The sequence below is a fragment of the Salvelinus alpinus genome, chromosome 18, assembly GCF_045679555.1.
Source record: "Salvelinus alpinus chromosome 18, SLU_Salpinus.1, whole genome shotgun sequence".
Taxonomy (NCBI): domain Eukaryota; kingdom Metazoa; phylum Chordata; class Actinopteri; order Salmoniformes; family Salmonidae; genus Salvelinus; species Salvelinus alpinus.
The window spans coordinates 33,997,901-34,142,079 of record NC_092103.1 but is presented as its reverse complement, the minus strand read 5'-3'; the positions used below and the strand labels follow the sequence as shown (position 1 = coordinate 34,142,079).

At 42.9% G+C, this 144,179-nt stretch overlaps 1 protein-coding gene and 1 long non-coding RNA gene across 3 annotated transcripts; both read right to left on the bottom strand.

Moving 5' to 3' along the window:
• Nucleotides 1-44,303: 44,303 nt before the first annotated feature.
• LOC139544219 (electrogenic sodium bicarbonate cotransporter 1-like) lies at nucleotides 44,304-134,800 on the bottom strand. 2 transcript variants are annotated; one of them, XM_071351093.1, is made up of 26 exons: nucleotides 134,368-134,800; nucleotides 119,438-119,511; nucleotides 115,558-115,734; nucleotides 109,211-109,346; nucleotides 86,523-86,683; nucleotides 86,133-86,315; nucleotides 83,454-83,530; nucleotides 81,872-82,029; nucleotides 81,588-81,675; nucleotides 76,513-76,667; nucleotides 76,180-76,311; nucleotides 73,591-73,765; nucleotides 72,257-72,390; nucleotides 67,173-67,447; nucleotides 66,486-66,541; nucleotides 66,014-66,199; nucleotides 63,825-63,938; nucleotides 61,375-61,536; nucleotides 60,782-60,960; nucleotides 59,249-59,321; nucleotides 56,896-56,964; nucleotides 56,443-56,616; nucleotides 52,378-52,542; nucleotides 51,478-51,580; nucleotides 47,443-47,521; nucleotides 44,304-47,285 (listed from the first exon to the last, which is right to left on the bottom strand). In XM_071351093.1, exons 1-25 carry the CDS (start codon nucleotides 134,385-134,387, stop codon nucleotides 47,481-47,483), a joined length of 3,267 nt encoding a protein of 1,088 aa, XP_071207194.1. In that variant the 5' UTR covers nucleotides 134,388-134,800; the 3' UTR covers nucleotides 44,304-47,285; nucleotides 47,443-47,480. The 2 variants fall into 2 exon arrangements, with proteins under 2 accessions (XP_071207194.1, XP_071207193.1); XM_071351092.1 differs by having other exon boundaries at nucleotides 47,451-47,521.
• On the bottom strand, nucleotides 95,447-96,824 carry LOC139544220 (uncharacterized). Its single transcript, XR_011668832.1, has 3 exons — nucleotides 96,544-96,824; nucleotides 96,121-96,175; nucleotides 95,447-95,645 (listed from the first exon to the last, which is right to left on the bottom strand). It is a non-coding gene; the product is annotated as an uncharacterized lncRNA (long non-coding RNA).
• Nucleotides 134,801-144,179: the final 9,379 nt, after the last annotated feature.

The following is a 144,179-nucleotide window of genomic DNA, read 5'->3' as shown; positions in this document are numbered from 1 at the left end:
TAAAGCAGGAAGCACCAGTGACTCGGTCTATAAAAAAGTGGTCAGATGAAGCAGATGCTAAACTACACGGCTGTTGTTCCGGGATTCTTACAATGGCATTGTACACCACATCAGTCACTGGCTTTATCAATAAGTGCATCGAGGACGTCGTCCCCACAGTGACTGTACGTACATACCCCAACCAGAAGCCATGGATTACAGGCAACATTCGCACTGAGCTAAAGGGTAGAGCTGCCGCTTTCAAGGTGCGGGACTCTAACCCGGAAGCTTATAAGAAATCCCGCTATGCCCTGTGACGACCATCAAACAGGCGAAGCGTCAATACAGGGCTAAGATTGAATCATACTACACCGGCTCCAACGCTCGTCTTATGTGGCAGGGCTTGCAAACTATTACAGACTACAAAGGGAAGCACATCCGCGAGCTGCCCAGTGACACGAGCCTACCAGACGAGCTAAATCACTTCTATGCTCGCTTCGAGGCAAGCAACACTGAGGCATGCATGAGAGCATCAGCTGTTCCAGACGACTGTGTGATCATGCTCTCCGTAGCCGACGTGAGTAAGACCTTTAAACAGGTCAACATTCACAAGGCTGCGGGGCTAGACGGATTACCAGGACGTGTGCTCCGGGAATGTGCTGACCAACTGGCAGGTGTCTTCATTTTTTTGACATTTTCAACATGTCCCTGATTGAGTCTGTAATACCAACATGTTTCAAGCAGAACACCATAGTCCCTGTGCCCAAGAACACGAAGGCAACCTGCCTAAATGACTACAGACCCGTAGCTCTCACGTCCGTAGCCATGAAGTGCTTTGAAAGGCTGGTAATGGCTCACATCAGCACCATTTTCCCAGAAACCCTAGACCCACTCCAATTTGCATACCACCCAAACAGATCCACAGATGATGCAATATCTATTGCACTCCACACTGCCCTTTCCCACCTGGACAAAAGGAACACCTATGTGAGAATGCTATTCATTGAATACAGCTCAGCGTTCAACACCATAGTACCCTCAAAGCTCATCACTAAGCTAAGGAACCTGGGACTAAACACCTCCCTCTGCAACTGGATCCTGGACTTCCTGACGGGCCGCCCCCAGGTGGTGAGGGTAGGTAGCAACACATCTGCCACGCTGATCCTCAACACTGGATCCCCCCAGGGGTGCATGCTCAATCCCCTCCTGTACTCCCTGCTCACCCACGACTGCATGGCCAGGCACGATTCCAACACCATCATTAAGTTTGCAGACAACACAACAGTGATGAGCCTGATCACCGACAACGACGAGACAGCCTATAGGGAGGAGGTCAGAGACCTGGCCGTGTGGTGCCAGAATAACAACCCTATCCCTCAATGTAACCAAGACTAAGGAGATGATTGTGGACTACAGGAAAAGGAGGACCGAGCACGCCCCCATTCTCATCGACGGGGCTGTAGTGGAGCAGGTTGAGAGCTTCAAGTTCCTTGTTGTCCACATCACCAACAAACAAGAATGGTCCAAACACACCAAGACAGTCGTGAAGAAGGCACAACAAAGCCTCTTCCCCCTCAGGAAACTAAAAAGATTTGGTTCTACAGCTGCAACATTGAGAGCTCTTGACTGGTTGCATCACTGCCTGGTACGGCAATTGGTCGTCCTCCGACCGCAAGGCACTACAGAGGGTAGTGCGTACGGCCCAGTACATCACTGGGGCTAAGCTGCCTGCCATCCAGGACCTCTACACCAGGCGTTGTCAGAGGAAGGCCCTAAAAGTTGTCAAAGACCCCAGCCACACCAGTCATAGACTGTTCTCTCTACTACCGCATGGCAAGCGGTACCGGAGTGCCAAGTCTAGGACAAAAAGGCTTCTCAACAGTTTTTACCCCCAAGCCATAAGACTCCTGAACAGGTAATCAAATGGCTACCTGGACTATTTGCACTGTGTGCCACCCCCAACCCCTCTTTTACGCTGCTGCTACTCTCTGTTTATCATATATGCATAATCACTTTAACTATACATTCATGTACATACTACCTCAATTGGCCCGACCAACCAGTGCTCCCGCACATTGGCTAACCGGGCTATCTGAATTGTGTCCCGCCACCCACCACCCGCCAACCCCTCTTTTACGCTACTGCTACTCTCTGTTCATCATATATGCATAGTCACTTTAACCATATCTACATGTACATACTACCTCAATCAGCCCGACTAACCGGTTTCTGTATGTAGCCTCGCTACTTTTATAGCCTCGCTACTGTATATAGCCTCGCTACTGTTATTTTCCAGTCTTTTTACTGTTGTTTTTATTTCTTTACTTACGTATTGTTCACCGAATACCTTTTTTTTCACTATTGGTGTCACATCCTGACCATAGAGAGCCTTTATTTTCTATGGTGAAGTAGGTCAGGGCGTGACTGGGGGGTGTTCTAGTTTATTATTTCTATGTGGAGTTCCAGGTTTAATTTTCTATGTTGGTGATTTGTATGATTCCTAATTAGAGGCAGCTGGTAATCGTTGTCTCTAATTGGGGATCATATTTAAGTAGTGTTTATTCACACCTGTGTTTGTGGGATATTTTATTTTGAGTAAGTGTATGTAGCACCTCTGTAGTCACTGGTCATTTTTTGTTTTGTTTAAAGTTTCACATTTAATAAATTATGTGGAACTCAACATCTGCTGCGCCTTGGTCCTTCTCTACAACGATCGTGACAATTGGTTAGAGCCTGTAAGTAAGCATTTCACTGTAAGGTCTACTACACCTGTTGTATTTGGCGCACGTGACAAATAAACTTTGATTTGTACTGTTTGGGTCAACCTATGTGAACAGACATTTTCAGTGTTGAAATATAACAAGTCAAGGCACAGATCATCTCTTACTGACTCTCACCTCTCAGCAATCCTGCAGGATAGCGACGTCAGAAACGATACCTGACTTCACTGCTCTAGTCAATGCCCATCAGAGACTTCACTCCTCACACTGAGTAGTTTATATGTAATGTTGAGCCCTCTCTCTTTCTTGTGTTTTTGTGCATACCCATTAACAAAAGTTCCGTCCGTGGTTCTAATATGGCCCTCCATGGGAAATCATTGCCTAGGCCTGAGCTAGATAGAATCTCAAACACTCACTGGTATGTGAAGATAATAAACCTGAGTCTGAGACTTATGCCAGATCTCAGTTAAAACAAAGAATAATAATTATGGGGCTCCTCTTACACCCCAAAGAGAAAATATATGCAGAACAGAAAAATGTCAGATTGCTCTGCAGAATTTGTGATTCATTATTAAAGTGTCTCAAGCATCCTGCATTCCTGAACAAAGCCTGCAAGCAGAATCGGATGTCAAAACAATTGTTTTCAAATCTGCTTTGCCTGCAGGTAGCCTACCGGTTAAGAGCATTGGGTCAGTAACCGAAAGACCCCTGGTTCGAATCCCTGAGTCTTCCAAGTGAAAAGTCTGTCGCTGTGCCCTTGAGTAATGCACTTATTCCTAAATGCTCCTGTAAGTTGCTCTGGATAAGTCTCTGCTAAATGTCAATTTAAAATGTTTTGAATGTGGGAGGAGGAAAGAGGAAGGGTGAAATTCAAGAACATTTGTTTAAAAAGTTGTCACACACAGTGGAATTCAAAGTTTTTCAGCAGAAGTTCTGGTGACCCCACCCCTCCCAAATCTAATGACAACCTTAAAATCAATCGATTTACATTTTTACATCAACAAATAACATAGAACCTTCAATTTATTACATTTTCATCTATCAAATTATCTTTTCCAAAATACTGAACAAAAATATTAACATATGTAAAGTGTTGGTCCCTTGTTTCATAAACTGAAATAAAAGATCCCAGAAATGTTCCATACTCACAAAAATATTATTTCTCAATTGTTTTGCACAAATTTGTTTTGACCCCTGTTATTGAGCATTTCTTCTTTGCCAAGATAATCCATCCATCTGACAGGTGTGGCATATCAAGAAGCTGATTAAACAGCATAATCATTACACAATAAATGTCCACTCTAAAATGTGCAGTTTTGTCACAACACAATGCCACAGATGTCTCATGTTTTGAGGGAGCTTGCAATTGCCATGCTGACTGCAGGAATGTCCACCAGGGCTGTTGTCCAGCAGAGAATTGAATGTTAATTTCTCTACCATAAGCTGCCTCCAATGTCGTTTTAGAGAATTTGGCAGTACGTCCAACCGGCCTCACAACCGCAGACCATGTGTAACCCACGTCAGCCCAGGACCTCCAGATCTGGCTTCTTCATCTGCGGGATCATCTGAGACCAGCCACCTGGACAGCTGATGAAACTGTGGGTTTGCAAAACCAAAGGATTTCAGCACAAACTGTCAGATACTGTCTCAGGGAGGCTCATCTGCATGCTCATCGTCCTCACCAGGGTCTTGACCTGACTGCAGTTCGGCATTGTAACCAACTTCAGTGGGCAAATGCTCACCTTCGATGGCCACTGGCACTCTTCACGGATGAATCCCAGTTTCAACTATACCGGGCAGATGGCAGACAGTGTGTATGGCGTCGTGTGGATGAGCGGTTTGCTGATGTCAACGTTGTAAACAGAGTGCCCATGATGGCGGCGGGGTTATGGCATGGACAGGCATCACCTATGGACAACAGAATTACATTTTATTGATAGCAATTTGAATGCACAGAGATACCGTGATGAGATCCTGAGGCCCATTGTCGTGCCATTCATCCACCATCATCACCTCATGTTTCAGCATGATAATGCACGACCCCATGTCACAAGAATCTGTACACAACTCCTGGAAGCTGAAAATGTCCCAGATCTTCCATGGCCTGCATACTCACCAGACATGTCACCCATTGAGCACGTTTGGGTGTAAGGGGTGCATACTGGCGGCAGAGAAGTCAGGCGCAGGAGAGCAAAAACTGTTACAACGGCGCAGTTTAATAATGAAAACAGAACAATCAATACAATGGGTACAATACCCGTCGCACACCAGAAAATAACATGCACAAGCACTTACAATAAACAATTCCGGACAAGGGCATGGGGGGAACAGAGGGTTAAATACACAACATGTAATGATGGAATTGAAACCAGGTGTGTGGGAAGACAAGACAAAACAAATAAAGTGGATAGATGATGCTAGAACCAACTTCGGCGGAAGTCGTGACATTGGGATGCTCTGGATCGAAGTTTACGACGTGTTCTAGTTTGCCGCCAATATCCAGCAACTTCGTACAGCCATTGAAGAGGAATGGGTATCTGTGACCAAAAGACGCATATCTGTTTTCCAAGTCATGTGAAATCCATAGATTAGGGCCTAATGAATTTATTTAAATTGACTGATTATTATATGAACTGTAACTCAGTGAAATCTTAGAAATTGTTGCATGTTGCGTTTTATATTTTTGTTCAGTGTATATTGTCCCATACAATATGAAGTACTCTTACTTGTTTTGGTTTATTGTTTTCCATTATTGCTGTGAATTCTTAGCCTGGTCCCTGATCTGGTTAGGCTCTTGCCAACTCCATTGCTGTCAAATCAAATACAATGTCATAAGGAGTTGGCAAGAATGCAGAAACAGACAGGGTAATGAATTATTCTAATGCAAGACTCAACCCTACTATCCATCTTGAGTCAGTTCATTATCTGAGCCATAACGTCAAAACTGAACAAACCAAACCTTTAACAAAGCTGATTATATTGTACATGCAGGCTGCGCTTGTCACACACTGATCTGTTTCACCTGTCTTGTGCTTGTCTCCACCCCCCTCCAGGTGACGCCCATTTTCCCCTTTATCCCCTGTGCATTTATACCTGTGTTTTCTGTTTGTCTGTTGCCAGTTCGTCTCGTCAAGCCTACCAGCATTTTCCCCGTACTCCTGTTTTTCTCTCTAGTCCCTGTTTTTCCGGTTTTGACCATTCTGCCTACCTGACCCTGACTGCCGTTCTATACCTTGTGACACTGCCCTGGATTACTGACCTCTGCCTGCCCTTAACCTGTCATTTGCCTGCCCCCTGTTTTTGTAATACACTTTTGTTACTTTGAACTGTCTGCATCTAGGTCTTCTCCTGAGGTCTGATAGCACTAATCGTGGAGAATGCCATCAATGTATTGAAACAACTCATTTTGATAGAAACATTCAACCTTCTTTGTTCAATGTGATACCCACACTACCACTCTGACACGCACTTGCCACAAAGTTAATGATTTTAAAGTATACTATGGATATACTACACTAGTTGTGGAGAAAATCACCATATGCACTAATAACATACAGTACCAGTCAAGAGTTTGGACACACCTACTCATTCCAAGGGTTTTTCTTTATTTTTACTATTTTCTACATTATAGAATAATAGTGACGACATCAAAACTATGAAATAACACATATGGAATCATGTAGTCACCAAAAAAGTGTTAAACCAATCAAAATATATTTGAGATTCTTCAAAGTAGCCACCCTTTGCCTTGATGACAGCTTTGCACACTCTTGGCATTCTCTCAACCAGCTTCATGAGATAGTCATCTGGAATGCATTTAAATTAACAGGTGTGCCTTGCAAAAAGTTAATTTGCGTTTGAGCCAATCTTAATGCGTTTGAGCCAATCAGTTGTGTTGTGACAAGGTAGGGGTGGTATACAGAAGGTAGCCTTATTTGGTAAAAGACCAAGTGCATATTATGGCAAGAACAGCTCAAAAAAGCAAAGAGAATCCATCATTACTTTAAGACATGAAGGTCAGTCAATAAGGAACATTTCAAGAACTTGTAAAGTTTCTTCAAGTGCAGTCGCAAAAACCCTCAAGTGCTATGATGAAACTGGCTCTCATGAGGACCGCCACAGGAAAGGATGACCCAGAGTTACCTCTGCTGCAGAGGATAAGTTCATTAGAGTTAGCAGCCTCAGAAATTGCAGCCCAAATAAATACTTCACAGAATTCAAGTAACAGACACATCTCAACATCAACTGTTCAGAGTAGACTGTGTGAATCAGGCCTTCATTGCTGAAGTTGCTGCAAAGAAACCACTACTAAAGAACACCAATAAGAAGAAGAGACTTGCTTGGGCCAAGAAACACCAGCAATGGACGTTAGACCGGTGGAAATCTGTCCTTTGGTCTGATGAGTCCAAATTTGAGATTTTTGGTTCCAACCACCGTGTCTTTGTGAGACGCAGAGTAGGTGAACAGATTATCTCCGCATGTGTGGTTCCCACCGTGAACATGGAGGAGGAGGTGTGATGGTGTGGGGGTGCTTTGCTGGTGGCACTGTCTTTGATTTATTTAGAATTCAAGGCACACTTAACCAGCATGGCTACCACATCATTCTGCAGCGATACGCCATCCCATCTGGCTTGCGCTTAGTGGGGCTCTCGTTGATTTTTCAACAGAACAATGACCCAACAAACCCCCAGGCTTGTCAGTACCAGCTCTTTTCATTGTAATAGATGATTATAGTCACCACTCATGGAGCAACATGGAATGGCCCAGCCATCTAGTCTAGTCCCTGTAGGAGACTCATCAGACTGTGTGGCTGAAGACCACTCTTGGAGAAGATGCTCTGGAGGAGAAAATGCTCCTCATTTGAACCCATCCCAGGATGATCTCTCTCCTCACAGTAAGGTTAGAGGGCCCCGGGAGTGGAAAACTCCAGATTGAACAAATGACACACACAGCTGGGTGCAGGCCTTCGGGTAGGGCGATGTTTGAGCACCGAGACCAGAGAGAGACCAGAGCAATGCAGGAGCATGGTGGCTAGGAAATACTCCCTAGAACTCAACCCACTCAAGTTGAGTATAGTGAAAAAGCTGTGATGCACCCCTCCCAGGGGCGGCATGGGATAGCGCAAGCAAGCCAGTGACTCAGTCCCAGTAATAGGGTCATAGGCAGAGAATCCCAGTGGAGAGATTGGAGCCAGCAGAGACAGCAAGGGTGGTTAGTCACTCCAGTGCCGTTCACATTCACACCCCTGGGCCAGACTACACTCAATCATAGGACCTACTGAAGAGATGAGTCTTTAGTGAAGACTTTAAGGTTGAGATCGAAAGGTGTTTGCTTAGAAATTCTAGGAACAATGAGAATTGTGTGAGTCTTGTGACCGTAGCGTATGTATAGGTCAGGACCAAATCGGAGAGATAGGTAGGAGCAAGTCCATGTAATGATTTGTACATAGGTTAACAGTAAAATCTTGAAATCAGCCCTAGCCTTAACAGGAAGCCAGAGGCTAGAACTGGAGTAATATGATAAAAATGTTGGGTTGTAATCAAGTTTCTAGCACCCGTATTAAGCACTAAATTAAGTTTATTTAGTGCCCTATCTGGGTAGCCAGCAAGTAGAGCTTTGCAATAGTCTAATCTTCAATTGACGAATCCCATTGAGCACATCTGGGACCTGTTGGATCAAAGGGTGAGGGCTAGGGCCATTCCCCCCAGAAATTTTCAGGAACTTGCAGGTGCCTTGGTGGAAGAGTGGGGTAACATCTCACAGCAAGAAGTGGCAAATCTGGTTCAGTCCATGAGGAGGAGATGCACTGCAGTACTTAATGCAGCTGGTGGCCACACCAGATACTGACTTACTTTTGATTTTGACCCCCCCCCCCTTTGATCAGGGACACATTATTCCATTTCTGTTAGTCACATGTCTGTGGAACTTGTTCAGTTTATGTCTCAGTTGTTGAATCTCGTTATGTTCATACAAATATTTACACATGTTAAGTTTGCTGAAAATAAACACAGTTGACAGAGAGGATGTTTCTTTTTTTGCTGAGTTTAAAACCAGGTCAAGCATTGTGACTGAAGGAATTTGCTGACAAAATGTATGGATAGTATGCTATAATTTCGTCTGTCAAACCGGTAGGCCTACCTCTTATTTCTTGAATAGTAAGAAATAGGCTACAACACAAAGTCTTCTTGTTGTTAGTCGTCTAAAATCAAATTAAAATGAAGACTGTTCAAATGAATTAAGTCTTCTCAAATTAGCCTACTTTCAGCACCGATGCGCTGTCCATCTCGGAGGCTGCTGCTTTATAGTAATGTATGTATAGTAATCACTCGAATATGTCTTATTGTGAAGTTAATAACTCTGATAAATAGCTTCATTATGGGCAACAAATTTTTTTTTTTAATTCAAATGAATTATAGCAATAACAAGTTTACCTCTGGTCTCCCTTCTCATCTTCATGCTATCCCTCTCAAACTGAACAGGACATCCGTAGGCCTAGTCCGCGCGCACAGATATTGCATTGGACAAGTTCAATCGCCTCCTGAAGTGCCACCATGCACAGCAAAGTCATTGGTTAGGCAGCACCAAAGGGTATACATCAGTAAGGGCCAGATCGCAATTTACTGTGGGGAGGGGTGGTCCTCATCTGCTTGCATGCGCCTCCCCTATATCAAGGTGTCTAGACTATAGTAGCCTACAACACCACAATGCAATGGATAACTGCAGTATTGTTTTCAAATACAACATTCTACTCTAGGCTGTGACAATGTCATTTTAATAACAGCGCAAAAGCCCTGTGATTAAAGAATGTTTCATTCCATTTGGATCAGTTGTGGATCGACTCAGTTTATACGGTCTAGAAAGGCACAGTAGCAGGCCAGTCTGGCTGTATTTTTACTTCTGATATTGAATGCGCTGTATGTTTCAGACCATTGTTCTTCTAAGTCGTCCTATAATAATGTGGCCACATATGCTCCCTCCCTGCAGACCCAGTTATTCAGGAAAGCTTAACACACGCTCTGCCTCCTCTCCAATTCGAGCGCTATTCCTCGTGCGCCTAGAACCTAACGCTGCTTTGCTTTATGACCTTTTATATGTGGCATTAACACAACCAGTCACAATATTTTAATCTGATTAGGCTACTTCAAAATTGTCCTGTGGGGATGCGCACGTTCATCCAAAATACAATTCCTGCATCCTCAAAATGACTTGGCATTAACCAGGTTTCCATCCAACCTTTTTATTCAGTAAAGTATCCTACACGTTGGACAAAAAAAGTCACAACATGATGAGAAAGCATGCAGTTTATTAGGCTACAGAGGAAATAAATGATGATGAACTTCACTGGGTGGTGAAAGTACACAGTGAATAGGTTGATGTTCCTTTCAATAAATATGGAGGGTCTTATTCTGGTGACATGATGATCATCACTTGGCTGCCATTTGACAAATAAAAAATAATCTGGCAATTTTGTCCATAATAATCTCATCATGTAGTAGGCTATACCTGCACTGTATCTGCAAACTGTTGGCTAGAGAGCACATGCCAATACAAGGGTGGGCACATTTGCTATACCTATGTTTTGTGACAAAACCATCAGTAGGCCTAGAGTTGAAAGTGTCATGGAAACCCATTTAACTTATTGTTAGAGGAATTTATAAAGGTTGAAAATAAATGATTAAATAATTCTACCGGAAACTTAACCATTAGGGATGAGAGGTTATGTTGCATAGACAAGGAGTAATTAAAGCTGATAAACATATGTCCAAATAGGTTGGACTGGGGAAGAGAGGTTATGTAGCTTAGACAAGGAGTAATTAAAGCTGATAAACATATGTCCAAATAGGTTGGACTGGGGAAGAGAGGAATGTACGTGTGTGCCGAAAGAAAGCAAAGAGAATCCTTAACCTATGTTTGAACCGACCCGGCTATAACTCTGGGGAGATAAGACCCCTCCAGGTTTCCCTTATCTTGGGGGGAATGGAACTGTCAGTTGGGTAGTGATCAACTGTTGAGAGAATTCTAGAGAAGTAGATAGGATAGCTCTCCTAATGTTAGTGTGTATGTATGTGCGTAGGTTAAGAGAATGTTATAAAAGGAACATCTTTGTATATGCACGGTAGAGCTCTCGTGAATAAAATTGGATTTGACTAATTGTGAGTTGGGAATTCTGTCTGTTTCATTTAAACCAGAACCTTACACACTCTGGGTTGAAGACCTATCAAGATAATTGAAATTTATGAACATTGATTACAAAATTCTATAACACTTATATTTTTTATTCGGTACATGGGAATTGGACCACAAAAGTAATTTTTATGTACACTACGTATTGATGCACGGACTTATCTGCAACAAGTCATTTTGATAGAAACACAACTTAGCCAGTAGGCTAATTGCAGCTTTTGGCCAATAAAAAAATTGTAGCAAGCCAAATTGTTCAGAAGAGACTGTCTATCATAGTCTACACCCCAAATTCCCGCTTCAGCACCATTCTCTCGTGCCTTGCGAGCACGTGAGCCTGTTGCTTAGGAGAGAGAGAGCCAACAAGAGGTGAGCCTTGGCCTAGGCCACTGTTGATTGTTTATCTTTTTATTGCACCTTTATTTAACCAGGTAGGCCAGTTGAGAACAAGTTCTCATTTACAACTGCGACCTGGCCAACTGCGACCTGCGACACAAACAACACAGAGTTACACATGGGATAAACAAACGTACAGTCAATAACACAAAAGACAAGTCAATATACACTGTGTGCAAATGTAGTAAGATTAGGGAGGTAAGGCAATGAATAGGCCATAGAGGCTAAATAATTACAATTTAACATTAACACTGGATTGATAGATGTGCAGATGATGATGTGCAAGTAGAGATACTGGGGTGCAAAAGAGCAAAAAGATAAATAACAATATGGGGATGAGGTAGTTGTGTGTGCTATTTACAGATTGGCTGTGTACAGGTTCAGTGATCAGTAAGCTACTCTGACAGCTGATGATTAAAGTTAGAGACGGAGAATAAGTCTCCAGCTTCAGTGATTTTTGCAATTCGTTCCAGTCATTGGCAGCAGAGAACTATAAGGAAAGGCGGCCAAAGGAGGTGTTGGCTTTGGGGATGACCAGTGAAATATACCTGCTGGAGCGCGTGCTACAGGTGGGTGTTGCTATGATGACCAGTGAGCTGAGATAAGGTGGGTTTGGCGACGAATGTGTAGCGAGGGCCAGCCAATGAGAGCATACAGGTCGCAGTGGTGGGTAGTATAAGGGGCTTTGGTGACAAAACGGATGGCACTGTGAAAGACTACATCCAGTTTGCTGAGTACAGTATTGGAAGCTATTTTGTAAATGACATCGCCGAAGTCGAGGATCAGTAGGATAGTCAGTTTTACGAGGGTATGTTTGGCAGCATGAGTGAAGGATGCTTTGTTGCGAAATAGGAAGCCGATTCTAGATTTAATTTTGTAGTGGCGATGCTTAATGTGAGTCTGGAAGGAGAGTTTACAGTCTAACCAGACACCTAGATATTTGTAGTTGTCCAAGTCAGAACCGTTCAGAGTAGTGATGCTAGGTGGGTGTGCGGGTGCGGGCAGCAGAAATCGGTTGAAGAGCATGCATTTAGTTTTACTAGCATTTAAAAGCAGTTGGAGGCCACAGACGGAAGAAGATGGAATTGTAAAGAGCCTTTTTCATTGAAGTAAAACAAAAGTTAGAGGGAAAAGAGTATGCCTATAGTGAAAAGTGTTTTAATATTGTAGTGGAAGATGGGAAGAATGTTGCACGGCCAAATGCATGCTACTGTGCAATTCCCTATTCAGGTAGGATGCAATTTTGGAACTGACATTTATTTATAATCATTTGTTTAATCATTATTATTATTGTATATCATTGTTATTATTGTAAACCTATTTATTAATTGAACCCAGCTTTTTAAATATGCAAAACCTGTTTAGTTTAATTCTGTTGAGACATTTTCATTGGCTACATTAAAATTATCTGTCTTTTTAATTATGTGCTCCATATTTAGTTTAAGATGGGTTATAAGTAGGTGTGTTGTAAAATAAATAACATTAGCTAGTTTCTGTAATTTGTTGGATAGGGTGGGCACTTGCCTTTGTTGGTAATTGCTGCAATATAGCCTGTGCAGAACTTTTGTGAAGGTTTAAACCACATTCATTCAGTTGTGCCATTTTCTTTGGCCAAATTAAGTTCCAACTGTAATGGTGTGTTTGCCGCAATATAATAGCCTGCTCCTATATTCCTTATGAGCAACGGCTTGACTTACTTTTGATATTACCTGATAAAGTTTAGAAACTCTTGTGAAGGTGTGGTGTGGTTATTATTAAGCTTTAGCTACTGCAAGCCTATGATATGAACCAACGCTCCAACTGACTCCAACAGTTGAACTTGAGGTGAGGAAGAATGTTTCAGGCCTGCCAGAGTTACTCCTATAATCTAACAATATAATGCTTATCTTTATAAAAACATATTCTGATTGAAAATGAACGAATGACCTCCTTCTGTAAGTCTATATCTGTATAGCAGACGCATTAGCCATCTGACATAAAGAAATGTCATTGCATTTTTAAATATTAATATCATACAGTGGACACCTAAGCCTAAAGGCCAATACATGCAATTCCCTGATGCATGTGAAGTGAACGATTATTGTTTTAGGAAAGTATGCTACACAAGGAATAGTGTTTTGTAATTTGTTATAGGCTGTTTTTAAGGACATGTAAATGTGGCTTATTTGGCCAACTTCCCTCATTTATTGATGGCACTGGCTGTTCAAGTCGGATCTGAATGCATATGGATGCATTGGTAAATGTATTCCCAGGAGCCAAACATTCCCTAAAGGAAACCCTGAAATGCTCCTATTGTTGATATGCAGATTTTAGAATATTAGCATGAAAATCTGTCAGCAATGTGATGGAAACCTCTAGCTATAGACACCCTAAAGACTGAGGCAATGTGATGGAAACCTCTAGCTATAGACACCCTAAAGACTGAGGCAATGTGATGGAAACCTCTAGCTATAGACACCCTAAAGACTGAGGCAATGTGATGGAAACCTATAGCTATAGACACCCTAAAGACTGAGGCAATGTGATGGAAACCTCTAGCTATAGACACCCTAAAGACTGAAGCAATGTGAAGGAAACCTATAGCTATAGACACCCTAAAGACTGAGGCAATGTGATGGAAACCTATAGCTATAGACACCCTAAAGACTGAGGCAATGTGATGGAAACCTCTAGCTACAGACACCCTAAAGACTGAGGCAATGTGATGGAAACCTCTAGCTATAGACACCCTAAAGACTGAAGCAATGTGATGGAAACCTCTAGCTATAGACACCCTAAAGACTGAAGCAATGTGATGGAAACCTCTAGCTATAGACATCCTAAAGACTGAGGCAATGTGATGGAAACCTATAGCTATAGACACCCTAAAGACTGAGGCAATGTGATGGAAACCTCTAGCTATAGACATCCTAAAGACTGAGGCAATGTGATGGAAACCTCTAGCTATAGACACCCTAAAGACTGAGGCAATGTGATGGAAACCTCTAGCTATAGACATCCTAAAGACTGAGGCAATGTGATGGAAACCTCTAGCTATAGACACCCTAAAGACTGAAGCAATGTGATGGAAACCTATAGCTATAGACACCCTAAAGACTGAGGCAATGTGATGGAAACCTCTAGCTATAGACACCCTCAAGACTGAAGCAATGTGATGGAAACCTCTAGCTATAGACACCCTAAAGACTGAGGCAATGTGATGGAAACCTCTAGCTATAGACACCCTAAAGACTGAAGCAATGTGATGGAAACCTAGCTATAGACACCCTAAAGACTGAGGCAAGTGCGCTAGTCCAGTGTCACTTTGATTATGCCTGCCCATCATGGTTCACCATCAGCCCCAAACATCAAAAGAATAAGACACATATTCGGTTTGGATATTTTCCCTGTATTTTACAAATGTTCCATGCCGATAATAATCACTTTTCTCCCCAAACCCTAGCATATGTCTGGATTTGATTAGTGCTTTGATTGGCATGAAAATTCAAGTCTGATGCTACCAGAGTCTGAGGAGCCATACATTAAATACATTTTAGAATCCCTACATTAAAGACATTTTATCTTGTATCTTATTATTATTATTTATTTATTTCCAATACATAGCCTATGATAGGCTATTGCACATTAACCAGGACAGAAAAATAAAAAAGCCCATAGATGTAGCTGTACTCTCTTGGGTAAGTAAATGAAACAAGCTCCAGTAAGCTAATCCTTTTGGGTGTGGACTGTATTATTGTATTGTATTATACTGTACCTGGGAGAGAATACGTGACACTGGTGAGGCTGGTGCAGGACATGCCGCCTACAAAGTTACAATTATAGGCTAGCGAATTTTATTTTAATTTTGAAATATATTAGGCCCTATTTTACATGTTTATAATTAGTAGGCTGACACATGCATACCTTTCATAATATTTCCTCTAAAAAGGTGCCATTTCCATGTTAGCCTATCTCCTCTTTCTCTACTGTTGCATCGTTCTTTCCTCGCTTTCAACAGTTAAATGAAATGTTTTGTTGTCCTGATCTTCATCATTGTAATGACATGCTTGAATAATATAGGACTAGAATAAGATGCAGACGGATTTATTTTCTCTTCATGAAGATTAAATAGTTAAGGGTTTGAACAAATAACTGCTATAGCCCACCGCCATCCCGCGTCTATTTTTTCAAACTTCCCGGCCATGGCCATGAGTTCTATTGGCTGCTGTATTTAACAGTAAGCAAACAAGGGCTTGCATCCCTCTTCTAATAGTCTGTTAGTGTAAGAAATGCTAAAAATACATTCTTTCAGCAAGCTTTTCTAGTCTAGCTTTTCCTGTGACTCCAAGAGCTAAGGAGCATTTTTTAAGGAGAGAGGCCAGCAGAGTGCGTTGTGCCTATTACGCAAGAGACAGAGGCTATAAGTTAGAAGCTTATTTATAGCCCATCATTCATTAGCTAAATATAAGGCTAATTATTGAATTTATTACATGAAATGATTACCTGAAAGAGGTTGGCTAGGTCTCTCTCTATATATATATATATATATACAGTGCCTTGCAAGTATTCATCCCATTGGCATTTTTCCTATATTGTTGCATTACAACCTGTCATTTAAATGAATTTTTATTTGGATTTCATGTAATAGACATGAATAGACATACACAAAATAGTCCAAATTGGTGAAGTGAAATGAAAAAAATTACTTGTTCAAAAAATTCTAAAATATCAAAAATGCATATGTTATTACCCCCTTTGCTATGAAGCCACTAAATAAGATCTGGTGTAACCAATTACCTTCAGAAGTCACATAATTAGTTAAATAAAGTCCACCTGTGTGCAATCTAAGTGTCATATGATCTGTCACATGATCTCAGTATATATACACCTGATCTGAAAGGCCCCAGAGTCTGCAACACCACTAAACAAGGGGCACCACCAAGCAAGCGGCACCATGAAGACCAAGAAACTCTCCATACAGGTCAGGGACAAAGTTGTGGAGAAGTACAGATCAGGGTTGGGTTATAAAAAAATATCAGAAACTTTGAACATCCCACGGAGCACCATTAAATCCATTATTTAAAAAAATTAAGAATATGGCACCACAACAAACCTGCCAAGAGAGGGCCGCCCACCAAAACTCACGGACCAGGCAAGGAGGGCATTAATTAGAGAGGCAACAAAGAGACCAAAGATAACCCTGAAGGAGCTGCAAAGCCCCACAGCGGAGATTGGAGTACCTGTCCATAGGACCACTTTAAGCCGTACACTCCACAGAGCTGGGCTTTACGGAAGAGTGGCCGGAAAAAAGCCATTGCTTAAAGAAAGAAATAAGCAAACATGTTTGGTGTTCACCAAAAGGCATGTGGGAGACTCCCCAAACATATGAAAGAATGTACTCTGGTCAGATGAGACTAAAATGTTGCTTTTTGGCCATCAAGGAAAACGCTGTGTCTGGCAAAAACCCAACACCTCTCATCACCCCAAGAACAACATCCTCACAGTGAAGCATGGTGGTGGCAGCATCATGCTGTGGGGATGTCCTGAAGCCACTCCTGCGCTGTCTTAGCTGTGTGCTTAGGGTCGTTGTCCTGTTGGATGATGAACCTAGACACAATCCTGTCTCAGAGCTCTACGGATAATTTCTTTGACCTCATGGCTTGGTTTTTGTTCTGACATCCACTGTCAATTGTGGGACCTTACATAGACAGATGTGTGCCGTTCCAAATCATGTCCAATTAATTGAATTTTCCACAGGTGGACTCCAATCAAGTTGTAGAAACATCTCAAGGATGATCAATGAAAACAGGATGCACCTGAGCTCAATTTCAAGGGTCTGAATACTTATGTAAATTGGGTATTTCTGTTTTTTATTTTTAAACAAACTCCTAAAAGCCTGTTTTCACTGTGTAATTATGGGGTATTGTGTGTAGATTGCTGATTTGTATTTATTTAATCCATTTTAGAATAAGGCTGTAACGTAACAAAATGTGGAAAAAGTCAAGGTGTCTGAATACTTTCCGAAGGCACTATACATAAGAAGTATGTGGACAGCCCTTCAAATTAGTGGATTCAAGCAGCTGCACACAAGCCTAAGATCACAATGCTAAGTGTCAGCTGGAGTGGACTCTGGAGCAGTGGAAACATGTTCTCTGGAGTGATGAATCACGCTTCACCATCTGGCAGTCCGATGGATGAGTTCCATAATTCCAACTGCAAAGTTTGGTTGAATATAAATAATTTGGGCTAGGCCCCATTGTTCCAGTGAAGGGAAATCTTAAATTTTACAGAATACAATGACATTCTGGATGACTGTGCTTTCAACTTGGGAAGGCCCAACAATTTGGGAAGGCCTTTTCCTGTTTCAGCATGACAATGGCCCCTTGCACAAAGCGAGGTCCATACAGAAATGGTTTGTCGAGATTGGTGTGGAAGAACTTGACTGGCCTGCACTGAGCCCTGACTTCAACTCCATCGAACACCCTTGGGATGAATTGGAATGCCGACTGCGAGCACAACATCAGTGCCCGACCTCACTAATGCTCTTGTGGCTGAATGGAAGCAAGTTCCCGTAGCAATGTTCCAACATCTAGTGGAAAGCCTATATGCACTGCATTCAGAAAGTACTGACACCCCTTGACTTGGTCCACATTTTCTTGTGTTACAGCCTCAATTTATAATGGAGTAAATAGATGTTTTAGGTCACTGGCCTACACACAATACCCCATAATGTCAAAGTGGAATTATGTTTTATTTTTACAAATTAATTAAAAATGAAAAGCTGAAATGTCATGAGTCAATAAGTATTCAGACCCTATGTTATGGCATGCTTGAATAAATTCAGGAGTAAAAATGTGCTAAACAAGTCAGACAATAAGTTGTGTGGACTCACTCTGTGTGCAATAATTGTGTTTTACAGGCTTTTTGAATGACTACCTCTATTATCTGTAAGGTCCCTCAGTCGAGCAGTGAATGTCCAACATAAATTCAACCACAAAGACCAGCAAGGTTTTCTAATGCCTCACAACCAAGGGCACCTGTTAGTAGATGGGTAAAAAAAACAGACATTGAATATCCCTTTGAGCATGGTGCAGTTATTAATTACACTTTGAATGGTGTATCAATACAGGCGTCCTTCCTAACTTCCTCTCCTAACCGGAGAGGAAGGAATTGCTCAGGAATTTCACCATGAGGCCAATGGTGACTTTAAAACAGTTACAGGAGTTTAATGACTGTGATAGGAGAAAACTGAGGATGGATCAACAACATTGTAGTTAGTCCACAATACAAACCTAATTTACAGAGTGAAAAGAAGGAAGCCTGTACAGAATACAAATATTCGAAAACATGCATCCTGTTTGCAATAAGTCACTAGAATAATACTTCAAAAAATGTGTCAAAGCACTTAACTTTTTGTTCTGAAAACAAAATGTTTTGCTTGGGGCAAATCCAATACAACACATTACTGAGTACCACTCTTCAAATGTTCAAGCATAGTGGTGGCTGCATCATGTTAAAGGTATGCTTGTAATCGTTAAGGACTGGAGAGTTTCTCAGGATAGAAAATAAACGGAATGTACAGTATTTAAGCACAGGCAAAATCCTAGAGGAAAACCTGATTCAGTCTGCTTTCTACCAGATACTGGGAGATTAATTCCCCTTTCAGCAGGACAGTGACCGAAAACACAATGTCAAATCTACACTGGAGTTGCTTATCAAGAAGACACAATGTTCCTGAGAGGCTGAGTTACAGTTTTGACGTAAATCTACTTGAAAAGCTATAGCAAGACCTGAAAATAGTTGTCTAGCAATGATCAACAACCAATTTGACAGAGCTTGAATAATCTTTTCAAGAATAGTGGGCAAATGTTTCACAGTCAAGGTGTGTAATGCTCTAAGACACTTATCCAGAAAGACTCACAGTTGTAATCGCTGCCAAAGGTGCTTCTACAAAGTATTGACACAGGGGTGTGAATACTTATGTAAATTAGGTATTTCTGTATTTTATTTTCAATACACAGGCAAAAATTTATAAAAACATGTTTTCACTTTCTCATTATAGGGTACTATGTATAGATGGGTGATAAAAACAAATATTTAATACATTTTTCAGGCTGTAACACAACAACATGTGGAATAAGTCTAACATGCTGACCAGACCGGACACGTCGGGTGCGCGAGCGTCGCAAAATAAATGTAAAAATCCATGTTATTCAATTATTACACCCACACTGCTCGCGCGCACCAACGAGCGTCTGCGACCCCAAGGGCTAAAATAGAAGTCGTTCTTATTTCTGACGCAGATCGCGCTGAAAGTCCTGCCTCTCCCATCTCCTCATTGGTTTATAGAAGACGAACTTTGTTGCCGATTGTCGTGGTAATACAATGAAAGTTTAGATGCCAATCACCATATAAGTTCAAAGATGAAAAGGCCTGGAAGGAGGAGAGATGACTAGAAACGATTCGGTTGGCCGTTTTATGTGTGGATTAATTGTCGGAGTAGAGGTCCTTGTGCATTTCAGGTAAAATAACAACTTAATGTTTATATCCCAGGACAAATTAGCTAGCAACAGCAAGCTAGCTAAATAGGACAAATTAACGTTAGCTTGCACTTGCTAGCTATCTAGCTAAATTTCCATACATGTTTAATGCTTTTTGACCTGTCCCCAAATTAATGTCATTGGTTCAGATTTTGTTTTGATATTTTAACCTGCGTGTCGTGATCGCGTTTGGTGTAGGGGGACAAAATACATTTATGCACGATAGCGCATGATGGCGCACGCGCGCAGACGGTTTGGGTTCCGTGTAAGGGTATGAATACTTTCTGAAGGCACTGTACTGTATATGGACGAGATGGATCCTATTACTGTATGTCTGGTGAAAACCAAACACTGCATTCCACAGTAAGAACATCATACCAAAAGTCAAGCATGGTGGTGGTAGTGTGATGGTTTGGGGATGCTTTGCTGCCTCAGGACCTGGACGACTTGCCTTAATAGAAGGAACCATGAATTATGCTCTGTATAAGATAATTATATAGGAGAATGTCAAGCCATCCTTCTGTGAGCTGAAGCTGAAGCGCATCTGGGTCATACAGCAAGACAATGTTCCAAAACACACAAGTCTACATGAAAATGGTTAAAAAGCAAGACGTTTGATGTTTTGGAATGGCCTAGTCAAAATCCAGACCTAATCCCAATTGAGAAATTGTGGCAGAACTTAAAACAAGCAGTTCCATGCTTGAAAAGCCACAAATGTCACTGAGTTAAAGTGGTTCTGCATGCAAGAGTGGGCCAAAATTCCTCCATAGCAATGTGAGAGACTGATCAACAACTACAGGAAGCATTTGGTTGCAGTCACTGCAGCTAAAGGTGGCACAAACCATTTTTGAGTGTAAGGGGGAAATTACTTTTTCAAATTGGGTGTTGCGTAATTTTGTTAATTTAAAAATTGTTATTTGTAAACTCGGGTTCGCTTTATCTAATGGTTTTGGTTGAAGACCTGATAACATTCAGTATTAAAAATATGCTAACATTTAGAAAATAAGGGGGCAAATACATTGTAATGGCACTATATGTATGTTTTTTTACTGACGGATAAAATCAATCAATCAATCCAAACTGTGCAGCGGCAATTTGATGAATGGAAAGAGACATCTGTTGCAAAACACCGAAAGGTTTAATGACATTCAGAGCTTGTCAAGACAATCCTTCAGTACTGGGTAAGCCGGTCTTCCATCTAAAATACGCGTGGGCGCGATACTCCCCTTGGACTGCCATGCAGATGAAACATCAGTATGCCCAGAGAAGCACGAAATTGAACTTCACTCAACTTTCTAGAGTTTTCCTGTTTAGTTAACACTATGGAGGTTTCGGTCTGCTGTGTGGAATTGTGCTCGAATCAATGCAATATTAGACACTTTCAATGTAACATACCGAAACAAAATGAACTATGCAAGACTTCATATGCAAAACTAACTGTGCAAGAGATTTTCTTGTAGTTGGAGTAGGATTCTATTGCATTGACATGCATGACTCAGGCCCTTAATAAACACAGGCTGGTGCGCCATAACCAATCAGAGCTGCAGTAGGCCTATATGCAAATAGCCATTGCCATGTATGGATCTGTTCAATTCACTTTGAACTAGACAGCATGAGTGGTCATGAGTAGATGTGCTTGAGATCAAAGCGAGAGCTGCATGTAGCCAACTGTGTACATTAGTTCATGTTATTTTCTAGTTAGTGAGTCATTAGCCCAGTTATAGCTATTTTCTAGTCAGCAATGGGGGAGTGGTTGCTTCCTACAAGAGCACAAAACCTGTACATTTCTAGACATATTTTTATGTCTTAAAGGGGCAGTGTTGTATTTTGAGACAGGCTTGAATAAGCTAAGTAGCCAACAGGCAGAGGGTAGAATAATTTGTCTGATTCCCTGAAATAACGGTATGGGAATAATAATGACTTTTATTTTGTAAAGTGGTTTCTTGCATCAAACAACACAACATTTTCAGTCACCTCCTTGTCTGAAGGACAAGTCGATAAATAGGTTAATGTCAAGCCCTACATGTTTTTTTTTTTAAGTCTCACGGAATATAGGTCGACATTGAACAACACACATTTGCTGCTACCTTAGGCTGAATGATAGAACAGCTATTTCCATGTTAAATGTTATGGGATGCATTTTCTTCATTGTTTTTGAAGGTAGGTCACTCTGCAAGGCCTACATCATGATCAAATAGCCACAGTAGCCACTGTTAAAACTGTAAATTAAAGCGGGTGCAGCCTCAGTGTTCACAGTAAACGTCCGCCGGAAGTTGCACAGAATTTTCACAATGTTCAAGTTTGCGCTCAGCAGACCTGAAATTTGCTCAGTGATGAAAAGAATTTGAGGGAACATTGGTAGGGAGGGAAGTGTTTCTGTTTGTGGAGATTGACATATTCTATTTATTGTGGTGTTGAAAACGCAAACCATGATATTGAAGTGCCAGAAGTCGGTATGTTTTGTTTATTGTTTGTGTGGTGCATCGGCACAGAAACCTGTTGTTGGAAAAGTTGTTGCATATATTTTATAGAATTATAAATATGGCATCAAAATGTTGAAAATCTGATTCCCCGTAGCTGATCATTGTCTGCAACTGGCTCCGATCGTGAAGTAATGAAACAGGCAGGGAGAGAGCTCGTCTGTGGGGGTCGACAAACCCTCAACCTTTTGGCCCGTAGCCCTGCGTGGCATCGAAGGTACCACAAAAGCATGCTGAAATGGCCAAGATTATTAAAAACTGGGTCGCAACAGTTATTGTTATTTGTGGTCTTAAACATTATTCTGAGTTAATTCTATAAGGGAGGAGTGTGTTCAATTTATTTTACAGTACAAGGAGAGGGTCATGTAAAATATTTTTTTTAATTGGGTAAGGGGGTTAATTAAAATATAAAAAATACATTTTGATTTTGTTGCAGCTAGCAAGGAGAAGCTGATCTCACATAACTAGGTAGAATGAAAGGGGATTAACGTCTTCACTGCCATCTCACAGAGTCACGGGTATTCTAAGCTGCTGAACAGCCAGCATGTTGACATGAGCATCTCATTAAAACGAGCGCACAGGCCAAAGAACAGATCCAATAGTCATCCAGAACAGTGACAGCTGTGAGTCTCTTTAGTACTGGTGAACGGATTATGCACCCACTGCTTTCCTGGGCATGGATCAGATTGTGAGGGGAAGTAATCCTCGAATTTGAGCAAAGTTTTGCTCAGATGTGACCCCATCAATGTATGCATGTGATCCATGTCTACATCACCCAGCCAGAGTTGAGAATAGGGGGAACGTATCGAAAATGTCACTCGGTCTCTCCAGACGCCCATCTTTTTCTTGAAATCTGCAATTTTATCTGTTTGTTTGGAAAATGTCACTTGAGTATCCCTGTATGGGTAGGTTGAGCAGCAGTCTTGTTGGTAGGCCTACAGATCCCGATACAACAGTTCATCCTAATCCATGTCCCGTTATGTACTCGTTCAGAACACAGAATATTTCACCTGCAGTTGTATTCTGAGGCAACTCTTTGCAACAAAGAAATTCTTCATATATGTATCGAATACATACAAGAAGATGCGGGCATTTGAAATGTCAGTCGTCTCATCTAATTGGATTGCAAATCAATCTGATGTGCGGGCTCTGTCTAAAACATACATGTGATTCAATATCATCTGCCATATCCTGGATTCAACACGTGACCGTGTCATTGTAAAGTGGGATTTCACTGATCTTTGTAGCAGCAATTGGGCCTAAAACCTCTTAGCAAGCATCCACGACTGAGGGCATGACCAGCTTTTCAACTATACTGAAAGGAGCCTGGCTCGTGGAAATATTATGAGAGAGTAAGTATGAAGCCTTCAGTCAATCAATCAAATTCATTTATAATGCCCTTTTTACATCAGCAGAGGTCACAAAGTGCTTATACAGAACGACGAGAGAAGTAGAGGGAGGGTCAAATACAGCAGGTTCGGCACAAGGTACCACATCCGGTGAACAGGTCAGGCAGGGTTCCATAGCTGCAGGCAGAACAGTTGAAACTGGATCAGCAGCACGACCAGGTGGACCGGATTCGTCAGGTCAGGTAGTCCTGACGCATGGTCCTAGGGCTCAGGTCCTTCCCCGAGAGCGAATTGAATTGAGAGACACTCTGACCCTAGCCCCCCTGGCACACAGACTATAGCAGCATAAATACTGAAGACCGAGTAAACACTCATTGTCTGTGAAATTATTGTGCAGAATTTTTGTTTGGTTGGTCATCTCTTTTTTGTAAAAAAAAAAGAAGATTTGTCAGGTTTAACCTTGTTTCTAAATGACATTCTAAACATTTCTAAATGTCTGCGCGTTTTCATTGGCTTCATAACATTGTTGCTGAAGCAAATCTGACATATCACACAGACCGGTTTTGGTGGGCAGCTGTTATTTGAAACAAATCCAGGGAGTGAGAGAGAGAGTGTGCAGGCAGCGCAACAGGGCTAACTTGTGTGTGTGTGTGTGTGTATAGTTCAGCCCCTTGCATAGTTCAGAGCATTGAGCAAGTAGGCCTACGGCAAGTACACTACATGACCAAAAGTATGTGGACACCTGCTCATTGAACATCACACACACAAGCAAGCAATGATCATTATGATGTTCTTGGTGTTTTATCTGGATGCTTTGTGTGCAACCCGCACCCCTTTTCACTTGTGGATGGCGACTTCAGGTTTTCGGAAACACAAAAACACATTAAAAAGTAATTTCACACTGTTATAATGACAAAAAGAAAATTGCATTGACAGAGGAGGGAAAGTACTGGTAAGGGATAGAATTTGCTCTTGATCTTCTAACAGTAACATGTCTGTTCTGGTCAACCAGATCTCACAATTTCATGACAGAATTAGATGTGCATCCATGTTTCTCAAACATCAAATTTAAAAGTTGTTCTAAATATCAAAGTGTTTAAGGTTAAGTTTAGTCATTAACTCCAAATTTTTTAGTTTAGGGTTAAGTTCAGGCAATAACTCCAAAATCTTAAGGTTCGGGATAGGCTTAAAAAATATAAGGGCCTCCCGAGTGGCATAGTGGTCTAAGGCACTGCAACACAGTGCTAACTGTGCCACTAGAGATCCTGGTTTGAGTCCAGGCTCTGTCGCAGCTGGTCGCGACCAGGAGACCCATGGAGTGGCGCACAATTGGCCCAGCATCATCTGGGTTAGGGGAGGGTGTGGCCGGCACTGATGTTCCTGTCCCATCGCGCACCAGCGACTCCTGTGGCGGGCCGGGCGCAGTGCATGCTGACATGGTCGCCAGGTGTACGGTGTTTCCTCCGACACATTGGTGTGGCTGGTTTCCAGGTTAAGCGGCGTTGTGTCAAGAAGCAGTGCGGCTTGGCTGGGTTGTGTTTCAGGGAGGACGCATGGCTCTCGACCTTCGTCTCTCCCGAGTCCGTACAGGAGTTGCAGCGATGGGACAAGACTGTAACTACCATTTGGATACCATGAAATTGGAGAGAAAAAGGGGTATAAAATCGGTGGATTCAAACTTGCAATCTTTGGAATCAGTTGCTTATGCCCATTTGCTGTCCCTGTCCACAACGCCCTAGCAAAACTGAAACGTACTTGAAGGTAACAGCGCTCATTGTTTCCACGTCATCTCCCGACGTCCTCAGACATGGATGGATGTCGTATATTGACTTGTATCACGGGTGACCTGGCTGGTTCTGGTTTGTGCTTGTATAATAAATTAGCAGCGTGGCAGTTTTCTAATTGGCTATAATAGCAGCCAAGGACATTTGCTAGCTTATTTGTTTCTGCTCTGATTACACACAAGTGTCCAGGTCAGCAGTTTCCACAGATAACCATATAAAAAACCTTCCAAAGCAAAATATATCTTTCTCGCTAGCTAGCTTTCAACCTTAATTTTGCTTCTCATCCAAATGGTGTTAGCTAGCTAGTTACAGTTGCTAGTCTCTACTAGCTAGCTAGTTGCGAAGCAACCAAGTTGTACCCAGTTTTAGAACTCTGTTATTCGGTTGCACGACTATAATGATGTCTAATGGGGTCTAAAACCAGACTGGAGCACTTCGTATACATGATTTGTCTTCAGTAAGGCAGTGAGTTGCTGAACAACAGCTTTTTCCCCAAAAATGTAGAGGAATGGGAGAGTCAATATAAGCATCTAGGAATCTTTGTGTTGTCCGAGAATTTATAGCACAGCTTTTGATAATCCTTGGTTGGAGTCTAAGCAAATTATTTGTTGCAATTGCAAAACTTAATAAAATGGTGTTCCGATAGTAACGGATTATGAGGAAAAACATACAGATCCACAATATCTATTCCATGGGACAAAACTAGATCCAGGGTATGATTGTGGCCTAGGTCCTGAGACGTTTGGCAAAACAGATTGAGTTGATGATGGCTCCGAAAGCCTTTTGGAGTGAGTCTGTGGACTTCTCCATGTGAATATTTAAATCACAAAAAAATGTGGATGTTATCTGCCATGACTACGAGGTCCGATTGGAATTCAAGGAGGCCTGTAAACAGTAGCTATATTTTTTTAACCTTTATCTAACTAGGCAAGTCAGTTAAGAACAAATTCTAATTTACAATGACAGCCTACACCGGCCAAACCCAGACGATGCTGGGCCAATTGTGCGCCACCCTATGGGACTCCCAATAACGGGCAGTTGTGATACAGCCTGGAATCGAACCAGGGTGTCTGTAGTGACGCCTCTAGTACTGAGATGCAGTGCCTTAGACCACTGCGCCACTCGGGAGCCCCATAAAGTGATTGCTGCATATATTTCATGACTAGAACCTCAAAAGACGAAAATGCAGTCTTTATTTTTCCTTTCGTTATTTCAAATTTGCTGTCATAAATGTTAGCAATACCTGCGGGATGCGCGGAGGATATGGTCACTAGTGTAGCAAGGAGGAGAGGCCTCATTTAACGCAGTAAATTCATCAGGCTTAAGCCATGTTTCAGTCAGTAAAATCACATCAAGTTTATGATCAGTGATTAGTTAATTAATAATGACTGCCTTGGAAGTGAGGGATCTAACATTAAGAAGTCCTATTTTGAGATGAGGTATAATCACAATCTCTTTCAATAATGACAGGAATGGAGGACATGGTCTCAATGGGGAAAGCTGAGCTGACTACTGCAAGGGGCAGACTCCACTAAGCTGGCAGGCTGGCTAACAACCTGCTGCCTGACCTTCACCCTATCTCATTGTGGAGCTAGAGGAGTTAGAGCCCTGTCTATGTTGATAGATAAAATGAGAGTACCAGCTAGAATGGAGTCCATTTCTTCAGCAGGCCAGGCTTGGGCCAATTATCTACAAATTCTATCTTTTGGGAGGGGCAGAAAACCGTTTTCAACCAGTGATTGAGTTGTGCAAGTCTGCTGCAGAGCTCATCACTTCCCCTAACTGGGAGAGGGCCAGAGGCAATTACTCGATGCCAACACATCTTTCTAGTTAAGTTACATGCTGAAGCTATGTTGCACTTGGTGACCTCTGACTGTTTCACCCTAAACGTCGTTGATGCTGACGTGGATAACAATATCCCTATACTCGCCAGTTTACATACGCGTCGTCATATTTCCTCGTCTTAGCTTTCGGGAGACTTACGTTTGTCTCATTATCTCCGTCTCTCTCCGCCTTTCTTTTCATCCCTGTGAAATATTTTTCCATGGTGTCTCTTAAGGGTTTGTTATCTGCACTTCATATATCCTGCTGTGTGCTCTTGTTCGGTGCAAAAAAAAACTACTCCCTGCGGCAAAAAAAAAGCATGTTCCCCGGGGTCACACGCTCCGAGCCCCCCCAGGGGGGCGCGCCCCACTATTTGAGAAGGACTGGGTTAGCGCAAGACATAGCGTTTTCCTTGATGCCCAAAAAGCAACATTTTTGTCTCATCTGACCAGAGGATCCCACATGCCTGTTGGCGAATACCAAACGTGTTTGCTTATTATTTTCTGTCCACTCTTCCATAAAGCCCAGCTCTGTGGAGTGTACGGCTTAAAGTGGTCCGATGTACAGATACTTCAATCTCCTCCCGAAGCTTTGCAGCTCCTTCAGGGTTATCTTTGGTCTCTTTGTTGCCTCTCTGATTAATGCCCTCCTTGCCTGGTCTGTGAGTTTTGGTGGGCGGCCCTCTCTTAGCAGGTTTGTTGTGGTGCCATATTCTTTCTTTTTTTGTAACAGTATTTTTATTGGAATTTCACAATTTTCACCCATATTAAGAGATACAAAGACAAAGCAAAAAACAGCACTCACTTACTCATACACACACATACATATACATACATACACCATCTTCCTCTCCCCGCTTCTCTCACCCCATCCCCATCATTGCGTCTCTCAATACATACATTTTAAACAAACATACAAACAGAAATTAAACAAAAAAGCTCAGTTTAAACCAAGAAGTTAGGTTCCACACATGGAACGTACAGTGTAATTCTGAAATACATAGATCACCACCATTCTAAGAGAATCCTTGCAGCATAATAGCTGATATCTCAGGTTCTAGATCATTTAGATAAGTTCCCATACTTTGTAGAACTGATCTGTTTCAGAATGCAATGTACATGTCAGATATTCCAGTGGCACCCATTCAAATAGTATCTTATGCCAATCTTTAATAGAAGGAACCTTATCACTAATCCACTGTAAGAGGATGTTTTTCCTCGCTGCGCAGGTAACGATGTTGTACCCACAGAAGTAACATGCCTACTAGGGAGACCTAACAGTAAAGAAACTGGGTCCAATTCTAGATCAATTTGCAGAACACCAGACCAGTATCTTAGTTTATGGTCATGTACCAAAATACAATCTTTCCATTTTTAAATAATGGATTTAATGGTGCTCCGTGGGATGTTCACATTTTTACAACCCAACCCTGATCTGTACTTCTCCTCAACTTTGTCCCTGACCTGTTTGGAGAGCTCCTTGGTCTTCATGGTGTCGCTTGCTTGGTGGTGTTGCAGACTCTGGGGCCTTTCAGAACAGGTGTATATATACTGAGATCATGTGACACTTAGATTGCACACAGTTGGACTTTATTTAATAACTAATTATGTGACTTCTGAATGTAATTGGTTGCACCAGATCATATTTAGGGCTTCATAGCAAAGGGGGTGAATACATACGCACACACCACCTTTCGTTGTACATTTTTGAAGTCATTTTTTTCATTTCACCAATTGGATAATTTTGTATATGTCAATTACATGGATTCCCCCCCCCCCAAAAAAATACATTGAGAGAGAGAGAGAAAAAAAAAATACTGGCAATACGTGCAGCATTAAAATTGGCAAGAAAAGAACAGAAATCTTTAACCAAGGGCGGGGCCTTCGTCAGGGTTGTAATCTGAGCCCTGCACTCTTCAATATTTACATCAACGACTTGGCCAATATTCTAGAAAAATCCTCAGCCCCTGGTGTTAGTCTCCACAATTCAGAGATGAAATGCCTGGGCCCTGGCAGTAAACCCCAAAAAGACTAAAATAATGATTTTCCAGAGAAGATCCAGATCTCAGGGAATTAGACCAAAGTTCTCAATTGGTACCAATTGCACTTTATGGCAGCGAGGTGTGGGGTCCACTTGCAAAACAAGATTTCATCAAATGGGACAATTGAAACCCTGCATGCAGAGTTCTGTAAGATTATCCTACATGTCCAGAGGAAAACTACAAACAATGCATGCAAGGCAGAATCAGGCAAATATCCACTAATAATAAAAACTCAAAAAAGAGCAATTCAGTTTTGGAAACATCTAAAATACAGTGACCCCCTCTCATATCACTACCAAGCCCTGCAATGCCAAGAGCTGAGCAAAGAAAAGAGTCCCCTCATCCAGCTGGTCCTGGGGCTGAGTTCACAAACCTGTTCTACTAACACACTGAAGCCTCAGGACCAGAACATCCAATCAATCAGGATAAACCAAATTACAACACAGTCAAAACAAAACTATAAGCACAAACACAAAGCAAAATGCAGTGCTATCTGGCCCTAAATCGACAGTACACTGTGGCTAAATATTTGACCATGGTTACTGATCAAAACCTTAGAAAAACCTTGACAAAGTACAGGCTTAGTGTGAGCACAGCCTTGCCATTGAGAAGGGTAGACACAGGAAAACCTGGCTCCCTGTAGAGGAAAGGCTGTGCAACCACTGCACAATAGCAGAACCTGAGACGGAGCTGCATTTCCTGACAAAATGTCAAAAATATACAACAATTAGAGTGTCATTTCCCCAAATTTGAAACCCTTATTCAAGGTTTCAAAGACCTCTCTGATGAGAGTAGGCTACCAGTCCTGTTGGGGGAGGATGCAGAGAGCTGTGGGTTGGCAGCACACTACATTGCTGCCTGCCATAAGTTGAGGGACAGTGTCTGACAAACCAATCAACCTGCACATGTACTCTACTGTATGTTTATTGTTATTGTTGAATGTATGGTTATTTTGACACTTGGTTATTGTTGTTACTGTTGTCCCGTTGACAATTTTGATTCTCATTTTTATATTGTAAATATCCAAAATAAGCTTTGGCAATATGTACATTGTTACGTCATGCCAATAAAGCAAATTGAATTGAATTGAGAGAGAGAGTTTTAGAATAATCTTTATTGGGTCTGGGAGCCCACCACACAATAAATACTTATACAAAACCACAGTTACACATCAATTAAAAACACAATTCCAACTCCTCCTCCACAGTAACTAAACACAACAGCCTCTGAATACCCCATATACTCATAAACAGATCAATATTGTTGACAAGTTTGTAATAGGCAAACTCAACTCTCAGTCTCGCTGCCATCATTCCCTCCAGCATTCCCACCACATCCACAAACCCCTGTCCCCGAATACTGTTCTTTCGGATCTTCCATATCGCTAATTTTGCTGCCCCTAACACAAAATTAAGCAACACAACTACACCCTTTTGACTAAACCTGTACTTTGGCCCAAATATATACAGTTGGGAAGAGAAAACCTCTCCCAACGCTGAGAACCAATTTGTGATCAGGTCAATCATCCCGACCAGCCTGGGACACAGTAAAAACAGATGTGCCAGAGTTTCAGACTCAGCACAGAATGGACACCCTTCCCCAACAACAGGGTCCAGGTGTAGCAGATGCATGTTGGTGGCTATGGATCCATGTATTATCCTCAATTGGAGGTCAGCTGTCCTCTTTTCAATAGGCAGTTTGTATAATGATCGCCAACAGCCTTTTGGGGAGGCACCTGGAACAAGCACACCCGCCCACCTCGTCGATTTTACCCCTTCCAGGGAAGAGGCATGGGACACTTTTACACATATTCTGTACATGGCCTTCTTTCCCACCTCCTTGAACTCCCCCAGCTCCGAGGTATGGAAGGAAAGCAGCATCCCCACGTCCTCCTCGAATGCCCTCGCCGCAGCACTAAAAATCAATGCAGGGAACACATAATCCAGACCCTCCTTCCACCGATCAGAATTGGAAGTGTCAGTCACATACTGCAGATGAAGTACTGGCAAGGAATTACAGACCTCAGCGACGACCTTCCTCAGTAGGCGAGATGATCGGATCCCTGCTCTTTCTCCCAGCTCCTCCAACGATCTGCTCCTGCTCCGCATCAGATGACCCAGCTTTGTACACCCCACGCCTAACAAGCATGAACGTAGGCTGGCTGAACCCAGAGCACGGGACTGGATGGCAGTGTTGTAAAAAAGAGGCTCTTCAAAAAGACATCCCTGGTGGCGTGCCGGCCTTACGGGACTTGACAAGAACTCCTCAAGCCTGCATAACAGACTCATAAGATTGAGTCAGGCCAGGCAACTCACCCCCTCTAACTTTAATAGGAAAAGGTGCTTGTCTAAGCCCAAACAGCCCGCTCTCCTCATCAATGTGTAGGCTGTGTCGACCCAGCTAGAACCATCACTGTACAACAGTCTCTGGGCTGCTTGAAGCCGGAAAGCCATGATCCTAGAGGAAATGTCCACCAGGCCTTGCCCACCCTCGTGCAGTGGCAGGTACAGGGCTGCAGCTTTAATCCAGTGTTGTCCAGACCAGAAGAAATTGACAAGGGTCCTCTGAAGCTCTTGTATCAGACCCTTTGGTGGCTGCATAATCATTAGTCTGTGCCACAGGGTAGAGGCAGCAAGATTATTAGCTACCAGTACCCTTACCCTATAAGACAGCTGGGGCAGCAACCATTTCCATCTTGACAGTCTGGCACAGACTTTCTCCACTACACCCTCCCAGTTCTTTTTCTGAAAGACATCAGAGCCTAGAAGAAAAAAAAAGTCTTCATCCCATCTCTGCCCCACTGAAGTCCCCCTGGTAACCGAGGAGCGGACCCCATCTGAAGCTGACCTGCCCACAGCGCTTCACTCTTTCCATAATTGACTCTAGCTGAGGAGGCCCCCTCATACACCTTTAAAGCTTTTGAGAGAACCTTAACATCTTCACCCCCTGTAATAAAAACTGTCACGTCATCTGCATACGCAGACAGTGCTATCGTGGGGCCCTTCATTACACCTGGCACAGAGAAACCAGTAAGCTTCGCTCTTAAAAAACAAAGCATTGGTTCAAATGCCAGACTATATAACTGCCCTGAAATTGGGCATCCCTGCTTGATGCCCCTTTGGACAGGGATGGGGCAACTCAAACCACTCCCCACCTTCACCATACACGAGGCCCCAGCATACAGTAAATTTATCCAAGACAAAACAACATCCCCAAACCCAAAGGCTTTCATTGTTTTAAACAAGTACTGGTGGTCCACACGATCAAAAGCCTTCTCCTGATCCAAAGAAAGTAAACCCACATTTACATCAGACAGTTTACAAATGTCTAAAACATCTCTTATTAGAAACAAGTTATCAACAACAGAGCGATCAGGTACACAGTAGGACTGGTCCTTGTGGACCAACAGCCCCAGATACTCTTTCAACCTGTTTGAGAGACATCTAGATACAATTTTGTATTCTGCGCACAGCAAAGCAACAGGTCTCCAATTTTTTATGAGAGCCAAATCCCCCTTTTTTGGCAACAGTGAAAGCACCGCATGTTGACAGGATACAGGAAGAGAACCCTCATGAAAAGATTCACACACCACTTCATAAAAATCCTCCCCAATAGACCCCCAAAAGTGCTTATAAAACTCAGATGGTAAACCATCAATGCCAGGGGCTCGGCCTGATGAGAGCTGCGTAACTGCTGTGGACAGCTCTTGCAGTGTAATGTCAGAGTCCAATGCGACTCTCTGCTCAGGTCCCAATTGAGGAAGACCGTGTAACAACTGTTCAGTACACAGAGAGTCACAATCCTCCGCCTTATAGAGGGCAGAGTAAAAATTCACGGCATGTTGACGCATTTCACTGTCATCCGTGGTCACCTTCCCATCAGGGAGACGAATGCAGACCATCTGTTTACGTTGCAATGTCGACTGACCTAGGTTTTTTTTTTTAAGCGCTAGGAGCATCCATATCATTGAGGGAAGCAAAACGAGACCTAATCAAGGCACCCTTCACTCTTTCATGCAGAAACGACCTCAGTTCATGTCTCTTGTCCTGTAAGTTCATGACTAGTCCAGGGTCGTTCTGAGTGAGCAGCTTCAATTCAATAGATTTGATGTCCTGTTCAAGGGCCTTGGCAGGCTGTTTAACTTCAATTTGAGACAGAGCAGTATACTGTTGACAAAATAATCGTATTTGGGCCCACCATTGTCTCAAGGACTCAAAATTCCCTTTTGTAACCCTCCATTTTCCCCAAAACAATATGGTGATCAGAGAAACCCACAGGAGTGATGTCACACCTTCCTACCCTACTACAGTAGTGCTCAGATACAGACAACCTGTCTAACCTTGCTGCACTGAGACCATCTTCAATAACTTTTAGCCATGTGTACTGCCTAACTTTTACATTCCTTACTCTCCACACATCAGAAAGCGCAAACTCAGTTAATAGACCAGACAGGCAAGTGGCTGACTGCAGGTGAGGTTCTTCAGCGGTACGATCAACAGTAAAATCCACTGTACAGTTCCAGTCCCCCCCTAAAACCATACACCCCTCTTGGTCACACTGTCTTAAGGTTTCCTTTCAAAAACAACAATATGCTCTGTACCCTCATTAGGAGCATAAACATTTTTTTATTTTAATTTTTAAAAAAAATAACATAACATCCACCTTGACCAATAAAACCCGACCCTTGACAATCTCTGTTGTAGATACCACAGTCCCCCCTAAGCCTGAGGAAAACAAGATGAAATTGAAATTAGTACCATGACTGAGTATATCCCACCACATACCCCAGTCAACCTCGTTAGCCTCATCACTGTGTCTCCTGTAGAAAAACTACATTAAGCCTTTTCTCTTTTATTACTTCTAATACCCAAACCCTCTTATTCCTGTCCCTACCCCCATTAATATTGAGAGAACCTACCCTTAGTACCTCCATATAGAAAATCAGAAGAAACCACAGAGAAACCATCATCATTATTTACATTTTCTCTTATTAACCTGACCACGTTTCCCACCACCTTTTTCTGCTGCAACAGCAGTAACAAATTTCCTCAAGCGAAACCGCTTCTTCTTACTCAACTGGTCTAACCCCACTGTCTTCTGTAACATCACAGCTGACCTCACAAACTTATCAACATCAAAATAATCTGCCAATTTGACAGATTTCCCAAATGTCTGATCCAGAAACTCATTTACCTCCTCTAGATCGTAAATTGAGTCCTCACCAGCTGCTATCATATCAAAAGAGATATCCATATCCTGATCCTCCTCAGCTGAGGCCACAGACCCCTGACTCCCCTCTACCACATCCCTTTCAACACTCCCCACTTCCATCACTCGTACCAGGCATCTCCTTCACTACCTGGGAGACTAGCCCCACATGAACCCCCTCCTGTACCCCATTACTCATAGTGGGCATCTCCTCCACTACCTGGGAGATTAGCTCCACATGAACCTCCTCCTGTACCCCAGCACTCGTACTGGGCACCTCCTCACCAGTCTGAGGAACTGGCTCTTCAGATCCATCCTTACCTTCTACAACAATATTTTTCTCCTGCATAACATTTCCCTCTAATACAAGTTGCAACTCCGTGCCCTCAACACGGATAACTTGTTCCTCAGCAACAGGTGCTTGTGTCTGCTCAACCACTGTCGGCCCACCTCTCCCTACATCAGTGGGCCCAGGCGTTACAATGACCACCTGCGCCCCTCCCTCTGCCTTCTCCCTTTTCGGGCAAGTATGTCGCTTATGGCCAACATCCCCAAACTCAAAACACCGTTGACTACCCGTACTAGCATAAGCCATATACAGTCTATTGTCATACTTTACTTTAAACGATAACTCTAAAGTCTGTTCCGGTGAGTCCAAAAACATAAACACCTCTCGCCGAAACGACATAACCTGTTTCAACGCCGGGTGTTTGCAACCCAACGGAACAACCTTAATTGAACTTGCAAACTTCCCAAAGCGCAATAACTCGCGCTCCAATAGCTACTTTGGAATAAACGGCGGTACATTTGAAATCGTTACCCTTGTTGACGGAGAAAAAAGCGGCGTAACTTGAATAAACATTCCTTTAAGAAGTACGCCATGCTAAACCATACGATCAACAAGACGCTCTTCTTTAAGAAATACAACCACTGCTTTATTCATCCGCAATGCATAAGCAACATTCTCATATCCTACCTTCTCTCCTACGGCGACCAGAAACTCCTCCACAGTGACAGTAGCTTCAGTAACACACCTAAAGCCGTGCGGAAGTGATAGGGACGGCATCCCCATTCGGACTGCCATCCCCGCCAAAATCAGGGTAATTTCGATACGAAAAACAAAATACTTAATTCTACCACAATAAAAAAAATAACATTAATCATGCACAGAAGAAAACAAAGAATGCCACCAAGAGAAAACTGAAAGAAAGTTCTGAATATCTAACTCTACACAACACACGCACTCCCTCGCTCATACAATTCCCAGCATGCACCAAACACTCCAGCAGAGAGAGACAGAGAGAGAGATGAATTAATTAATTAGGAATACAGGACAGTTTGTGGCTGTTTCTCAGGAGCCTGCTCGTGCAGTTAACTATTTTTGGAGGGAGCAGGTTGTTCAGTGGATGGTCAAGAGTGTGCATGTCCTTCACCAGATGCACTGCACTGCTCTGCAGTGAGGGGGGCTGTGGTTGGACTGCTCTGCAGTGAAGGGAGCTGTGGTTGGACTGCTCTGCAGTGAGGGGAGCTGTGGTTGGACTGCTCTGCAGTGAGGGGAGCTGTGGTTGGACTGCTCTGCAGTGAGGGGAGCTGTGGTTGGACTGCTCTGCAGTGAGGGGAGCTGTGGTTGGACTGCTCTGCAGTGAAGGGAGCTGTGGTTGGACTGCTCTGCAGTGAGGGGAGCTGTGGTTGCACTGCTCTGCAGTGAGGGGAGTTGTGGTTGGACTGCTCTGCAGTGAGGGGAGCTGTGGTTGCACTGCTCTGCAGTGAGGGGAGTTGTGGTTGGACTGCTCTGCAGTGAGGAGCTGTGGTTGCACTGCTCTGCAGTGAGGGGAGCTGTGGTTGGACTGCTCTGCATTGAGGGGAGCTGTGGTTGGACTGCTCTGCAGTGAGAGGAGCTGTGGTTGGACTGCTCGGCAGTGAGGGGAGCTGTGGTTGGACTGCTCTATACCCTGTCTAGTTGGGCCTGCTGCTTTTTACTGCATCCAACTAACAACACTCCCCCGTATTCCAGACAAGGCCTGACCAGTGTAGTGTAGACTGTGACCAGCATTTTGAGGCCTTCCTCACAGATTGCTCCACATGTGTGTCACCACTGAGGTTAGAGTCTAGATGCAAACCAAGACACTTGGTTGTTGTTACCACTGGTACTTCCTGTCCTCCTATGATGAGCGGTGTAGTTTGTAGATGGTCTCTAGCCAAACATGTCTGCATTTCCACAGACTTTTTCCCATTCAGGAGCATGTTGTTGGATGTGACCCACTCTTCCAGCTGCTTTGCCTCCAAGTCCATGGAAGTGTTCTCTTGGATGCTGGTTAATGGTATAGATCGGGACAGCCCTACATGGTCTGCATACCCAGTGTCCAGAGTGTCACTGAAAACAACTTTTCGGGTTGACATGTGAAGGGGAAACAGATATGGTGAAACCACGCACCCTTGTGGCACACCAGAGATGACCTCTGACCAAGGGCTATATGTGACCGGTTGGTCTATACTGCCACCCAGTGGTCATGCCAGGAACGGGAGACTCCAAGGCCTCAACATGGACTGCAGGGTGCATATATGCCTGAAAATAATATGAAACTCAATTTGGACAATACCACAATCTTAAAATAATAAATGTAATCAATTTACACTCAAATAGCCTAATTAAACTTCTATTGAATACAGCGAGATACCAGAGAGAGATCAGAGAGGGAGGGACTAGAGAGAGATCAGAGAGAGACCAGAGAGATCAGAGGGAGGGACCAGAGAGAGTAAAGAGATCAGCGAGAGACCAGAGAGAGATCAAAGAGAGACCAGAGAGATCAGCGAGAGACCAGAGAGAGATCAGAGAGGGAGGGACCAGAGAGAGATCAGCGAGAGACCAGAGAGATCAGAGGGAGGGACCAGAGAGTAAAGAGATCAGCGAGAGACCAGAGAGGGACCAGAGAGAGATCAAAGAGAGACCAGAGAGATCAGAGAGGGAGGGACCAGAGAGAGACCAAAGAGATCAGAGAGAGAGGGACCAGAGAGAGACCAAAGAGATCAGCGAGAGACCAGAGAGATCAGAGGGAGGGACCAGAGAGAATAAAGAGATCAGCGAGAGATCAGAGAGGGACCAGAGAGAGATCAGAGAGGGAGGGACCAGAGAGAGTCCAAAGAGATCAGCGAGAGACCAGAGAGAGACCAGATAAGGACCCTAGAGATCAGAGAGGGAGAGGCCAGAGAAAGACCAGATAAGGACCCTAGAGATCAGAGAGGAAGAGACCAGAGAGAGACCAGAGAGAGACCAAAGAGATCAGAGAAGAACCAGGGAGAGACCAGAGAGGGACCAGATGGGCAGGGATTAGTTTTCTCCAAGACATCTATGATATATATGCTGTACATACATAAATACTGGTATGAGGCCTCTGAACAACAGGGCAGGGATTAGTAGAAGTTAGAACCCCCACCTCTGTCTTCGGTCAATGAAACATGAGTTTAGTGGGATTCTCTGGGATTCTCTGCCTCTAACCCTATTACAGGGGCTGAGTCACTGGCTTACTGGTGCTCTTTCATGCCGTCCCTAGGAGGGGTGCGTCACTTGAGTGGGTTGAGTCACTGACGTGATCTTCCTGTCTGGGTTGTGCCGTGGCGGAGATCTTTGTGGGCTATACTCAGCCTTGTCTCAGGATGGTAAGTTGGTGGTTGAAGATATCTCTCTAGTGGTGTGGGGGTCTGTGCTTTGGCAAAGTGGGTGGGGTTATATCCTTCCTGTTTGGCCCTGTCCGGGGCTATCATCGGATGGGGCCACAGTGTCTCCTGACCCCTCCTGTCTCAGCCTCCAGTATTTATGCTGCAGTAGTTTATGTGTCGGGGGGCTAGGGTCAGTCTGTTATATCTGGAGTACTTCTCCTGTCTTATCCGGTGTCCTGTGTGAATTTAAATATGCTCTCTCTAATTCTCTCTTTCTCTCTTTCTTTCTCTCTCTCGGAGGACCTGAGCCCTAAGACCATGCCTCGGGACTACCTGGCATGATGACTCCTTGCTGTCCCCAGTCCACCTGGCCGTGCTGCTGCTCCAGTTTAAACTGTTCTGCCTGCGGCTATGGAACCCTGACCTGTTCACCGGATGTGCTACCTGTCCCAGACCTGATGTTTTCAACTCTCTAGAGACCGCAGGAGCGGTAGAGATACTCTTAATGATCGGCTATGAAAAGCCAACTGACATTTACTCCTGAGGTGCTGACTTGCTGCACCCTCGACAACTACTGTGATTATTATTATTTGACCATGCTGGTCATTTATGAACATTTGAACATCTTGGCCATGTTCTGTTATAATCTCCACCCGGCACAGCCAGAAGAGGACTGGCCACCCCTCATAGCCTGGTTCCTCTCTAGGTTTCTTCCTAGGTTTTGACCTTTCTAGGGAGTTTTTCCTAGCCACCGTGCTTCTTCACCTGCATTGCTTGTTGTTTGAGGTTTTAGGCTGGGTTTCTGTACAGCACTTTGAGATATCAGCTGATGTACGAAGGGCTATATAAATACATTTGATTTCTTTTTTTCTTTTTGCCCTATTTACAGTATATCTATGCCTTAGCCTAGTGACCATCTTGGTCTATACTGCAACTCAGTGGTCATGCCAAGGACTGGAGGCTCCAAGCCCACAACATGGACTGCATATATGTCTGAAAACAATATTAAACTCAATTTGGACAAAACCCCAATCTTAACATTTCTTAAAATGTTACATTCAAATACCCTAATTCAACCCATATTGAATACCTAGTGAGGGGTGTGCAGAGTGAACCTCTAGGTGGCTCTCATAGGCCAGAATCCACTTCTCCTCTTCTTTTATCTCTAAGCGGCCCTAAGTGGGGAAACGGTTTTTAGTGGCTCCCCTCTTGGCGCTGGAAAGTCAATGTAACATTTTAAAGTTCATTTTCTGCAGTTCTACACATTTTGCCATGTGGCAGAGATACATTTTTGCAATTTTATAACAAATTTAATGCAATTCTACTGATTTTGCCATTGGGAGAGATACTTTTTTGTCAGTTTTATAGCTAATTCCCTTAAATTCTACACATTTTGCCATGACTTATGCCATGTTAATGATATCTGAGTGAGAATGACTAACAACATCAATGGGACCCCCCTGGAGGTCAGGGCCCCTGGGAACGTCGGTATTCGGCCATGATTACTACAACTTTAGATAACTTACCAATAACAAATGTGTTAGCTGACATGGCTAATTGATTGACTGTCAGTGACTGACAAAACAAAATGTGATGGGGTGAGAGGGTTGGGTGTGTGAAGGCTGGGCTGCTTGGACCCTTCCTGACTGGAGAAGAACAACGGGCCTACTTTGACCTATCATATGACCAGGCTAAAGGCTACAAGGTGGTTAAGGCAGCGATTCTTGCCCGGTATGGCTACACGTTGATGACCCGGTCTTGAAGTTCCAGGAATGGACCTTTGTTCGCGCCCAGTCAGTTAGGGCCCAGATGCACGACCTCATCCGGCTGACGAAGGCCTGGTTGAAGAGTGACCCAGCATGGTGGAGAGAGTGGTAATGAACCACTTCCTACGGGCTCTTCCCTATGATGCCAAGAAGGTGGCCAGGCAGGGCAATCCACAGTCCGTGGACCAACTAGTCCTCCTAGTGGAGAGCCACCAGATCACAATGGATCTACTGGAGTCTGGTAAGACAGACAAGACGGAGGGTAAGCTAAGGAAACAACCAGAGAGACTCCTGCCGCCCAATAAGTCTGCCAAACTCCCAGAGGTGGAGCTGCCCCGAAGATGTAGGTTCGGGCTAGACCCCAACCAAAGAAGGTGTTATGGGTGTGGTGAGGTGGGACACATGGCCTGGAACTGCCTCAGCAGAGATGAACCCATGCCCACTGCACACCACGGACCCAGCTGGGGGGAGGCCCTGTCACTTAATGACCTCCTGTTGGGCCCATAAGGAGACACCAGCCCCCACAATCCCAACTAAAGTAGATGGAAAAGATGCGGAAGCCCTGTTGGACTCCGGCAGTATGGTGTCATTGATACAGCCACAGCTAGTAGGTGAGCACAATCATACCCCAGAGAATCCCATGGCAGTGTCTTGCATTCACGGGGACACCAAGGAATATCCCATGGCAGTGGTGAAGTTTACAGCCCCTCAAGGGAACTGTCAACTTCAAGTAGGCCTAGTCCCAAACCTCCAGTTACCCCTTCTGGTGGGTCGAGATTAACCTCTCTTTTCTAAACTGTTGGGGAAGCAGGAGGCCCATTACAGCTGTCAAGTAAAAGAAACAGTTGGGGCTCGGAGGAAAACCAAACATGCCATGGCCGAAGAACCCCTCCAACAGTCGACAAACCGGATAGGAGTTGTAAGATGAAGATCTCGGGAGGGGATCCTCGGCCTCAACCTCAAAGGCCAGTTCAGAACGGCCCAGCTGAGAACCCCAATCCCAAGCAAGGGTCCAGGTCACCAAAGTAGATGGAAAGATGGTCCCTGGGGTGAGTGATTTGAGATATCCTCGCTTTGATTAAGAGGCAGCTGTTGTATTATGCTAAAGAAGTCAATTCTAAAGTTAACAAACTGTTGTTGGTCCCAAAATGGTATGTCCCCACCATGATGCAGTTAGCCCACTCACATGTCCTTGGAGCCCACCTGGGGGTCCAGAAGACAAAGGACCTGGTCCTGGGGCCCTTCTACTGGCCAGTAGTGGAGGATTAATGCCGGTCGTGTACCAAATGCCAACCCACTGCACCTAAACCTCACTTAAAAACCCTCTAATCCCTCTTCCTATCATAGATGTCCCCTTTGAGAGAATTGCAATGGGCCTGGTGGGGCCCATGGTAATGTTCTCCAAAGGGCACCAATATATCCTGGTGATTCTAGACTATGCCACCCGATACCCAGAAGCCATTCCCCTAAGAACTATGACCTCCAAAGGACCTCTATAACAGGCGGTGTCAGAGGAAGGCCCTAAAAATTGCCAAAGACTCCAGCCCCCCTAGTTATAGACTGATCTCTCTGCTACCACACAGCAAACGGTACAGGAGTGCCAAGTCTAGGTCCAAAACGCTCTTTAACAGCTTCTACCCCCAAGCCATAAAACTGCTGAACAGCTAATCCAATGGCTACCCGGACTATTTGTATTTTTTTACGCTGCTGCTACTCACTGTTTATTATCTATGCATAGTCACTTTACACCTACCTACATGTACACATTACCTCAATTACCTCGACTAACCTGTACACATTTCTTAAAATCAATCCCATGTACTATGTTATTACAAAAAAGGTTTTAAATTCTCTAGGAATGCCAATATGGGAGACTATCAAATGCTTCTCAAAGTTGCCCTAGTGGTCAAACTAGCACTAACTTGCATTAACGTAAAAAATGGCTGACAATTAAATAGAGTGCCATAGAATGCTGCAGAAGCCCGCAAGGTGTGTTGCAGTATGATGCAACTTTTAAAGGAGGAACCACTGTACCCCCGCACATTGACTTGGTACCGGTACTGGTACCCCCTGTATATAGCCTCGTTATTGTTATTTTAATGTTGCTCTTGTATTTTTTGCTTTAGTTTATTTTGTAAATATTTTTCTTAACTGCAGTGTTGGTAAAGGGCTTGTAAGTAAGCGTTTCACGGTAAGGTTGATTTCATTTGTATTGCCAAGGAACTGGTGATGTTCTTCAGCCGAGTGGGAATAGCCAAGGAGATCCTGGAGAAGGTGAGTCCAATGAGTTACAAAGTTTGGCAGCCAGGGCACCGGAAGCCGGTGGAAATATACCACCTTAACCTTCTCAAAAGTGTCACGCCTCTCCCCACAGAAGCGGCCCGAGAGGAGGTTGCCATCAGCACCCAGCTTACAAAACTAGAGAAGCAAGAGATGGGGGAACTAGTGGACCAGAGCAGAGACGTCTTCTCCCCCCTCCCAGGGCGTACAACCTTGACGCACCACCACATCCACACAAAACCCGGAAAGAAGGTAACATTATACCTTATAGGATGCCAGCCCCAAACAAAGTCTCAGGTAAAAAGCTTTGAGGGGCTAACCAGCTATTACTGTAGGTTCATTCTTAACTATGCAACTGTAGCTTGTCATCTCCCAGACCTGACCAAAAAGACCCAGCCCAACGTGGTCAGGTTGACTGACAAAAGAAGCCTTCCAGAACCCGAAGGAGGCCCTGTGGTCCAGACCGGTCTTGGTGATTCCGGACTTTGGGAGAGAGATGGTGATCCAAACTGATGCCCTCGACACAGGGGTGGGAGCGTTCTTGTCCCAAGAAGTACGAGGGGAAGAGCATCCCATCATATACATCAGCCGGAAGCTGTTGCCCCGAGAAACCAAATACTCAACAGTGTAGAAAGAGTGCCTAGCGGTGCAGTGGGCATTGAAGAAGTTAAGTACTACCTCCTGGAACGACACCTCACTCTGGTCACGGACCATACTCCTCTGGTCTGGATGTCCAGGAACAAGGAAATCAACGATAGAGTGACCAGGTGGTTTCTCTCACTCCAACAGCATCGTTTCTTTGTTGTCCACAGGTCCGGGTCAAAACATGGGAATGGAGAGGCCTTGTCCCGACACAACGCTCTGTGGGCGAGGGGTGTGTGTGACGGAGTGAGAGGTTGGGTGTGTGAAGGCCGAAATATTGCTGCCAGTTGGCTACATCTGCTGGCCAGGAGAGAGGATGGCCCGGAAGAGGAAGAGCCTAATTACACACACTTGAATATAATTAGCTTGAAGGTTGGGTTGTGGCTTTTTTACCTGGCTTTGGCCAGATCTGTTTTTGGTCTGGAGCAGCAAGAGCTGACATGCAGGGCCCTCCAACACTGGGGGGGATATCGAACCTAACTGGACGTTACTTGGCAGTAAGCCTGACCAAAGTAAGGACAAGCCTGTTGAATTTCTGTTTTCTTTTGTTGGAAAATACCTCGCCCTGCCTATCAATTACAGTAGAGCCAATGTTCACGTAGACCTATGTTATCACACCACAAGGTCAAGGCATTTTGACAACATACTGTAAGTAGTAACCTAGGGATGTTCTTTCACCCTACCCACATGTTTTGACATTACATCTCATAGCGTGCTATTGGCCCTATCACTTTCATAGCATCATCCTTCACCCTTCACTATAGAGACACCTCTAATCTCAAATCATGCTTGTGGATAACGGAAATTTATGGGAACATACTATGTGGCTCTCAAGATCAAAGTAACGGTTAACCGTGGGTGAATGTCTTTTCCCTGGCAACAATGACAGTGTCCAGTACACAGTAAAAGATAACAGATTTGAGTTAATTAGCCATTCATTCCATTCCTGTGATTCCAGTCACTATGCAGACTAGGTGCTGTGATAGGTCATTTTGATAATGCTTGAGAAAAGGCTGTCATGTTGACCTAATAGGCTAGACGCACACAAAACACAGCTTATCCATCCAAAGCGTGTGGAGAGACTGGGGACCTTGCGTCTACTCTCTGCCTATTTATCGGACAGGAGATTAAGCTAGGCCTAATGCAAGACAAGTAACTTCTTTAACTTGCTCACTTGGTCTCATCAGTTCAATTATGTTTCTAATCCCAGTTAAACTGTTGACCCCATTGCTGGTCCCTTTAGAGTGCTATGGCTCATTAAACTACCATAACGTTTATGGTAGCGGCGTATCAACCAATTACAGCATCTGACCACCAGCAGTAGGCTTTATAAGTATTTTTGCAAAGAGCCCAGAGAAATATAAGAATTAATGTTTTCCAATAACCTTTTTGAGGATAAGACATTTCGTGAATCCAGGCCTGACTGTTACATTAGATCAAATATAAACATTTAATACAGACTGAAACCAACACAGAATCATTTTGTATGTGACTTTATTGCTGTCAATATGCATGTCATTTGAAAAATATGCCAAATAACTCACTTTAAGTAACATACTCATTCAAAAATAGTCTATACAGATTATTAATGAAATACCATAAATCTTACAGGTATTCATTTATCTTAAAGTATAGGTTTATTGCTTGAATATTTTGTTCTACGTTTTACAATCAACTGACACTTGTATCTCAGTGCTTGTGCTTGTTAAATATGAACCATGTTTGTAGATAGATTCTCAAATGTGTCAACTTTATTAAAAATAAAAGTTTATAAAATTATCCCCCTATGAATCAACAAATTTTACAGCAAAACATGGACTAATCCTAAACTTAGAAACCTAGAAAATGAATATGCTGTCAAGATATATAGACAACTAACATTTGCCCCAAGACAGATCAAGATGGGAGCTGGCATATTTGGGATAGAAAACATGACATCAATAGGGACCATGATTAAGAGTGTACCATCATTTTGACATTCATCACAGTTCTATCATACTTCAGATACACTTACAATACAATATTTTTTGTTTGACATTATACCACGCAAGATTACAAATATAATTGTATTATATTACCGCTGCACTATATTAGCTTTCATACACTCCTGTAAGAGTAGCATGAAGATAACAGCATAGATAAGAATCACAGTGAAAGTTTTGATTCATCTCATTTAACTGGCTGAGATGAATGCTTGAAGATGTTACAATTTAAATAATTTACAAACCCAGTAATCAATAAGACCACATAACCAAAAGCTCTATCTTCAAGCCACTTACAAATTGCAATTAGTCAAAATCCAGTCCAGGAATTTTTGCACAAGTAAATAATTTAAGCCTACATTTCTACAAGGGCTGCAATGCATCTGTGAGAGCTGGCAACCGAGAAAGATGGCTGGTGGAGGAGATTAAATGTTGAATGGTTGTGAATGAATATTTGGTCTTGGAACTTTGAAAAGCTGTACACTATATGCAACATTAGTTCTTGCAGAAATGCAAGACAAGTAACCTCAATATTGCATTGTCTCACAGTGATTCTTCAATGATATCATAGATCATAATCATAATATTATTTCATATCCTTAAAAAACACTTACTAAATGATCACTTCATTAAAAAAGGTAATAATAAATATGTTGCCCCACAGACAACTGGAAAAATTGTCATATTGTAAATACACGTAATTATTATTTCACTTAATCTATCAGCGATATAATATACGTCACTGTTATTGCATTTATTTAAATGTGATACAAATAAAAATCTTGAATGAATTAGTTACAGAGCAAAAGGAACTCAGAAAGTGATAAGCTAGAGATCCTGTGCTGTGCCCTTTCATGCAAATAATTCAGTATTAATGATGACAGATCATTGCATAATAATAACGTGTTCATCATACTGAACTTATAATGCCTGGCACCTACAGTACATTAATTAAGTCAAAGAGGTAGAGCTACAAATAAGTATATTTATATATTTCAATCCCTACTACAGATAATCGTAGTTGGTGTCCTCCTGTCTCTTATAAAGCCGATAGGAACAACAGACCAGGGTTAATTCCAAAAATTCTATTATAATTCCAGGTCAGTCGTTGAATTCAGAGATAATTAATTTCCTCTGAATTCCAATGTTAGGTAAATTAATTCCCAATTGAAATGATCCCCAACAATTCCCTCAGGCTTTAAGGCTGATGTCAGTGTTCAGATAGCCAAGTTATACTAGAAATCTAGAAATACAAGTTTAAATGATTTAAAACAAATCCTGCAGTCAATTTGACACTTTTTGCATTTCTTATATTACCTGGGAAATGTACAAATATTGAATTCCAATTCAATTTAAAAAATATTTTCTTTTCAATTCCAATTTAAACAGTATAATTCCAATTCAATTCCAAAACTTTAAAATTCTTGAAATTAGAATGTAATTCAACAGAAATTCTCCACTTCATGAGTGATTTCAAGATTTGAATTAGAAATTCTAATGACATTGCAATTGACCTCAACCCTACAACAAACATAACTAATAGAACAGATCAATCAGAAAAGTTTATCAGTTTCATACACACTGGGAAGGAAAATAGCCAAACCAACATTTTGGTTCAAAAGCAAAAAATATTTAGCATAAATAAAAATGACAATACAGGTGTGAAGGAGTGGGGGAAAGGACAGACAGAAACACCTGAATATCCAAAAAGGACACTATGGGCCTTTGATGGACAGTTGAACATGAAATCATAATGGAATTTTAAAGTTTGATCTGTTCTGGCAGGCAAAGAATAGAACAGTCAAGTCCAACTTCACAGCTCCATAAGAGTTGCATAATAAAGTATGTTGTACTTAATTACCTAACAGGCATGAATTATGAATACATGAAGCATTGTATTAGTTTAAATGCTTTACAAATCATTAATACCATACCCATGAATAAGCAATGAATGGCTTCCAAAGAACTTCAACGTTTTCCTTGGTGTAGAGCATGACCTCTACAGCAAATTAAGGATTTTCAAACGCAACCCCTCCCCCTCTCATACAAACACTTACATCTCCCCGTTTCACAAGGCTCCCTCCTATACTTCTCTTCTCAAAACAAAGAATTCTGTCAGTTATCTTAAATAAAAAAATATGTACTTCAGCAGGACATTTAAAAGAGAATTATAAAACAGTGCTACAGTATAAAAGAGGCTGCTGTTTACGTCCAAAATGGCATCTCATTCCTTACATAGTGCACTAATTTTGACCAGAGCCCTAAGGGGACAAAAGTAGTGCACTATATAGGGAATAGGGTGCAATTTCAGATGCACTTTGTGCTGTGTTGATTAGTACTATGGTGTGCAGGTGCTGGTTTTGTTGGGTTGTTTGTCATTTCAGATCCCGGAGACTAGTTTTTCCAGAAGAAACCGTTGTCCTCTGGCTCCAGGTCGAATCTAATCTGAGGCACAGCTTTTTTTCAATAGATTCAGACTGAAAGAGAGGAGAGGGAGAAAGAGAGAGAGAGAGGAGACAGAGAGATGGTAGAGAGATTGAACAACCTTGACACGCTATACTCTATGACTGATTGTCACACTATATAATCTGTGGGTGTCTGGGGGTATAGAATAAGGCACGCAGGCTCGCTCACACAGATACCTTGCTACAGTAGTGGGCTCAAAGTAGTCCTCAACATGGTGAGTGTTGGTCACGGAAAGACGACGGGGGTCCTAAGAGAGAAGGCAAAACACACACAACATTAACATGTTTCAGCCACTTAAATATTCACTCTCAAAATATCATCGTAATTCAGACCAGGTCCAGCAAAAGAGGAAAATTGGAGCAAGCGTTGCAAAGCCATGATGTTTCACAGTAGAAGCAGCTGTTAATTAAGCATTTGTAAGCAGCTGAAAATAGAACAATAAGAAAGGATTAGAAAAGTAAGCTCATCTGCGTTAGTGTGCAGAATACAGCTGGATGTCTGCACTCAGAGAAAAGCGAGAGATCTGATCAAGACTCAAAGATGAGGTTAGTGCTTCACAAAGGGGAAGAGGGAGAAGGAGAGACAGAGAGATATATACAGTGCCCATGGAAAGTATTCAGACCTCTTGACTTTTTCCACATTTTGTTACATTAGAATTCTTCTAAAATTGTTTAAAAAAAAGATATCCTCAATCTACACACAATACCCCATAATGACAAAGCGTAAACAGGTTTAAGACATTTTTGCAAATTTAATACAAATTTAAAAAACATAAATACCTTATTTACATACAGTTGAAGTTGGAAGTCATTAAAACTCATTTTTCAACTACTCCACAAATTTCTTGTTAACAAACTATAGTTTTGGCAAGTCGGTTAAAGTAATTTTTACAGACAGATTATTTCACTTATAATTCACTGTATCACAATTCCAGTGGGTCAGAAGTTTAGATACACTAAGTTGATTGTGCCTTTAAAAAGCTTGGAAAATTCCAGAAAATGATGTCATGGCTTTAGAAGCTTCTGATAGGCTAATTGACATCATTTGAGTCAATTGGAGGTGTACCTGTGGATGTATTTCAAGGCCTACCTTCAAACTCAGTGCCTCTTTGCTTAAAATCATGGGAAAATCAAAAGAAATCAGCCAAGAAAAGTTGTAGACCTCCACAAGTCTGGTTCATCCTTGGTAGCAATTTCCAAACGCCTGAAGGCACCACGTTCATCTGAACAAACAATAGTACGCAAGTATAAACACCATGGGACCACGTAGCCGTCATACCGCTCAGGAAGGAGACGCGTTCTGTCTCCTAGAGATTAACGTACTTTGGTGCGAAAAGTGCAAATCCATCCCAGAAGAACAGCAAAGGACCTTGTGAAGATGCTGGAGGAAACAGGTACAGGCCATAAATAAAACAGACTACGGTTTCCAACTGCACATGGGGATAAAGCACGGGGGGGGCAGCATCATGTTGTGGGGGTGCTTTGCTGCAAGAGGGACTGGTGCCCTTCACAAAATAGATGGCTTCATGAGGAGGAAAATTATGTGGATATATTGAAGCAACATCTCAAGACATCAGTCAGGAAGTTAAAGCTTGGTCGCAAATGGGTCTTCCAAATGGACAATGACCCCAAGCATACATCCAAGGTATTGGAGTGGCCATCACAAAGCCCTGACCTCAATCCCATAGAACATTTGTGGGCAGAACTGAAAAAGCGGGTGCGAGCAAGGAGGCCTACAAACCTGACTCAGTTACACCAGCTCTGTCAGGAGGAATGGGCCAAAATTCACCCAACTTATTGTGGGAAGCTTGTGGAAGGCTACCCGATACGTTTGACCCAAGTTAAACAATTTAAAGGCAATGCTACCAAATACTAATTGAGTGTATGTGAACTTCTGACCCACTGGGAATGTGATGAAATAAATTAAAGCTGAAGTAAATAATTCTCTCTACTATTATTCTGACATTTCACATTCTAAAAATAAAGTGGTGATCCTAACTGACCTAAGACAGGGAATTTTTACTAGGATTAAATGTATTTGGCTAAGGTGTATGTAAACTTCCGACTTCAACTGTAGTATTCAGACCCTTTGCTATGAGACTCGAAATTGAGCTCAGGTGCATCCTGTTTCCATTGATCATCCTTGAGATGTTTCTACAACTTGAATGGAGTCCACCCGTGGTCAATTCAATTGATCGGACATGCAAAACCCAAGCCATGAGGTCAAAGGAATTGTCCGTAGAGCTCAGAGACAGGATTGTGTTGAGGCACAGATCTGGGGAAGGGTACCAAAACATTTCTGCAGCATTGAAGGTCCCCAAGAACACAGTGGCCTCCATTCTTAAATGGAAGAAGTTTGGAACAACCAAGACTCTTCCTAGAGCTGGCAGCCCAACCAAACTGAGCGATCGGGGGATAAGGGTTTTGGTCAGGGAGGTGACCAAGAACCCGATGGTCACTCTGACAGCGCTCTAGAATTCCTCTGTGCATATGGGAGAACTTTCCAGAAGGACAACCATCTCTGTAGCACTCCACCAGTAAGGCCTTTGTGGTAGAGTGGCCAGACGGAAGCCACTCCTCAGTAAAAAGGCACATGACAGCCTGCTTGGAGTTCGCCAAAAGGCACCTAAATTGACTCTCAGACTATGAGAAATTAGATTCTCTGGTCTAATGAAACCAAGATTTCAAGTCTGCAAGTCTGCTTGGCCTGAATGCCAAGTGTCACGTCTGGAGGAAACCTGGCACCTTCCCTACGGTGAAGCATGGGGGTGGCAGCATCATGCTGTGGGGATTTTTTTCAGGGACTGGGAAACTAGTCAGGATTGAGGCAAAGATGAACAGAGCAAAGTACCGAGAGATCCTTGATGAAAACCTGCTCCAGTGCGCTCAGGACCTCAGACTGGGGGGCGAGGGTTCACCTTCCAACAGGACAACAACCCTAAGCATACAGCCAAGATAATGTAGGAGTGGCTTTGAGACAAGTCTCTGAATGCCCTTGAGTGGCCCAGCCAAAGGCCGGACTTGAACTCAATCAAACATCTCTGGAGAGACCTGAAAATAGCTATGCAGCAATGCTCCCCATCAAACCGGACAGAGCTTGAAAGGATCTGCACAGAAGAATGGGAGAAACTCCCCAAATACAGGTGTGCCAAGCTTGTAGTCCTACGCAAGAAGATTTGAGGCTGTAATTGCTGCCAAAGGTGCTTCAACAAAATACTGAGTAAAAGGTCTGAATACTTATGTATATTTGTTATATTTCAGTTTTTTCTTTTTTGTCATTATGGGGTATTGTGTGTAGATTGAGAAAAAACATTTTTTAATCAATTTTAGAATAAGGCTGTAACGTAACAAAATGTGGAAAAAGTGAAGGGGTCTGAATACTTTCTGAAGGCACCGTACATAAACAGACAGAGAAAAAAAAGAGAGAAAGAGCGAGAGAGACAAATAGAGTCAGAGGGGGAAGGAGGCACAAGAGAAACATTTCCAAGAAGGTCTTAGCAGCACTCATTAAGACTGCTTTTACACATAATACATAAATATGTGTAGTAAGATCTCTTTCTCTTCACCACAGATGTGCAACTTTCCTGCTTACACTATCCTTACTTTACCCATGTGTGCAGTTATTAGCATACCGTAAATACACAGTACATAGACAAACAAAACAAGGATAGCTATTCAAACTATACAGGAGTTTGTAAACCATATTGCACATACTGTTGCACACTTGATTAATAAAAAGACTTTTAAAAGTCTTGGCTGACAACAAACACTGTCTACTCTACTGGTATAATGGTAATTAGCGTCAGAGAGCCATTGGGAGAATCTCAATTGCGTATTCCTCGCGTCCTCTCCTCACGTCCTCTCCTCACCTCCTTCTCAAAACCCATTGGAGGAGAAGGTCAGAGGGGACGGACCTCTGGTTTTCTCATCTAATGGGTTTTGAGAAGGAGGCGAGGAGCATGCAATTGAGATTCTCCCATTGTCTTTACACTATACCCCTCAGAGGGGGGTATGTGGTGCAGAAGTGTCCAACACTACCTAAAGAGGTGACTTGGAAAAGAGATTTGAATCTCGATCCGTCTCTTTACACTACAAAATATGTGTTTTGGAACTGGTATGTGTCGTCAAAGAAGTGTAGTGTAAAAAGGCTCTAAGCTCCGTGCAGTTGTGGGTACGAGACCCCATGCAGTCTTGTTGTACTCACTGTCCGAGGCCTTATCCTTATTCCCCAACATGGGCTCCGTCTCCATTATATCCATGGAGATTTTAATACTGGGGATTTTGTCATTGTAGGGGTACTCAGGGGGCTGGAGGGAGAGAATAACAATGGCTATACTTTCTGCTACTTACTTCAACTCATTTAACACATTGGCAACTAACTACCTGGGTCATATTCATTAGGGCACACTATAGCAAATCATTTTGCAATGGAAAACCAAAACGGGGGTTTCTCATAAGTTCAGGTACTGTAGTCCCTCCTTGTTTCATTGCGTTTTCTTCTGTTTGGTACCTAATGAATACGACCCATGTATCTACTGTAATGGCGTCCAGTGGTGCGCCGTGTAAAGAAACAAACAAGTAATTCATAATGTCATCCATGCTGTGTAATTATCATTTTACAATGTAGTTTCTACACAAATACCTGGTGATATCTGTACCGTATGTATGTCCGTAGGAAAAGACAGTGCTCAGACAGACAGACAGTGTTAATTTCAGTACCGTAACATAAAGTGTTAGCCAGTTCTCATTTGGAGAACAGTGTTCACAGAAGGGATAGTTTCGGATAGGAGGAGTGGTGTGACTGTTAGGAGGGAGGACAGGTCATGAGTTAAGCGTGCTAGTGTTCTACAAAAAGTAACATGCTGCTGTTACTACTACTGTTACTACTACTACTGTTACTACCACTGTTACTACTGCTACTACTACTGGTGTTACTACTACTGTTACTACTACTACTACTACTACTACTGGTGTTACTACTACTGTTACTACTACTACTGCTACTGTTACTACTACTGTTACTACTACAAGGTAGATCCCTTGGGAGAAACACATGAAATCAAGTAGACTAATCCACTTTCAATAAAGCCTCAAAATGACTTACAAAATCGATTTCGCTGTCGATGCTTCCTTTCTTCTGTTTCTTCTTCCTCTTCTCATCCTCCTTCTTCTTCTTGTCTTTCTCTGGGATGACGTCGTCCAGGTAGCTGAGATCTTGCTGGGAGAAGATGTAGTCCATGGCCTTTCTGACTGCCACCAGGGCCAAGATCTGGAGAGACGGACACAGACGCGTCAGTGGGGATAGATAATGGCTACTATATACTGTGTTGGTGGGTACGTGGCTGGATGCATTGTATAGTATTGTGTGTTTGTGTCTGTTAGTAACGGTTTCCACACTGTTTAAGTGAATGTGTCACTACTGTATTGTACGTGTATGAATGGTTTATTATTGGCTCCTTGGTACATTTCATCGTGTAGGTGTACTTGTTTGTGTATGTCGGACTCTCACACACGTACCTGTGAGTGTGTCTGTGCATGCCTAGGGGTACTAAAACTCTAAACCACTTTTATTCTCCCCACACAAACACATATTAGGCCCTCCCTCACCCTCCCTTCGGCAAATCTGACCATGACTCTCTTCTCCTGCTTCCTGTTTACAAACAAAAGCTCAAACAGGAAGTGATCCGATGAAGCAGACGCGAGGCTACAAGACTGGGAGTACAGACTAGGATATGTTCCAGGATTCATCCGATAGCATTGAGGAGTTTACCACATCACTCACGGGCTTCATCAATAAGTGCATAGATGATGTCATCCCCACAGTGACTATACAAACATATCCAAACCAAAAAACATGGAATACAGGCAATATCCTAGCTGGGCTAAAGGCTAGAGCTATTGCTTACAAGAAAGGGGACACGGACATGGACGCATACATAGAAAGCCTGCTACGACCTCTGATCAGACATCAAACATGCAAAAGAACAATATAGAAGGAAGGTGGAATCCTATTACAACGGCTTCAATGCTAAACGTACTGTATGTGGCAGCGCTAGCAAACGATAACGGATTACAAAGGGAGACCCAGCCGTGAGATGCCCAGTGATGCTCCAAAACGAGCTAAATGCATTTTATAATCGCTTCAAGGAAAACAATATTGAGTCCTGTTGTTCCGGATGACTGTGTGATCTCGCTCTCCATGGCCGATGTAAAGCTTTTAAACAAGTTGACATTTTCAATCTCCACGTGTCCCAGTATGCAATCCCAACATGTTTTAAGCTGACCACCATTGTCCCTGTTCCCAAGGACTCCAAGGTAACCAGGACCATCGAACTGTAGCACTCACATCTGTAATTATGAAGTGCTTTGAAAGGCTGGTCATGACAAAAATCAACACTATCATCCCAGACACCCTGGACTCACTCCAATTCGCATATTGGCCCAAGATCACACAGATCCACAGACAACGCAATCTCAACTGCACTTCACAGTGCCCTCTCGCACCTGGACAAGAGGGGAAATAGCCATGTGAGAATGCTGTACATAGACTACAGCTCAGTGTTCAACACCATAGTTCCCTCCAAGCTCATTACCAAGCTGGGGACCTTGGGACTGAACACCTCCCTCTGTAACTGGTTCCTGGACTTCCTGATGGGACTCTCTCAGGTGGTGGGTGTAGGCAACAACACCTCTGCTACGTGGACCCTCAACACGCGGGCCCCTCAAGGGTGTGTACTTAGTCTGTTTACCCACGACTGTGTGGCCACGCAAGACTCCATCATCAAGTTTGCTGAAGACACGACAGTGTCTTTGCCTCTTTGCACCACACTGCAAAGACAACAACCTCTCCTTCAACATCAGGAAGACTAAGGACTACCGTGGACTACAGGAGAAAGAGGGGAGAGCATGCCCCCATCCACATTGACAGGGCAGTAGTAGAGAGGGTTGAGAGATTCAAGTTCCTTGGACCACCCCACACAGTCGTGAAGAGGGCACGACAGCGCCTCTTCCCCCTCCGGAGAGTGAAAAGATTTGGCATGGGCCCTCGGATCCTAAAAACGTCCATCGAGAGCATTTTAACTGGCTGTATCACCGCTTGGTATGGCAAATGCACCACCAGACCACAAAGCTCTACTGAGGGTGGTACAGACAGCCCAGTACATCACTGGGGCCGAGCTCCTAGTCTGTCCATTAGACTAAGTTCACCGAAATTCTAAATTACATTATGCTATAGAGACCTCTGAATATTCACTGTTAAGGGTTCATACACCTTTTCCATGACCTCTCTATGACCTTTAACCAAATGTTCATGGCTAGTATTATAGCCTATATGAAAACGTAAGCATTATTGACACTGGAAAGCTGCTGTGTCTGATCCCATGTGACCTACCACCTCCTGCCATTGACCAAGGCACTTAGCTCCCCACATAGAAATGCACTGTTAGTCCCATGTTGTCAACATGTGGTCAACCCTCCATTAGGAGAGCACCTGGGTGTGCAGGCTTGGCTTTTGATCCAGCCCTGAAACACCCAAGTCTGCTTCTCAAGGTCCTGTCGAGCAGCTGATGTTTAGGCTGCAATGGGGTTAGACCAGGGCTTGAACAAAAGCCTGCACACCCAGTAACTATCCTGGAGGATGGTTGCCACACTAGATATAAAATATTGTAACAATACATCCAAATACTTTTGTCTTTTTAAAATGATTCCCTCATTCAATAAATCAGGGGTCAAATGGATAAGGTAGGCTACTTCAAAGCAAGGTATCTAACTAGACATGTTTATATATATATATAAAATATGAATGTTTCAGGGGAGATCTATGCACAGTAAGTTAGTTGTCAATTAGACTATTCTTAGAATGTTTTTTACGTTGTCACAATTACATGGCTACTGTTTAATAGAGGGGAATCCCAGCTTTCCAATGGTGCAGATTTATTTAGGCTCTACAGTGCCGGTAGAAAGGCGACAACTAAATTAATGCTTAGTTAGCTATAGCTAACTAGCGAGAACTGCTACTAGCTATGTTTTGAATTGGTGATCTAGTTAGTTTGTCTGTCATTATTGTATACCTGCTCTTTCTCCGCGGGCAACGGCCCACTCACACTGGTACACACGCAGCACCACAGACAGGAAATGAAGGGTCATTCCGATAATGGCTGATATGTAGTTTTATTATTGATTGATCTTATTTAAAAGTGTCCTTTCATGAATTACAATTATGAAACTAATTTCCATGACCTTACAAACCCTAATTTGACGACTTGGCACAGTGCATCATGCCATTCAGGCTGGCGAAATCTCAAACAGCCTACTGTCACACACAGATTCACAGACTAGCAGTAAATAAACTGAAACAAAGCGGAATCAGTAAATTAATGCCCGTTCTCCATTACTATTCAATGAAGATCCCGCCTTCATTCCGCTTTGATCAACCTTTTTTGCCTCGTGTGTGAATCTGGGCCAGAGATTGGCTACTTTGTTTTTATAGAGGAGACGGTATGCAAATCCCCAAAAATGTGCCGGTACTACGTTCCGATCAGCTCCGGCCCAAGTCAAGCACTGGTCATAAGTTAATTAATGGTTACCTGGACTGTCTGCACGGACTCTATTCACATTCACAAAACTATACATTTATATACACACTATATGCACACACACACTACACTGACACCCTCACACAAAACCCTCACACATTCACTACATACGCACACACACACAAACATACCGACAACACAAACACACACACTTTTACCTTCATATGTTGCTGCTACTCTGTTCTTTATTTTACTCGTATTATTATCTATTATTATGCCTAGTCACTTAACCATGCCTTTATGTACACTATACCTCAAATACCTCGCACAACGTTCTAGTACTGGTATTTCCGTGTATATAGCTATTACCCCTACACATTTATCTGGTACTGGTACTTCCTGTATATAGCTATTACCCCTGCACATTTATCTGGTACTGGTACTTCCTGTATATAGCTCCATTTTTGTGGATTTCATTCCTGGTGGTACTGTTTTAACTCTGCATCGTTGGGAAGGGCTCATAAGCATATCCCGGTTAAGTCTACTCTACACCCGTTGTATTCGGCGCATGTGACAAATAAACGTTGGTTTGTGTGTGTGTGTGTGTGCACGTGTGTTGCATGCTTAAGTCTTACCATGACAGGGAAGATGATTGCAGCGACAGTGGACTTGAGGACCCAGAGAAGGGCAAGGCAGAGGGCCTGTATGAAGGTGAACAGGTGGATACGACGCTGGGGAACGTGGCGCAAGTATATCAGGTCAGGCTGGTGCTTGGCTGGCATCAGGAGCAGCTGCAGCCGGTCCAAGAACTGATGGACAGACACAGTCGTACAGAAGTAAGGCCAGGATACATGGGGTAGGGAGCGACTGGCATCGCAGACAATATTATTGATGGGCTAATAACTAACAGGCATAGAGTTACAGACTCCATTTTGGCTCTATCTGAGTGTTCTTTGACTTACAGTTGTACAGAGGTAAGACCCAGATACATGGGAGTGGATGTGACTGGTGTACCATGTTGGTTAGCAGTGGACTAATATCACTAACGCCTAGAATTTCAGACTGCATTTTGGGTCAGAGTCACTCACCTGGACACCGTTGAGAGATGCCACGCCCATGTAGAGGAACACGCCATAGAGCACGGGCATAGGTATAAACTGGGAAGACAGAATAGGACTGGGTGAACGAGAGAAAGGTAATAGAGGCTGTATTTCCACAGAAATAATAACCAAAAAACAGCATTCCTCCCTTTTACTATTTTTTAGGGCTGATATGAAGTTATGGTTAACCCTGTTTTCAATAACAACAGTGAGAGACAAATAACTTTTGACGACATGTTGCATCGTTAACTCTCCAATTAATCACTGGGATATATATATACACACATAGATAGGGTGTGCTACCTTCTAATGTTTTGCAAGTTTATAGTCGGTTAGTCTGCACCTCGTTAACCTTTTTGGTGTATGTCGTTAGCTTCTACTAAATAACGTGTTGTATAACAAAACACACACATTTATTCTACGTAGAAGGTGATCAATGCATTTACAGTCAGAACCAGCCTAAAATAGCAGTCTGTCGACATGGCCAAAGCACCTTATCTGGCATTACTAGAATGTGCTGTTACTAGAGTCGACCTGTCATGTGGCTGACCTCTGAACAGATCTGATAGAATGTGCTGTTACTAGAGTCGACCTGTCATGTGGCTGACCTCTGAACAGATCTGATAGAATGTGCTGTTACTAGAGTCGACCTGTCATGTGGCTGACCTCTGAACAGATCTGATAGAATGTGCTGTTACTAGAGTCGACCTGTCATGTGGCTGACCTCTGAACAGATCTGATAGAATGTGCTGTTACTAGAGTCGACCTGTCATGTGGCTGACCTCTGAACAGATCTGATAGAATGTGCTGTTACTAGAGTCGACCTGTCATGTGGTTGACCTCTGAACAGATCTGATAGAATGTGCTGTTACTAGAGTCGACCTGTCATGTGGCTGACCTCTGAACAGATCTGATAGAATGTGCTGTTACTAGAGTCGACCTGTCATGTGGTTGACCTCTGAACAGATCTGATAGAATGTGCTGTTACTAGAGTCGACCTGTCATGTGGCTGACCTCTGAACAGATCTGATAGAATGTGCTGTTACTAGAGTCGACCTGTCATGTGGCTGACCTCTGAACAGATCTGATAGAATGTGCTGTTACTAGAGTCTACTAGAGTAGAAGCTTAAGATCTCATCTTCATTAGAGATAAAGATATCCCCCAGGTAGTAGCTTGTCGTCTCTAGCTCTCAATTCTGGTCTTGTTGACCCATTACTTTCATGTGTTCTTTATTCTGATGAAATGTTCACATGATGTTTCGCTGTCCGCTAATGTATATTATATATATAATGTATAGATCATGCATTCTATTGTACTTTTATTTTACATTTTATTTAAATGTAACCTTTATTTAACCAGGCGAATCGTCCGGACAAATCCGCCGCCCTATAGGACTCCCAATCACAGCTGGTTGTGATACAGCCTGGAATTAAACCAGGGTGTCTGTAGTGATGCCTCTAGCACTGAGATGCAGTGCCTTAGACCGCTGCGCCACTCGGGAGCCTAAGTTGTACTAGGTACTGATATATAGGTTTCCTGATTTTCTTTCTTGATCATGTGACATGTAATTATTATTTAAACAGAAGCCAGGTGTGGGTGCCTACCTATTACACTGATGGTGTGATTTCTGCCAAAACATTTATATTTTGTTTTTCACATTTTTGGCATCATGATGGCCAAATAAAATAATTTCGATTTTTGTATTTAAGCATCAGTTTTGGATCTTTATTTTCACCAGCGTGCGGGTTTCCATCTAAGTATTCCTAGTTTTGATACCTACGCACTTGAAACTAACACTATTTGATAAAAAGGACCTCTAAAGAGCACATCATTTCTACTACCCTAAAGTGTCCACAAGGGGGAGTACCATTCCCACTCACTGTAAAGACAATGACAGTTTTTATATTTATAATGGTCAGATTAACAAGAGAACCAGAAACCTGACTAACCTACTCACTGAGCTGCAAACTGAGCCTAACCCCCGATGATGAACATGTTTATTTCACATCACCTCAATTAGGCCACTCACTAATTGGATGACTACAATATTTCACAATTTGAATGAGTGATGGGATTTTCCACTTAAAGGGGAGGACAGTAATCCAGTAAGATTTAAAGGGAATGACCATGTCGATTTGTGGTCCTGTGTAATTTAGTTGGTAGCTAGAGCAACACCAGGATTGTGGGTTAGATTCCCGCTGGGACCACACATATGATAATGTATGCAAGTACTACTGTAAATCACCTTGGATAAAAGTGTCTGCTAAATGGCATATATTATTATAGATTTAAGGGAAATGAATATGCAGATTTAAAGGGAACAGGTGTTTGAAGTGTTACCTTGAGGATGGGAGCCATGAAGACAGACAGTCCAGTCAGAACGAAGACAAAGACACCGGTCACTCTCTGCTCTCTGAGTTAAGAAAGCATAGTTCATCACATCACACTGCACAGACACCACAGTCAGTTTTCTAACTTTTCTGTCCAAACTATTGACCACTGTTCTGATGTGACAATCAAATAACTTCAACATGTTCATGTAGTGCTATGGGAAGGGCTCTAAATGATCCTTTTTTAACACTGGTACCACATGAAATTTAGCAGCACCAGAAAATCCGATTAAATGTTTTTGTTGTTGATTGAGATAAATCTTATATTAGACCTATAGAATTCTAGCTACTTTTAAAGCACATGTTGTGCCCTAGCAATGAATATTTAACACTGTAAAGACATTTGTTTATTATAAAAGCTCAAATGTTTATACTTATACCTGTCACTGAAATTACAAAGTAAATTGTCGTATACTAGGTTTTTACATTGTCTAAAAGCATTGTGTAAAATTGCACACTATCTCTTTAAAAACATCAGGTTTGTGATGACTACATGCAAGAGATCTCATTCATTCAATTGCTATGACCATTGGTCTCCTGAAGAAGCTATCCCTTTTCCTTTCTGTGCCCCTAAATGTTTGGATATAGGTCTACTGGTAGTCACCAGGTTGTTGGCTAGCTAGCCAATGATGTAACATGACTTAAGTGTAAACAAATGGTTAACAACACGCAAGTCGTTTTAGAATGGCCCATGACATGGTTTATGAATTTTGAATATAAAATGCGGTCTCGGCGATCCGCTATAGGAAGAAGGTAAAAATGTTGCGCCATATGGGTCAGATATTTTAACCATTTTAGTATTTTCGGACAACTTAGGACGTTGCACACCCTTGGCTGAACGCTGTGTGCAATATCCTAAGTTATCAGAAAATACGAAAATGGTGGTAGAAAATGTTGTTTTATTAAGACAGTACATTTTTCCCCCAGTGTTTTATGGCAGCTCACCATTAAAGCTAGTTAAGGAGGAAAATCATGCCTTTGCAGCCTGAATGGAGGATGCTTTATGTATGAGCCGATCCACGGGAGACACTAGTGTATTTCCGGAAATGCACATCAATCCTAGATGATATTGCAGATCTAGCGGCTTCGTGTTTTTACTCTAGGGCACTCGGAAACAACGGTATAGTGAAACGTTATTATTAGAACAATTATGTCATTATCTGGGAGATATTTTTTCTAGACGCACAGTGCTCCCAAAATAAAACTACTTTTGCGATCAAATTGGTGGCACTTAGAGCCCTGTCTATGGGATTGTAAAATGTCATGTATCAATTTAAAACAAAACAAAAAACATACCTTTGTGTGGGAATGGCAACAAAGTGAAACTAAGGCCTTTGTAGGCTGCATGTGAAAGAGCCAGTAATCGTTCTGCTCTGATAACTCTCTTCGCTCCACTGACCCTCCCTCCTCGCTTACCTCCCAACTCCCTCCCTCCCACCCACCCTGCTCACCTCCCTCCCCTCCTCCCTCCCCGCTCACCCACCTGACACCCAGGAACTTGGGTTGCTCCCCAGGGGCAGAGCACTGGGTCTCCATCTTCAGAGAGTCGATGTGGGCGATGGAGATGACAGTAGCAGCCACGTACCAGGGCAGGCCCATGAAGGAACAAACGATCAGTAGTATTGCTACCCAGAACAGGTCCAAATGGTAGCCTGCCCCTTTCTGTGAGGACCAGGAGAGGAGAAGGTGTGTCAGTAACCACTAACCACAAGCAAACAGAGTCTAGTTCCTTAAACAAGTTACTATTTACATTTACATTTAAGTCATTTAGCAGACGCTCTTATCCAGAGCGACTTACAAATTGGATGTAACATCCTATTCAAAGTGTTGAAAAACACCCCCAGAGCTCCCATTTCAGTCTCTACCCCTCTTCACCTACCCCCTAAAACCATTTCTTCCCTCTTCTGCTGTGCCTCATTCTCTTATCTTAAGACATTATCTTATCTCATCTTCTTACCCCTCTGACCCAGCGGCCCTTCATCCCTCAATGTTCCCCTTCCATCCCTCCCATCCTCCCTTCCTCTACATCCACCCCTCCCTTTCCCCTCCATCCTATCCGTCCGCCATCCCCTCCACCTTAAGTTTGTGCTCCTTCCTGTTCACGATGACGGCGGTGATCTGCTGGTCCATGAACACCAGGATGGTGACCAGGAGAGCAGGGAGGGCTGCTGCCAGATAAACCCACCACGGGTTCCCTCCAAATGGGGGTACGAACCAGCCACGGTTGGGGCTGGTGGGCTGGGGACCAGGAGCAGAGAGACACAGCCAGTCAGATATAAAGTAGGTCAGGGTGGATAAACACACAATACAACAGACACACATCATCCTTGCCAAGTAAACATTCATGGTTGCAGGATATTGTTAGAAATGTCATTTTGTTGTTATAACATTACACTAACTCATGGAATATATTTTATATTACGGTTGCCCAGACAATAACCTAAAAAGTTACTACTTACTCTGTTCTCACAATTAAGAAATGTGAAGGGAGGGTGACCACAAAAATGTATGCGTAAAGTAGAGGTAAAGAAACACATGCGCAGAATGTGATACATATGTTTTACTCTGGGGAAGAGGCTTCCAGTTGGGGGGGATTGGAGCAGAACGGGGCGGTTAACTTCAGAACCGATACTTCACACCTCCTCACCCACACTCCCTCCACCACCCGAGACAGCCTAGGCACCCCACCACCACCCGAGACAGCCTAGGCCCTGCACTACCCGAGACAGCCTAGGCCCTGCACCACCACCCGAGACAGCCTAGGCCCTGCACCACCACCCGAGACAGCCTAGGCCCTGCTCCACCACCCGAGACAGCCTAGGCCCTGCTCCACCACCCGAGACAGCCACCACTTGTCGTGGAAAATTGCAAGATTATGTTATAATGCTTGTATTACATTATAATGGTTGTTTTATTCGACAGAATAGAGTATTCTGTTAACTATTGTGTGTGTGTTCCACTGAGGATGGGCACTGACAGAGGAGATGTACGATATCTTTGGGTGATATAACCTAAAGAGCATTCCAGATTGGATGAGGTAATGGTTCTGTGCTATGAAGTACCAGTAACGAGATTAGAACCTCGTCTTATGGACCAAACTGAGCGATAATTTATAGCGAATGTTATCTGACTAAGGGATACTCCTTTCTCAATTATAAAGTCCCTTTGTGAAGAGTTCCTAAGATCTGTGGTTCGTCATGTAGGTTGAGAGGGGTGTATCTTGGCTATAAAAGATCTTTGTAATTTTCTGTACTCACTTCCAATGGTTCATTAGAAATGGTGCATCATTGAAAGTCAAATTGCTATTGCAAAGCTCTTATTATTAAAGATGTAGTTTAAGTATAACTCTGACTGGTGTGTGAAGTTTGTAACTCTCCTCATTTGGTAAAGCAGAAATATGCCACCACACACTCGAGACACCCTAGGCCCTCCACCACCCGAGACAGCCTAGGCCCTCCACCACCCGAGACAGCCTAGGCCCTCCACCACCCGAGACAGCCTAGGCCCTCCACCACCCGAGACAGCCTAGGCCCTCCACCACCCGAGACAGCCTAGGCCCTCCACCACCCGAGACAGCCTAGGCCCTCCACCACCCGAGACAGCCTAGGCCCTCCACCACCCGAGACAGCCTAGGCCCTCCACCACCCGAGACAGCCTAGGCCCTCCACCACCCGAGACAGCCTAGGCCCTCCACCACCCGAGACAGCCTAGGCCCTCCACCACCCGAGACAGCCTAGGCCCTCCACCACTCGAGACAGCCTAGGCCCTCCACCACTCGAGACAGCCTGTCACGACTTCGACCGAGGCAGGCTCTCCTTCCCGTTCGGGTGGCGTTCGGCGGTCGTCGTCACCGGCCTATTAGCTGCCACTGATCTTTTTCTCCCCCTCCCTATGTGGTTATTGGGTGCACCTGTGGTGTATTAGGGTTAATTAGTTGGGCTTATTAGTCAGCCGGCCCGCACGTTTCTTTGTGCGGGATTGTTTGCTTGTAAGTAGTGGTGTTGATTGTGTGCTACGTGTTTTCTGGACTGTGTTCCTTTTCCCCGTGTCTGGGGTTGGTTAGATAGTACACCCAGTGTGTTAATAGGGTGGACTATATGGTCCGTGTTCATTAAAGAACATTTTGTATTTGGCACCTGCTGTTTTCTGCGTGTTGACTCCACACTCCGACACCCAGGCCTTACACAGCCTAGGCCCTCCACCACTACCCTGGATTATACAAGACTTTATAACAATGATTACAAAGACTTTATGTCTGCCTAAGACAAGGCAGCATTGTTCAGGTAGAGATCAGATTGATACACCAGTCCCTCTTGTGTAATTCTAGAAAACGATACCTGGACCAGAGTATACTACATACTCCTTTGCTTCTATTTGAATTTAAAGCCTTATCACTAACGTGAATGTTTGTGTGAAACTGTGCACTATACAACAAAATAAAAACAGAGGATTGTGGACATTATGCAAGGTCAACGTTTTAGAACAAGGCCCGTCTCAATACTACTGTAATCCACCCAGGTTCTCACCTTGAATTCAGTTGGCACGATGAGCTTTGGTGTGTCCACTCCGACAAAGGCATCCACTCCACAGAAGATAACAATAGTCAGGATGATTGCAAAATCACTGATCAGCTTCCTCACCTACGGTACAATAGAGGGTGGACAATCTTGTTGATATGACAGTTAGGCAAGGCTTTTGGCTGAGGCAATACAGTAAGGACTTCCCTTTTTCAATGTTACGTCCAGGGAAAGACTGAATTTACGTCACACAAAAAATGTTCTAAGGTGGAGCAGAATGTTTTTTAGCTAACCCATTATGGCCTGTGTAGTTCCTTTACTCATTGAGCTAATCAGGGTGTGCTAGCCATAATAATCCAATTTTCTCACGTTTCACATACATATACACTACCTGTCAAAAGTTTTACAACACCTACTCATTCAAGGGTTTTTCTTTATTTTTACTATTTTCTACATTGTAGAATAATAGTGAAGACCTCAAAACTATGAAATAAAACATATGGAATCATGTAGTAAACAAAAAAGTGTTAAACAAATCAAAATATATTTTATATTTGAGATTCTTCAAATAGCCACCCATTGCCTTGATGACAACTTTGCACACTCTTGATTCAATGTCTGTTTTTTGTTGTTGTTTGTTTTATCTTCTTCTCAAAACCTCCCTGGTCTTTAAGGTTGAATCTGTGTTTGAAATTCACTGCTCGACTGAGGGACCAAACAGAAAATTGTATGTGTGGGCTACAGAGATGAGGTAGTCATTCAAAATCATGTGAAATACTATTATATCCATGTAACTTATTATGTGACTTGTTAAGCAATTTTTTACTCCTGAACTTTTAGGCTTGCCATAATAAAGGGGTTGAATACTTATTGACTCAAGACATTTCAGCTTTTCATTGGTAATTAATTTGTGAAAAAGATAAAAACATAATTCCACTTTGACATTATGGGGTATTGTGTGTAGGCCAGTGACAAAAAATACTGGACTCATGTTGGGCAATAACCAACAGTTCAAAGCCTTTACGATGTTCAACAGGGCCCTCCCTGCCCTGGCCTGTGTGATGGAGGAAAGCTACAGTGCATGGCCTCCTTGGAAAGTTCAGCCCTCCCTCTCTGTCCCTGCCATGGGGAAATGAATGAGTGATATTTTAACATCTATGGTCCTGCCGGGCTGTACGGTAACAGCCAGCCATGCCGTGAGGTGCAGAACAGATAAGGGAGTTGGCAGAGAGAGGAGCAACGAGCAGGGTGAAGTGAGCCTTGCTCTGGGCCTGTATTCAAAAAGCGTCTCACAGTCAGAGTGCTGATCTAGGATTAGGTCCCACCTGTCCATAGGATCTTAAGTTATTATCTAAAAGGCAAGGTAACTAATGTCTTTGCGTGAATGAGAACAAGAGGAGATGGGTAGATCTTCAATTGGCAAGGCAGAGATGAGTACTACTTCTCATGTATCAGACTCTTCATGTATTTTAGGATTCATGAGGTGGAAGTGTAGTTGTTTAGTGTTGGTGTGAAGTGTGGGGTTAATACACAGCATCTTAAGCTGTTCGTCCACTAGGTTTGTGTGTTTTAGGACACTGAAGTGCAAGTGTAGGTGTGAGTTTGGTTGATACATAGCACCTTAAACAGTGTCAGAGAGTGACATCTGACTTTCCTGCTAAGACTCTCATTGACATCAGAGCCTATCGAATAACCTGAGAATGTCACAGCAAGGAGGAGGGAGCAGGGGGATATAGAGCGATGTGCTGTACATCATGACAAATCGCAATAAAACCTGGAATAGCAGCAGCTCAGTAGATACTAACCGGATCAAAGGGTCAGGGCTGTCGGGGGCGGGGGCTTGATTTGTTCCTCTGAAGTAAGTTTCACTCCACTGAACCCAAACATGGCTCATGGAAATTTGCCAAGAAAACATGTAAAGATATGGTAGGAACGTCATGCAGTAGGCATATGACTTCTGTACATCAACACCATCTGTAAATGTATGCACAATAACCTGATTGTATTGTCTACACAATGTTGACGTTTCAATTTCTTTCGCCCTTTTCCCTTTTGAAAAATCAAACCAAACTTGGATCCTGAAACATGATTGGCCAGCTGGGTAGTAAAACTAAGAACCTGCAACATGATTGGCCTACGGGGCTGTCACAATTTTGATCCTGAAACGTGACTGGCGGTCGGGGCTGTCAGTCACTCACGGTGGTGGGGAAGAAGCGGCTGAACTTGAACTTCTTGAGAGACATGGAGCAGGTGTAGGTCCCCAGGAAAAGGATGAATGACATCAGAGTGACGTCAGGGACGAAGCCACAGGCTGGACCAATCAGCTCGCCGCCGTATACCACACACTGATTCTTGTCGAGAGACGCCCATGTGGCGTTTACCGACTACGGGAGAGACAGGCACACACAGACAAAATCATTACCTCATTTGTCATGACTACGGGTTCAAATTAATCAGTACATACAGAAGCTGCTAAAACCATTTAAGAAAACCATCAACAATGCGTCTGTATGGTTGATGGATAACACTGCCATAACCTAATTAACCCACACCAGCTCAGACACATTCCTGTCTGAGACACACTCAGAAATATAGATTTCCTTCAGACCTTCTTGTGACTGAAGAATATATGGCTGTCAGAGAAGAAATACTCCAGTGACTGCTGCTTACCAGATCAGCATTGTTTATCCAGGCATGGGCATCGCTATAGAGACCCGTCATATTGCCTGGATGGAAACAAACAAACAGTGAGGTCTCCACAAAACCACTTTACGAGGCACTTGTCAAAACTATAATGTGCATTTTCCTCAAGCATATGCAGTGTTACCACAGATAGAACAAAGAGACAGATATTTCACCGGACGTATAAATGTGAAGCATCCGCTTAGCTGGCCGGCAGTGGGAGAAGATGGAGCGACATGGATTTTGGCCGACATTCTGCACATTTTCTTATCGATGAAACATTTGATCTCGATACAGTTTTCTGTTCCCAAAACTATAATCTGTTATGAACAGAGTGGACTAATGATATCTCTTAAGTGAACACAAACTTGGAACATGTGATTATCTCCCGTTTAAATATTGTGAAAAATTGTGTAATGTTTGCTTTCTGGACTATACCGACATCAATAGGACGGGAGCTCACCGACTCAAAGTTAGAGCAATTTCAGAGCCCAAGAAACACAGGCCAAACCACAGAACCAGAAAGAGATTACATTTATATTGGCTAAACCCTCTTCGGTAGCTACACCCCTGTTGTCACCTGGACAGGACCACCTTAATCATTAGCACTTCCTGATCTGATTGGTTTAAACTACAAAACAGCCAATGAGCTGTGAGCAGTGCTGATAAGCGTACCGTCGTCCGGTGGGGGCATGCAGCGGCAGTCGTACATTGTGACGTAGTTGGGGTCATAGCCAGCGTTGATGGGGTTGTAGTGGGCCAGCTTCAGCATCTTCTTGAAGGCGTCGTAAATGAAGATGAAGGAGATGAGGGAAGAAAAGCCCTCCTCTGTGAAGCGTGTGAAGTACTTGACCAGGGAGCTGGCATCTGTGGCAACCAGCACCAGGCAGAAGAAGGCTGACCAAAGGCCGATCCACAGCCTGAACTCCAGGTAGTCAAAGTCATGGTCTCTGGAGGGGAAAGAGAGAGAGAGAGAAGGTACAACCATGGTTAGTTAGTCTAAGAGCAGGCCGATCCAAAGCCTGAACTCCAGGTAGTCAAAGTCATGGTCTCTGGAGGGGAAAGAGAGAGAGAGAGAAGGTACAACCATGGTTAGTTAGACTAAGAGCAGGCCGATCCAAAGCCTGAACTCCAGGTAGTTAAAGTCATGGTCTCTGTAGAGGGAGAGGTCGGAGAGATGGTAGAACCATAGTTTAATATTAATGTATTAACATTTATTGAAACCGGAAGTCCCTTCTAAGGCACTTGGAAGTTCCTATCCAAATATCGATGTTTTCACAGCATGTATGCATGTATCAGAGAACCAACAGAAAGACAGATGGAGGCTGTAAATCCAGCTCACAAAGTAATAGAGTGAATGGCGGCATAGGCTCAGACCCGACCCGAGGAAACATGGCCCCGTCGCCTCAGCGTTGATAGTTTCCATTCACGGTGTGACATTCAATGAATGTAAATGATTGATAATGGAACATAGCCAAGCCAGTGTTGTCTGTAATGTAATGCTAGAAGAAGGTCTCTGGGATGGCAAGAGAAGGTAAGGAGGAAGAGAGAGAAGAGAGAGAAGAAAGAGGAGAAGAGAATTCTGCTCTGGTCCGTGTGGGAGCAGGTCTGGACTGGTGACCCCATTCAGGTGAGGAAGTAGGAAGTAGCGAGCAGGACGCATGGGAAATTGAGGGACAATCAGCCTGGCAACGGAACTGAGGGCAGTTTGTTTGTTACTGTGAATAAAATTGTTTGTTCAAGATACAAATACTTGACAGTGGCTAACGTCTGACTGCAGAAGAAATTCATATTGTTTATGTCTTTCATGAGTATTATTATACTGAACAAAAATATAAACACAACATGTAAAGTGTTAGTTCCATGTTTCATGAGCTGAAAAAAAAGATCCTAGAAATTGTCCATATGCACAAAAAGCTTATTTCTCTCAAATTGTGCACAAGTTTACATCCCTGTTTAGGAGCATTTATCCTTTGCCAAGATAATCCATCCACCTGACAGGTGTGTCATATCAAGAAGCTGATTAAACAGCATTATCATATGATCATTACACAGGTACACCTTGTGCTGGGGATAATAAAAGGCCACTCTTAAATGTGCAGTTTTTTCACACAACACAATGCCACAGATGTCTCTAGTTTTGAGGGAGTGTGCAATTGGCATGCTGACTGCAGGAACTTCCACCAGAGCTGTTGCCCAAGAATGTAATGTTCATTTCTCGATCATAAACCGCCTCCAACATCGTTTTAGAGAATTTGGCAGTATGTTCAACCAGCCTCACAACCGCAGACCCCGTGTAACCACGACAGCCCGGGACCTCCTCATCCGGCTTCTTCCCTTGTGGGATCGTCTGAGACCAGCCACTCGGAGAGCTGATGAAACTGAGGAATATTGGTGTCTGTAATAAACCCTTTTGTGGGGGAAAAACTACAGTAATTCTGATTGGCTGGGCCTGGCTTCCCAGTGGGTGGGCCTGGCTCCCAAGTGACTGCGCCCCTGCCCATTCATGTGAAATCCATAAATTAGGTCTTAATGAATTCATTTCAATTGATTGATTTCCTTATATGAACTGTATCTCAGTAAAATCGTTGAAATTGTTGCATGTTGCTTTTATATTTTTGTTCAACTAGATTATTTATTAAAGGAAACAGGAAGCCGGAGGTTGTCAATAGAAAAGCAAGATTCTACGCTGCCCAAAAGGAACACTAAACACATGTGGTTGGGGTTAGGATATTTGGTGGGCACCATGGTAACCTTGAGCCAGTTCCACATACTGTACCACTGGTAATCCTCACAACAACAGTCCAACTCTGAAAACAAACAAAAACATCTCTAGGACCATTATAGCTGCTAATTTGTTTTACTTCTATTGAATTCTCTCACAGACACATACACTGAGTATACAAAACATTAAGGACATCTCCTCTTTCCATGACAAACTGACTAGGTGAATCATGGTGAAAGCTATGATCCCTTATTGATGTAACTTGTTAAATCCACTTCAATCAGTGTAGATGAAGGCGAGGAGACTGGTTAAAATAAAGATTTTTAAGCCTTGAGACAATTGAGACATGGATTGTGTATGTGTGCTATTCAGAGGGTGAATAGGCAAGACAAAAAATGTAAATGCCTTTGAACGGGGTATAGTACAGTAGGTGCCAGGTGCACCGGTTTGTGTCAAGAACTGCAACTCAGCAGAGGTTTTCACACTGAACTGTTTCCGGTGTGTATCAAGAATGGTCCACCACCCAAAGGACATCCAGGAAGGTCTTGGTTATGTTTTACCAGTCATATGAGGTCATTTAAATATTTCAATATGAGACAGACAGAGAGAGCGCAAGACAGAGAGAGAGCGCAAGACAGACAGAGAGAACGAGACAGACAGACAGAGACAGAGAGAGACGGAGAGACAGAGAGACAGAGAGACAGAGAGAGAGACGGAGAGAGAGACGGAGAGAGAGAGACGGAGAGAGAGACGGAGAGAGAGAGAGAGACGGAGAGAGAGAGAGAGACGGAGAGGCGGACAGACAGACGGAGAGGCGGACAGACAGATGGAGAGGCGGAGTGACAGAGAGAGAGAGAGAGAGACGGAGAGAGAGAGACGGAGAGGGAGAGACGGTCAGACAGACGGAGAGGCGGACAGAGATGGAGAGGCGGAGTGACAGAGAGAGAGAGAGAGAGAGAGAGACGGAGAGGCGAACAGAGATGGAGAGGCGGAGAGAGAGAGAGAGAGAGAGAGAGAGTGAATTGAATTGAATTGAATTGAGAGAGAGAGAGAGAGAGAGAGAGACGGAGAGACAGAGGGACAGAGAGGCGGACAGACAGACGGACGGAGAGGCGGACAGACATACGGAGAGGCGGAGATGGAGAGATGGCGAGATGGAGAGACGGAGAAGCAGAGAGATGGAGAGGCAGAGAGACGGAGAGACGGACAGAAGGAGAGACAGAAGGAGAGACAGACAGAGAAACAGACAGACAGAAGAAGGAGAGACAGACAGACAGACAGACAGACAGACAGACAGACAGACAGACAGAAGAAGGAGACACAAACAGACACAAACAGACACAGACACAGACAGAGACAGAGACAGAGACAGAGAGAGACAGAGAGAGACGGAGAGACAGAGAGACAGAGAGACAGAGAGAGAGACGGAGAGAGAGACGGAGAGAGAGAGAGAGACGGAGAGAGAGACGGAGAGAGAGAGAGAGACGGAGAGAGAGAGACGGAGAGGCGGACAGACAGACGGAGAGGCGGACAGACAGATGGAGAGGCGGAGTGACAGAGAGAGAGAGAGAGAGACGGAGAGAGAGAGACGGAGAGAGAGAGACGGAGAGGGAGAGACGGAGAGGCGGTCAGACAGACGGAGAGGCGGACAGAGATGGAGAGGCGGAGTGACAGAGAGAGAGAGAGAGAGAGAGAGACGGAGAGGCGGACAGAGATGGAGAGGCGGAGTGACAGAGAGAGAGAGAGACGGAGAGGCGGTCAGACAGACGGAGAGGCGGACAGAGATGGAGAGGCGGAGTGACAGAGAGAGAGAGAGACGGAGAGGCGGTCAGACAGACGGAGAGGCGGACAGAGATGGAGAGGCGGAGTGACAGAGAGAGAGAGAGAGAATGACTTTAACCATTTATACATTGCTACAACACTGTATATATATAATATGACATTTGTAATGTCTTTATTGCTTTGAAACTTCTGTATGTGTAATGTTTACTGTTAATTTTTATTGTTTATTTCACTTTTGTATATTATCTACCTCACTTGCTTTGGCAATGTTAACACATGTTTCCCATGCCAATAAAGCCCCTTGAATTGAATTGAATTGAATTGAGAGAGAGAGAGCGAGAGAGAGAGAGAGAGAGAGAGACGGAGAGACAGAGAGACAGAGAGACAGAGAGGCGGACAGACAGACGGAGAGGCGGACAGACAGACAGAGAGGCGGAGATGGAGAGATGGCGAGATGGAGAGACGGAGAAGCAGAGAGATGGAGAGGCAGAGAGACAGCCAGAAGGAGGGACGGACAGAAGGAGAGACGGACAGAAGGAGAGACAGAAGGAGAGACAGACAGAGAAACAGAGAGACAGAAGGAGAGAGACAGACAGAAGAAGGAGAGACAGACAGACAGACAGACAGACAGACAGACAGACAGAAGAAGGAGACACAAACAGACACAGACAGACAGACACAGACAGACAGACAGACAGACAGACAGACAGACAGACAGACAGACAGACAGACAGACAGACGGAGACAGAGGGACAGAAGGAGAGAGACAGACAGACAGACGGAGGAGAGACAGACGGAGAGAGAGAGACAGACGGACGGAGAGAGACAGACAGATGGAGAGACAGACAGACGGAGAGACGGAGAGAGACAGACAGACGGAGAGAGACAGACAGATGGAGAGAGACATACAGACGGAGAGAGACAGACGGAGACAGAAAGAGAGAGATATTTATGTTTATTTATTTTCCCTTTTGTACATCGTTATAACACTGTACATAGCCATAATATGACATTTGAAATGTTTCTACTCCTTTGAAACTTTTGAGAGTGAAATATTTACTGTTCATTTTTGATTGTTTATTTCACTTTTGTTAATTAACCATTTCACATGCTTTGGAAATGTGTTTCCCATGCCAATAAAGCCCTTTGAATGTAATTGAGTGAGCGAGTGAGAGAGCTAGAAAGAGACAGGGAGAGAGAGATGAAGTATCAATATCTGTGGTGCTCAAAATGCAGGTGTAAGAGAGCTCACTTGCTGAAGTTGAAGAGGAGCCTTTCAAACACCAGTACAGGACCTGTGCTGCTGAGAATGGTGAGAGGCTGGCCAGCCAGCAGACAGAATATGGCCCCCGTCAGTGCCGTGCCCAGGAAACTCTCCAACACACCCTGAAAGAGGAGAGGGACACAGATAGGCTGGTGAGTCAAAGAAACAGCATACATATAGACACGCAGATGGATATGTTTGTCCCAAATCCATTGAAAGTGTTAGTGGGTGTCCTGGTGGGGTTAAAGGTCAAGGACACAGTAAACAGTGATGGTCACATTTCAACCCACTGTTGTATATGTTTAAACCAAATGGGACTGGACCAGAGAGCGTTTGGTGGAGGACTGGCGGCAAGGTCTGGTTCCAAACTACTGTTCTGGTACCCAACCCTCACAAATAAAACTAAGCACATGGTAATATTTTTATAATCTAAAGAAATCCATTTAGTTTCTGTGTATGTATGGGAACTGGGAATTGTCAAGTGTCCAATTGAAGCTAACTACATCATGATATCAATCTGCTGATTCAGCGAGATCTCTATTTCCCCCATCACCCAGCTCCAGACACACAGAGAGCTGTTATACTGGCCCATCAGGACAGACAGCCCTGTTCAAGTTCACATTGTGACATCATGTGTTTTTACTAGGTGTCATTTACACAGCATATCCAGGCCTGGGTGGGAGACAGTGGACAGCTGGGATGCAGGATCAGAGCTGCGCTACCTGGAACACTGTGCTCCTGTGGCTTGGACAGCTAAGGCTTCTGGGAAAGGTCAGAGGTCAGTCGAGAGATTCCAATGCAATCGGGAGGACGGGGGAAGGGGGAGACGGGGCAGTGACAAGGCTAGCTGAGTAATCTGGATCTGTGGTTATTTCCAGAGCAGCCAAATCCCCTGAGGCCAGCCCTCCCTGCGCATGCCTTCCTTGACCAACACATCCGGGGGGAGGCTGTGCGTGTTTTTAGGTTCAGGAGTTCTCCGTAATCATGTCACCTGGTGAGATCACATAGCGATAAAATGATATCTTCGCTGTCTGACAAAAACCTCTTATCTCCCAAACATAAACTTTTTAGGAAATTTAAAAAATTGCCTTATTTTACAATTAACAACCAACCATTTTCTTGGTCCTAGAGTCTTGAAATGTTCAGAGTACATTTAGGGGAGTTATGTAATTTTACATCCATGTCAGAAAGTATTAAAGTGCACACTATGTTATAAGGGTGGAGAATCGGGACACAGTCAGGTCATTACTTACATTCACTTATGCTGTTATGCTTCTTTCAAATGCTTCTGTTTGGAGAAGAGAAAACAGAAAGAGACTCACCTGCATGTTTTCTGTAGCATCTCCTAGCAACCCTCCGAAGGTGATGGCGTTGGTCACGGTGCCCAGGTAGATGAACAAGATGGCGGAAAGCGACTGGATGTGAATGGCGTCGTAGAAATCACTGGCGAAGAACGGCAGCTTTCGCTTGATGTCCAGGATGAGGCCACCACAAAACCTTAACAATGAAATTGTGACAGTTACATTTATGCCACAAAGTCTTTATTATTGGCACATGATCTGAAGATGTAGCCTTGTAAAGCAGACGGATCTCTACAATCCCCATGCTGTTTTGGTGAGCGTAGCTATTTGTCTGGTTTACGAGACCACAAAAGATGCTGTTTCATCACAAATCAGTGTCTGCACATAGCATAACTAAAAGAAAACAGTAAATAGTGGCTTGCTTTGGCCACACACCTGAGGTGTTATTTTCTGAAATTCTTTCACCCTGAAGAAGGCACAGTGATGCCGAACCGTTGGTGGTTTACCCAATAACTTACTGGGCATTTGTATATAGCGTGCGAATGTCTTTATTTTCATAGCCTACAGTTTACTCGTTGTTAGTCAGCACCTCTAATAACTATTTTGGGTGTGAGCCAGCGCATGCTTTTCACTGGAATTCTTTAGTAACATGCGTAGTGTTACAGTGTTATAGCAAATCATTTGAACACTGTATTCCAATATCAGTGAGAGTTGAGGCCCTGCTGAGTAACATTTTGTCACTGTACTACATGTTGGTATCACAGGAGGTTGGTGGCACCTTAATTGTGGAGGATGGGCTTGTGGTAATGGCTGGAGTGGAATGGTATCAAATACATGGTTTCCATGTGTTAAATGTCATTCCATTTACTCAGTGGGGACCCGTCATGTTTTGAGCCCCACATTTTAGCGACAAAAAATAAATAAAAATAAATAGATATGTATTTGGTTTTTTTAGGGGGGGTGGGGGGCTTGCCTGTTTTGCGTGTTATTTTGGCATTAATACGTGTCACATATCAGTTTGCTTTCTGTGGTGGTGGAGCAGGCCAGCAGAAAATAGGAGCATTGCACCGTGATTGGCTCAGCATTGCACCGTGATTGGCTCAGTGTTCTGTCACTCATGGGGACACTACATCACCCGCCTTTAGTAAGGGTAGACATCAAGAATGTGAGCCCTTTGGGTCCTGCCATAGACTTAGATTAGAAGTGCCCTTCCAAGAAGGCTCAAGGTCATTGGCCAGAGATAAAATGATGACAAATCACATATCTACAGTAGCTTTGATTGGACTGATCATGTCAACATCTTACTTTCAAAATCTCTGCAAGCAGTCATCATCATGAATCAAGTCAACAATCTACTGGTAAATCCTTTTTAATACTTGTCATATGAAGAAAAATAAAGCAAAAAAAAGTGATAATAAGTGTAGTAAGTTGTTAGTAGCCCATGTGCCTCACCCTAATAATCAATTTTCTCCTCTTAATTCCTCCTAACGTTACTGTTCTGACTTGGTGGTGCTGCACATATAACCTTTTTTTCAGAAATATCATCGTCTAATATTGTAAGAGGTTTCATTGTCCGCTTATTTCCCCCCTTTATTTATCCTACGGTTCTGACTTGGTGTACAGGGAAAACACTGTAAGAGCAGCCCATGTTCTGCATTCTGTCGCTGTACATTTAAAAAATGCTGAACACATAGTTATATTGACTACATCCGTCGTCGCTCGCTCATTAATGTCTTAATCAAAATTACAGAACGCCTCTTATCCGCTCATTGTTCCCTTATTCCTGTCACGCCCTGACCTTAGAGATCCTTTTTATGTCTCTATTTTGTTTTGGTCAGGGTGTGATTTGGGTGGGCATTCTATGTTCTGTATTTCTAGGTTTTGTATTTCTTTGTTTCTGGCCGAGTGTGGTTCCCAATCAGAGGCAGTTGTCTATCGTTGTCTCTGATTGGGGATCATACTTAGGCAGCCCTTTTCCCTCTTTCTGTGTGGGTTCTTGTTCTTTGTTTGTGTGCAGGGAGTTTGCACATCGAAGCTGTTCGGTCGTTGTATTCTTTATTGTTTTAGTTTCACTCCGTGATTAAATTATGTGGAACTCTAAGAACGTTGCGCCTTGGTCTCTTCCTTCCGACGACACCCGTTACAATGCCATAGTTTGTTCATCTCAATTGTCAGTAGAAACCACATTTGTTTAAGCAAATCAGCCATATCAGCTATGTTTTTTAAAAAGGCAGTAAATGAGGCTGAATGAACTGTTTCACTGACAAGGCTCCTCTGATAGCCAGGTGTAGTGATGGTAAGGATTCACTCCATGGTGCTGAAAGAAAGCTCTGCTGTTGGGACAGCTTTATGTAGGCCCTAACAGTTTGTGGGCACAGTTTGTCACTGTTATAGTACAATTAATGTATGGTTTAATGCTGTGTAGTGACTTTGCTGGCAATTTTTTGGGGAGTTTGCCCCACCAAGATTTACATGTTAAAAACCCCACTGCATTTACTCCATTATTATGAGCCATCCTCCCCTCAGCAGCCTCCACTGGTTGGTATGTTATTCAATACTACGCCATACGCTATGGGCTAGGCTAGTGATAATGAGCAGTGTCATTCTTACTTTCCAGTGTTCATGAGCTCTTCTCCAACATGTCCATGTCCCCCTCCTCCTCCTTGACCCCCGTCATGTCCCGGTGTGTCCCCGTTCATCTGGGGCCCATCCCCTCCGCCTCCAGCATTATACTGGTTCTTCCTATACAGTCATAAACAGGTTAGCCTACAGACATCACTCTCCAACACAGTGTTGAAGGTTAATCACGAGCACCCAATATTGACATAACTTTCAAAACTGTCCAAGGAAATATGCACAATTTAATTAATTTTCTGGAACTAGGACAATTTTCAGAATTATACAACTGTACTAGGACTAGAAGTGTCAGTGGCAGAGCTGTACCTCTTATCTGAGGATGGCAGGGATTTAGGGGGTTCTATCCTGATGTCAGGGTCCCACTCCCCAGGAGGTAGGACGATAACCTCATCTAGGAACTCCTCAATGCCTGCCAGCAGGTCCTGTCTGTCCTTGGCCTTGTAGGCAATGTCATGGAACACCTGACCACACACAACCAATCAGAAACCAAGGTAACATCAACACCAGCACACAACCAATCATAAACAATGTTAACATTAACAACAGCTATGTCACTTCCCCACATAACCAATCAAACCCACCGCAGGTCCTGTCTGTCCTTGTCATGGAACACCATACCACAACACAACCAATCAGAAACCATGTTAACATCAGCACCAGCCAACAACCAATCATTTTTCACACTTGTCTCTTCCTGATATTGTGAGTAATTGGATCCCAATCATTATAATTATCCCCAATCATAATCACTTCCAGATGGTGTGTTTGTAATCACCATCTATATAAGCCATATGCCATTCTATCTTATTGCCCCAGAGTATCTCCCTGTCAATCTCAGACACAGAGTGTTGGGCCACCCAGGCCAGGGAAGTTTTCACCTTTATTTAACCAGGTAGGCTAGTTGAGAACAAGTTCTCATTTACAACTGCGACCTGGCCAAGATAAAGCATAGCAGTGTGAACAGACAACAACACAGAGTTACACATGGAGTAAACAATAAATAAGTCAATAACACAGTAGGGGAAAAAATGAGTCTATGTACAGTGGGGCAAAAAAGTATTAAGTCAGCCACCAATTGTGCAAGTTCTCCCACTTAAAAAGATGAGAGAGGCCTGTAATTTTCATCATAGGTACACTTCAACTATGACAGACAAAATGAGAAAAAAAATCCAGAAAATCACATTGTAGGATTTTTTATGAATTTATTTGCAAATTATGGTGGAAAATAAGTATTTGGTCACCTACAAACAAGCAAGATTTCTGGCTCTCACAGACCTGTAACTTCTTCTTTAAGAGGCTCCTCTGTCCTCCACTCGTTACCTGTATTAATGGCACCTGTTTGAACTTGTTATCAGTATAAAAGACACCTGTCTACAACCTCAAACAGTCACACTCCAAACTCCACTATGGCCAAGAACAAAGAGCTGTCAAAGGACACCAGAAACAAAATTGTAGACCTGCACCAGGCTGGGAACACTGAATCTGCAATAGGTAAGCAGCTTGGTTTGAAGAAATCAACTGTGGGAGCAATTATTAGGAAATGGAAGACATACAAGACCACTGATAATCTCCCTCGATCTGGGGCTCCACGCAAGATCTCACCCCGTGGGGTCAAAATGATCACAAGAACGGTGAGCAAAAATCCCAGAACCACACGGGGGGACCTAGTGAATGACCTGCAGAGAGCTGGGACCAAAGTAACAAAGCCTACCATCAGTAATACACTACGCCGCCAGGGACTCAAATCCTGCAGTGCCAGACGTGTCCCCCTGCTTAAGCCAGTACATGTCCAGGCCCGTCTGAAGTTTGCTAGAGAGCATTTGGATGATCCAGAAGAAGATTGGGAGAATGACATATGGTCAGATGAAACCAAAATATAACTTTTTGGTAAAAGCTCAACTCGTCGTGTTTGGAGGACAAAGAATGCTGAGTTGCATCCAAAGAACACCATACCTACTGTGAAGCATGGGGGTGTAAACATCATGCTTTGGGGCTGTTTTTCTGCAAAGGGACCAGAACGACTGATCCGTGTAAAGGAAAGAATGAATGGGGCCATGTATCATGAGATTTTGAGTGAAAACCTCCTTCCATCAGCAAGGGCTGGGTGGCTGGGTCTTTCAGCATGACAATGATCCCAAACACACCGCCCGGGCAACGAAGGAGTGGCTTCGTAAGAAGCATTTCAAGGTCCTGGAGTGGCCTAGCCAGTCTCCAGATCTCAACCCCATAGAAAATCTTTGGAGGGAGTTGAAAGTCCGTGTTGCCCAGCAACAGCCCCAAAACATCACTGCTCTAGAGGAGATCTGCATGGAGGAATGGGCCAAAATACCAGCAACAGTGTGTGAAAACCTTGTGAAGACTTACAGAAAACGTTTGACCTCTGTCATTGCCAACAAAGGGTATATAACAAAGTATTGAGATAAGTATTTGGTCAATAACAAAAGTTTATTTTCCACCATAATTTGCTAATAAATTCATTAAAAATCCTACAATGTGATTTTCTGGATTTTTTTTTCTCATTTTGTCTGTCATAGTTGAAGTGTACCTATGATGAAAATTACAGGCCTCTCTCATCTTTTTAAGTGGGAGAACTTGCACAATTGGTGGCTGACTAAATACTTTTTTGCCCCACTGTACATTGTGTGCAAATGCATGAGGAGGTAGGCAATAAATAGGCCATAGGAGCGAATAATTACAATTTAGCAGATTAACATTGGAGTGAGAAATCATCAGATGATCATGTGCAAGTAGAGATACTGGTGTGCAAAAGAGCAGAAAAGTAAATAAATAAAAACAGTAAGGGGATGAGGTAGGTAAATTGGGTGGGCTGTTTACAGATGGACTATGTACAGCTGCAGCGATCGGTTAGCTGCTCAGATAGCAGATGTTTAAAGTTGGTGAGGGAAATAAAAGTCTCCAACTTCAGCGATTTTTGCAATTCGTTCCAGTCACAGGCAGCAGAGAACTGGAAGGAAAGGCGGCCAAATGGGGTGTTGGCTTTTGGGATGATCAGTGAGATATACCTGCTGGAGCGCGTGCTACGGGTGGGTGTTGTTATCGTGACCAGTGAACTGAGATAAGGCGGAGCTTTACCTAGCATGGACTTATAGATGACCTGGAGCCAGTGGGTCTGGCGACGAATATGTAGCGAGGGCCAGCCGACTAGAGCATACAGGTCGCAGTGGTGGGTGGTATAAGGTGTTTTAGTAACAAAACGGATGGCACTATGATAAACTGCATCTAGTTTGCTGAGTAGAGTATTGGAAGCTATTTTGTAAATGACATCGTCGAGGATCAGTAGGATAGTCAGTTTTACTAGGGTAAGTTTGGCGGCGTGAGTGAAGGAGGCTTTGTTGCGAAATAGAAAGCCGATTCTTGATTTGATTTTGGATTGGAGATGTTTAATATGAGTCTGGAAGGAGAGTTTACAGTCTAGCCAGACACCTAGGTATTTATAGATGTCCACATATTCTAGGTCGGAACCGTCCAGGGTGGTGATGCTAGTCGGGCGGGCGGGTGCAGGCAGCGAACGGTTGAAAAGCATGCATTTGGTTTTACTAGCGTTTAAGTGCAGTTGGAGGCCACGGAAGGAGTGTTGTATGGCATTGAAGCTCGTTTGGAGGTTAGATAGCACAGTGTCCAAGGAAGGGCCATAAGTATACAGAATGGTGTGGTCTGCGTAGAGGTGGATCAGGGAATCGCCCGCAGCAAGAGCGACATCATTGATATATACAGAGAAAAGAGTCGGCCCGAGAATTGAACCCTGTGGTACCCCCATAGAGAAAGCCAGAGGACCGGACAACATGCCCTCCGATTTGACACACTGAACTCTGTCTGCAAAGTAGTTGGTGAACCAGGCAAGGCAGTCATCAGAAAAACCGAGGCTACTGAGTCTGCCGATAAGAATATGGTGATTGACAGAGTCGAAAGCCTTGGCCAGGTCGATGAAGACGGCTGCACAGTACTGTCTTTTATCGATGGCGGTTATGATATCGTTTAGTACTTTGAGCGTGGCTGAGGTGCACCCGTGACCGGCTCGGAAACCGGATTGCACAGCGGAGAAGGTACGGTGGGATTCGAGATGGTCAGTGATCTGTTTATTAACTTGGCTTTCGAAGACCTTAGATAGGCAGAGCAGGATGGATATAGGTCTGTAACAGTTTGGGTCCAGGGTGTCTCCCCCTTTGAAGAGGGGGATGACTGCGGCAGCTTTCCAATACTTGGGGATCTCAGACGATATGAAAGAGAGGTTGAACAGGCTGGTAATAGGGGTTGCGACAATGGCGGCGGATAGTTTCAGAAATAGAGGTTCTAGATTGTCAAGCCCAGCTGATTTGTATGGGTCCAGGTTTTGCAGCTCTTTCAGAACATCTGCTATCTGGATCTGGAGATAAAGATCTCTATGGGACTGAGTGTTCACAGGGATCCTGAGGGTTTTGTTTAACTATAATTTAAGGTAATCCCGGGGGGGGGGGGGTCCCTGTCTAATTCCAACAGTGTGGATAGAGGCAAGGGGTGTGGCTAGGACCTGTGGGAACATGAGTCAGGTGCAGTATGGTTAACTGGAGGGGTCCAGTCTCAGTCTGCTTGAAAATCAGAGACAAGGTTTAAATATTGCTGTCCATCAATGATTCCCGACCAAATTTACTTCACTTGAGCAATTTTTACAAAAACAATGGATATATGTTGCCCTAAGAGTTGTGCAGAGTTGGCAGAATCTTATTCAAAATGATTTACAGCTGTAATTGCTGTCAAAGGTGCTTCCACCAAGTATTAACTCAGGGGTGTGAAGACATACTCAATCAATTTTATTATAGAAACTGTTCTATACTTTTTCAGGTTCAAAATCAAATTACATTCTAGTTGTCACATGCACCGAATACAACAGGTGGACTTTACAGTGAAATGCTTACTTACGAGCCCTTTCCCAACAATGCAGTTGAAATGTAATTCTTTTTTTTTGTACAAAATAACAATTTGAAATAGTAACACAAAATAACAATAACGAGGCTATATAGAAGGAGTACCGGTACCGAGTCAATGTGCCGGGGTACGAGGTAGTTGATTGAGGTAATTGAGATAATATGTTCATTGAGGTAGGGGTAAAAGTGACCAGGCAATCAGGATAGATAATAAACAGAGTAGCATCAGCGTATGTGAAGAGTGTAAAAGTGTGTCTATTTGTGAGTGTGTGTGTGGCATCAATATGCATGTGTGTGTGTGTGTTTTATGTGTGTGAATGTATGTAGGGTGTGTGTGTAAATCTAATTGAATCCCCTTTTAGATAACATTTTAAGGCAGCAAAATGTGACAACTGTCCAAGGGGTGTGTAGACTTTCACTAGCTACTGTATAAGCACGTTGGACACGGTGGTAACGTACCTCATCAGACATGAGGGTGGCGATAGCTCGTCCGATCTCATGGTAGGACTTGGCTTTGCTTTTGGGCCCCAGCAGCACGAATAGGAACCTAAAAGGAGATGAAGAGAAAAGCAGAAGCATGTTCAATCAAAAACCCAAATTGAATATAACTGGTGGTCACTAGTGGTTAAACTATATAAATATAGTACCAATCAGCCTCTATGACATAGGAGATATCTATGAGATAGATATGTGGTATATTTGGTGGATTTGCTAAGTTGGTTGTGGTGGTATCAGTAGGGTACCTGGTAGGGACGGGGACCTCTGTCAAACCTCCCAACATGGCAGCCTGCTGCAGACGGACAAACGCCACGAAGGGTGTGTCCAGGAAGTCCACCCCTCCGACCAGGACGTTAGACGCCTCGGCATCACGTGGAAGCTTCTTCATCAACTTATTCTTCAGCTAGAGAGAGAGGGGGGGACAAAGATGGACAGAGAGAAAGAGAGGAGCACGCACAAATATAGAGTGAGAGAAAAAAAGAGAAGGAAAGCAATGAGCCTTGACACACATTCAAAAGAAGCGGTGCTTGAAACGACTGTCCTTATCAAAGTAGTATGAGAAGAGCAGTAAAGGTACCGTAACAACGGACATTTCACATGCCCCAAAATTGTACACAGTTGCAGGGATGAAATGGGGCAGCCGAGTACAGCCCGTCCCCGGCACATAGGCATTACATGCTGTATTGTGTGGAAACACCACTGCAGTTCGTAGCTTTTTAGAAACAGAAGTGTCTTTACCACTCTGTGAGTCACTATGACACAAGCAGTATGATTAACAAGACATAATAAAGACATTCATTGCTGTTATACACTTGAACCAGTCTACATAATGATATGTAATGAGAATGAGGTAGCAACAAAAAAGATTAACCTCTGTGCAATTGTATACAAAAGAACAGGCCAGGTGAATGCATACGGGCCCTTCACTTTAGGTCAAAGGGAGACAGGGGTCCTAGTGGTTAGAGGCGCGAGCCAGCAACTGTTCGAATCCAGGGTCTGACGGGAAACAAAATCAGACAGGAAGTGAGCTGGAAACTGGAGGGTTACTGGTATCAAATCCTAGATGTAATTGCCTGCCGTTGTGCCCTTGAGCTAGGCACTTAATCCCCACAACAACTGCTCCCCGGTGTCCAGTGAGGCAGACCCCTGCTCCAACCTGTATATGTATGTGTGTCTTGGGAGGGGTTGGGATACAGCAGAAGTCAAATTTCAGTTGGAACTTGTACAATTGACAAATAAAGTTATATTAATCTTAATCTCTTAATCTTAATAGACTGCTAAATTAAACCTAAGGTCCAAGTAGTACACTGAATATTTAGTCACAGTGAAATGCATAAAACTTAAGCAACCAGAGACCTCGGGTGTAAGGAGATGATTAACTAAGCAAGGCCTTGGTGTTTGATCAAAGACCAGATCAATTTGACGAATTAGCTACTGTTGTCCGTGTAATTCCAGGAGTTAGTTATTGTGTCTGTGTAGTTTCCGCAGGTTTCAGGAGGAGTGGTAACATTGTTACCAAACATTTGAGAGAGAGGGTCAGGGCTTATCGTCGTGTGTGAGGCTCAGACTTTATCAGTAGAGTGAGGCCGTGCTCTGGTTCCCACACACACACACGGTGTCGACTCCTTGACCCTGCAGTAAAGTTCCCGCTTAGATCTCTCTCTCTCACACACACACACACACACACACACACACACACACACACACACACACACACACACACACACACACACACACACACACACACACACACACACACACACACACACACACACACACACACACACACACACACACAAACACACAAACACACAGTTATATCCTCACCTGGTCTCTATCTGGTTGGTCAGAAAAGTCGTTGAGGCTGTTGGAGGTCAGGTTCCGATGGGCCGTGGCTGGGCTACCTGTAGGATCAGAGGTCAAGAGCTCAAAGACCAGGCCTGAGAGGGTTCACCAGGGTCGTGTTCATTAAGGCAAAAAACAGAAAAAATATGCTTAAAGCCTTCTGAAACAGAAATGAGTGTTTCTTATTGGACCAGGCAGTCTTTCCCCATTTCAGTCTGTTTTCTTATTTTCGGTGCCTAATGAACACAACCCAGGGGTAAAACAAAGTCACTGGGATGAAAGGTAGATCGCAATTCCCAGAACAGACAGAGGCCCAGTTAGATTAGACTGATCTCAGAGAAGGAGATGAAGAGAAACAGAAGATGAAGAAAAACAGAAACTTCACAAGGCCTAATATAAATGTGGAAGGCAGCAAGGACTAAGTTAAGCTTTCGGGCCGATGCCAGCTGCAGTGGATCAGATGTACTGCCTGAAATCTCCCACTGCCGTGCCCTGTCTTTCACTGATCTGATGCCAACTGGTCATTCACTTGCACGGCAGAGCAGAGGGGGCACGGAGAGTGTCTTATTAGTACTCCATGATGGGGTTGGTGGGAGAGATAGACATTTTTCTTTAGTCTCTTTTAGCCAGTAGTATCAGACTCAGTGAGAAGGCTGGCTTTGCGTTGGAGTTGTGATTACCTAAAAATTTGGTCAATAGCCGAGTAGCATCTACATTAGCTAATTGTTTGCTTGCTGTTTCTCTGGGCATGAAGGACTGTGACTTAGATGCTGTTTGATGATGCCCTTTTTTTAAAACATAAAAAATGGTGGATTGTGATATCCCATGAGAGTATACCCATGACAGTATTGTTTTCGGTCATCAATGCTCATATCAACAATATGAATGTGGATCGCAAATTGTCTTGGCACAGACTATTGTCAAGGTATGTGTTATACCCTGTTATAAACTCTGTATATGAGTGTTATAACCCACCTTACAAAAGTATCCCACACTAGGGTGCTATAATGCATTATAACCTGACTTAAATGGATCACATGTGCTATAAGTGTTATAACCTGACTTACTGAGGTATCCCATGTGTTATAAATGTGTTCTGACCTAACTTACTAATGTATCCCATGTGTTATAAATGTGTTCTGACTTGACTTACTGAGGTATCCCATGTAAATAAATAAATGCATTATAACGTAACTTGCCAAGTTATCCCATGTGTTATAAATGTGTTCTGACCTGACTTACTGACCTATCCCATATCTTATAAATGCATTATAACCTAACTTACCCAGTTATCCTCTGAACCGGTACTCCTGTATATAGCCCCGCTATTGTTATTTACTGCTGCTCTTTAATGATTTGTTTTTCTTATCTCTTACTTTTTTTTGTTGGTATTATCTTAAAACTGCATTGTTGGTTAAGGGCTTGTCAGTAAGCATTTCACTGCTGTAGTCGGCGCATGTGACAAATCAAATTTGATTTGATCCAATGTGTTATAAATGTGTTCTAACCTGACTTACTGACTGACGTATCCAATGTGGTATAAATGTGTTCTGACCTGACTTACTGACTGACGTATTGTATGTGTTATAAATGTGCTCTGACCTGACTTACTGCCCTATCCCATGTGTTATAAATGCATTATAACCTAACTTACCTAGTTATCCAATGTGTTATAAATGTGTTCTGACCTGACTTACTGCCCTATCCCATGTGTTATAAATGCATTATAAACTAACTTACCTAGTTATCCCATGTGGAATGTGTTCTGACCTGACTTACTGACTGACGTATCCAATGTGTTATAAATGTGTTCTGACCTGACTTACTGACCTATCCCATATGTTATAAATGCATTATAACCTAACTTACCTAGTTATCCAATGTGTTATAAATGTGTTCTGACCTGACTTACTGATGTATTGCATGCTGGAGCTTCTTTGGATCTCCTTTATCGGTTCCTCATGGCCAAGCGTGGTTGCATAAGGCACAGACTGGGGTTGGGACTGGGGGTGCAAGTGGGGAAAGGGCTGGGGGTGCTCATTGAGACTGCGTGCTTTAGTGCAGACAGCGAGAGACAGAAAGAAAGAAAGAGAGATGGAGTGACGGAAGAAAGGAAGGAACGAAGAAAGCAGGAAGGCAGGCAGGCAAAAAGTGAAGAGAACACGAGGGAATGTTAATCTGTGCAGGGGAGTGAGAGTACAGATAGAAGACAGAAAACTAGAACAATCTCACACTTCAAACTGCAGTACCATATTATTATTATTATTATTTAATGGCATCCAAGTAGTTATGGTCTTCTAAATAATTAAATCACATGCTTTATATTATAAAATGATATGCAAGTCGGAATACACTTTGGAGATAGTAGTATTTAGAAGAAGAACAAAAACAAGCATCAACACTCAGGCGTGAAAGAATCTTGCCAGTCACATTCACATTATTAGTTAAAACTATAGCCACTTAGATATATGTACCTGTAACATCTTTACTGCACTCAAATGATGGCATATAAAAGTTGAACATACACTACACCTTATCCTATAGTATTGATGACCACCAGAGGAAAAAGATGTGATTGGTAGAATTGATTGGGATAAGATAGGAATTAGGAGGCAAAAAATTATAATAAAAAAGGCTGCACCAAACTGGCATCTCCATTACCATTCTGGTCTTGGTTGGAAAACAGCCTACTTGCACTGGACACCGTCTTGCCGATGTCAGCAAGCGAGCGCAGGTTGGACTTCTTGGTCTGATGACGATGTTTCCGTAGCAACGTGTACACGACCTGATCCTTTAGCTCAGGCTTCAGCTGACCGATCTCGATCTGGCTGTCAGTGATCAACTCTGATAGAGGAATGGGAAACAGGCAGGGGGGAGGATAACAGAGAGACAAAAGGGGATGGAGAGAATGTCAATACTGAGGACACTTGGTTTCAAAGTGCACAGTTTTGGAACGTTCCAATTCTAAAAGTGCTGCAGTCAAACAGTGATGTTTTTGCATATCCTGGTGCAGTGAGATACTGAGGCTTATGGGAAGTGTACTTGTCTTACCGACCACCTGTGGTAGAGTGGAGGCTTCCAGATCCAGCAGGATGGTGCCCTTCTCGATGCAGGTCTTCAGCTCAAACAGACTGTGAAGGGACAAGGTGGCCACGTGGGGCTTACTCCAACGCTCTCCTCCCTTCTCCACCTTCTCCTCAAACTTTATCCACCTAGAGAGAGAGGAATAGATTGAGACAGAGCGAAAGCATGAGGTGTGTGTGTGTGTGTGTGTGTGTGTGTGTGTGTGTGTGTGTGTGTGTGTGTGTGTGTGTGTGTGTGTGTGTGTGAGAGAGAGAGAGAGAGACCCAGAACGAGAGAGATACAGAAGGAGAGGGAATAACCTTAAGTTTGATTTAAAAATAATAATACTCATAATTACAAAGATGCATGTAGGTCCTGCAAGGTACAGTAGGTTACCTCACAAAAAAGGTCTGTAGACAAAGCCTTTCATATCATTTCACTGCCAAATACGGGCCGCAGATAAAAGGAGACAAGGAGAGTTTTATTTTCTTTACAAAACAGCCCCTCTGTTATTGGTTCATCACAGGTCATGGAAAATAGCAGCGGATACGGGATGACGCAATAAAAATACTGGTAAGACTACTTTAAGGGTCCAGAGTAAATCATTTATAAGGCATTTACAAACTGTTGGCTCACCATTTAGTAATCATTACTCCCACATTTGTAAACATTAGGAGGTTAGTTAATCACACATGTATACTGTATATATTTCCTTAAACGTCCTGTTTTGTGTTCTTACTCTTTTATCAGGTACTGCAGGAACGACTACCAATGGAATGCCCATCTTTTTGGAGAAATTACAGTGGTCACTCAAACATTAATATAAAGTGTTTATAAAGCAGAAATAGCACTCACTTTATATTAGGGACTGCAAAAATATTATAGTAATGATTAGTAAATGGTTTATTCATGCTGGAGTAATGATTAATAAAATGGTGAACACAGAATTTAAACACCTTATAAATGGTTTATTACAGACCCTTAAAATAAAGTGTTACCAAAATACTTGATATACTACATGTACAGAACGTGTGGGGGGGGGTTGGACAGAAAGGCCTCAGAGACAGTCAGAAAACAACCTGTCCAGGAATACAGCATATGGGAGGCAATGGAGGTTGTGTTCTGGGTTTTGAGGTTGAGGTTGTTATCTGGGTTTTGAGGTTGAGGTTGTGTTCTGGGTCCTGGGGTTAAGGATATTTATTTTTATTTTATCTTTATTTAACTAGTCAAGTCAGTTAAGAACAAATTCTTATTTTCAATGACGGCCTAGGAACAGTGGGTTAACTGCCTTGTTCAGAATGACAGATTTTTACCTTGTCGGTTCAGGGATTCGATCTTGCAACCTCTTGGTTACTAGTCCAACACTCTAACCACTAGGCTACCTGCCGCCGATATGTCCTGGGTTCTGAGGTTAAGGTTATGTCCTGGGTTCTGAGGTTAAGGTTGTGTTCTGGGTTCACTGAGGGAACAGAGCAGTGTTCCATCCAGATAAGAGAGAGCTAGTAGTTCACCAGAGGACACACTACTCCCCTATGCATGCACACATGGACACCAGGGGTTCCCAAACTGACAGTACTTTTGACAGTAATTCAGTCTGAAGGAAGTAAGGTTTGAAGTGACTGAAATGCATGCATCAGAAAGGTATGAGATCAGAATATCATCAGGCAATAATTTAGTATGAACCTCTTTTTCCCCCAGTCCGATTTAGTGTCTGGCCTTTCCACTCTGTTCTATACCTCTGTGATTGGGTCATAATATTTTGTAGCCTAATCTGTATAAAAGATAGCCACGTTTGTAGGAATAAAACACATACCGCTGTTTATTACAACTGCATCTAGCTCGAAGAAGAAAAAAAATAGTTTTAAAATCAGGCGACCCCCACATTGGGTCGCGACCCCTAGTTTGTGAAACACTAATGTACACACACAGTACATGTACACATGCATGCGCAAACACACACACACCACACACACAATCCCCCCTACTCAAGAATACATGTATACACACACACGCTTCTGCCTTACTCACGCAACTCCATACGGGAGCCGTTGCCTGGACTATAGCAGAGCACTGAAACAGGAAACACTTCAAGCTGAACTGTGTGTGTACTGGTGTTTTTGGATTTGAACACGATTTCCCAGAAATGCCAGCTGCATAGTCGTTTGGTCACAGCTGGGATGACAAAATCCGCTTTGGACTGGTTGCGGGACACTGAGACCGAACAAGAGATGCGTGGATTAACTCATAACACGCAGTCCCCGCAGTTATAGCCACAGGGCCGGCAAGTTTAGGGTCATGAAATATTGTGTGGCTGAATGCCGGGTGGGTGGCGGTCAGGTTGAATAAAGATAAAATATATTTAAACGATCATAACTGTATCAGAGAGAGAAAGACACTAGTTGAACAGATTTGAACAAATTAATTTATTTTAAAAGTAAGGAGAAGCGAGAGAGAGAGAGAGAGAGAGAGACAGCTATATTTACGTCGTATATATATTTTTTTAAACGTTTACTTACTTAGCTAGCATCGAATGCAGCTGGCTAGGTTAGCCTACTCAAACACCCGCCTCAAACAGAAAAGGATGCTATTTTTGCTAGCTGGCTATCCAACACTGGAACTCTTCCAAGTCAAGGTAAGCTTTTGGTTTTATAAATGTATTGCCACCGGGCTCACTGGTGTAACTGCTAAACTGCTTGCTGATGACTGTACACAGTACTGCATGATTGTAGCAGGTTTACAAACGTGTTCGTTCTAGTAGCTATGTTGGCTATGATGTCACAACGATGTAGGATGTGTGGGGTTAGCAGTCATGATAGGTTTGGGTTGAAAATGTTTTTCACCTGGTCACATACAGCTGATGTGTTGTCCACAAGCGAAGGGAAAAGGTGAGAGGGGAGCATGTAGATTGAAGCGAGAAAAAATTATATATATACAGTTGAAGTCAGAAGTTTACATACACCTTAGCCAAATACATTTAAAGTCAGTTTTCACAATTCCTGACATTTAATCCTAGTAAAAAATTCCCTGTCTTAGGTCAGTTAGGATCATCACTTTATTTTAAGAAAGTGGAATGTCAGAATAATAGTAGAGAGAAGGATTTATTTCAGCTTTTATTTCTTTCATCACATTCCCAGTGGGTCAGAAGTTTACATACACTCAATTAGTATTTGGTAGCATTGCCTTTAAATTGTTTAACTTGGGTCAAACGTATCGAGTAGCCTTCCACAAGCTTCCCACAATAAGTTGGGTGAATTTTGGCCCATTCCTCCTGTAAGAGATGGTGTAACTGTATTAGGTTTGTAGGCCTCCTTGCTCGCACACGCTTTTTCAGTTCTGCCCACAAATATCTATAGGATTGAGGTCAGGGCTTTGTGATGGCCACTCCAATATCTTGACTGGGTTGTCCTTAAGCCATTTTGCCACAACTATGGAAGTATGCTTGGGGTCATTGTCCATTTGGAAGACCTATTTGCAACCAAGCTTTAACTTCCTGACTGATGTCTTGAGATGTTGCTTCAATATATCCACATCATTTTCCTTCAAATGATGCCATCTATTTTGTGAAGTGCACCTGTCCCTCCTGCAGCGAAGCACCCCCACAACATGATGCTGCCACCCCCATGCTTCACGGTTGGGATGTTGTTCTTCGGCTTGCAAGCCTACCTCGTTTCCCTCCAAACATAGCAATGGTCATTATGGCCAAACAGTTCTATTTTTGTTTCATCAAACCAGAGGACATTTCTCCAAAAAGTACGATCTTTGTCCCCATGTGCAGTTGCAAACCGTAGTCTGTCTTTTTTATGGCGGATTTGGAGCAGTGGCTTCTTCCTTGCTGAGCTGCCTTTCAGGTTATGTCGATATAGAACTCCTTTTACTGTGGATATAGATACTTTTGTACCTGTTTCCTCCAACATCTTCACAAGGTACTTTGCTGTTGTTCTGGCATTGATTTGCACTTTTCGCACCAAAGTATGTTCATCTCTAGGAGACAGAATGTGTCTCCTTCCTAAACGGTATGGCGGCTGCGTGGTCCCATGGTTGCTTACTATTGTTTGTACAGATGGACGTGGTACCTTCAGGCGTTTGGAATTTCTCCCAAGGATGAACCAGACTTGTGGAGGTCTACCATTTTTCTTTTGATTTTCCCATGATGTCAAGCAAAGAGGCACTGAGTTTGAAGGTAGGCTTTGAAATACATCCACAGGTACACCTCCAATTGATTCAAATTATGTCAATTAGCCAAACAGAAGATTCTAAAGCCATGACATAATTTTCTGGAATTTTCCAAGCTGTTTAAAGGCACAGTCAACTTAGTGTATGTACATTTCTGACCCACTGGAATTGTGATACAGTGAATTATAAGTGAAATAATCTGTCTGTAAACAATTGTTGGAAAAATTACTTGTGTCATGCACAAAGTAGATGTCCTAACCAACTTGCCAAAACCATAGTTTGTTAACAAGAAATTTGTGGAGTGGTTGAAAAACAAATTTTAATGACTCCAACCTAAGTGTATGTAAACTTCCGACTTCAAGTGTATATATATATATAACTCAGCAAAAAAAGAACCGCCCCTTTTTCAGGTCCCTGTCTTTCAAAGATAATTAGTAAAAATCCAAAATCCAACTTCACAGATCTTCATTGTAAAGGGTTTAAACATGCTTGTTCAATGAACCATAAACAATTTAAACAATTAATGAACATGCACCTGTGGAACGGTCGTTAAGACACTAACAGCTTACAGACGGTAGGCAATTAAGGTCACAGTTATGAAAACTTAGGACACTAAAGAGGCCTTTCTCCTGACTCTGAAAAACACCAAAAGAAAGATGCCCAGGGTCCCTGCTCATCTGCGTGAATGAGCCTTAGGCATGCTGCAAGGAGGCATGAGGACTGCAGATGTGGCCAGGGCAATAAATTGCAATGTCCGTACTGTGAGACGCCTAAGACAGCGCTACAGAGAGGGACAACTGATCGTCCTCGCAGTGGCAGACCACGTGTAACAACACCTGCACAGGATCGGTACATCCAAACATCACACTTGCGGGACAGGTACAGGATGGCAACAACAACTGCCCGAGTTACACCAGGAATACACAATCCCTCCATCAGTGCTCAGACTGTCCGCAATAGGCTGAGAGAGGCTGGACTGAGGGCTTGTAGGCCTGTTGTAAGGCAGGTCCTCACCAGACATCTCCGGCAACAACGTCGCTTACGGGCACAAGCCCACCGTCGCTGGACCAGACAGGACTGGCAAAAAGTGCTTTTCACTGACGAGTCGCAGTTTTGTCTCACCGGGGGTGATGGTCGGATTCGCGTTTATTGTCGAAGGAATGAGCATTACACTGAGGCCTGTACTCTGGAGCGGGAGCGATTTGGAGGTGGAGGGTCCGTCATGGTCTGGGGCGGTGTGTCACAGCATCTTCGGACTGAGCTTGTTGTCATTGCAGGCAGTGTCAACGCTGTGTCTTACAGGGAAGACATCCTCCTCCCTCATGTGGTACCCTTCCTGCAGGCTCATCCTGACATGACCCTCCAGCATGACAATGCCACCAGCCATACTGCTCGTTCTGTGCGTGATTTCCTGCAAGACAGGAATGTCAGTGTTCTGCCATGGCCAGCGAAGAGCCTGGATCTCAATCCCATTGAGCACGGCTGGAACCTGTTGGATCAAAGGGTGAGGGCGTGGGCCATTCCCCCCAGAAATGTCCGGGAACTTGCAGGTGCCTTGGTGGAAGAGTGGGGTAACATCTCACAGCAAGAACTGGCAAATCTGGTTTAGTCTATGAGGAGGCGATGCACTGCAGTACTTAGTGCAGCTGGTGGCCACACCAGATACTGACTGTTACTTTTGATTTTTACACCCCCTTTGTTCAGGGACACATTATTCCATTTCTGTTAGTCACATGTCTGTGGAACTTGTTCAGTTGCTGAATCTTATGTTCATACAAATATTTACACATGTTAAGTTTGCTGAAAATAAACGCAGTTGACATTGAGGGGACGTTTATTGTTCCGCTGAGTTATAATATATATACAGTGGGGAGAACAAGTATTTGATACACTGCCAATTTTGCAGGTTTTCCTACTTATAAAGCATGTAGAGGTCTGTAATTTTTATCATAGGTACACTTAAACTGTGAGAGACGGAATCTAAAACAGAAATTCAGAAAATCACATTGTATGATTTTTAAGTAATTAATTTGCATTTTATTGCATGACATAAGTATTTGATCACCTACCAACCAGTAAGAATTCCGGCTCTCACAGACCTGTTCGTTTTTCTTTAAGAAGCCCTCCTGTTCTCCACTCATTACCTGTATTAACTGCACCTGTTTGAACTCGTTACCTGTATAAAAGACACCTGTCCACACACTCAATCAAACAGACTCCAACCTCTCCACAATGGCCAAGACCAGAGAGCTGTGTAAGGACATCAGGGATAAATTGTAGACCTGTACAAGGCTGGGATGGGCTACAGGACAATAGCCAAGCAGCTTGGTGAGAAGGCAACAACTGTTGGCACAATTATTAGAAAATGGAAGAAGTTCAAGATGACGGTCAATCACCCTCGGTCTGGGGCTCCATGCAAGATCTCACCTCGTGGGGCATCAATGATCATGAGGAATGTGAGGGATCAGCCCAGAACTACACGGCAGGACCTGGTCAATGACCTGAAGAGAGCTGGGACCACAGTCTCAAAGAAAACCATTAGTAACACACTACGCCGTCATGGATTAAAATCCTGCAGCGCACGCAAGGTCCCCCTGCTCAAGCCAGCGCATGTCCAGGCCCGTCTGAAGTTTGCCAATGACCATCTGGATGATCCAGAGGAGGAATGGGAGAAGGTCATGTGGTCTGATGAGACAAAAATAGAGCTTTTTGGTCTAAACTCCACTCGCCGTGTTTGGAGGAAGAAGAAGGATGAGTACAACCCCAAGAACACCATCCCAACCGTGAAGCATGGAGGTGGAAACATCATTCTTTGGGGATGCTTTTCTGCAAAGGGGACAGGACAACTGCACCGTATTGAGGAGAGGATGGATGGGGCCATGTATCGCGAGATCTTGACCAACAACCTCCTTCCCTCAGTAAGAGCATTGAAGATGGGTCGTGGCTGGGTCTTCCAGCATGACAACGACCCGAAACACACAGCCAGGGCAACTAAGGAGTGGCTCCGTAAGAAGCATCTCAAGGTCCTGGAGTGGCCTAGCCAGTCTCCAGACCTGAACCCAATAGAAAATCTTTGGAGGGAGCCGAAAGTCCGTATTGCCCAGCGACAGCCCCGAAACCTGAAGGATCTGGAGAAGGTCTGTATGGAGGAGTGGGCCAAAATCCCTGCTGCAGTGTGTGCAAACCTGGTCAAGAACTACAGGAAACGTATGATCTCTGTAATTGCAAACTAAGGTTTCTGTACCAAATATTAAGTTCTGCTTTTCTGATGTATCAAATACTTATGTCATGCAATAAAATGCCAATTAATTACTTAAAAATCATACAATGTGATTTTCTGGATTTTTGTTTTAGATTCCTTCTCTCACAGTTGAAGTGTACCTATGATAAAAATTACAGACCTCTACATGCTTTGTAAGTAGGAAAACCTGCAAAATCGTCAGTGTATCAAATACTTGTTCTCCCCACTGTATATATTCTGTTCTGTTCGATTCTGTTCAAAAAGGTTTCTTAAAACGGAAGCAAACGGAACGGGGATAAACATACCTGAATTTATCCAATAGAAAATCGCTTTAGCAAATGTTAAACTAATGATTACACTCCAGATCAGCTGGATGCAGGCGAGAGTGTGCAAGACGGGAATTGAATGTGTCACTGTCTGTCACATTGATTACTCAAAATACTCAAAATTACTATGACTGTTTCGCCCAAGTTACACTGTAGTGGCCTGGAAACACCACAAGGCAACTATTTAGTAGGAAACAACCCTGCCGTCACCATCATGTCATCAAATTAACCTTATACAGATGGCAATGTTGTCATTAGCTAGCAAAGTCCGTTAACAATAGTTAGCAACATTAGCTAACTGAAATCCAGTGGCCTCCCCTCAATCTTAGCAAGCTAGCTAACATTATACTGAAACTAAAGTCAATCTGGCGATATCAAAAGGTTATCCTATTAATAATTTGCCCTATTTTGAAATGTCAATGCGTTTTTAAGCAACAGCAATGCACTTGAGACTTAATCTGCGCCCATTGAGAATGCATGGAGTAGAATGCTCAGTTCGGAATCAGTCCTAAAATGAACAATCAAAGCAATAGTGTGACGAAACATGCAACCCATTTAATGACACGTTCAAAACAACTTGGAACTCTGAAATCTCCGACTTCCAAGCGTTCTAGACAACAGGGAACTTTGAAAGAAACCAGCTCCGACTGGGAAAAAGAGTTTTGAACGGTCATCCAACTTGGAATTCCATCTTTCTAGAGCTCATGGTTAAAAAAAAAAAAAAAAGTACAGTCAGAGCAAACGTAGCTAGCTAATACAGCCTGATACCAGTGGTGATGGAGGCCTAAATCAGCATGTTGTTTGTGCAACAGTATCTTCTAAATTAAAGAGGAATAGGCAAAGCATGAACATGTTGGCTATATGAATAAAGATTTAATGTAGCCAAAGATCTAAATGTTCCCTTTTGTACATCGTTACAACACTGAATATATACATAATATGACATTTGTAATGTGTTTATACTTTTGGAACTTCTGTGAGTGTAATGTTTACCGTTAATTTTTGTTTATTTCACTTTTGTATATTTTCTACTTCACTTGCTTTGGCAATGTTAGCATGTTTCCCGTGCCAATGAAGCCCCTTGAATTGAATATTCAGGAAAAGTGTACAGTTTAGTCAAATAAATCTAAAACCATTCCAAAAGTACAATATGCTAGGTAAAGAATGAACAATTATGGTTTCACACACAAGTTTATTGTTGTCCACACAAACGTCCCTTATTTACATATGATTCATGTGTTTGGTTGAAGGCCCCTTTCATTCTCATTTCTGAGTACTCTGTAGGTTCACACTTCCCGTAAGCGTTCTCCATGACTGGATGGTGATTATTGATGTAGTCCAGTTCTGCTGTAGTCGAGCTCAGACGAAGACCTAGATAAACAATAAATCAAACATGCTCCATTCATTTAACCCTTTGACAACTATGACAGAATTGTCTTTCACAACCATCAGTCTTAGATTTCCAGGCTAAATACATTCAGTTTAATATCAAGGGATTTACCTTTTTTTTTTACATCATTGGAGAAGGAGGCTATTTGGCTTCTAGTTATTCAGATAATGCGATGTTACAGTATTATACTCAACACGTGTTGGTTCTGAGCTAGTACTATATGCATCTTGTCCAGACAGCTCAAATGGGGGGACAGTAATACCACTGTGCAGTAAACTAATCTATTGGGAAAGTATGTCATCAATACTCAAAGTAAATCCTGTGTAGTTAATATTCCTAAACATTATAGCTATATAGAAGGACAACATTAGAAGATGTATACTTTATGTCAATTCTTGGCCAGGTAGAGGAAATACAATGAAGGAACAGACTGTTTTCGCCAAAGATTGTGCTTACCGATCTGATCCTTCTCCACTCAGGGATGTGCCAACTGCATCCAGTTGTAGTAGGACTGAAAAATAAAATGTATTTTTCTTCAAAGACATTTTCTAGGTAGAGCTTTGTTATGAAATAGGATCATGGCTAATCAGATGTGCGGCTTTTAGAACACAAACATCAGAAATAGCACAATTATACATTTAGTCATAGCTAGCTTGTTACAAACATTTAATATTCAGATGAAACAAACAAATACTGCAGTCGAGTCAGCTACCTAAAAAAGTTAGCTACACTAACTAGCTAGCTGTGAATCTTAAAATATTTGTAAAAAGTGATCCACAGTAGCTAGCTATAAACACGTGCATACATATTTACAACTAATTAGCAAAAGCAACATGTCACTGTATATCTAGCAATATCTATTAGCTCTCAATGTCTTACCTTTTGAGCAGAAATTAGGACAAGTATTGGTCGGTTTTGAATCCCCTAGCTAACGTTAGCTAGCTCGCCCTCTTCAGGTTGGGAACGCAAATCCGAGGTTCACTCTCGTCTTGGCCCAGGCTCTATCGTTTTCTATTTTCGCCTGTTGGCTCTGCAAAGTACTCTGTTTCTTTGTTTATTTCGATTTGATGGAGAAGCTGCAGGCATCAATCTAGCATTCATTCCTATGATGAAACGATTCAGCGAAGACGTCTCTTCCTGGTCATAACTTAGTCAGCCAATCAGCTCATGGCGGAAGTCTCGTCAATCATTAGGCAGTGCGGTGCGCTGCTCAGCTCTGCTTGGAAGGGTGGGGGAGAGAAGAGCAGGGGTCTGTGTGTGTGACAGTCTTGTGTGTGGCACAGCGGGAGAGAAAGTAACCAAACCGACTCAGGCTAGTTACAATAGATAACCTATGGCAGCAACAAGTTTGTCTATCATACTCTACCACCTGGTAGTGCCCGTCTTGACTGCATCAAATCGTTGTAAAGAAGCTAGCTAGCTACAATAGCAAGGCTAACTTAGGTTATTTTGAGGCATCCTTGTCTACAACAACTCCATTCATATGAAACAAGACTACGTGTTGGTTGATCATTGTAGCCTACTCCTCATTTAGCCAATTTAATTTTAATTCAGTTTTGCATTGATTAGAAACCAGTGGTGGGCCGTCAGGGCCAGCAAGGCCTTCTCTGCTGGCCTAAACATCATCAGAATATATATTTTTTTTAAAATATATTTTCCCACAAATATGTATTAAATTATTCCCCAGAGTAAGAGTTATACTCTTCATTTCATAGCTTTCCTCTTGGTTGCCCAGGTTGAGATTTGGAGGGCTGGTCTTTATGTTAGATCTTTTATCCAATCATATTCAGCCATCATGTGTTGCCAGGGGTCTAAAATCTGCCCTCAGGCCTTCAGAATCAACAGTGCGGGCACTTGTAGCTTAAAGTGAATGGAAATGAAAATTTAGTGTCAACCAATCAGCTTTAGAGTTGGCTATTGTACGCCTGCTGGCTGGCTCCAGTGTTACACATGAGCCAGCTAGCAGGCGTAGTGCGTGCACGTCTTTTGATTGGATTACCAATATTGAGAGGCAGGTCCTATGGGTAGGTCTATGCAGAACCTCAGAACTAGAAAACTGAATTTGATAAACAAATTAATTTGCGTACTACTAAGCTGTTTTTTCAACCCACAATGGCGGAAGGAGGAGAAGATATCGACTTGGTCGAGGATATAATTATAACGCCATTCTCAAGACTAACTTTTCTTGAAAAGTTTGACATTGTAAGGAGAGGTCGCCCGACGCCGACGCTACAAAGCCTGTCACAGGCGGGAAAGGGGTTCGTTCGCCACTTTCAAAGTTCCAACTACGAGCGCCATCGATGGCTCACAGGCTCCGAGAAGCACTGCAAACTGTACTGCTGGGAATGCCTATTATTTGCAAGTGATCGATTTGGTGTTTGGAGCCACACTGGCTTTGCAAACTTGAGTTGTCTAACCAAGGCAGCAACGAGACACTAAAGTACGGCTGGGCACTTACAAGCAATGGTGCTTTTGAAAACTTTTGGGGATACCCGAGTGGATCTACAGCTCAACGAACAAGTGCGCAGGGCAACGGAGCTGCACAATGAAAAGGTGAAGAAAAATAGGGAAATATTGAAAAGACTCATTGATTGTGTCATGTTTTTGGGTAAACAGGAACTTTCATTTAGGGGACACGATGAAAGTGCTGACTCCACAAACAAAGGGAACTACGTGGAGCTTCTTTCTTTTCTTTCTGAAAGCAACACAGATTTACAATACCACCTGTCCACTAACAAAGTGTTCATTGGGACGTCAGGCAAAATACAAAATTACCTAATTTATGCTATTGCTGAAGTGATGGGAGAAGAGATCAAAATGGAGATTAAAAAAGCTCCCTTTGTTGCTGTTATGGTGGACGAGACAACAGATGTGGGAAATGCAGCACAGCTCTCACTCGTCCTGCGTTATGTGACGGACACAGGAGTCAAGGAGCGATTTATCCGATTTGAAGATGTGACAAGCGGCAAGCGAGCTGATGACATTGCCGCTCTTATTTTCAGTTTCTTGGAGGAAAATGAATGTAGTCTGGATAAAGTTGTGGCACAGTGTTTTGATGGCGCAGCAGTCATGGCATCTGGACTCAATGGGGTGCAGGCTAAAGTTAAGGAGAGGGCACCGATGGCCTTATTCATTCACTGCTATGCACATCGACTAAATTTAGTACTGACTCAAGGAGCCTCAAAGCTTAAAGAATGCAAGGTCTTCTTTGCCAACCTCAATGGCCTTGCAGCATTTTTCTCACGATCCCCTAAGCGCACGCAACTGCTGGATGACATCTGCAAGCATCGTCTTCCTAAGGTTGCACCAACGAGGTGGCAATATACATCTAGATTGGTCAATGCAGTCTTTGAAAAGAGAGTTGCCCTAAAGGAGCTGTTTAACCACTTACTGGAACATCATGATGACCATGACGGGGATACTGTGCTTATGGCTGATGGATTTAATGCACGTTTGGATGATTTTGAGTTTTGTTTTTTGCTTGAAACATTCAATGGGATTTTTAATTATTCGGATGTGCTTTTTGGAATTCTACAGAAACAAACTTTGGATGTACAATTCTGCCTGACAAGGGTGAACGAGTTTTGTGACACAATTGAGCGAGAGAGGCGCAGGTTCAGTCAAATCTACGATGACACAGCGCGCATCTCAAGTTCACCCAGCGCACGCAGAGGCCCAGCACAAGGAGACCCTCGCACATACTACCAACAACTCCACAGCAATATTCTGGACAACATTCTTTGCCAGATACGAAACAGGTTTCAAGACCATGAAAAATTAATGTTTCTCTCCCTCCTGGACCCCCAGCACTTTCAGACCTACCGGAAAAAATTCCCGCAAACAACCTTCTCCAGCTTAACAGAGAGTCACGGAACACTGTTCGACCTATCCAAGCTAAAAACAGAACTGACTGTAATGTATGCTATGACTGATTTTGAAGGGAAAAGTCCCTCTGATCTCCTTGATTTCCTTAAGCAGAAAAATCTGAATGAGGACATGGGGCAACTTTACACATTGGCATGTGTGACAGTGACTATCCCTGTGTCCACGGCTTCTGTCGAGCGGTCATTCTCGGCCTTAAAGCGAATCAAAACGTATTCCAGAAATGCTACTGGACAGACTCGGCTTTCAGCATTAGCCTCCATGTCGATAGAAAAGGACTTATTGGTGGAACTAAAACGCACAGATAGACTGTACAACAGAGTCATTGAAGTCTTCTTGAGGAAAGAAAGGAGGAAAGATTTTGTGTTCAAATAATCAGTCTTTGGTGAGTAGGCATACAATGCATTTTATTTTTTATTAAATGTGTATGTATGTTTCGCATTTTATTTCGTTAATATTAAATAGCCTATATATTAACAAAATAAAATGGCAAATAGCCTATGTTGCTAATTATTTGTTTTCTTTCTTTTATTTTCAGTGAATAGTTATGTGTCTTTATCATCACGGTGAAACTGCTTTGGGTGCGACAATGCGCTGTTTAGTGAACACACTGTATATTTTTTTGGGGGACTTAAAGCTCAAAGTTTGTGGACCAGAAATGGATAGAAGAAGAATATTAATATAACTGTTGCACTCGACTATGTTCTTGCCTATTAGTTGAACTGTACTGTATTGTACTCGTCCCCTGCAATTCTCGGAATAAAAATGTCAATTTCAAGGTGACGCAACGCCTGGTTATACTGCGTTTCTGTCTAAATGTATAGTGTCTAGAGCCATGGCATCATAATGATGGTAATAAGAGGTGGATTAATTCGGGTGGGACTGTGTAGGTCCTCACTGAAGGCCCAGGCCCCAGGCCCACGGCATGCCACTGTTAGAAACCTCCCACTTCACTTGCTACATATGGAGCATCTGACTAGCGCCGCTTTGATTGACCAACAATAATAGTGTAACGACCCTGGGTTTATAAGCGAGGAAATCGACTCTGCCCCACAGAGATAAACACAGCTCTCGGACAGAGAGAACATCAAGCGAAGATATGTTGTTAAGAGTCCCTCACCTATATGATGTAGATAGTATGACTTTGATATACCACAGCTGGGTGGGTGTTGGTGACAAGGGGGTTAACGTTAGAAAGCCTTGAAGGCACAAGGTCAAAGAGGGTTAACTGAGACCATGATGGTTGAACTGACGCACATGAGTGACCATGATTTACTGACCAATTGACTGACTCTTGGTCTAAAGGAAAGAGTCAGTGTGTGTTATATGATATACTATAATTGTCCTCGAGGGGGAAATTTGACTGAACAGAGAGTGCTTCTGCTTCCAGATAAGTACATACAATCAATTGACACAACATACATAGTGTGTGTGAGTGAGGGTTCTTTCTTTACAAAACAACCCCTCTATGTTATGGGTTCATCACGTTTCACAGAAAATAGCAGGGGATGTGGGACGAAGCAATAAAAATACTTGTACATTTTACCTTTATTTTAAATCAGGGAGTCATACGGAGACCAAGGTCTCTTTTACAAATGAGCCCTGAATTACATAAAATGCAAACATCAACATCAATACAAAATGCAAGCAGAAAGAAAAACATGGTCATATTTTTTACTTTTAAACATGGTCATTATAAAAAATAAAAATACGAACATTCATCAGTAATAAAGTCCTTAGTCAGCTTTTTGAATTTCCCTAGAGCAGTGGTCAAGATCACTTTGAGACAAAATGCATGCCGAGATCTACCTTTTTTATTTTTTATTATTACTTAAAAAGCACAAGCCTATTCAACATTAACCAATTAAAAACAGTTCTGTAGCAATTAGGTTAGTGCAATAGGCTATTTCTTCTACTGGAGTGATGGCCGGCATCTGATAGTCAGTCTGAGGGAGGGAGCAGGGGTGAGGCTGCCTCTCACCCGACTCACGGTCCCTTCTTTCTCCCACTCTCTGCTGAGAAATGGGGACACAGTCTTCCAGCTGATGGCGAAACTTAAGTCCCACTGCATTACTTATGCCTCACGCACCAATTAATGTTGTTACTCCTCTGACCAGGGAAAGTTAAATATTCCTTGATATTAAAAAAAGACAAGCTGCAAATGACGCAAGTTTATCGAAATTAGGATTTTATGGTTTATCAAACTGTTGAACAAAGTGTTGACAGTGCTGAATAACAACTTAAACATGAACTTCCTCAAAAACAGCAGCCCTGTGCTGTATCTGTTGAGTTTCGCTCTAGTTATGGTTTTAAAAGTTTTGAAACCTCACATTATCAACTTTGTTGTACGTTCGAGGCTTATATTTACAGTCTATGGCGCTACGAAACTGTGCAGACACTGATCTGAGCTATCTGATTGGCCAGCGGTGGGGCTATAGCTGCACTTGATGTGCTCTTTTGCCCTACCGGGTAAGCAGTGTTCTGCACTAACAGCCAACAGCACGAAAAAAAAAAAAAAAAATAGGAACGCAAGGCTTTATCATTGTTTTTTTTACAGAAATGTTTGGTGATCGACAAGGAATGGCTTGGAGATCGACCGGTTGGTACAAAAACATCACATTTAAGAACATTTTGAAGATTGTTCCACAAATAAGATACAAGAAAACTAAAAGCTGATTTACCTAACTCAGGAAAGACCAATGGAATTTCCAGAGTTAATCATCCCTGACACCAGGTGTGGTATGTCTAAAGTTTAGTAAAGATGTCAAGTAACTTTTAAACCAGTTACATGCAGCCTGGTCTAGGACAATTGAGGAAAGCCTCTGAATTCAGAGTGAGTGATCAATAGGTCAATGAAGAGTGCAGGACAATGTCTTTTATCCACACAGTTAACCACATCATTAATAACTAGGAAGGCAGCAGAGATAATGTTATGACCTGGTCTAAAACCCAACTGATGTACATTTAAAAGATATAAGCTGAGAATTAATCAAGGATTCTAATATGTTAGCTCGGCAAGAAAGTTGAGAAATAGGGCGATGAATTATTTAGGTCACAAGGGTCACCACCTTTGTGAAGAGGGAGTACATGGGCTACTTGGGGATATTACCAGATAAAATCGTCAGGTTAAAAATATTGGTTAATGATTCAGCAACAAGGGGAGCAGAGAGCTGCAGCAAAAATGGATCAAGCATATCCGCCCCAGTCAACTATTATTTATTTTTTTACATCAATCTTAAGCAAGGCATCTAGCATGTCACAGATAGTCAATTGTTAAAATGAAAACAAAGATTCTGTCGAGTCAGCTAGAGTCTGGCAGAGGGAAAAGCAGTCGATTGACTGACCAAGGTCAGTTAAACCACTGTTTCTCTCAAATAAAGCCTTCATCATAAATTATGATTAAAAGCATCAGTTATCCCATTTCTCAGTTATGATGCAATCAGAAAGAACTTGCTTAGGCAGGGAAGAAGAGGAATTTGTACGCTTCAGTGCATTTACTGTTTTCCAAAATTGAGAAGGATAACCAGCAGAGTCAGAGCTTAAAAAGTAGCTAGATATAGCTTTCTTAAATCAAGGTACTACCCGTTTCTCAATTGTCTGAAAGAATGCCAGTCCACTAGAGTCAGTTTTCCTTGCTTTGGCCCAGGCCTGATTTCTCATCTGAATGAGCTCAGATAACTCCAAATAAAACCAAGGGTTAGATCTATCTTTGACTCTGAATTGTTTAAAAAAGGGGCGTGTTTATTTGCCAGAGGAATAGATATGGAGAACACATTTTCTAGGGCCAATTCAGGGTCAGGAATACAGGAGAGTGGCTAAATAAGAGTAGAACATGGCATGTAAAAACCCTTGAGGAGAGAACTTTTTAAAAGGTTATTTTCTTAATTAAACGAGAACTAGTATTTTGCTGTTTATCTTATACATACTATGGGCCAATGATCACTGAGATCATATGGAAATACAGCATCATATTTATTTTGCTTATTTGTAAGAATAGTTTTCACATTTAGCCATGTGGGTTTTGAGATCAATTGAGAAAGATTAAAATCAATGCATATACTCTTAAATTGATCTGAGGCCGGGGATAGCCAATCCCGAGGACAAAAAAAAGTTGTTAAACACTTGGATATAGCACCAATAATATCCACCATGGCAGCAGGGGGGCTGTAAATCTTAGCAACAAATACATGTGTATTCTGGTTTATGGACACGTCTACATACTATAGAGGGTTCACCCATAAAATGATTAATTAATTCAAGGTTTATACAAATATGTCCATTCCATAGAGAATTCTGTCAGAAAAACAATAGTCCAAACCGCATGCCTCTACCATATGGCTCAAAAGTTACATACATATGGCTCAAAAGTTACATACAATTTACTCTGAGAATTTAGCATGTTCAGAGTGAATTGAATGTCATCACAGGCAAGCAGTAGTGAAAATAACTTAAGTAAAAATACTTTAAAAAGTACTACTGGAATATCTGTACTTCACTATTTGACAACTTTTACTTCACTCATTCCTAAAGAAAATGATGCACTTTCTACTCCATACATTTTCCCCAGACACCCAAAAGTACTTGTTACATTTCAAATGCTTAGCAGTACAGGAAAATGGTCTAATTGACACACATTTACTGTATTAAGAGAAAATTCTGGTCATCCATACTGCCTCTGATCTGGTGGACTCACTAAACACATGCTTAATTTTTTAATTATGTCTGACTGTCTGAGTATATTTAAAACCAAATACTTTGAGACTAACTCAAGTAGTATTATACTGGGCGGCTTCCCCTTCAGTCATTTTCTATTAAGTTATCTTTACTTTTACTCAAGTATGAAAATTGGATACTTTTCCCCACCATTGCAGGCATGATCAAAAAGTGGTCACTGCTCAATAAAAACTGTCAAGTACAAGTATATTAAGGTTATGATATTGTAGAAAACAATCTAATGATTCATTCTATGTAATTTACAATGAAAAAGGGCAAAGAAAACAACGTTTTTACAAATTTCCTAGCACCATCTTGAATTACCCCGTTTTTCTTTACATTGTACAGCAGTGAATGAACACCCTACATACTACATATACAGAACCGATCGTGGTTTTCTTTACATTTCCAAGTAAGTGTAAATAACAAGCATCTTAAAACAACAACGTGTCACTGAACTGAGACCAGGACCACACACAACCGATGTGGTGGTCAGAGCACTGAGACGAAGAGGTTTGTCACTTTAGAATTCTCCACCTGCCTCACCTAACCTCGCCTCATCCCACATCCGACATCAAACGGCCCTACCTTGCCTCCATTTAGGCCCCTTGAGGGGAGAGAGGAGACAGGCCTCAGGGACAATCACCTCTATAGGGGAAGGAGGAGACAGGCCTCAGGGACAATCACCTCTATAGGGGAAGGAGGAGACAGGCCTCAGGGACAATCACCTCTATAGGGGAAGGAGGAGACAGGCCTCAGGGACAATCACCTCTATAGGGGAAGGAGGAGACAGGCCTCAGGGACAATCACCTCTATAGGGGAGGGAGGAGACAGGCCTCAGGGACAATCACCTCTATAGGGGAGGGAGGAGACAGGCCTCAGGGACAATCACCTCTATAGGGGAGGGAGGAGACAGGCCTCAGGGACAATCACCTCTATAAGGGAGGGAGGAGACAGGCCTCAGGGACAATCACCTCTATAGGGGAGGGAGGAGACAGGCCTCAGGGACAATCACCTCTATAGGGGAAGGAGGAGACAGGCCTCAGGGACAATCACCTCTATAGGGGAAGGAGGAGACAGGCCTCAGGGACAATCACCTCTATAGGGGAGGGAGGAGACAGGCCTCAGGGACAATCATATCTATAGGGGAGGGAGGAGACAGGCCTCAGGGACAATCACCTCTATAGGGGAGGGAGGAGACAGGCCTTAGGGACAATCACCTCTGTAGGGGAGGGAGGAGACAGGCCTCAGGGACAATCACCTCTATAGGGGAAGGAGGAGACAGGCCTCAGGGACAATCACCTCTATAGGGGAGGGAGGAGACAGGCCTCAGGGACAATCACCTCTATAGGGGAGGGAGGAGACAGGCCTCAGGGACAATCATATCTATAGGGGAGGGAGGAGACAGGCCTCAGGGACAATCACCTCTATAGGGGAGGGAGGAGACAGGCCTTAGGGACAATCACCTCTGTAGGGGAGGGAGGAGACAGGCCTCAGGGACAATCACCTCTATAGGGGAAGGAGGAGACAGGCCTCAGGGACAATCACCACTACAGGGGAGGGACTAAAGCACTCCATTGAATTGTCCTCCAATAGGTGACTAGTCCTTCAACCAACCATCAGTGCAGATAAAGTCACCATATAAGACGTAAGACAATGATGTAACAATGTGCATTAACTAAGATTTAGTCATCTTTAATGTAAAACTGGAAACAGCTGGGGCCGTATGTATCAAGGGTCTCAGAGAAGGAGTGCTGATCTAGTGTAGGATCAGGTCTCCCCTTGTCCATCTTAATCATTGCGATGTAAAATGCAAAATGGTTCCTAAATCAGCACTCCTACTCTGAGACACTTGATACATAGTCAGAACCGCAGTCAGAAAGCAACCTGTTCAGGAAAAGGGACAGATCATATGGGAGGTCACAGAGGTTGTGTTCTGGGTTCACTGAGGGAAAAGAGCAGTGTTTCATCCAGATAAGAGTGAGCTAGTAGTTCACCAGAGGACACACTACTACCCTACGCACGCATTCATGGACACACACACACACTTCCTCCTACTCACGCATACATGTAAATACACACGCTACTGCCCTACTCAAGCAACTCCATATTGGAGCCATTCCCTGGACTTTAGTGTGTCCCTCACCGATATGATGTAGATAGTATGACTTTGATATACCACAGCTGGGTGGGTGTTGGTGACAAGGGGGTTAACGTTAGAAAGCCTTGAAGGCCCAAGGTCAAAGAGGGTTAACGGTGTAAGACCACGATGATTGAACTGACCACTCCTTCTCTGAGACACTTAGACTAAAGGAATGTGTGTGTGTTATGATACGATATAGTTTAATGTCCCCAAGGGGGACATTAGACTTTGGACAATAGAGAATGCTGCTGCTCCCACAAATACATAGAATCAATTGACACAACAAACAAAGAGTGTATAATTCAATGCATGAGTGTGTGCACACACATACACATAAAAGTATTTGGACACCACTTCAAATTAGTGGATTTGGCTATATCAGCCACCCCCGTTGAGGACAGGTGTATAAAATCGAGCACACAGCCATGCACTCTCCATAGACAAACATTGGCAGTAGAATGGCCTTACTGAAGAGCTCAGTGACTTAACTTGGCATCGTCATAGGTTGCCACTTTTCCAACAAGTCAGTTCGTCAAATTTCTGCCCTGCTACAGCTGCCCCGGTCAACTGTAAGTGCTGTTATTGTGAAGTGGAAATGTCTAGGAGCAACAACAGCTCAGACGCAAAGTGGTAGGCCACACAAGCTCACAAAACTGGATTGCCGAGTGCTGAAGTGTGTAAAAATGATCGGTCCTCGGTTGTGACACTCACTACCGAGTTCCAAACTGCCTCTGGAAACAACATCAGCACAAGAACTGTTCGTTGGGAGCTTCATGAAATGGGTTTCCATGGCCGAGCAGCCGCACACAAGCCTAAGATCACCATGCGCAAGGCCAAGCGTTGGCTGAAGTGGTGTAAAGCTCACTGCCATTGGACTCTGGAGCAGTGGAAACACGTTCTCTGGAGAGATGAATCATGCTTCACCACCTGGCAGTCCGACGGATGAATCTGGGTCTGGTGGATGGCAAGAGAACGCTACTTGCCCCAATGCATAGTGCCAACTGTAAAGTTTGGTGGAGGAGGAATAATGTCTGGGGCTGTTTTTCATGGTTCGGGCCAGGCCTCTTAGTTCCAGTAAAGGGAAATCTTAACGCTACAGCATACAATGACATTCTAGATGATTGTGCTTCCAACTCTGAGGCAACAGTTTGGGGAAGGCCCTCCATTTTCAGCAGGTCCATATAGAAATTGCTTGTCGAGATCGGTGTGGAAGAACTTGACTGGTCTGCACAGAGCCCTGACCTCAACCCCATCGAACACCTTTCGGATGAATTGGAATGCCGACTGCGAGCCAGGCCTAATCGCCCAACAAGTCCCCGCAGCAATGTTCCAACATCTAGTGGAAAGCCTTCCCAGAAGAGTGGAGGCTGTCATGGCAGCAAAGGGGGGGACCAACTCCATAATCATTAATGCCCATGATTTTAGAATGAGATGTTCGACAAGCAGGTGTCCACATACCATATAGTGTGTGTGTGTATACAGTACCAGTCAAAAGTTTGGACACACCTACTCATTTTCTACATTGTAGAATAATAGTGAAGATGTCAGAACTATGAAATAACACACATGGAATCATGTAGTAAAGCTGCCTTGATGACCCCTTTGCACACTCTTGGCATTCTCTCAACCAGATTCATGAGGTAGTCACCTGGAATGCATTTCAATTACCGGGTGTGCCTTGCTTATTTGTGGAATTTCTTTACTTCTTAATGCTTTTGAGCCAATCAGTTCTGTTGTGACAAGATAGGGGTTGTACACAGAAGATAGCTCTATTTGGTAAAAGGCTTAGTCCATATTATGGCAAGAACAGCTCAAATAAGCAAAGAGAAATGACTGTCCATCATTACTTTAAGACATGAATATTTCAAGAACTCTTGAAGTTTCTTCAAGTGCAGTCACAAAAACCATCAAGCGCCATGATGAAACTGGCTCTCATGAGGACTGCCACAGGAAAGGAAGAACCAGAGTTACCTCTGCTGCAGAGGATAAGTTCATTAGAGTTACCAGCCTCAGATTGCAGCCCAAATAAATGCTTCACAGAATTCAAGTAACAGACGCATCTCAACATCAACTGATCAGAGGAGACTGCGTGAATCAGGCCTTCATGGTCAAATTGTTGCAAAGAAACCACTACTAAAGGACACCAATAAAAGTAAGAGACTTGCTTAGGCCAAGAAACACTAGCAATGGACATTAGACTGGTGGAAATGTGTCCTTTCGTCTGATGAGTCCAAATTTGAGATTTTTGGTTCTAACCGCTGTGTCTTTGTGAGATGCAGAGTAGGTGAACAGATGATCTCAGCATGTGTGTTTCCCACCATGAAGTAAGGAGGAGGTGGTGTGCTGGTGTGGGGGCCTCCACAATCACCCGACCTCAACCCAATTGAGATGGTTTGGGATGAGTTGGACCGTAGAGTGAATTAAAAGCAGGCAACAAGTGCTCAGCATATGTGGGAACTCCTTCAAGACTGTTGGAAAAGCATTCCAGGTGAAGATGGTTGAGAGAATGCCAAGAGTGTGCAAAGCTGTCAAGGCAAAGAGTGGCTACTTTTAAGAATCTAAAATATATTTTGATTTGTTTAACACTTTTTTGGTTACTACATGATTCCATATGTGTTAATTCATAGTTTTGATGTCTTCCCTATTATTCTACAATGTAGAAAATAGTCCAAAAAAAGAAAAACCATTGAATGAGTAGCTCTGTCCAAACTTTTGACTGGTACTGTCAAAAGCAACGGCTAGGAGGTATCACTATAATAATGTATATATATATAAATAATAAATGAGAGAGAAAATCTCTCTCCTCACCTGGCTGTCTCCTTCCACTCCATCTCCTGTCCGTCAACGGCCAGCAGTTCGTCCAGTTCAGTGAAGAGCTGAGGGGGCGGGGGGCCGTCATCCTCCTCACCCAGGATAAACCTTATCCTCTCTGCTGCTGCAGAGACTATGGGGAAAGAGAGCAGAGAAAATGGATGGATGGATGGATGATAGAGAGAGAGAATAACTTTTGACTGGTACTGTATATATTTGAGCAATGCAGTAAAATACTAAGTGTTGACATCTGCGATGACTTATAAGAAAAGGAGAAAAAAAGTTTTGCAACACCTGTAGAAGTGATGGCACTAAGAGGTTGTTAAGCTGTTATTCACCAGACTCTCTGAGGAAGAGAGTTTCCTGTGGCCATTATTAAGCTCCACAGAATGACTGACTTAATTCAGGATTCTTTTCAGATGCAGTTGCAATGTTAGCATCTGCAATTCTACACATTTTGTCATGTAGCTGAGAACAAAAAATCTGTTTTTAAGACAATGTCCTGCAATTCTATACATTTTGTCATGTAGCTGAGAACAAAAAATCTGTTTTTAAGACAATGTCCTGCAATTCTATACATTTTGTCATGTAGCTGAGAACAAAAAATCTGTTTTTAAGACAATGTCCTGCAATTCTATACATTTTGCCATGAATACTTTCAAATTTTAGCATTTCAGACCGTCTAGTTTTTATTTTGGTAATTGTTAGTTGTCGTGTCGTTGGCTATGCCGGATTAAGTGATATGACATGCTATTCTGTAAAATCATTTCTTTGTAATTAATATTACCTGATTAAGCTAATCAGGTGAATGTAATTAACTATAAAGTCGGGGCACCACGAAATAATGTTTATAGAGCTGTTATCTTCAGAATAAACTCTTAAAGACCTAGTAATCTTTTACATTAATAGCAGTCAATATTTAATCCTCGCCTTATTTAGTCTCATCTGAAAGTTGTAAATTCTTGGTTATCTTCACGAACCCTGGCTAACAAGTTGAATCAGCAATACAAAATTTGGTTTAATTATTTATTTACTAAATACCTAAATAAATCACACAGAATTACATATACACAGAATGTATCATACATTGATTACAAATGATGTCCTAAAGGAAAACATCCCTAGCGGACAGAACAGATATGACAGCTGGTTACACAAAGAAAGGGGGGTTGGTTTTGAGTGAAAGAGCGGGAAGACTGAGGAGCAAAAAGGTTTTGTCTCTATCGGGCCGTAGGCAGCTATGCTATCGTAAATACAGTATCTTATGCATTCTGAATTTCCGCCCATTTGAAAAAGGAAAACGCAATAAATATTTACTCTGAGCTACACTTCGATCGGTTGGTCGTAGATGGGAGGCCTGGTTGTCCTTTAAAGAATGTCTGGTGGTAGAATGGATACTTGGTAGTACCGTCGTCGTGTGGTAGGTCAAATACTCTGTCCGTCCTCTCCTAGTCCACGTCTACAGTTGCTGCGCTAACGCAACGGCTAGGAGGTATCACTTCTTTAGTGAATAAGAGTTCAAAGTTCATACCAAGTTGCCATACTTTTAAGCTCATGCTATAATCTGGCTGGTATAGTCAAAATTCATCCTTTCGGCGTGTTGACCTTCATCTTCACGTTGAAATTCAATGCTAATTTCGTTAGGTTATTATCTGAGCCCTTTTAATGTAGGATCGTCGCCCTAACGTCCTCGGAACAGAAAGTTACATTTTCGTAAAGGGGCTTATATAGGGTTGGGAGAGAGGGCCGTGTTTCATAGTTTACAACCACTGTCTGTTCACACGGGCGGGGCCACGGAGTTGGCAGAGTTTACTCTATGACAAACCGTTCTCTCATTAAGAAGCTAAATTACATTTCATCTTTTCACAAATCGTTTCATATTTAAACATTTAAATTGCACAACAATTTCATGTGAATCTGATAACTATAATGTGTAAACTTTCCAAGATAGTTTGTCATCCTATCATTAGTAATAATGTCTCAGATGACAACTGATCTGGCATCATATTCCTCAAGTACCAACGCATATTTTCAGCTGGTTGGATTACCTAAATATGGTTCCTTTCCCCACCCTTTTGATGTTATAAGACTCTCTCTCTATGTTAACAAAGGACTTTCCAAGAGTCACTCTGTAGAGTAGGGAGAGAGAAAAGGGGAAAGGTATTTATGGGGGTCATAAACCTCCCATATCAGGCCAACGTCATGACATAGTTCACAAAAATGATTATTTAAAAATATATAGCTCCATTATCTCTACATACTTTAGATATGCTTTTAGTCATTTAAGTTTACACTGAAAACATTTGACTATCCCAAATGCTTTTATTTTTTTAACAGGAAGAAGAAAAAAAATATATGTCCCGCCACTGCTAAATGAATATACTGCTTACTGACAACTAAGAAACACTCACACACCACACCAGAAAGGAATTTAGAGTTGTTTTATATAGTTCAGCAAATAATTATGAAATAGTTAGCTGTGGATTCAAAAGTAATCTTTTAATCCATTACTAATCACTTTGTGCTACATTGGTAGTAGTTGCGCTCTATAAATACAGTTTTCCGTTGTAGTTAATTATACTGATTTATTTTCTAGGACAACTTTATCCTGTTCCATTAGGAGATACACACATACAAATAAATAATGCAGAAGTGCTCAAAATAAACAAAGAGGGGACAAATCCCAGAGTGAATATTTCCGATGAGACAAGGGGCCGACAGAGATATATTTTCCACCTGCTCGTTGAACATCTCATTCCAAAATCATGGGCATTAATATGGAGTTGGTCCCCCCTTTGCTGCTACAACAGCCTCCACTCTTCTGGGAAGGCTTTCCACTAGATGTTGGAACATTGCTGAGGGGACTTGCTTCCATTCAGCCACAAGAGCATTCGTGAGGTCGGGCACTGATGTTGGGCGATTCGGCCTGGTCTTTGCAGTCTGCGTTCTAATTCATCCCAAAAGTGTTCGATGGGGTTGAGGTCTGGGCTTTGTACACGCCAGTTAAGTTCTTCCACACCAATCACAAAAAATATATTTCTGTCCCCAAACTGTTGCCACAAAGTTGGAAGCACAGAATCGTCTAGAATGTCATTGTATGCTGTAGCGTTAAGATTTCCCTTCACTGGAACTAAGGGGCTTAGCCCGAACTACGAAAAACAGCCCCAGAACATTATTCCTCCTCCACCAAACTTTACAGTTGGCACTATGCAGTCGGGCAGGTAGTGTTCTCCTGGCATCCGCCAAATCGAGATTTGTCCGTCGGACTGGCAGATGGTGAACGTGTTTCCACTGCTCCAGAGTACAATGGTGGCGAGCTTAGCATTGTGCATGGTGATCTTAGGCCTGTGTGCGGCATTTCAGCCATAGAAACCCATTTCATGAAGCTCCCGACCAATAGTTCTTAAGCTGGCGTTGCTTACAGAGGCAGTTTGGAACTCGGTCGTGACTGTTGCAACCGAGGACAGACGATTTTTACACACTTCAGCACTCGGCGGTCCCGTTTTGTGAGCAGTTGTTGCTCCTAAATGTTTCCACTTCACAATAACAGCCCTTACAGTTGGCCGGGACAGCTCTAGCAGGCCAAAAAAGTTGACGAATTGACTTGTTGGAAAGGTGGCATCTTATGACTGTGCCACTTTTAAAAATCACCGAGCTCTTCAGTTTGTGCCATTCTACTGCCAATGTTTGTCTATGGATATTTTATGGCTGTGTGCTCGCATTTATACACCTGTCAGCAACAGGTGTAGCTGAAATAGCCGACTCCACTAATTTGAAGGTGTGTCCACATACTTTATCTATATATACACAGTACTAGTCAAAAGTTTAGACACACCTACTTATTCAAGGGTTTTTCTTTATTTGGACTATTTTCTACATGTTGCTATTGCATACAACTCTCAAGTGAATGGCTTCACACAGTTTGCCAAAATCAACAGGATTATGTATGTAGTGTAGACTAGCAGGGTAGGTGTCTGTGTGTGTTTTGAGGTGGCAAGGTGACGCGGAGAAGACAGACAGGAGATTATGATAAAGTACCAGGTACTGGCTGGCAGGGAGCCTTGTCACGGCCAAAGGAGTCCCCTGTCCATGAGTCTGCCTGGTTCTGTTCCACTGCATCCAAACAGAGATGAAAAAAAACAATAATGCACTGTTTTTATTTCTGTGTGTTGCTGTTTGGATCGAAAACGTATACAAATGTTACCAGGCAAATCAAGGGCAGACACTGACAGAGATGAGATGGATAACAAATGTCCATCAAGAGTATCTCTATGGATACAACTCAATGCTATGAGGCTTCTGGCATTCTGACTGTCATTATACGACACAGGAGATTGGTTAGGTAACCCAAAATAACTTGAGTTAATCTCACACAGAAGTTCATTTTCAGCTATGTGTGATCAGTGATGGTTATTCTGTGAGTCAACGTGAGTTATACAATTCCATAACTTTGAGATCTCGGTCTACCTCAACTTGCCTTCCTTTTAAAAAGTGTAGGCTTACTGATGGTCACTTCCATCCATGGGGTCAGTAGGATTTTTCAACAAGATCTTACCTCCATCAGTGACCCAAACAGAGGAGAATTAAATCTCCTTATGTCCCCTCGTTCTCAATCACCGGACCACCACGTGATGGTCTCTTTACTGCTGTTAGGTCATCAACTTTGAGCCCCAAAGTAATAAAACAAACATTGAGGTCTATCAGTATGAACCCGCTGGATTAGAGAAGCTGATGACTGTAAGCAGGGGAAACTGCAGAGTCAAGAAGAACTGAATGTGTGACAAGTTGCTTACTGTCTTTTGAATTATTGTGGTTTTGACATCTCTATTTTACATGGCACTAAAAAAGTGTCACTGAAACAAGCTATGGAACAAGTCTACCATGAGTTTCTGGGTTAGAGTTAGGACAATCATCTCTACCCATTTATTCTCTGGTGCAGTATAGAAATAGCATCCTTGGATTGAGACTCGCAGCAACACTGTTGGGTGGTCTAGTGTGAACTAACAGCTAAAAGTAACACAGCCATGAACACTGACATTGTGAGGTTTGGTTAACAACAATGTGTTTCTAGGCAATACTAAGCCAGGGGAATTAGTTGCTCAGTCAGTAATGCAGTCTATGAATACTTTTCTAATGTCAACATACAGTAAGTATCCCAGTGCAGACAAACTGAGAAAACTCAAAAATTTCAGGGCGACTTAGAAATATCCTTGTTTTTGAAAGAAAAGCAAATTTTTTGTCCATTAAAATAACATCAAATTGATCAGAAATACAGTGTAGACATTGTTAATGTTGTAAATGACTATTGTAGCTGGAAATGGCATATCTACATAGGCGTACAGAGGCCCATTATCAGGAACAACCACTCCTGTGTTCCAATGACACGTTGTGTTAGCTAATCCAAGTTAATCATTTTAAAAGGCTAATTGATCATTAGAAAATCCTTTTGCAATTATGTTAGCACAGCTGAAAACTGCTGTTCTGATTAAAGAAGCAATAAAACGGGCCTTCTTTAGACTAGTTGAGTATCTGGAGCATCAGCATTTGTGGGTTCGATTACAGGCTCAAAATCTCCCACTCCTCTTTCTATTCTGGTTAGGGCCAGTTTGTGCTGTTCTGTGAAGGGAGTAGTACACAGCGTTGTACGAGATCTTCAGTTTCTTGGCAATTTCTCACATGGAATAGTCTATTCTTGTTCTGAGAAATGAAGGCTAACGAGTTTCAGAAGAAATGATTTGTCTCTGGCCATTTTGAGCCTGTAATCGAACCCACAAATGCTGATGCTCCAGATACTCAACTAGTCTAAAGGCATCCAGTTTTATTGCTTCTTTAATCAGAACAGTTTTCAGCTGTGCTAAAATAATTGCAAAAGGGTTTTCCAATGATAAATGAGCCTTCAGAAATGATCAACTTGGATTAGCTAACACAACGTGCCATTGGAACACAAGTGATGGTTCCTGATAATGGGCCTCTGTACACCTATGTAGATATTCCATTAAGAAAATGAATTTTAAAAAAACCTGCTGTTAACAATGTCTACACTGTATTTCTGATCAATTTAATGTTATTTTAAATGGACAAAAAAAATGGCCTTTTCTTTCAAAAACAAGGACATTTCTAAGTGACCCTAAACTTTTGAACGGTAGTGTATCAACATATTCATGAGTGAAAAGTGATCAATCGACTGATTTGTTGATAATTCCCTTTCGTTGTAAATCACTACTTAATTCTATTCACTTGTTTCCACTGATTTCATTGGTTGATAGATCCCTGGAGCTATCTTGATGCGTTTGCACTGGCATAGTTGCATGCTGGGTAGTGTAATTTCTGCTGTCATTACTCACTGAGGGGTTTGAGGATGTTGGGTGCTGCCTCGTCAGCATTCTCTCCATCTGATTTGTCCCCCTCTACATTGTCCGCCGGTCTCCCCTTCCTCTCCTTGTGGCTGGACTTGCGTCGGTGGCGCCGTCTCCGCTGGTAGCTCTTGGGCACATGCACACCGATGTACACGGTGTGGTGACCTGAGGGAGGGAGAGGGGACACAATTCAAGAGACACGTCAGATTAGGACTACCATGCTGATAATTTGCATCAAATGGAAGAAATGCACAAAGTCAATGAATATCAGTTGGGTACGTGAAACTGTAGAATAAATAAGGAGGATGGATTAGATATGATAAAGGGGAGGATTGGATGTCAAAGAATCCATAGTGTTGTAAGCCTACTGACCAATATGGCGTATGTTCAGGTATTAATTAAGCGGTGGTACATTTCTGTTACGGAACAAAATTCCTGTGATAAACCCCACACACGAATGCATGCAAGAGTCACAAGAACACGCACGCACACACACACACGCAGGCACGCACACACACACACACGCAGGCACGCACACACACACACACACACACGCAGGCACGCACGCACACACACACACACGCAGGCACGCACACACACACACGCAGGCACGCACACACACACACAGGCACGCACACACACACACGCAGGCACGCACACACACACGCAGGCACGCACACACACACGCAGGCACGCACACACTCCTACTGACTGACGATGGCCTATTCAGTCAGCTTGTTTGGTAAAATGTTTGGTCAGTTCTTTGTGCGTCAGGCCGTTTCCCTTGGGCCAATCAGGACAGAATCTGTCCTCATCCTGACACACGCTGAGGATGTAAATAAATGCCAACCACTTCCTGTCCAGCAGCTCAGACAGGAAAAGGCTCAACTTATCCAGGAAGTCATTTCAGAGAGAGAGAGAGAAACAGAGTGCCACATGCTCCAGCTAACAGCTGTCTAACACACAGGCCAAATGTTCTGGGCTATATACACAATCCTCATGTACTGGTAAACACTAATGTAGGTATTGGTTGGCATGGGTAATCTACACAAAACAGAACTCACACCCCACTCCCTAGTGTGATCTCTCACACATGCTACATGCCTGTATGTAGCCTTCACAGTGGATTTGGGAGGGTCATGTAAAAGGGAATTTTACAGGCTGCTTTTCATTAATATTCCTTATATATTTTCATCTTATTTTGAACAAGTATTATAAATATTATAAACTTGACTTTGCGAAGGTAACTTAAAATCAGAGTGCCAACTACACTGCAGAACAGGCTGTGTAAACAAAGAACGAACAGGAGTTTAACCAGGGGTCATTCACCAAAAGGCGACACCCATTCAAACATGAGGTTGGTCCTGACTGAGTGATTTCACATTCAATGTGACTGGGACTGGTATTTTTGGTTGTTGATTCTTCTCACTGTTTTGCTCCACGTGATGTGAACCCTGGGTTTGGGGTTTGTTTGAACTGAGGGAAATTTTAACACAGAATCTCACAGAGGTGAGCTAGCTGGCAGATATGGCTGTGCACACACTGTCGATTATGACTCAAACATGACATGATTATGTGTGTGTGTGTGTGTGTGTGTGTGTGTGTGTGTGTGTATATACATAGGTCAAAATGTGTGAAAATGTAAGAATGTGTGTGCGCACAAGTTTGTGTGTTTGTGCAAAAGTAAGTGTGTGTGTCACTGCAGGGGGATTAAAGTAGTAAACATCTCCATGTGGGGGGCAGGCATTACGTGGCTTGATAAACCTGTAGTTATTTTCTCCACATCTTTATCTTCAATATTAATCCCTCCTATACTTCATCCTGAAATTAGAGAGAGACCTAGAGAGAGAGTATTATTGCCTTCGGCAAATCAGATCACACCTCTATCCTGCTCCTCCCCCCTATAGGCAGAAACTTAAGCAGGAAGCACCTGTGGTAAGGACTATTCAACGTTGGTCTGTTCCGGGTCGCTTCTGGGAATAGTATCGACATGTACGCAGACTATGTGGCGAAGTACATAGAGGCTGTTGTTCCTACTGTGACGATTACAACTTTCGCGCAAACCACCACATTTAACCATAGCAAGGTGACTGGGAACAAGGACTTGTTCAAACAGACCAGTTATGACCACCATAAGGCAATTAAAAAGCGGCAAAACGACAGTACAGAGACAAAGTGGAGTCGCAATTTAACGGCTCAGACACCAGACGCATGTGGCAGGGACTCCAGACAATCATGGATTATAAAGGCCAACCCAGCTACGTCGCGGACACTGAAGTCTCACTCCTGGAAAAACTAAACACCTTTTTCGCCCGCTTCGAAGAAAACACAGAGCCGTCAACATGGGCCCCCGCCGCTCACATGGGCCCCGCCGACTGTGTGCTCCTGATCTCCGTGGCCGACATGAGTAAGACATTTAAGCGTGTTAACACTCGCAAGGCTGCCGGCCCAGACAGCATCCCAAGCCGCGTCCTCAGAGCATGTGCAGACCAGCTGGCCAAACTTTTAGTGGCCATGACTGCAGAGAGAAACATTTTAGTTTGAAAGTAAATTTCCTGCATTTCTATACATTCTGCCATGGGGAGTACAGAAAATTTTGAATTTTTAAAACAAAAATTTTTAAACAAACAATTTTTAAAACAAGCTACACATTTTGCTATGGGGCGGAGAGAAATTGTAATTTTCTAACATATTTCATGAAAGTCTACTCATTTTGCCATGGGGCAGAGATAATTTTTTTGTAGTATTACAGCAAATGTTCTGTAATTCTTTTTTGGATATTTTTTTTACCCCTTTTTCTCCCCAATATTGTGGTATCCAATTGGAAGTTACAGTCTTGTCTCATCGCTCCAACTCCCGTAATGACACGGGAGAGGCGAAGGTCGAGAGCCGTGCGTCCTCCGAAACACGACCCAAACAAGCCGGACTGCTTCTTGACACAATGTCTGCTTAACCCGGGTGACAGTCACACCAATGTGTTGGAGGAAACACCGTACACCTGACAACCGTGTCAGCGTGCATGCACCTGGACCGCCACAGGAGTCGCTAGAGTGCGATGGGACAAGGACATCCCTACCGGCCAAACCCTCCCCTAACGACACTGGGCCAATTGTGCACCACCCCATGGGTCTCCCGGTTGCGCCCGCTTGCGACAGAGCCTGGACTCGAACCAGGATCTCTAGTGGCACAGCTAGCACAGCGATGCAGTGCCTTAGACCACTGCGCCACTCGGGAGGCTACATTTTCTGTAATTCTACCCATTTTGCCACGGGGTGTAACAAAATATTTGTCGTTTTAAAGCAAATTTCCTGCAATTCTACATATTTTGCCAAGACTTATGTCATGTTATGATATCGGAGTGAGAGTATCCCAAAAAAATCTAAATGGGGGCCCACTTGAGGTCAGGGCCCCTGGTCTCATGGTCCCTGGTCAGTATTCAGCCATGATTACTAAAAGTTTAGATAGCTGGCTAGACTAATTTACCAATCTAAAAATTGTTAGCTGACAAAGCTAATTGAGTGAATGTCAGTGATTGACATAAGAGAAACTGCTGATGCACAACCAAATGTCGAACTTGCGTATTCGACTATTCTAACTCTCAAACAGTAAGTTGAGACCCTGACTGGGGGGGGGGGGGGGGGGCTAGTGGCCAGGGGCCCTAAGCGATTGCTTATGTCGCTTATGCCTGGAACCGGCCCTGGAGTGAGGTGGCGAAACATCAAGGGATGGAAGACAGAGAGGAGAAAGACAATAGGTTGACTCCATGGAGTTGGTGCTTGAGAGAAATGAGGAGACATTATTGAATAACATTGTTAGCCAATCGCTGATACAGCAGCCATTGGATATCACAGAGGCTCAGTGCTCTTACCTTCCACCTCCTCCTCATCACAGACGTGCTTGACAAAGCATGCTCCTCTGTCCAGCACTGCCTCATCTTCCACCCTGCAGGAACAACAGGAACACTGTGAGAACAGGGGAATATACCTAGAACACTAGTAGAACGGGGGACTATACCTAGGACACTAGTAGAACGGGGGACTATACCTAGAACACTAGTAGAACGGAGGACTATACCTAGAACACTAGTAGAACTGGGGACTATACCTAGAACGGGGGACTATACCTAGAACAATAGTAGAACGGGGGACTATACCTAGAACACTAGTAGAACGGGGGACTATACCTAGAACACTAGTAGAACGGGGGACTATACCTAGAACACTAGTAGAACAAGGGAATATACCTAGGACACTAGTAGAACAATATACTATACCTAGAACACTAGTAGAACAAGGGAATATACCTAGGACACTAGTAGAACAATATACTATACCTAGAACACTAGTAGAACAATATACTATACCTAGAACACTAGTAGAACAATATACTATACCTAGAACACTAGTAGAACAAGGGAATATACCTAGGACACTAGTAGAACAATATACTATACCTAGGACACTAGTAGAACAATATACTATACCTAGAACACTAGTAAAACAATATACTATACCTAGAACACTAGTAGAACGGGGGACTATACCTAGAACACTAGTAGAATGGGGGACTATACCTAGGACACTAGTAGAATGGGGGACTATACCTAGAACACTAGTAGAACGGGGGACTATACCTAGAACACTAGTAGAACAAGGGAATATACCTAGGACACTAGTAGAACAATATACTATACCTAGAACACTAGTAGAACAAGATAATATACCTAGAACATAAGTAAAACAGGGGAATATACCACTGTCAACATTACTGATTCCCAAACATGTCCTCAGGACCACCAGCAGCCAGTCCACATATTTGTTTAATTCCAACACGAGCACACCTGATTCAACTAATCAAGGGCTTGCTGATTAGTGCTGATTAGTTAACACATTTGAATCAGGTGTGCTTGTACTGGAATAGGTCAGATATGTGGAAAGGCTGGGTCAGGGTGTCTCGAGGACCAGGTTGGGAAACACTGAGCTACATGATTGGATCAATACAGAGGCTGACGCATTCTGAACAGGATGTGTGTGTCATCACACCAGGGACGTCGTTCAGCCCAAAGCCCCTATCGTTATGAGGGTGACACACACACACAAAGCCTTAGTCCTCCATCTGGCTCACACTTGCTGCGTCTATCTCTCACTCTATCACCTTAGTCCTTATTTGTGAGTCACGTGGGCTTCTTACAATGATCTGCCCTGGCTGTCAGGATTAGCCTAGCTTTACTTAGGAGTGAAACCTTCTCTGGGCACACAAAACACACGCGAAACCTCTCTACTACAGTTACCTGCAATAAGAGCCTAGTTACTAGATCAAGGGCACCGTGTTAATTTTGATCTGTTATGAGCCCTGTTGAAAAAAGTATATTATGCACACCACCTACCGTCTATTGTGTATCCAGATACATGCAGAGAAAAGAAGAACATGAACAGATTGATTATCAAGCGAAGGTTATAAACACTCATTAGATTCCATGTAGAAGATCTCAAAATAGAGTTATTTTATGCTCATGTACTCATTCTATGGCAACAATGGAAAAGTCCTCCTGCTACAGGTAACCTCCTCCACTTCTACTAACCTGCTTAAGTTTGCAGACAACACAACAGTGGTAGGCCTGATCACCGACAACGACGAGACTGACCTCCTCCCTATAGGCTGAGACCTGGCCGGGTGGTGCCAGAATAACAACCTATCCAAGACTAAGGAGATGATTGTGGACTACAGGAAAAGGAGCACCGAGCACGCCCCCATTCTCATCGACGGGGCTGTAATGGAGCAGGTTGAGAGCTTCAAGTTCCTTGGTGTCCACAACAACAAACTAGAATGGTCCAAACACACCAAGACAGTCGTGAAGAGGGCACGACAAAGCCTATTCCCCCTCAGAAAACTAAAAAGATTTGGCATGGGTCCTGAGATCCTCACAAGGTTCTACAGCTGCAACATCGAGAGCATCCTGACCGGTTGCATCACTGCCTGGTACGGCAATTGCTCGGGATCTGACCGCAAGTCACTTCAGAGGGTAGTGCGTACGGCCCAGTACATCACTGGGGCTAAGCTTCCTGCCATCCAGGACCTCTACACCAGGCGGTGCCAGAGGAAGGCCCTAACAATTGTCAAAGACCCCAGCCACCCCAGTCATAGACTGTTCTCGCTACTACCGCATGGCAAGCGGTACCGGAGTGCCAAGTCTAGGACAAAAAGGCTTCTCAACAGTTTTTACCCAAGCCATAAGACTCCTGAACAGGTAATCAAATGGTTACCCGGACTATTTGCATTGGGTTCCCCCCCCCCCCCCCCCCTAACACTAATTCTTTCTTTTATTTCAGACCTGTCAAACGGTTATTGTGCAATCACAATAGGAGAGGGCAGAGTATCCTGCTACTACAATGGAGAAGGACAACATAAAATCAGTTCAGTTTCTATTATTCACCCCATTTAGTCATTATTGTCCATCCTTTTCATCAGAAGGCACAGAACCTGACTTAATAGAACATAGTTCTAAGTTCTTGGATAGCAACTCTGCAGGTCTCAAGAAACACAATGCAACTCCATTGCATTGGTCAGATACTCTTTCACATTCCCATGACTGACCAAACACAGCATGATGTCTATGAGAGCGTGTGTGGCTGTGCTTATACCTGCCCGATGTCCCGGGCTGGAAATTAATTATTTGCAGGATTTCTTCAGAGCAGGATTTCTACACACTCGTTACACAATGTTACACCATTAAAGCATGTGCATGCATGCATGTCCTGCAGGTATTTAACAGTGTCCATGGTAATATGTTTCCTATTTGTGCATACTGATATATAGGCCTACTTGTGTATTTTGCCTAAAGCCATACGTCTGACAATGATAATACACCTGCCAGTCAGAACGGAGAGAACAAAACAGTGCCAAAAGCCTTCTGCAGGACAGGTAAGTTCCTGGTGTATAAGGAAGCTCAGAGCTCATGTTTAGTTCCCTGTCCAAGCGTTGGATCACTTTGTGAGGCTACATGGCCTACAGCTCTACCCTGATCCCTCAGCCAGCTGGTTCTTCCTGGAGCAGGGAGGCCTATAGGAACGTAGCCCATAGCTGACTTTAGTTTCAAGACCAGATGTTTAGACCCCATGGAGAGCCAGTCTCAGTCAGAACCAACAGCACAGCACAGGGAGAGGAGCAAGGAGAAAGAGTAAAATATTAACCCGTAGGCTCAGGTTAACCGGAACACAAAGACAGTTTGCTCATTTTTCTACCCCCTTCTTATTTTCTCTCTCCATCTTGCTGTTCCCCTTCTTATTATCCCTCCATCTCTAGGAAAAATCTGCTGTTCTGCCCTTGAGCAAGGCAGTTAACCCCCAACAACAAGTGCTCCCCGAGCGTCCATGACGTGGACGTCGATTAAGCCAGCCCCCCGCACCTCTCTGATTCAGAGGGGGTTGGGTTAAATGCAGAAGACACAGTTCGGTTGAATGCAGCCAGTTGTGCAACTGACTAGGTATCCCCCTTTCCCTTCCCTCCAGCTTTCAACACAGATCATTAACAGGATGAGGTCATAACTGTGACCATCATCCCCCCCTTCTCACTGTCCTCAGATTTTTTTCAATAGAAAATGTACTTTAACTTATCAATAATAATCCAATTTAGTCCTGTAGACATGTTCAAATTCGTTTTTTTTGCAGATAAAGATGTAGTATTTAATATTAAACTTCCAATGTCCACCAGGAATATCCAGTTTGTTCCTTAATTCGAGTACCTTGGACAGCAAGGTAGGCTAGGGAAAATTTACTTTCTCCTTTTACACTGCCCCACCCCGGGCCAGAATAAAGCTGCTACAGTTTGAGGGGGGTTGCCTCGTTACACAAACCACTAAATAAGCAACGACAGGAAGGATACAACTTGTTCCTGAGACAGATAGCACCAACTAGCATCTCATCTTCATTTCCCCAGCAGAGGAAAAAGCCTTATCACATTATCTGGCCTTGAGATATGATTGGGGCCAGAGCATAACCATAACATTAAAGCAAAGCCCCAACATCAAACACACAGGGGAGAGGAGTAGCCTGGGGGCCTGGAGTTGTGCCATCCTGCCAAGCGCTGCCAAATATTGGACTCTGACTTTCCTTTGGTTTTTCAGTCTTGAAAGAAAGAATGGAGGAAAGAATAGAGGAATGGTTGAGTTTCAACAGAGTTGAGTGTTGAGCAGCATCAAAGCAGCCTTGAGTTTCATGTTTCTTTGTGAAGTATAGTAGGGAGTGAAATGGAGGGGTTGTACTGTACTCCATCTTCATCTCCCACCATTCTCCTTGTCCTGTTTCTTCTTCAGTCTCTCCAGGACAGTATGTGCCTTCCTGGTAAGAACAGTTACAGAGCGTCATCTCTGTCACACAGAGAGCAGGCCATGGCTTCAGCCAGTCCCTCCAGGTTACTACATGCCTTCCAGGCAAACAGCTATAGAGAATCATCTTATAGTTGTCAGAGAGCCAGCTATATCTTCAGTCAGTCATCCAGCCAGTCAGTCAGTCATTCAACCAGTCAATCTCTCAAGAGTCCCTGAGGTGTCATTGGTGATGTGACGAAGTCAGCTCTTCCTCTGAGGCTCTGGGGCTCCGTTTAAGGACTTAGGGAAAAGTCTGTTCGGACAGCTGCAGGCGCAGAGGGAGTGTGAGAGAGCCTTGGAATGTACAGGGTCAGGGGTCATTCCTATTCACATTAACTAAAAAGATGAGGAAGATCTGATCTGGAGTCTCAGAAAGCCACATTTCAACATGTGTAAGTTAATCAAGCAATAATGGTCCAAGAGTGAATTAAGTTATAGTGGCTTACTTCCATCCTTTTATAAAAGCTTAAAAAGGATACACCCAGAGGAAGTTGCTGCCACTATTTCGACTTAATTTCCTGTCCTTGAGAGGAAAAGCACGTTTAGGTTCCACCTACAAAAGAATGACAAAGGCGACTTGTACATTGTCACAAATTGGGTGTGGGAATTTCCATGTGGCGTTGTTAAACATCAACAACCTGCTGTCAGTGTAGCTAGCTAGCATGCTAACCTCATCAAGCTAAATGTTATCAGTTGTTGCATTTTACTACACCGTAATCAAAAAAATTGCCAGCTGGCTCTATGGCTGGTTCTGGAGCTGGATTTGTCATAAGTATTGATTTCGTGAAAACTTTGCCACAGATGGAAACCACTGGCCTCTGACTTCACCATTATTGTTATCTACAATGTTTTGGCATCTTTCATAAATTGCAGCTGCGAATCCACCATAGAAATAGTTAGGAATTATAGGATGAAGCACTGGTAATATGGATAACTATTGAAAGATACAGACTAGCTAAAAAATAAATTAAAATGATCCAATGGATTATGAAATGTTCCTGGTTTAAAAAAAAGTAGAGGTGCAAAAACCCCTGCAACCCCTGAATATAATTTGTATGTCATATCATAGGAAGACACCACATTGACACGGATTTGCACGAAGTGGGCAGTTCGGATGTCACTTCAAGCCCAAATATATAATTCTTTGACTAAACTATGACTTATTGATTTAAAATCGTTGTGCAACGCCCATTTTATTTTTTTTATCAATTTTCAAATAAGACTGTAACGTAACAAAATGTGGGAAAAGGGGTCTGAATACATGCACTGTACATCAACTTTAAAAAAGGCACATGTAGCCTACATATCAATACATACACAAACTATCTAGGTCAAATAGGGGAGAAGCGTTGTGACGTGAGGTATTGCTTTATCCGTTTTTTTAAACCAGGTTTGCTGTTGATTTGAGCAATATGAGATGGAAGGGAGTTCCATGCAATAATGGCTTTATATAATACTGTACGCTTTCTTGAATTTGTTCTGGATTTGGGGACTGTGAAAAGACCCCTGGTGGCATGTTTGATGGGGTTTGGTGTGTCAGAGCTGTGTGTAAGTTGACTATGCAAACAATTTGGAATTTAACACAATGTTTCTTATGAAAGAAGAAGTGATGCAGTCAGTCTCTCCTCAACTCTTAGCCAAGAGAGACTGGCATGCATAGTATTTATCAGCCCTCTGATTACAATGAAAAGCTAGATGTCCCGCTCTGTTTTGGGCCAGCTGCAGCTTAACTAGGTCTTTCCTTGCAGCACTCGACCGGACAATAATTAAGATAAAACTAGAGCCTGCAGGACTTGCTTTTTGGAATGTGGTGTCAAAAAAGCAGAGCATCTCTTAATTATGGACAGACCACTACCCATCTTTACAACCATTGAATCTATATGTTTTGACCATGACAGTTTACAATCTAAGGTAATGCCAAGTAATTTAGTCTCCTCAACTTGTTCAAAAGCCACACCATTCATTTAGTTTAGCATTCGCCATGATAGCCTTCTTCTTCTGCACGCAGAGGGTGTGAAGGGGTGAGGCAGGGAGGGGAGGCCGGTTCAAGTAACAGAGTGATAGGGCCTTCATTCTAGCCTTGCCACAAGAGGGGGAGGGGGGAGAAACGAGAGAGGGCGAGAAGAGTCATGTTGCAGCAGGCTCGATGCTGGGGATGGATGGGGTCATGGGACTAGAGCTCCTACCACACCAGGGGCCCCATATACCCCCAGGACAGGAGCCACATAATCAGCCTGTGATGAGGTTTCTAACAGGGTGGGCCTTATGGGGAACACTGCACAGGGATGGACGTACACACACCAAGGGGTGCAGGGCTAGATGTACAGTATACCCACACCAGTGGTGGGCGAGAGATGTGGAATGTTCAGCATTCCCACCTCGGGAAAAACAAGACCCTTTCCCCCTTTTTCAACATGAATGAAAAACATCCTCACAAGGACATATTTTTTGTAAAGCCGCCACATGGGTTGACTCTCACCTTGTCTGACACACACATTCTATACTATATACATTCACCTCTAAAATGACTGGCAACCACGATGAAGATACTGTATAAAATACTGTACAAAATAAATAATATAAATACTGAGCTATATGGAATGCGCAATTTGGGGGGGAAATTATTTTATACTAATACAACTGCTCAGAGAAAGAAATTTGTTTAACAAGTAATAAAAACATTCTCAGAATGATAGGAATGGCAATAATGTTGACTCCCGTTGTGAGGTTAACAGCCATGAGTCTTTTCTAAAATGTTTAATGAGATTGGAGAACACATTGGGAGGGTCTTAGACCATTCCCCCATACATAATCTTTCCAGATCCTTGATATCCTTAGCCTGCACTTATGGACTGTCCTCTTCAATTTAAACCACAGGTTTTCAATGGGGTTCAAATCCGGAGACTGAGATGGCCATTGTAAACATTTTCTTTTGTGGAATGAACCATTTCTTTGTGGATGTTGATGTGCTTGGGGTTAGTGTCTTGCTGAAAGATCCACTTGAGGCCAAGCTTCAGTCTCCTGGCAGAGGCAACCAGGTTTCTGGCTAAAATGTCCTAGTAGCACCACTGTTGTGTGTGGCCAAAGAGCTCTATTTCCATGTCATCTGACAATAGCGTCGGTTCCAATCCAAGGGATTAGCAAAACCCAAGCGTTTGCATTTGTTGATTGCTCTAAATAAAGGCTTTTTCTGGCATCCCTTCCAAAGAGCCTATTGACATGGAGGTGATGTCTGATTGTACATGTGGGAAGTAGGTGACCTGAAGATGCGACCAAGTTCCGGAATTCTCCAACTTTGGCCCTTGGATTTTTATTTTCCTCCTGAACCATCGTCCTCACTGTGTATCCTTTTAAAACTTGGATTAGCTAACACAACGTGCCATTGGAACACAGGAGTGATGGTTGCTGATAATGGGCCTCTGTACGCCTATGTAGATATTGCATTAAAAATCTGCCGTTTCCAGCTACAATAGTCATTTACAACATTAACAATGTCTACACTGTATTTCTGATCAATTTGATGTTATTTTAATTGACAAAAATGTTTGCTTTTCTTTCAAAAACAAGGACTAAGTCACCCCAAACTTTTGAACGGTAGTTTATTTGCAAAACTTGCGCACGCAACGCGGGCAGTCTGGTCAGCATGTTAGTCAAGGCCCACATCAGTGGCTCAGGGGGAAGAGCAGGTTGAGGACCTTGATTGCCTGCACCCTGACTTCCCTAGCTCTCTCACGTGGTTGCTTTTGCAGTGTGCTTGGAAAAATATATTTGGGAAACTTACAAACAGCTCTAAAGGATTGTACAAAGACTATCTTTCCTAATGGCTGTGCACTTTTAAGGATGCACTATGCAGAAATCGCTCTGCCATTTGCTAAAATTCAAATAGGTCGCCTAAAAATTGGCAAAGACCCCAGCCACCCCAGTCATAGACTGTTCTCTCTACTACCGCATGGCAAGCGGTACCGGAGTGCCAAGTCTAGGACAAAAAGGCTTCTCAACAGTTTTTACCCCCAAGCCATAAGACTCCTGAACAGGTAATCAAATGGCTACCCAAACTATTTGCATTGTGCCCCCCCAACCCCTCTTTTTACGCTGCTGCTACTCTCTGTTTATCATATATGCATCGTCACTTTAACTATACATTCATGTACAGTGGGGAGAACAAGTATTTGATACACTGCCGATTTTGCAGGTTTTCCTACTTACAAAGCATGTAGAGGTCTGTAATTTTTATCATAGGTACACTTCAACTGTGAGAGACGGAATCTAAAACAAAAATCCAGAAAATCACATTGTATGATTTTTAAATAATTAATTTGCATTTTATTGCATGACATAAGTATTTGATCACCTACCAACCAGTAAGAATTCCGGCTCTCACAGACCTGTTAGTTTTTCTTTAAGAAGCCCTCCTGTTCTCCACTCATTACCTGTATTAACTGCACCTGTTTGAACTCGTTACCTGTATAAAAGACACCTGTCCACACACTCAATCAAACAGATTCCAACCTCTCCACAATGGCCAAGACCAGAGAGCTGTGTAAGGACATCAGGGATAAAATTGTAGACCTGCACAAGGCTGGGATGGGCTACAGGACAATAGGCAAGCAGCTTGGTGAGAAGGAAACAACTGTTGGCGCAATTATTAGAAAAAGGAAGAAGTTCAAGATGACGGTCAATCACCCTCGGTCTGGGGCTCCATGCAAGATTTCACCTCGTGGGGCATCAATGATCATGAGGAAGGTGAGGGATCAGCCCAGAACTACACGGCAGGACCTGGTCAATGACCTGAAGAGAGCTGGGACCACAGTCTCAAAGAAAACCATTAGTAACACACTACGCCGTCATGGATTAAAATCCTGCAGCGCACGCAAGGTCCCCCTGCTTAAGCCAGCGCATGTCCAGGCCTGTCTGAAGTTTGCCAATGACCATCTGGATGATCCAGAGGAGGAATGGGAGAAGGTCATGTGGTCTGATGAGACAAAAATAGAGCTTTTTGGTCTAACTCCACTCGCCGTGTTTGGAGGAAGAAGAAGTATGAGTACAACCCCAAGAACACCATCCCAACCGTGAAGCATGGAGGTGGAAACATCATTCTTTGGGGATGCTTTTCTGCAAAGGGGACAGGACGACTGCACCGTATTGAGGGGAGGATGGATGGGGCCATGTATCGCGAGATCTTGGCCAACAACCTCCTTCCCTCAGTAAGAGCATTGAAGATGGGTCGTGGCTGGGTCTTCCAGCATGACAACGACACGAAGCACACAGCCATGGCAACTAAGGAGTGGCTCCGTAAGAAGCATCTCAAGGTCCTGGAGTGGCCTAGCCAGTCTCCAGACCTGAACCCAATAGAAAATCTTTGGAGGGAGCTGAAAGTCCGTATTGCCCAGCGACAGCCCCGAAACCTGAAGGATCTGGAGAAGATCTGTAGGGAGGAGTGGGCCAAAATCCCTGCTGCAGTGTGTGCAAACCTAGTCAAGAACTACAGGAAACGTATGATCTCTGTAATTGCAAACAAAGGTTTCTGTACCAAATATTAAGTTCTGCTTTTCTGATGTATCAAATACTTATTTCATGCAATAAAATGCAAATTAATTACTTAAAAATCATACAATGTGATTTTCTGGATTTTTGTTTTAGATTCCGTCTCTCATAGTTGAAGTGTACCTATGATAAAAATTACAGACCTCTACATGCTTTGTAAGTAGGAAAACCTGCAAAATCGGCAGTGTATCAAATACTTGTTCTCCCCACTGTACATACTACCTCAATTGGGCCGACCAACCAGTGCTCCCGCACATTGGCTAACCGGGCTATCTGCATTGTGTCCCGCCACCCACCACCCGCCAACCCCTCTTTTACACTACTGCTACTCTCTGTTCATCATATATGCATAGTCACTTTAACCATATCTACATACTACCTCAATCAGCTTGACTAATAGCCTGTCTTTTTACTGTTGTTTTATTTCTTTACTTACCTATTGTTCACCTAATACCTTTTTTTGCACTATTGGTTAGAGCCTGTAAGTAAGCATTTCACTGTAAGGTCTCTACTACACCGGTTGTATTCAGCGCACGTGACAAATAAACTTTGATTTTATTTGAATTTCAGTTTGTGTGACAAAACAAGGAAGTATATTGTAGAGAATCATTGTGCCATCTAAACCGCTATAATATATATTTTCCATCACCAAAAATACCGAAACCCGAAGACCAAAAACTAAAATTAAGAACGGGAAGCGTAGAAATAGTGCACATTGAAGCAGTAGATCTGTTCTAAGACTTGCTTTCAATGAGAATGGCAGATCTATAACTCACATTTATATGTGAATTTGGTCGGGTCGTCCAAAAGGTTTAAGTTTCAAGTCACTTTTGTAATTCCCTCAGATCCACAAAAGGTTCTACAGCTGCACCATTGATATCCTCCTGACTGGCTGCATCACGGCTTGGTACGACAACTACAAGGCACCCGACCGCAAGGCGCTACAGGGGGTAGTGAGTACGGCCCAGTACATCACTGGAGCCGAGCTCTCCCTGCCATCCAGGAACGCTATACCAGGCGGTGTCAGAAGAAGGCCCAAAAAATGGTCAAAGACTCCAGCCACTAAAGCCATAGACTATTCTCTCTGCTACCGCACGACAAGCGGTACCGGAACGCCAAGTCTGGAACTAACAGGACCCTGTATAGCTTCTACCCCCAAGACATAAGACTGCTAAACAATAGTGCTAAATAACTAGTCAAATGGAAACCCGGACTACCTGCATTGACCTTTTCTTGCACTAACTCTGTCGAAGCAACTATGCACACACACACACTCTCTGAACTCTACGCAAACACTCACACCAACACATAACATAGGCACACATGCATAATGATGCCACACAAACACTTTCACTCTCACCACATACACTGCTACTATTGTCTTATCTATCCTGTTGCCTAGTCACCCCTACCTACAGTGCCTTCAGAAAGTACTCACACCCCTTGAATTGTTGCGTTACAGCCTGAATTAAAAATTTATTAAAATTGAGATTTTGTGTCACTGCCTTACACACAATACCATAATGTCAAAGTGGAATTACGTTTTTAGATTTTTTTTTATAAATGAAAAGCTGAAATGTCTTGAGTCAATAAGCATTCAACCCCTTTGTCATAGCAAGCCTAAATAATCTCAGTTGTAAAAATGTGCTTAACAAGTCACATAAGTTGCATGGACTTATTCTGTGTGCAATAATAGTGTTTAGTTAATTATTCAAAAATCATGTTAATCGCTGTACCCCACACATACAGATAATTGTAAGGTCTCTCAATCAAGCAGTGAATTTCAAACACAGATTCAACCACAAAGACCAGGGAGGTTTCCAATGCCTCGCAAAGAAAAGCATCTATTGGTAGATGGGTCAAAATAAAAAAAAGCAGACGCTGAATATCCCTTGAGAGTGGTGAAGTTATCAATACATCCAGTCAAATGGAATAGAGCTGAGCACAGGCAAAATCCTAGACGAAAACCTGCTTCTGTCTGCTTTGAAATAGTCACTGGGAGACAAATTCACCTTTCAGCAGGACAATAACCTAAAACACAAGGCCAAATATACACTGGAGTTGCTAACCAAGACGACATTGAATGTTCCTGAGTGGCCTAGTTACAGTTTTGACTTAAATCAGCTTGAAAATCTATGGCAAGACTTGAAAATGGCTGTCTAGCAATGATAAACAACCAACTTGACAGAGCTTGAAGAATTGTTTTTATAATAATGTACAAATATTGTACAATCCAGGTGTGGAAAGCTCTTAGAGACTTACCCAGAAAGACTCACAGCTGTAGTCGCTGCCAAAGGTAATTGTAACATGTATTGACTCAGGGGTGTGAATACTTATGTAAATTAGATATTTCTGTATTTGATTTTCAATAAATTTGCAGAAATGTCTTGTTTTCACTTTGTTATTATGGGGTGTATATGGATGAGAGAAAAATATATATTTAATAAATGTTGAATTCAGGTTGTAACACAACAGAATGTGGAATAAGTTAAGGGGTATGAATACTTTCTGAATGCACTGTTCATGTACATAGCTTCCTCGTCTTCCTCAATTACCTGGTTCCCCTGCACATCGGCTCAGTACTGGTACTCCCTCTACATAGCCATGTCTTTTTTTACTCGTTATTGTTATTCACTGTGTATTTATTCCTGTGTCTATTTCCATTATTTTTTATCTTTAAACTCTGCATTGTTGGAAAACGACCCGTTAGTAAGCATTTCACTGTTAGTCTACATCTGTTGTTTATGAAGCATATGACAAATAAAATGTTATTTAGGTTACAAAATCTAACCCGCATAGCACCTAATCAGACTGAAGCATCTGTCACTGGTTTCCTGTATCCGCTCTCTAAAGTAAAGACAACAGGAAACAACGCACTGATAAATCCAGACAGTAAGTAGATGAGAGCTCCCGAGTGGCGCAGCGGTCTAAGGCACTGCATCTCAGTGCTAGAGGCGTCACTACAGACCTTGGTTCGATTCCAGGCTGTATCACAACCGGACGTGATTGGGAGTCCCATAGGGCTGCGCACAGTCGGCGCCCAGCGTCATCCGGGTTTGGCCGGGGTAGGCCGTCATTGTAAATAAGAATTTGTTGTTCTTAACTGACTTGCCTAGTTAAATAAAGGTTAAATTTAAAAAATAAAGATGATATCATGACAGAAAATAATAATTTCCCTGTCAAACATAATCCGATTAGTGGGTTAGTCACTGAGAAAACAAAATATAAATAATGAGGAATCATATTTTTTAGTAAAGGTTGTGCCAAAAGTATTTTACAATGTGGTTCCTTGTCAAACTATGAAGCAATAAACTATGAAGCAATAAATGTACATTGAATGAGTATGGAAATGATTCACAAGGAGATCACAAATGGCAATATATCTCAAAGGTTCTCTCTGCTCTATTTTTCATTGCATGTGACCATATGATCTCTTTTCCACCACCCAGTTTCTGCTTCAGACATATTTACCAGAATAAATCTACTGCATGAATAGATTACATATAATGTACAAAAAAACAGAGTATAATGTCATCTGGAGGTTTAGATCTAAGGAGAAAGAGTGTGTAGTTTAGAAACCTATACAAAACTTTCCACCAGGGTGCATGTTCCTGAGAGGAAAGCGATGTTGGTTGGCTATACCATAGATTATCTATTATATTAACAAGATAGTTGAGTGTCTGCTCTAACAACGGAAAGACATGTCCTTGAAGATGGAAGTAAGGCGGGAGGAGGCGAGATCAGGTGGGACCATTCTAGCCAATGAGAGGGCAGATATTCATGTGAACAACGGATAAAGTCTATATAAAGCCGTTTTTTTCCAAAGTTGCCGAAATGCCATGTTCTTCCACATATCAGTGCATTCATAACATAGACATTACGAAACGTCTACTCGATCAAATAAGCCTCACGTAGCAAATTAGCAATTACATTTTTTGTTTTACAAATTCACTCATTGACCTCCATACAAGTTCATGTCCAAAAGCGGAAGTCGTGTCACATGCCTCTTTCTATTTCCCCTGAAAACCGGAACATCCGGTTGTTGGGGACTCAGCAGAGGCTAGGGCGGAGTAAACGCTCTCTCTCGCTTTGCCTCTTCGGCTATACTTTCAAGAGAGGCCACACAGACCGAAGGAGAGTTACAAATATGCTGAAGTTGAGTTACCACGTTTTGTGGTGTTGTCAATATTCAGACATGTATGTATTTATTGTCAATATTCAGACATGTATGTATTTATAAATTACTTCACCCTGACGAGCGATAACACTTGGCTCTAGTGTCTTATTTAGACACGTACAATCTAATTGATTGTGACAGGCTCTCGGAAAAGAAGATTATCGTGCACTCTCATGCCTCAGCCTTGGAGAAGCGGCGGTAACAGGCAGCTTATCCAGACCTCATTTGTGTATAAGATCTGTTAGCTACTGAGAATTAAGCAATGTGGGGTGCTAAATAGTTAACGCGACTAATTCGCTTTACCACAAAGCACCTTCCTTGAAAGGTTGTAATTGATTATTTCATAGTTCCCCCCTGCTTTTAAGGTTTCTCAAAAGGTAAACAATGCCATGCCCGATTCAATGCAATGCCATAAAGATTTTCCATGATGGAACACTTTTGGCGACAAAATGGCTTTGCGTAATTACGCGTAGATTCCAGTATAATGGCAGTGGTTAGCGTGTGTTGAAATATGAACTCTATCCAAGTAGCTAGTATTAGGAACATCTGCTAACGTTACTCAGCAGTAACGTGATAGGCTATTAAATTACCTCACTTCTGACCGGGACAATATTTGAAGCGCAACAGACACCACCAAAACCACTACATAGGCTAGTGGAAAATAAAGGTTAACTTTAGGAAATGGACACTAAAAAAACGGGTTCATACTCACTTGTTTTTATCGGTGCTCATTCTGCCGGAGTTTTGTCCAGCTTTTCCTCGGGGATGACTCCAGAAGACTGAAGCCGATGTCCCAATCGCCTTGCTCAATGAAAGCAAGAAAGTTGTTGAGATTTGTTTCAAAACAATGCGTACAAACTGTTTTACACGAAACAATTTAGCAACGTTGGTCTCACTCCATTGAGCAACTCTCTCCTGCCTTTGAGAAGAAATAATAATCTCTTAAAGAAAAGTTATTCAAATGTGTATACAGCTATCTGTCAGGAATCATTGATATTTAATCGGTTCGACAACACTTTTAGATTATGTATACCGCGATAGCTTTTATCACACCATTCTAAGTAAATCTTCGAAGTTTCGCGATCGTTTTCGTATTTGTCTGCGCGTGTCTGAAGAAGCTCTGAGTGCGGCGTGTCTTTTTCCATTTTTTAAAGTTCCATCCCTCTTTCAACGTCACGCCACAAGTGGGAGGTAGAGGTCAAAAAGTTAGAGATATGGGCTCTGCTGGATTTCTAGTTATCACACATCTTTCCAAATATGAATTTCTCAGCAGCACGGTGTACAAAGAAAAAAAAGTAAAGGTGAAACTGATGTGTAGGCCTATGTTTATTTTCTAAACAAATGAATTATAGGTCAACATTCCAAGGACTATTGATAAGGGATAATTATAAAATGTGAAATCACCCCAATTTTTTTTGTTGTTGTTCATAAATATAGGCTAAGGATTAATATATGTGATTAATAAATGTATCCACTACTATGAATTAGAAATTGCTATTTCTTTTTTAACTTTTTGGATTATGTGTGTATTGTTATTGTATCAGTGGAGGCTGGTGGGAGGAGCTGGTTTTCAAATGTGTGATACTGTTCCAGCCATTACATTGAGACTGTCCTCCTACTGCTTGATGTTTTTTTAACCTTTGTTTAACTAGGCAAGTCATTTTCAATGACGGCCTAGGAACAGTGGGTTAACTGCCTTGTTCAGGGGCAGAACGACAGATCTTTTTTACCTTGTCAGATCGGGGATTATATTTTGCAACCTTTCGGTTACTAGTCCAACGCTCTAACCACTGGCTACCTGCCGCCCCATATTACTACACTGTTCGAGCTAGAAACATAAGCATTTCGCGGCACCTGCGATGACATTTGCAAATCTGTGTACGCGAACAAAAAAACTGTAACTGCACTAAACTACTACCTACACTCAAAGATCATCTATATTTCATGGCCATGATAGGTCTATCATACAGGTACACATTTACACCTGACAGCCTCTTTTATTGTGTAGATTCACCGTCTGTCTGATTATCAACTCATTTCTAAGTAAATTGGTAATAACAGATTGGTTTGCAAATTAACACTGCCCGCAGCACCTTGCTCAGCCTATAAAACTCAAAGACCCTCCAGACCAGGTAGTTAGTATAGCTCCATCTTCTGGGCATAGGCTATGCACTTCAGGTAGGCTTTGCAGGGACCAACTGGGAATGTTTCCTCAAGGATCACACAAAACGTCCCTATGGTCCTTCATAATGGTAGCCAATTTTTTTTTCCGTTCATAAAACATCCCAAATGACTACCAATGAAGAAATACATGTTTTTTTCCCCTTTCTCGTTCATATTGAAAAACACACAAGGCATGCAAGTGAAACCAAGCGATACAAACTCATTATAGTACCCATGCAGGTCAATACATTTAAAAGGCTTTCAAAAATAATATATACAAATTATCAGGGGCACAACTTTGGTTTTAGAAGTGGGGGGGACATAATTATTATGATTTCTTTTTTATCCAGTCAGATAAACACTTCCAACAGCCTACCGGACCGCTCGGAGGCATCCGCATGGTCCTAAAGCACACCCTTGCCACGTTTTGTATCACATTCCAATGATAAGACTGGGGGGGACAAAAATGTCATTTCAGAATGTGAGGGCGACATCCCCCGTCCCCGTCCACAGTGAAATTGCGCCCCTGAAAATCATTGACATCATTAATCACAAAACAGCATCAAATACAGTGTCACTTTGTTTGACAGGTTCCACATCTCCTCACTGGCTCCCCTCCAGGGCAAACTGTGACGGTGATCTGCTAATGTTTACAAGGTACTGAGAAACTCTTTGACCTTGATGAAAAGCACACAACAAGCTGTTAGCACACCATGCATAATGATATTAATGTGAGTGTAATTAGTGCTTCAGGTCAGTGCAAGTGTTTGATGTGGATACAATGTGGAGCAATGCTTGGATGTGCGAAAGGATGACAGTACTGCAACTGGACAGGAAGTGCAAGAATAATTCACATCAATAACCACATTTCCATCCAGTTTTTATTTGAGTAAATGTAACGGATGTGAAATGGCTAGCTAGTCGGTGGTGCGCGCTAATAGCGTTTCAATCGGTTACGTCACTCGCTTTGAGACCTTGAATTGAAGTAGTGGTCCCCTTGCTCTGCAAGAGCCGCGGCTTTTGTGAAGCGATGGGTAACGATGCTTCGTGGGTGTCAGTTGTTGATGTGTGCAGTGGGTCCCTGGTTCGCGCCCGGGTCGGGCGAGGGGACGGACTAAAGTTATACTGTTACATAAAGTCATACCTTATTTTTTTTTTATTGTCCATGGTGGAATCTTTTTGTGTCTGTAAAATTAATTATGTGCGAAATGGCAGTGAAAACGCAGATATTGATATAATAACCATCATATGGAAGTAAATTTAGTGTCACGTGATGATATGGTGTGTGGTCCTCCTACTACGACTCCAGAAACCATGCAGTTTATTAGGATACAGATTAAATGATGATGAACTTCACAGGGTGGTGAAAGTGCACGGTGATGAACTTGATGCTGCTTTACAATAAGTATCTAGGGTCTTATTCTGGTGAAATGATGATCGATGCTTGACTGCCGTTTGACAAATACAAATATTCTCGCTCTTTATCCATAATAATCTAATCATGTAGACTAGCCTACTGTACCAGCACAGCCTACCTGCACTGTGTATGTGAGCTGTTGGCTAGAGCGCACGTGCCAAAATCAGAATAGGCACATTTTCTATTTAACTCAGCAGTTTTTGTGACAAAACTATCCGTTGAATTAAACTTTTGATTTTTATTCGATACATGAAAACTTAAGCAAAAAATTACATTTTGTGTGCACTATGTCATCACTTACCCATTTTTATCTGCAGCAAGTCCATTTGTCTCTTGGGCTCAAACTAGACATACAAATGCTTCTGTTGACTGGGTCTCCTTCAGAGCGCTATGAAACAAATTTGCAGGATTGACCATGAAATCCAAATCCGATTTCTATCTAAATGCAGTCACAGAGCACCTAAACAACCCTACCAAGTTCTGGAAGCTAATCAAATCAGTGTCAGGTTCTAATGTATACTCTGGCCTTCCTGACTATTTATTAATGATGGATTCTAGAGAAGTGAAGGATAAAGCTGATATTGTAGGGGTTTTAACAAGCACTTCATATCTGCTGGCTCAATTTTTGATAATGGTGGGGCCCAGGCCTCTAATGTAAGCTATGTTACAGTAAACTAAGATATAGGCCCTCATGTGAACCATTTTAACTTTGAGCCTGTTTCTTATACTGAGGTCTATAAAGCACTAAATGCAATACACACTAAAACGTCTGCAGGTCCAGACAACCTGGATCCCTACCTCTTAAAGATAACAGCTGGTACTAGTACTGAACCTGTGGCTCACATTTTCAACTTGAGTCTCTTGACCAATTCCATACCCAGCATTTGGAAATCAGCTTATGTCCTCACACTGCTAAAGGGTGGAGATCCCTCAAATGCTAATAACTATCGTCTGTTACGTTCCCCAGTTTCTGTGTTGTAGCTTTTGTATTAGAGTGTGTGTGTTTCAGGAGATAGCTTCCTGAGTTCTCCCCAACCAGCTGATTGGTCGACTCAATGGCTAATGGATGATTGGAGAGCTGACCCTGCCCCCTCGTCAAGAAGCAGCTGACTCTAATCAGCTAATAGCCACCTGAAGATATAAAAGCCAGTGTTCTGTTTAAGAGAAAGAGACATTATTATAGAGAGAGGATAGGCAGGGAGAGATCATTGAAGGCTGAGGAATGCAGAGAGTTTGATTGAAAGAGATAAAAGATTAGAGGGAGATTGAATGTTTTGGAGAGATCATTAGTGATTAGAGAGAGATCATTGTAGGTTGACATTGAATGTTATATAGAGCATTGCTGAGGGTTAAAGCATATTGGTCGTGAGTATGTACTATGCTAGTTGTTGTTGGTAGCAGCTTTGCTATGTTCTGTGTTTGTTGTTCTTTAGTGACCTGAGTTAGTTTTCTCAGTTTTGTTGTGAAGTGGATTGTTTGTTCTGTTTCATTTGTTACCAGGGGGGAAGGGGAAGGCACTTTGGGAGTGCTTAGGCAAGAGGCCCGTGGGCATACATATACCCGTAGTATATTCACTGTCTAGGCACACTAGGTAAGACCTGGGCGGACCACCCCCTGTATTTTGGTTAGGGCACCAGGTGGTGCTAAGTTAGGTAAGTAGTGGGTAGGCAGGTTAGATAGGAGAGGGGGAGCTTTGATATTTACTTTCTTTCCTTTGGTTCCGTCCAGCCCCTTTTCCCCAGATTACCGTGTAGGAAATAAATCCTAGTAAACGGTAAATTCTGCCTTTGTCGTCCTTTCTCGCACCTACAGTTCATACCTCTTTTGCTTCACGGGGAGTTGATTTGTAGCAGGGTGTTGCGTTCCTTCTTCTCAGAGGCGTGCGTAACATCGTCCTATCTCCAAACTCCCTATCCTGGCCAAAGTCTATGAATCCCTAGTGAACTCACAGTTAAAAAACATGTTAATTGAGAAGAACATACTGAGAGGGGTTCAGTCTGGCTTTAGATTGGGACACAGCACCACAACTGCAACTATGGCAGTGGAAAATTACATCTTAAATGCACTTGATAAAAAGCAGCATTGTGCTGCTTTGTGTGTTGATTTATCAAAGGCATTTGATTCAGTTGACCATGAATTGTTGCTAGCTAGATTCAAAAACATTGGTCTCAGTGAAGGGGCATTAAATTGGTTTAGGAACAATCTTTCTGACAGAACACAATGTGTATATTCTGACAATCACAAGTCTAGTGTTCTTGAGATTAATAGAGGTGTGCCCCAGGGTTCCATTTTAGCTCCTGTGTTCTCAATTTGTATTAATGATTTGGGAAATGAGATGCAACCAACAAAGTTACATCTATATGCATATGATAGTCATATATTAATGTGCTCCTTCTCTGGTTCTGTAATGAACACGGTGGGAGACAGAGCTGGTTTCAAGCGCAGGGCGCAGCAGGTGTTTAATTGTAAAGGACAACAGGAGGAGGCAGGTAGCTGGGTCCAGGGGCAGGCAGAAGGTCATACACAGGGGGTCCAAAAAGTCAACAGTACAGGCAGGGAAAGGCTAGTAACGTCATCCGGGAGATCAGGCAATAGGTGATTACAGGAAATCCGATAGGCTAAAGTACAGTACAAACAGATCTATGTGTTTGAGAGTGAGTTGGAAGCAGGCATTACAGGTTCAGGCTGTTGAAGAGCTCCAGACTGCTTTTCAGTCACTGCATGCCTTCCTTTATTGTCTACAACTGGTCTTGAATGTACAAAAAATGTATGACCTTTACCAGAGCTCGTACTCAGCCAGAGAAGGTTAGCATTTTCACATCTGGTGGCTTATCCATTGAAAAAGTGTCATCCTACAAATATCTAGGTATATGGTTGGATGAAAAGTTGTCCTTTAAAGTTCATATTGATAATCTTGTGAGGAAGCTTAAATTGAAATTGGGTTTTTATTTTCGTAATAAGGCCTGCTTCCCTCTTATGGCTAGAAAGGAGCTAGTTCAGGCCACTTTTCGCGCTGTAATTTATTATGGTGACTTGTTGTATATGCATGCAGCCTCCTGTCTTACAGAGATTGGACTCTGTTAATCATGCATCCTTGAGCTTTAATACAAATGCCAAGTCACTCACCCACCATTGCACCTTGTACCAAATGTTTGGTTGGACCTCACTTTATATGCGCATAAAGGCACATTTGTATGTGTTCATCTACAAAGCCATTTTGAGTAAACTCCCTCTTTACCTCTGTAGTCTGGTCTCCTTCACCACCAGCAGTTACCATACCCGGTCTGCTAGGTGGTTGCTAATTAAAGTCCCCAGGACATTTACAGTATTAGGCAAGACTGCCTTCTCATCTTGTGCAACAGAGGCATGGAATAGTTAACAATCCATGCTTCATCTAGATATCCTCTGAATGAATTTACATTTTTGATGGGAGACTGTTACAGAGGAGTGTAAATGCTTATTGAGGCTGGATCATGTTGTTGAATTGTATTGTATTGTTGTATATTTTAGTTCTGTAATGTATTGATTGTTCCTGCCTTCTTGGCCATCTCTCCCTAGATAAACACTCTTGGTCTCAATGGGCTTTTCCTGGTTAAATAAAGGTTAAATAAATCAAATACAATTTGATATAATTCTACACCAAAATTTTAAATATTTCTGATTGAATGTAATAATCTAGTTAAGACATCCATAGTTAATAACTAAAAGAATGACATGTTCTTCAGTCATTATAATGCGATTTCTTCTGAGTGAATACAATTTCCCTTTTTTCTTTTTTTAGTACGTATGTATTTAAAGTCTCTTCTTGTTTTTTTGCGTTAGACATGTTTGATGTGGTGATGTAAATTGTTGATTGCTGGTAATTTGTATAAAAAAAGAATACAAAAAAAGCAAGTACACTTTGAGGGAAAAAAACACGAGTTGAAGAATTCACATATTTTCTTTATGCGGATTCTAGAATATTTGCATGAAAATCTGTCTCCAATTGAATGGAAACCCAGTTAGTGTGTGTGTGTGTCTAACTAATGGCTTTTTGTGATATCAACCATAGCATTGGTGTTTACTCTCAACATGAAACAGTAACATAAGCAGCTCTTCGGGACTAATTTCCATAAGTGAAACCTATTTATGTAGCCGTCTTTTGCTGTGTTCACGTACTAGTTGGTACTAGGAAATTCAGAAATGTACGACTTGCTAACTGGTTGTAGTTATAAACGTGCCATGTTCAACCAGTTAGCAAGTCGGAAATTTCAGTTTCCTAGTACCGACTAGCACATGAACGCGTTTCCTAGTACCGACTAGCACATGAACGCGGCATTTACCAACATCCCTGTACTAATAAGGAAGACTAACGTTGAAACGTGTCACCTGTTCAGTGGCAACCCATCATTCAGGGCAAGTTGGGCAGAGCCCCACCTGTTTTGAGCCCCACCTGTTTTGCATGTTATTTTTGCATTAATAAGTGTCACATATCAGTTTGCAAACAATGTAAAAACAATCATTGAGTTAATAAAGCCGCATACAAAAATGTTTTGTTTTGTTTTTTGCTTTCTTGAGTAAGGCAGTTCTAAAATGCAGGTGTTTCAGCCTTGCTCAGTGTTCTGTCACTCATGGGGACAATATGTGAGCGCAAAATCTATGGGTAAAGCTAAAAACATTCAATCCCCTTGGGTGCTGCCATAGATTCATTGTTTTTCTTGGACAACCCTTCTCATCCCTCTACCAATAACTCGACTGTAGTCAGTGATAACAGGATGTTTTTCACTACTACCCTCCAAACAGCTTTCTTAACAAAAATACCAGCTAAATATAGTCCCATCTATGTACTTAGATGCGGGCTCCGCTGGATATGTAGGTACTACACATAGTACCAATAGTTCATTTGTCAGCAGCACAGTATTTAAAAAAACAAAAACACTCATGGTGAAACTGATGTGTAGGCCTCTGAGTACTTTCTAAACTAATTATTATAGGTCAACATTCCAAGGCCTATAATAACTAATTATAAAATATTTAATAAATGTCCAATAAATAGGCCCTACCACACAATTATTGTATTTTTTAGATAAAGAATGACTGACAAATGTGATTAATAAAATATGTAATCCACTACTTTGAGTTAGCTTTGCTATGCAGCACCTTATAAAGGGCTGGAGCGGCCACACACTTTTGGCAAACCAAGAACTCCACCAAATGTAACTGCACTAAACTGCACTCAAAGCTCATCTACAGGTAACAGACAAAATAAAGGAAATACTTGAGTAAATGAGGGACACAAAGTATATTGAAAGCAGGGCTTCTACGCAGGTGTGGTTCCTGATTTAATTAAGCAATTAATACATCCCATCATGCTTAGGGTCATGTAAACACATGCCCAGTTGACCATTATTTTGGCTACCATGGTTAGAAAAAGAGATCTCAGTGACTTTGAAAGAGGGGTCTCAAAGGAGCATAGGAGGTTTAAAGGGTTGTGAGTCTCAGTCACAAGATCTCAACCCAATTGAACACTTATGGGAGATTCTGGAGCAGCACCTGAGACAGCGTTTTCCACCACCATCAACAAAACACCAAATTATAGAATTTCTTGTGGTAGAATGGTGTTGCATCCGTCCAATACAGTTCCAGACACTTGTAGAATCTATGCCAAGATGGATTGTGATGGCCCAACACCCTATTAAGACACTATATGTTGGTGTTTCCTTTATTTTGGCAGTTACCTGTACAGTCGTGGCCAAAAGTTTTGAGAATGACACAAATATTAATTTTCACAAAGTCTGCTGCCTCAGTTTATATGATGGCAATTTGCATATACTCCAGAATGTTATGAAGAGTGATCAGATGAATTGCAATTAATTGCAAAGTCCCTCTTTACCATGCAAATGAACTGAATCCCCCAAAAACATTTCCACTGCATTTCATCCCTGCCACAAAAGGACCAACTGACATCATGTCAGTGATTCTCTCATTAACACAGGTGTGAGTGTTGACGAGGACAAGGCTGGAGATCACTCTGTCATGCTGATTGAGTTCGAATAACAGACTGGAAGATTCAAAAGGAGGGTGGTGCTTGGAATCATTGTTCTTCCTCTGTCAACCATGGTTACCTGCAAGGAAACAAGTGCCGTCATCATTGCTGTGCACAAAAAGGGCTTCACAGGCAAGGATATTGCTGCCAGTAAGATTGCACCTAAATCAACCATTTATCGGATCATCAAGAACTTCAAGGAGAGCGGTTCAATTGTTGTGAAGAAGGCTTCAGGCCGCCCAAGAAAGTCCAGCAAGCCCCAGGACCGTCTCCTAAAATTGATTCAGCTGCGGGTTCGGGGCACCACCAGTACAGAGCTTGCTCAGGAATGGCAGCAGGCAGGTGTGAGTGCATCTGCACGCACAGTGAGGCGAAGACTTTTGGAGGATGGCCTGGTGTCAAGAAGGACAGCAAAGAAGCCACTTCTCTCCAGGAAAAACATCAGGGACAGACCGATATTCTGCAAAAGGTACAGGGATTGGACTGCTGAGGACTGAGGTAAAGTCATTTTCTCTGATGAATCCCCTTTCCGATTGTTTGGGGCATCCGTAAAAAAGCTTGTCCGGAGAAGACAAGGTGAGCGCTACCATCAGTCCTGTGTCATGCCAACAGTAAAGCATCCTGAGACCATTCATGTGTGGGGTTGCTTCTCAGCCAAGGGAGTGGGCTCACTCACAATTTTGCCTAAGAACACAGCCATGAATAAAGAATGGTACCAACACATCCTCCAAGAGCAACTTCTCCCAACCACCCAGGAACAGTTTGGTGACAAACAATGCCTTTTCCAGCATGATGGAGCACCTTGCAAAAGGGATAACAAAGTGGCTCGGGGAACAAAACATCAATATTTTGGGTCCATGGCCAGGAAACTCCCCGGACCTTAATCCCATTGAGAACTTGTGGTCAATCCTCAAGAGGC

What these genes read in the sequence shown, in the direction of transcription:
- LOC139544219 (XM_071351093.1), bottom strand. Translation starts at nt 134,387, where the DNA reads ATGAGCACCGATAAAAACAA. An exon ending in CCACCCTCATGTCTGATGAG is followed by an intron (nt 76,668 to 81,587) that starts GTACGTTACCAC and finishes GTGTGTGGTCAG; the next exon opens with GTGTTCCATGACATTGCCTA. An exon ending in GGATAAACAATGCTGATCTG is followed by an intron (nt 66,200 to 66,485) that starts GTAAGCAGCAGT and finishes TCTCTCCCGTAG; the next exon opens with TCGGTAAACGCCACATGGGC.